A 144,179-nucleotide genomic window follows, 5' to 3' on the forward strand; every position below is an offset into this window, starting at 1 on the left:
GAGGTTTTTTTTTTTCTATGATTTTGTTGAATATAGCTTCCAGGCCTTTGAGCTGGAATTCTCCTTTTTCTATCCCTATTATTTTTAGGTTTGATCTTTTCATGGTGTTCCAGATTTCCTGGAAGCTTTGTGTTAAGAATTTGTTAGATTTAACATTCTCTTTGAACAATGAACCTATTTTCTCCATCATATTTTCAAAGCCGGAGATTCTTTCTTCCATTTCTTGCATTCTGTTGGTTATTCTTGCTTCTTTAGTTCTGTTGTAATAAGAGCAGTGGGGCTGCTAGTTTATGCCCGAAATAACAACACACAAAGTGTATTCATTTAAACACTGCTTGGCCCATTTCTATCTAGCCTCTTCTAGGCTAATTCTCGCACCTGGACTAGCCCATTTCTAATAATGTGTAGCACTGCTAGGTGCGCTTCCCGGGAAGATTCTAGCCTACGTCCATCCTGGGTCAGCCTTCATCGCGTGTGCCTCAGAGAGCAGAGCTATCCCGGGAGAGGGGAGCATGGCGTCTCTGAGCTCACTTCCTCTTCCTCCCAGCATTCTGTTCTGTTTACTCCTCCCACCTATGTTTTAACCTATCAGGGCCAAGCTGTTTCTTTATTGCTTAACCAATAAAATCAACAGATTGATATATGACACTCCCACATCATAGTCCTGTTTATTTACCCAGATTTTCCATTTCTAGAATCCCCTTGGTGTTTTCTTTATTGCCTCTATTTCAATTTCCAAGTCTTGAACTGATTCCTTCACCTGTTTGATTGCTTTTTCTTGGCTTTCCTTATGGGATTTATTGACTTCTTCCAATTTTTTGTTTGTCTTTTCCTTGATTTCTTTAAGGGGATTTATCATTTCCTTTTTAAGGGTCTCTGTCATCTTTATAAAGCTATTTTAAGGTCAATTTTTTCCTGCTTCACCTGTGTTGGAATGTTCAAGTCTTGCTGTTGTACAACCACTAGGTACTGGTGGTGCCACATTGCTCTTTATGTACTGAATGTATTCTTCCACTGCCATCTATCCATCTCTTTTCTAATTGGTACAAGCAGTGGTTGTGTCTCCAGGGGCTGCTGATCTTGAGCAGGATGTTTGACCATGAAGAAGGCGATGGATTCACTGGGTTTGGGTGGCAGAGTGGGTCTTACAGGTTACAGTGTCCAGTGATTGGGGGTGGTAATAGAGCATCCTGTCAGCAGGACTCTTACCTGCTAGTTGGCTACTGGGGATGAGATGGGAGGGCGAAGGGCAGGGAATGTGCCCTGGTGCTTAGGACCTAGGGATTAGGGTAGTTTAGCTGGGAGACCTGTCACTCACTTCTTCTTCCAATTGGTGCAGGCAGTGCTTCTGTTTCTAGGGACTGTGATCTTGAGCTGGATGTTTGGCCAGAAGGGTGATAGGCTCAGTGGGTTTGGGGGGTAGTGGGTCTTGTAGGTTCTCAGTGAACTTTCATTGTGAATTCATTTGTTAATAATGTATGGATGAGGGTCTTACCTTTGAATGACATTTCTAGAAGGTAGCAGAGCTAACTAGACAATAGCTTTACTGACTCCACTGTAGCTCAATATGACAGTTTTAATAATTATCAAAAGTTATTCCAATTATCTTTAAAAGTTTTTTTTTCATAAATATGCCAGCAGTGGTAACTCAAAGCTTTGATAGATTGCTAGGAGGTCAGCAGCATAGTGAATTCTCAGAATATGTCAGGTCATGGTCTCACTTCACAGCAGAGAAAAAGTTTTTAAAATAACAAGCGAATAGTGGAAACTATTGACTGGGATGCAGAAAGCAGCACTCTACCATAAAAAATTGTCCTCATACACTAGAGTTAAGAGTTGGGAGGCAAGAAGTTTATAAGAAATGTGATAATTCAGGGGCCTCCAAGGATCTCTCCAAATTTCAATATTTCTGTGGAATAATGCTTTTTTACACTGTAAAGATTTGTCATTTGTATTGGTTTAGTAAAACACTGATTGGCCAGTTGCCAGGTAGGAAGTGTATGTGGGGCGACCAGACTAGAATTCTGGGAAGAGGAAAGGCTCAGTCTGCAGTTGCCACTCAGTTGCAGAGGAAGCAAGATGAAAACGCTGCACTGAAAAAAGGTACCAAGTCATATGGTTAAACATAGAAAAACATTATGTGTTAATTTAAGTTGTAAGAGCTAGCTGATAATAAGCCTAAGCTAAGAGGCCGAACAGTTTATAATTAATATAAGCCTCTGTGTGTTTCTTTGGGACTGAAATGCTTCAGGACTAGGAGGGACAGAAACTTCCATATACCTAACACTACATTAACCAAAGAACTATAATCTAATGGTTTAGTAAGTTGGTTGTACGGCAGATGCATACAAACTGAACTCAACCATTGAGACTACAAATATTTAGCCTTCTTGTCATCAGTTCTCTCATAGACATTTCCTTCTTTGTCTTTTTTCTCTTTCTTCCTTTATGTTTGTGTCCAAATGTATATTTGTGTACCACATATATGTCCAGTATCATAAAAGTCAAAAAAAAAAGGTGTGAGATCACCTAGAACTGAAGTTAAGGACACTTGTGCACCACCACGTGGGGCTAGAAATTGAACCCCAGTTCTTCCAAGAGTAGAAAAAATTCAGAACTGCTGAGCTATCTCTCCAGCCCCCATCTTTTTTTAGCACTCTTCCATCACATAAAAGTCAAGCAGTTCATCCATTTGGGTTGTTTGTTGCATAAATCCTCTGTCCTAACAGTCAAAAGCAAATTAACTTTAGTATTGAGCAGAGTTTGGCTGCACGTGTTTGTAGGTTCATGAAATTCGGAGTCAGACAAATCAGTACTGCCGAGTTGCAGAGTAATCTGCAATATAGAGAATTCTCATCAAATATAAATAAACATATGTTGTGTGGAACATGGGGTCATCTCCTAGGATTCTAGCTATAAGGATCATAAAGCTGGAGAATCATAAATTCAATGCCAGCCCTTATTTATTTATTTATTTATTTTGAGACAGGTTTTCTCTGTACAGCTTCACTATCTGACCAGGGCCTTAATTTAACATGTAAGTAAGAGAATTTGGACATTAGCTTATTGATAGATACTAATCTAATATGTGAGGAGCTGTCTTCAAACCCAAGTACCACAAAAACGAGGAAAGAGAGATCTCACTTAGGTGGTTTAGAGAAGAAAAGACTTGTATAGCTATTTATTCCTACAAGTATTCCTGGAAATCATGACAAAAGTACAGCTTTTCAAATGTTCCCGATAAAAATCAATTTGAGTGCTCTCAACATGGCTGCTGCTGTCTGCCCTGGACCGTTTCTAGCCATTTGTTGCTAACAAGAAACCTGTGATTTTTCAGCAGGAAAGCTCAGGTGACACCGCGATTAAGCTCTAGTTCTGAAGTTTCAAGTTTCGTACTGTTTCCTGCATCGCCCTTAGTCTGCAGTATTAAGTCCCAGAGAAAAGGACAGACAACCGGGGATTATTAAACTGTAGAATCAAAGCTCTAATGTTGTTTGAACTAAACGAAGTGTTGCCATGTGTAAACTGACAAGGTCCTTTTAGTCTTTTACGCCTCCCCAGGTGCCGTCAATTACAGAAAGCTCTGTGTATAGAATGGCATGAAAGAGCCTGTAAGTTTTATAAGGAATGTATTCCGTCGTAACTTCCATTACAGCACCAGGGCGACAGTCCTTGCCTTTACCTAGACCAGTCTGTGATCACGGTTATTCCCCAACCCTGACAGGAACTTACCTTCCATTTCCTTACAGTATTCCTGCCTGCTCTCATCTAGACCCATACACGCTTGTTTCCTGGTTTCTCAGCTTAGGAACAAATGCAAACGGCTACTGAAAATCATCATTGGCAACCCAATACTTTTAAGGGCTAACCTGAAAACCAAAGTTAGCTGAGGGTACATGACAAACTACACCTTCCTGAAGACCTTCTGTTTAACCTAAGGGGATGTTTTATTATTAAAACCCACTATCAAAGCCCTGAGAGAAAACATTTTTTTCCAATAATGTATTTATTTATTTTTATTTTATGTGCATTGGTGTCTTGCCTTCATGTACATCTGTAAGAGGACATTGGGTCCCCTGAAAGTGGAGTTACAGATAGTTGTGTCTTCATGTGGGTGCTTGGAACTGAACCCAGGTCCCCTGGAAGAGCAGCCAGTGCTCTTAACTGCTGAGCCATCTCTCCAGCCCGAGAAAGTATTTTCTAAATGACAATAATTTGACAATTATCTTCAACAATTTCAATGAGTTATACTTTATTTTTCTAGAAGCTGTTTCAATATAAGTTTCTTGGTAAATGTTAAGTATATGACACTATTAAAAATTTGTTTTTATTAAAGTTGTTAGAAAGAATCCAAAGAAATTTATATTCCAGATTTCTAGTTTCTAACATAAAATTTCAAATTTCAGTATCTATTATTTTGTATATTATAAATATATTAGATTAGGACTATTCCCCAAAGCCAGGCATGGTGGCACACATCTCTAATTCTAGCACTTGGAAGGCAGAGGCAGGAAGATCTCTGTGAGTTTTACACAGAGTTCCAGTTCTACAGTGAGTCCCAGGACACCCTGTCAGAAAGAGAGAGAGAGAGAGAGAGAGAGAGAGAGAGAGAGAGAGAGAGAGAGAAATTAGGGTTGAGTTTTATGAGTATTACTAAAAAGGGAGAGTCGCGTGGCAGACACTAGGTGGCACTGTGAGCCCATGCTGGTGCTCTATTGGGGTGTACCAGCATTTACAAAACTTGCAATTAAAAGAAATAAGGTCAACAGGATTTATTCTAGAAATTCTCTTGAAATGTTACTAAATTCAAGGTTATAGGCTTCTATATGCTAACATAATATTACAGTTTTTAAGTGTAAACCCCAAATACTAAAGTGCTAAACACTGCTTCAAGTTACTTCTATTTATAACAAATGAATATTTCACTCAACAGTAAAGTCAAATTGTGTAATATAATGAGATGACTAACATAAAATATAAAATCGAAGGATATCTTTCCAGGATTTTGACTATCATCCAGAATTAGTATCACATTTTTATCTACAAAGTTAGAAGGACATTTACATAGTAACTTTCTAAGAGATTTTAATATTCTTTCAGTTTAACTTTAAGGCTTTTTCTGCCCTTAAAAGCTGATAACTTTTCATTTTAGAAGTGAAAATCTCCTTCACCGAGTATCACATGGATGGCCTCCCTCTATGTCTGTGCTGATGGTGTTAGGCACTCTGCACATTTCCCATAGAACACACTAAAGAACCATGCTTTCAGTATGGCAGTGTTAATAAAGAAGACACAGCTGCACTTGTTTCGTTCTCAGTGAACATTTTAACTTTGCATTAAAATTTATTCACCTGCACAGACTGCAAGACTGTACATATGAGAGCCTGCCTCCTGGGGACAATATACAAGTCCTAGGTGCAACGCCTTCAGTAGGATGTAGACAATGGTCCTCCAGCCCTTACTTCTAAAAATATGTTACTTAGCACACAGCCAGTAAATATCAACACAAAAATACAGAGCTTGATGTAACGACTTCACTCTGTAACAGCAATATTCAGGAACAGAAAGTTACCAAGAAAATTGAAAGAGAAAATCATTACAATTACAGCTTAAAATATTAAAAGTATTTATTTAGGAAAGAAAAAACCTCAACTATCAAATAGAGTTCAAAGTCTTTACAAAATATTACAATATATTAAAATTATAAAAGGGATTCTTAAATATACCATCTATAAGTAGCCAAAGTCCTAGAGATGTTCATGCAAAAAACTCTATAGTTAGCGACTTGAGCATTTCAGTAGCTCTGCAGTCTCTTCAAACCTGAAATAGAACAAATGATGTATCAGCTAAGTGCACAACTCATAATGTAATAGGCTTGAAGCTGTTAGACATATGCTTCTGAGCCTAAGATAAACCTGACTGTTTTCCTTATTTTAGGCAGAGTTAATATTAATACATAGAAATAGAACAAACATAAATCAGCCAATTCTTGCAGCATAAATTATTTTAGAATTTTCCAAATGTCAAAGAGTTTTGTGGTTTTTTAAGGTAGTAGGGTATAAAACATTTTGACACCATTTCATCATTTATTTCCTTTAAACCACTCTTTGCTAAAATTAGATATAATATTATTTCTCCCCAGTAAAAGCATCATCGTGGTACTCCATCAATAGCTCACTGGAAACACAACGTAATTTTGAAGCCTATCATAATATTAAAAATGTCTCCCAACTATCATAATGTTTTGGTCAATCAATTTCCAGAAGTAGAGAAATCTGAATTAATGATCAACCAAAGCATCTCTGCCCTTTGTAACCCATGATAAATTCTGTGAATTGTGTTTTACACCACTTACTGGAAACCAAAGCAGTGACTCATATCACACACACCCAACTGGAAGTAGATTTACTATCCACTGGAGTCTTAAAGGAAATTCCACACTGACTCAGCCTCACGGGTCTAAAACACATGCGTACACCCGCATACCACACTCCAGTACAGTTCCCTACAGAGAAATGGTTTCTGTTGCCCCTTTCTGTTACTTACATTTTTTTCATTCTTTCCATTTTCTGGATTGTTGTTTCCTTTAATTTAAAAAGCAACAAATTTAGGCAATTTCTCAAAGTAAACAATCCTCAAAGATGGACCATGAATAAATGAAACACACTCTGAGACACCGCATAAGAAGACTCGTCAACACAAAGAACCCCTGAGAGGAAACTTAGAATTTTAGCATTTTTCTAGCCAACAGCACATACTACACAGCATTTACTAAAAATGATGCTTTCTGCTTCTCTACCTTAGAAATCATCTAAGCAGCTGACAGCTTCTCTTACCTCCGAAAAATCTTTCAGTCCACAACAATGAATAGTGGAGCCCCTGGACGTTGATTCTGCTGACACTGTGCTATAGCCAGATGAGCGGTACGTACTGGCTGGTGCCCCCATACTGTACTGTTTATCTGTGAAGAAAGTACATTTGATAGATATCTTTCCACTACACAATATAATCAAATATTTGAAATTTTATTTACAGATAAATTACTTAAAATGGTTATTGGTATAGTTAAAAATGAGTTAATACTTTGTATACATGTGGAGATAGATGCTAAAAATTCTCTAATAATTTCAAAGCACACTTTTGTGTACTACTCTGTGGTGCACGCTTGAAATCACATGTACTTGGGAAACTGAGAAGAACCATGAGTTCAAGGATGACCTAGGTATTATAGTGAAACCCGTCTCAAACGAATCTCTGGCTTCCATGCAAACACACATGAACACACACACACACACACACACACACACACACACGAATGCTAAATATGCCAAAGGCCCATAAAACTACTCTTCAGAAAATATTTGCAAGTCATCAGTACTAATACAATTTATGAACTCACCAAAGGGCACATTATCCAAGCCACTAACAGAGTCAGAGTCTTCACTTGCTGCATTAAGCTCTACGCATTCATTCTGGAACGTACAGGTAAATATTTAGAATAAAATGAAAGGTGATTCAATTTATGCTACTTAACATAAAATATAAGCAAAGCACAGGGAATGTTTAGTTTTAATAAATTTATTTACCAATAATAAGTAATTATTTGTCTGCATAAAAAAACAAAAAACAACCACTTAAGTGTAGAAGCAGAGAGTAACCTTGAATCTATAACTCCAGTCTCTAAAAATAAGACAACTAGAAACCAAAACCCTAAGAAATAAGACATATTTATCATACTTCATAAGGCAACGGTAAATGTGGTGTTCTGAATAAGAATGGTCCTATAGACTCATGTGTTTAAATGTTTAGTCACCTGGCGGAGGGGCAGTACTATTCGAGAATGATCAGGAGGTATGGCCCTGTTGAAGCAGGTGTGGCCATGTTGGAAGAAGCACATCAATAGGAGGGCTTTGGGCTTTCAAGTGGCCATGTGATGCTCAGTTTCTCTTTTTCTCCACGTCTCTAAGCCTGTGGATCAGGATGTAGCTCTCAGCTACTGCTTCAGTGCCTGTCATGCCCACTGCCATGATGCTGATAACAGACTAAGTCTCTGAAACTGTGAGCCAGCCGCTAAATGCTTTCCTTCATAAGAGCTGCTTTGGTAACGGTGTCTCTTCACAGCAACAGAATAGTAACTAAGACAGTAAATTTAGTAACTGTTTCTATGAATTCACCTTATGATTGAAGTTAATGTGTAAAGAAAGTTTCAGTTTTAAGTCTTCTACAACTTTTCCTGTAAACTGAAGAAGCTTTGTCCTACTAAAATACACAAAATAATTTTAAGTTTTTCAAAAAATTCTTACCTCACTCTAACTATTCCAAGCACTATTAATCAGAAAAGCTCAACTTACAGGTCTCATAAATTATCTTATTTGATAGAAAAAAATAGCTGCAGGAAGTATAAGAAAACTTGTTAAACTTACGTAGACTTTATTCTAACCAAACATTTTCTATTTCCTACGGAGCCTCATGTGTAGTGGTTTCCAAAAGAATACAGATGTCACTAAGATGCGCGCTTCACTGTACTCGAGGAAAGCTTTACATATTTACTACCTTCTTAGACAGCAGCAGCTCTGTCTCAAGCAGAGTGACTCGGCTCAGGAGGTTATTCCAGGCCTTCTCATCGACCATCACTTTCCCTTTTGTTGTGGCTTCCAAACACTCAAGCCTTTTCTCTACCCAGGTCAGGCTCTTAAGCTTCTCTTGGCATTCAGCAAGTGCGATCTGAAGTGCAATAATCTCAGGATTATCACATACGTCCTGAAATGACAACATGATTCCAGATGATCTGAAGTCACATTCCTTTGAAAAGGATCAATGTCCTTCCACTTCCTTTGTTTTCACAGCTAAGGAAGGAACACAGTATGGAACTAGAAGCTCCCCCTGTAGAGAGCAGGGGGCCTTAACAGCCCTCCAGGCAGACAGCAGTGGACCTTACTAGAAGGCTGTCAGATGTGGCTTTGACGACTTCATTTTCACAGCCTCTACCTGTGAATTAACCTGTCTGATGCTCTTAGACAAGGAGTACAATTCAACTATCATTTGCTAGTTTCTTTAGACAATCTAAGAGGAAATAAGTGACAATATACAGATTACCTAGAGCGCCAGATAGTAAAAAGTAGGCCCTAAATAAAATTTCATAAATCCAACTGTAATCCAAAGTGTATAGAAATGACAATATATGAGCATTTTAGCAGAAACAGTAGAGATTATATACATAATGGTATTTGTGTCAGCAAGGAGTACTAGAAATGATAGGACAGCAAGGAGTCAGGTAGGATAGCGCACATCTATAAGCTCCACACAAAAGGCTAGGCAGGAGTTTAACACAAATCTGAAGCCACTTTGGACTACACTTTGGCCAAGGCTACACAGTGAGACCACGGCCCTTGGAGAAAATACAGCAAAGACTCACCAAAGAGAAAACAGGAATAAAAGGCCAAGCTTTTTTCTATTTGCCAATAGAGGAAACAAGTGGTAGAAAACTGCACTGTGCAAAGCGGCACAAGTCTCTGGCTGGAGAGTAATTTCCCTGGGCATACCATCTCTTACCTCTGTTTGCTGTACTTCAAACTCAGGGAAACCTCCAATCAGATCTAACAACTGGAATTCACTGAATCACATTTAGTAAGATTGACTGGCTCTTAAGTTATAACGCAGATGTCATCATTTAAGAGTTATATTAAATTATAACTTTTAAATATTCCAACTTTCAAACACTGAAATAATCAGATACTGAAGAAATCTGTCAAAGAGGTCCTCGGCCCTTACTTTCAGCTCAGTCTTGACGTCAGAGGCCTGCTCGTCAGCAATCACAACATTGGAGACCTGCTCCTCAGCAATCATGATGTCAGAGGTCTGCTCTGAATCTTCACAGCCTTCACTCACTTCTGCCGAACATCCTGTCCCTTCGGACTTGTCAGCGCTGTCTTCAGTGTACAGGTGACGGATGACCACAGCTTTTTTCTGCATAGAGACGAGCATGGAAGAACTAGTTTAATTGTGAAACTGCACAACTACTTTATGTATATTCAGAGTAATTCTCTAGACTATAACTGTTTAAAACACTTAAATTACCACATACAATGTATCACAGCATGTTAATATTTATATATTTTAATGCATTGGTGAAATTGTAATTCACCTTTTAAAAAGCATTTTTATGTCTTAGGTTAAACACTAAAATATACTTTAAACATATCTAGGTTTTTTCAATATGCTGGAGAAAGTGGTTATAGAAAAGATGAAAGAGAATTAGTAAAGATTTGATTAATTGTTGAAATAGGATGCTCTGTGCTTTTGTAAATGTTTGAAGTGTTACATGATAGAAAGTTAAAAACAAACAAATGAAGACAAAAATATATTAGGTGTGGTAGCACACAACCATAATCCCAGCACTCAGTAAGCCCATGCAGAATTATAAGGTCCAGGCTAGCCTAAGCTATACAGTGAGATTCTGTCAATGAATAAACAAATAAACAAAAGTTGTGACATAATTTATAGGTTAAATAATCAAAAAATCAACAACTATATATATTATAAATATTACTATAAATATCACTATAAATATTATAGTGAAGACACACTATAATATTTTCTATTGAAAGAATCACAATATATATTTTACCTTCAGCTAAAAGTTCAAAATTTGAAAAGGAAGAAGTACTAACAAGGACCTCACATTAACTCTTTACCCACTCTTTATGCCTATGCACTGTCCGTGCAGACACTGAAAACCCCTATCATGTGATAAAGAAATCATAAAATGCATCGATAGGACATGAGGCATCAGGAAGAAGATAATTAGCTTCAGCACTGACTCACTTTCTGTTGATAAAGAAATATATTTATAAATTCTATCAGTCTTGTAGCAGTTATTCAAGCTCTTGGAATTAAGGCTCTGCTAGTCATGTATTTTGGATTAGGGAATAAATAATTCTATGTATTTTAATTTATCTAGAAATATTTAACATCTTTATCTAATTGCATGCTGGTTATTTGTCTGTATTCTGTCCTCTCACCCAGAAGTAAAATAGCTGGAAACACATTTATTATGCAAATGGCATTTTAGCTTTGAGTTCCCTTAGATATGGAAAAATGCTATCTCTACACGTATTAGATTCATTTAGCCACAGATGCTCAAAGCAGACAAAGGCCGAGACAATCTATACCTAGTAATAGAGAATACCCAAAAGCAGTTATTAGATAATCTATATTCTAGGTTATTAATGCATCTAAGTGGATCATTATGATCACTCTGGTTACTAAGGGGTTGTTAGGATGATCAGGTTTGTAATTAAGAGCATATTCTCAAGGGCTGCAAAGATGCTCAGGTTAAGAACACTTATGACAGAGGCTTCATTTCCAGCACCCACTTGGAGCCTCACAACCACCCATGACTCCTGTTCCAAGGGATATGACACCCTCTTCTGTTCCCTTCTGGTATACATACATATAAGATTAAAAGAAACACACACACACACACACACACACACACACACACACACATACATTTTAAAAGAGTAGATGTCAACACCTCTGTAATATAACCTTACTAAATTTATCTAGGAAATTAAAATGATTGAAAATTAGAAAAATAAAGTACAATTGATTTTTCAATTTTATACTCTTCTGCTGAGACTATTTGAGGGGAGGGTAGGTACGGGAAGGGCAGTGGGGGTGGATATGACCAAAGTACCTATATAAAGAAATGAAACAAACTAATAAAGACTAATAAAAATGCCTTGCATACTGTGGTATCTGACCACAATGTGTCACCAAATGCCAGTCAGAGAAGAATCTTTACTGCATTCAGATATGCTCCATTCTTTCTATTTTCACACCTTCCCTGAAGTCATGAACCTGCCAGTGATGTCAACACCAACAGCCTCTACAGTGGGGTTCTCACTGCTCAAACAAGGTTCTGGCTTTTCAGAGACGTTCTTCTTTTTTTGGCATGATGGATTCTAAAAAAGGAAAAGAATTAGACAAAATAATATATCTTATAGAAAAGTATGATGTACATTTAAATTCCGTTATTTCAGTACTTATTTTTGATAACAGCAAATAGTGAAAGTAATCAAACATGCTTTTGCTTATTTGTTTATTGTAAGTTTAAGTGAGACTGGTATGGTGGTGCTCTAATCCCATATTTAGAAGTGGGAGGAAGAGGACTGAGGCCAGCTTTAGTTACATTGAAAGTTCAAGGCCAGCCCGGACTACGCAGTTAAAAACAAACAAGAAAATAAAACAAGCAAAAACTTTTAGAAGTGACAAAATACATTATATTTGAACTGTTAACTTAGATCCAGGTCACACATATGTAAGAAATGTGGCTGGTATCAGAGACACGATGACCTTTGAGAGGGTTATGCCCCATATGTGGACAATGCAGCAACTATGGCATCGGATAGATGGGCTGTGTGGACCAATGGGATTTAGAATTAACTAGGCGCTCCTGGCCTTATCCAGGTACAGACTGTAGGACATCTGGGTATTGCAGTGGCCTATATTCTGTAGGAAGCTAACTATGAAATAATGTACGTCCTGTAGAGGAATCCTGAGACCTAAAAGTCTGGAGGGAGGATTCCTCAGCATCTCTGTGTTTTAACACTCTCATTCCTTCAAATTCCATCTTGGTTCTCAACAACCCATGTTTGGTCCAAACTAACCCTAGTTCCTAGAAACGTCCCTGAAATTCCTAGGAAATTCCACAATTATGCATATAGCATTAACAGAAGAATTCCCTTCCATTCATAAAACGCTGATGCCTAAGCATCTGGGATATTCACTTACCCTCTTAGCTGCCATTCCCATCCCAGAAGAAAGGCACTATTGCTTTCGCTTTGACAGTAACTCTGTTACAATGCTTACATCTCTTCTATGTCTGTCTTTGAATTCTTTCTCTAATCATTAAAGTCTAATGAGAAAAAGAACTTCTGGGTCCAGCAAGTCAAGTGACAATTGCATTTTTAAATAATTTGCTATTTATTCAAACATTTGGGTATTTAGCATAAGTCTCTACTGAAATCTATTCATTAAATCACCTTGTCAGAGCCAATCAATTCCTTGTGCTTTTTCATCACACAATTCAACACATCACAGACAATTTGGATTTTCCACTCAGCAAATCCAGACTGTATAAACTGCTTTTTTGTCAAAATTGGCTTATAATCAAATTGATCACGAAGAAGCTGTGAAGAAATAAAGGTAATATTTAGTTCAAAATTATATAGCCACTTGGTCAGAAGGTAATAGCTACACACATACACACAAATCACAGTACTTGACCAAACTGAACGGTAAACATTAAGGTTCTTAAAAATCAAAACTAACTGACATCAAAGTTAGTCTCCATCTAGGTATGCAGATGCTACTGCAGATATGAGACCTGGGTTCAGGTCTCAAGGAACAAACTACAGAAGGTTCAGTTTGTGTCTCACAAGTGCAGAAGCCTGTGGACTATAAGTTCTCTCTCTTGCTTCCTCCAGGACACAAAGTTTTACTAAAATTTCATAAAAGGCAGGCAAATTATAGCCAGTGACAAACATTTACCAGTTGCCATAATTAAGAGTAAACAGACAAAGCAAACATGAATTACAACTTAATTTCGATACAGATCCTATTTTTTTATTAAATTTTTTCATTCATTTTACATCCAGACCAGTTTCCCCTCCCTTCTCTCCTCCCAACTTCCCCCTCTCCTTTGCCCTTCCCCCATCCACTCCTCTGTTTCTGTTCAGGAAGGGGCTGGCCTCCCACAGAAGTCAACAAAGTATGGCATATCAAGTTGAGGCAGGAGCAAGCTACTTCCCCTGCATCAAAGTTGGGCTAGGCAATCCAGCATGGGGAATAGGTTCCCAAAAGCCAGCTCAAGCTCCAGAGACATGTCCTGATCCCACTGCTAGGAGCCCCACAAACCAAGCTACTGTCAAACACATGCAGAGGGCCTAGGTCAGTCTCATGCAGGCTCCCTAGCTGTTGGTCCAAAGTCTGTGAGCTCCCATGAGCTCAGGTCAGCTACAGAGACCACATTTTAATGAGATAAACACCTATGAAAATACTGTCAAATAAACATACATGTGATACATAACAACACATGATAGTGGCCCTAGATTATGATAAAGCTGACTTTTTTCCTATTGCCTAGTATTTTAACTAAATTTCTTACATGTTTAGACACATAGATATTTATATTGCACTATAATTCACACTATATACAGAACAGGGACATGTTACAAGCTGTAGCTCTGGAGCAATAGGCTATGTGTACAGACTACAGTTAGGTCTGTACAAGCACACTATGATGCTTGTCCAATGGCAAAATTGCCTATCAGTTTCTCAGAATGTATAACATTGTTAAGGAAATACACAACTGTGTTTCGGTAATTATTACTAAAGTATTAATTTTAAAAATCATTCAATAGTTTCTCAAGTAATTATTATTTTGTGAACTCAAAATACCTTATAAACGGTGTCTGTGAAGCGCACGTCATTCTTTGCTATGAGCTCTATATTGGATTCCATGAGAAGCTCTGCTACATAAGGGGAGTACGAGGTAAGAGAATAGCTGATGATGGGCAAGGATGCTGCGGTGTCCCCTCTCATCAAACTGCCAGGGCAAAGGGAAAAGACTCAGTAAGCACAGTTCCAAAAGCTAGCTGATTAAGGAAAATTAGCAACATTGTCAGGAAGTTAGTTATTATTACAGGCACAATAATGACGTAATTTCTGACTTTCTAGATTCTATACCCTACTCTAAACCACTGACTATGAAACAGTACTGTTCATTTTCATGTGCTCAAAACCTCACTACAGCTGTACAGTCTATCTCCTACAGTTTTTATTGGGTTTCTAAAGTTTATTCTTACTTGATATATCTTATTTCTCCTAGTAATACTACCCTAGCGCTCTCAAAAATATTTTAAGGTTTTGTAACATTTGTTACGTTAACCCATTTGTTCCTAAACAAACCTGCATAGGTTAATCATATGAACTCTAAGTTACAAATGAGGAACACCCTGGAAAGAGTGAATGCTATGATTAGACATTCCCCTTCTGCTTGCATGAGAACTGCACCTTCTTGGCTTGTGCTCATGTCTAGGAGGGCATTCTACACTTTGCCCATCTTTATTTATTGTAACTCATTAGGTAAATGCCGATTTTCATGAAGCCATCGTCTGTCTGATCCATACTGATCTCTCAATACCTGCTGCCTCGTACTTTCGACTTCTAATTGTCTAGCCATCTACTGGTGCAAAATGTCTTACTGATTGCTGCACAAAACAGCAAATGAATTATTTTTTCAATTAGCCAGTACTACTGGTTAACTAAAATTATAGTGTTCTTACATATAAACAGCATATTTTCCACAGAAATCTCCACGCCAAAATTTTAAAAAGATTCTTTTATGATGTGTATGTGTGCCACATATGTGCACATGCCCAGAGCACAGGCAGATGTAGGGCACCTGATATAGGTGCTGAGCACTCTAACTGTATGTACAGCAGTCTAGATATTCTCTCCATAGAATTTTAAACTCAATGGGATATAATGGATTTTATTATATAGTCTTCCATTCCTCATTCCACAGAATTGTATTCATTTCAATATAGCCAATAAGATCACAGATGTTACCATTTCTTGCAAATTTATTTCTTTGTGCATTCACTGTACAGAAGATAGATTTCATACATTTACACCATGTGTGCTCTTAGGATGGAAAATTCTAAGTGGCGAGATTTCCTATGGCAGCCCTCATTCTTTAAAATTTGGCTGGAAGATGGTTCAGTAGTTAAGAGCACCTGCAGCTCCACCCGAGAAACTGTTTAATTCATCAGCACATACCCCTCGGTACAGCTATGGAGCACAAAGGACATTTTGAAGGCGTTGGATCTCTAGTTTCAATGTGAGTCCTGAGAATGCAAGTCAGGGTCATCAGGCCTGGCAGTCAGGTCCTTTACCAACTTGTTAGCCCTTTATTTTCACCTAAGACCCCTCCCCCATCAAGTCACACACTATCTCAAACTTTCAGCAAAATGAGAAAAGCACAAATAAGTTTCAAATACCAAATGTACTATAGCTTACCCAACATAATCCACTTCATTAGGGTAATTTAGCAAACGAAGTACTTGTTCTAGCTTCCGCAAGCTTCTTTTTAAGTCACCTGTTGCCATTATTGAATATTAGATTCAGCTCCAACTCCTAAAAAATCTTGTAACTTTTCATCTAAAAATAAAATCATGAGTACAGTTAAGCGTGTGCTTTGGGAAGCTGCTCTGCTTTACTCTGTGTGCGCCTCTTCCAGGCCCCATACATCTACACCACACTACTTTACTTCTTATAACAGCGCTTTGGTAGCAGGTGAAGTGCTTACTGCATGGTACTGACTCTAAACCCTAAATATAAACTTAGCATGAACCACTCCCTTTAATTTTTCCTCACAAAAATAAGTTTGCTTTATATTTATATTCATTCAATGTATTTTATCTAGCACTCTCCCAAATATTTTACCTTGATGATAATGGACTACAAGAGTTACCTCTGTGCTGTGACCAAACACCTAACAGAAGGATGATACCCAGTGGAAAAGTGGCCCCTTGCTTCAGTGTTTGAGAGGATATAGACCCTTATAGCATGGAAACCATGGTGACACACAGCTCCAAGGTGGCAGGAGTGTGTGGTGGCTGCTAGCTCACATTACAGCAGTCCAGAGGACAGGACAGCACAGAGGTGGGATCAGGCTATCGTCTCAAAGCATCTTCACTCCCCAGGCCATTTCCTCTAGCTAGGTTCTACCTATCAAAAATTCCACAACCTGCCAATTAGCACCCCAAGCTGGAGACCAAGAGATCAACCACAAGAGTCTATGGAAGACACTTTTCATCCAAACCATAGCTGGTACCATCTGCAAAAATATACCAAGCTGAAATATTATCCATCACTGGTTATCTTGAATGTTTATAAAAAGCTACATAAAGAATAAGAAATGAAGACAAACAGCACAGACTTAGTTATTATCCCCATGGTTTGGATTTCATGTAGTTGCCAATCAGATGCTTGTGTTCAAAAACAAAACAAACTCATAGTTCACCAACATCTTGCTCAAGAAAGTTATAAAAGTACCTAGAGAAACAAATTCTCTGAGAATGAAACTCCTTTAAAAAAAATCACTGACATTAAAAACAAAAAAGAACAAGTCAAGAATTAGATAAAATATACTTTATGTGATTTTTCCCAGTCTACATTTCAGCAACCAACATAAAAATGGTCCTTTCAGATACCTCTTCTGAGGTAAACAAACCTGGCAATTTGCAAAATTCTAAGCCTGGGCCACCACCCATTTCCACAGTCATTTCCCTAGATATGGGCACCCTATTCTCTCTCTGCAGGAATACCATTCCCATTTCCAGTCTGCTCCTTATACACATGGTGTAGAATAAGCTGCTGAATATACTTTTAAGAACTCTTGCATTGGCATTTTGGTCGCCATTTTTGAAACATTAAATTACACTGATCAAAGATTAACATATTTACTTCCAATATCCAGGAGGGCAACTATATGTTTTTTGGGAACTTGGGGGTGGAGTGGGATGGGGGTAAGGGGAAATGGGGAGAAAAAAGTGAGAAGGGGAGGATGGGGAAAGCTTGGGGAAATGGATGGTTGGGATAAAGGAAGGGTGGATATGGGAGCAGGGAAGTACATATCTTAATTAAGGGAGCCATTTTAGGGTTGGCAAGAGACTTGACTCTAGAGGGGTTCCCAGGTGTCCACGGAGATGTCCCCAGCTAGTTCCTTGGGCAGCAGAGGAGAGGGAAGCTGAAATGGCCCTATCCTATAGCCATACTGATGAATGAATATCTTGCATATCACCATAGAACCTTTGGCCGGTGATGGATGGAGATAGGGACAGAGACCCACATTGGAGCACCGGACTGAGCTCCCAAGGTCCAAATGAAGAGCAGAAGAAGGGAGAACATGAGCAAAGAAGTCAGGACAGCGAGGGGTGCACACACCCACTGAGACAGTGGGGCTGATCTATTGGGAGCTCACCAAGGCCAGCTGGACTGGGACTGAAAAAGCATGGGATAAAACCGGACTCTCTGAACATGATGGACAATGAGGGCTGATGAGAAGCCAAGGCCAATGGCACTGGGTTTTGATCCTCCTGTATGTACTGGCTTTGTGGGAGCCTAGCCTGTTTGGATGCTCACCTTCCTAGACCTGGATGGAGCGGGGAGGACCTTGACTTCCCACAGGGCTGAGAACCCTGACTGCTCTTAGGACTGGAGAGGGAGGGGAGAGGAGTGGGGAGAAAGGGAGGAAAATGGGAGGCAGGGAGGAGGCAGAAATTTTTAATAAAAAAAAATATTAACATATTTAGACAATGAAGAGTTTAGGGAGAAAAAAAAGGAAGCGATCCTAAAATCAAATTATACAAAATATTGATTAATACTGTAAGCCTTATTTCACAACTTTGCAGATGCCAGGGCTAGACAGACATATGGAAATAGTTAGACAGACTTCCCATACCGGCCTTTATTGTCTAGAAAAGGTGAAGTGGGAACTGCTCTTGCTGTAACTAAAAACCTCCTTGCTCATGGGATTTAAGATTGCAAGTCTTAAGACCCATCTGACTTAACACAATTCTTTCCTTTCAATCCTATCCCATCTTCCCAGGACATGTGATTTTATCGAATACTCTGTGGTATCTTTTCTTTTTCTCATATTCTAGAACATATTTATCTTTATAATATTTCTACCTCTGATAATGGAATTTCTGACAATAAAGTATGTCCCGGGAACACATCCTCTTCATTACCAGCAGAATAAATATTTGAAGAAGAGTAAGATTCAAGTACAGCTTGGATCTGTAGGTGAAAGGAAAAGATGAGATGACAAGAAAGGAAAACACAAAAGACATTAAAGGAAGATCATAGAAAAAATGCTCGCAAGAAAGATTTCCTAATTTTTTTAATTGGTAAACACTAAAATCAAGATTATTAATTGAACCCAATCAAGTACTGTTACATACTTTACACTTGATCTTAGTCAAACGGCCAGAAAGTGATCTTCAACATATTTCTGAGATAAAAAACTTATTACTTAAAAATAAAACTGATTTTCATTTTCACTTTATATGACCTATCACAAGACATTAAATAAAGAAAATATACAGATTCAATCATTAAGGTCTCAATAGTCTACAGAGTTTTGGGAAGAATTAGGAACAAATTAAATCTGCCGACTGAATTTCTGGAAAAGGTTGTGAGAATAGCACAACTTGAATTGGTGGGGAAAGGGAATTAAACCCAGGGCCTTGGCATATCACTCAATGGCTCTACTATTGAGCTAGATCCCCAATCCAGCTGTCTTAAGATTTTTTTCATTATAACTCCACCTCAATCTCACAGTTGTTACAGGTCTTTACATACATAAGGTGTCACTGAACTCAAAAATCATTTTCTGCAGGGTGAAGTAACTAGACTTTAATAATTGCAATGGATAGCTATGATTTTGAGTTCCAGCTCAAATGTCTAAAAACCATATTTTTAGATAGAGGAATACAGATCTGTAGCAATTAAATTTACAAAATCACTCCGTACTCTAGATACTAAGAAAATGCTGTTGCAAGAGAAAAGTTTTGATGAGGGATTTAAAAAAGGAATTTGCTGGGCTAAATGTAAGCAACGGCTCAGTGGCATCACTGTGTTTACATAGAAAACTGATTAAAAAAAATGCTTGCAAGTAATTCTGTAAAATAATCTGATGCAGCTCTAAGTCTAGAACAAATAAATAAGTTAAAATTAGTTTTCTTTCTATAGAGAGAAAAACCTGTAGTCTTCAAAGTAGATAGAGAATTCTTTAAAAGCACCATGAAAACCTGAAGGACCGACTCCTCCAGCCAGTCTAGACGTATCCTTGACTGAAAAGACCCAAGAGATATCAGCGTCCATTTAACCTCGCAGAATTAAGTCAGTCACACATCAATTCTAAGAGGTGGATTGCGAGTCTTCCTACTTAGCTGTCTTCCAAAGCATCTACCAGTCGGGTACATAAGCAAGTCCCATCGAGGGTTCCCCTCCTGCCCTTAGGTGTGAAAGGATGAACAGCAGACCTGATCATTCGCCTACAACTCCGGATCCTCGGTGCGCACAGCATTCAGGAGACCCTGTCCACGGAGTACAGCCCGTCCGCAGGCAGCCGCCAGGCAAAGGGCAGGGTTCCCAAGGCGATCGGACCAAGAAGGGAGCACAAGTAACTCGAGAAAGTGGCGAGAACCAGGCGTCCAGCCCCGGAGCCCTAGCGCCCGCGCCCCGGGGCTCCTCTCGCGCCGACCGTTTGTATTCGGAACCGTGGGTTCCAGCGCGCCGCGAAAAGCGGCTAAACGTTCCGAGCCACGGGCTGCCCCACACTCTGTGATTTCTCGGTGCAGATTCCATACTCCGTTTGCGCGTCTTCCTCGGAAAGTTTGAAGCTCAAGATAATATTATCAATTATATGCCTTATAGTAAGTGTCACGTTTCAAATTAGTACAATTTTTATGACTATAGTCGTTCAGAATAAGAAGCGAGAAATAAAGACGTTCTGGAGAATCTGCAACTGCGAAAGTGCCACCTTTATTCTTTAAGGCGCCCTCCGCGACGTCACTTCCGGCAACAATAGGAAACGTCAAAAACTTGCCCTGTCCGCCCCTCCGGCTCCTGCAGGCGGAGGTGCTGCGAGTTTCCAGGAGGCTGGGGCTGTTTCTGGTGCTCCCGCAGCAGTCGTGTTCCCCAGCGTGAACACGTGCGGTCTGCACAGGCCTCTCCATGGCTTGGGCATCGGTTCCCGGCTGAGCCATTTTCTTTTCGGCTGACAGCTCCCGCCCAGAGGCTGAGTCGTCGCGGCGGCGGTGAAGATCGCAGGTCGCTCAGGTACTCGCGTCGACCCCGATACTTCCGAGGCCTCTTCCACCTGTACGCTTTCACTTTTCCAGCTCGGGAATCAAGACGGCGGGTGCTCGCCACTTGGCAGCACCGGCCCAGTAAGCTGTCGTTTAGGACCAATGACACGGTACGACATTCTGAGTGACAGCGGCGGTGGCTTATGAAAACGGTGTCTCACTGTCGAGAGGCACCTTCTCTTTCAAGGCCATTGGTACAGAGGTCGACTTGGGACTTGCCCGCAGCGACTTGGTGTTGGTCGTCTTCAAAGAAAGATGACGAATGGGGAAGGTTACTTTTTTAAGGTGTATGTGTTGCTTTTATGGTGATGATTGTGTTTGTTATTAAGTGCTCAGGCGCTCTGATTTTTTTTATGACACCCCATTAATACGGGTCCAAATATATACAGTTTAGGATCACTGCTGATTGCTAGTTGCTACAGATGTCAGTTTGACTATAAAATTCGTTAAATTCTTGTCTTTTGTTTTTCTGTGACTAGACTACACTTCCCAATATGGTATATACTTAATACATATTTCTCGTCAGACAAAAATCATATCAATTTGCAATTCCTGTTTTGATATATTTTAAGTTTTCGTTCTGTATTTACTAATTAATAATTGTGGCTACTTGGTTCACAAGCCATACGTTTATTTTTAAGGACCTCCCCCCCAGTGGTCTCTTCAAAGCATTACCTGTATTATTGAAATTGAAGATTTGCAACCGCCTACTAAGCCCTCTACCCTTTCGTTTAATGTCTGAACTTTGGTACTTACACTCCTAAGGGAGAAACTTCCTATTACCTTTGTGGAAGTGGTTTACAGAATGGAGTGTCAGAATGAAGAATAAATAAATTGATTGTATTCAGGTTAATTTAGAAACGTCAATCTTGATGAAGTTTGTCTAAATGGACACTTATCTGAGTTACTTCATTATTTATGCCCTGCTGGTTAACAGTTATCCCTAAACTTAATACAGTTTACAACAGGAAACATGAATTATCCTGGTTTCTTTGAGTCAAGAAATAGGGCAACAATCAACAGGGTATTTCAGGTTGTTTCTTGAGATATCAGTTAAGCTGTAGTTGGGAATTGTGATATTATTGAAAAGCTCCACTGAGATGGAGTAAGGGTCTGTTTCCAAGGACATGCTTGTGGTTTCTGGTTGGCCGAGATTCTTTGCCATTCGAGTTTCTTCATTACCTTACAGAATGGTAGTTGTTTTCCCCTACTCCAGGCAATCCAGGAAAGAGGATCCAAACTGAAGGAAAATACCTGTATTTTATAATCTAACCTTAGAGGTGATACCCTATCATTGCTGCTGTGCTGTATTTGCTAGGAGTCTTAAATCCAACTCACATTAGAAAGGGAAAGTATAACACAGTCCTCAAAGCTCAGGAGGCATGATCTCTGGAAGGCATTTTGGAGGCACCTGGCATAGCTACTGTGGCTGATAACGTATAACAGTTAAAGTAGTTAATAAGTAAGGATAATTGAGGCAAAATATGTCCAATAGAATTTGAGTCTGACGAGGGGGAGAAACAGCCTGATTTTGAAGTAATATGTACTAGTATCAGCCCTTTCTGAAAATAGTTTTAAATCTATTTTATATTAATTATACGAAAGAATATAATTTATCATTTAATCACCTGAAAAATAGAGTGTCTGAAAGGAATGTTTGGTTTTTAGGATCTACATATCACAACTGGAGATTGTGTATTTCTTACCTGTTGCCGTTTTATGTAGCTGAAATTTGGTCAAAATGAATGTATCAAAGATAGCTTTTTGAAAAGGAAAACAAGTAAAGAAAGGCTAGGTAGGAATGGATATAGATAAAATGCAGGTCAGTGGCAAATTTGTGCTAAACCCATGTGATTAAATAGGGTGGGAGAGGTGTGTTTTTGAAACATACTTTGAGTTTTTTAAAAAAGCATTAAATGGCATTTGTGAGTGGTAGCGGTAGCAGAATAAGCTATACCCCATGTTGCTACTTGTATCCCAAGGGGTGCTTTGTAGAAACCTCTCCTCAAGTGAAGCCAAAATACTTTTAACTATACTGAAAAAAAAACTCAAACAACTACACCATAAAACCACCTCAGGATGAGACCTATGAAGCAATGTTAATTAAGAAAAATTTTAGTGTAAATTTAGTAGTAGCATTGAAAGAGGGAGAGGGACTTAAGAAAAAGAGGGTACACACTCAAATGTGGTCTTGGACTTTTGAAGATAGAGTTGTATTCAAGTGTCTTAACAATAGCAATACATAAAATTTTGATTGCCTTTAAAGTTATATTATTTCGGGTTTTACAAAAGTAAATAAGACTGATTTAGGTCTACTTAGTTTTATCTAGGTACCATTCCTTTAGTACATAAGATTCGTTGGTTTCTGATGTTATTTTGTAGGTTTGAGTGTGATCAGATAAAGATACAGGCATTAAAAAACAGTCAAAGTAATCCGTGGGTCACAAGAAAGTCAGAACATGTTTTGATTGTACACGTGATTCCTAATCCTGTCAGATTCTTTGGTTCTTAGCAGTACAGATTGGCAGCTCTCTTCCTTTCTTAATTGTTCTGCATTATCTGGCAGCACCTCCTGTCTATCCACTTCACTGCACTTCATATGTGCAGCTTTTACCATAAACCATAAAAGCTTATTGGGAGCCAAAGGTTCTGGCTTCAGTGTTTGTTATGGCACTGTTTGGGCTAAGACCCAATATAAAATTGCCTGTGCTTCTTCCCAGATTTGAAACATTCTACAAATCCTTATTTATTTGTAAACTATTATCCAAATTCATAGACATAAAATAAATATATGCAGTTTAAGTTTGGGCAAAAATTTATGAAGCTTAATTCTAGAATTAACCATTTACATATTCTTCAAGAATAAAGTGCATAGGATTGTTTAAACTTTAAATAAAGGAACCAGATTTAACAAATAAACCAAACTTAGCCTTTATCTGCCCATACTCCTTAGCTTTTTATAGATGTGATGGTGGTAGAGAAATGAGGTGGGAAGCATGGATGCTAAATATACCCCACCATCTCCACTAACTTTATGTTGTTCATTTTTAGGTATTTTTCCTTTGTTTTTATGCAATCGTGAAATTGTTTTTCTTGTTCTCAGTTTCAGTAAAACAATGTACACCAAATAAAATGCATCATATTATCCACTTTAAAAACATACAGACCGATGGAAGTAAGTATATTCATGGTGGCATGTGACCACTTCCACTATCTCCATAGTTCCTTGCGTTTCATAAAACTAAAAGTCTGTGCTACCAACCATCTGATCCCTGTGACTTTCCCCATGTCCTAGTAATCCCATTCTATATCTATGATTTTGGCTACTCTAAGTATTTCATGTAAGCACTGTCATGTAGATTGTTTGTATATAGTATTGAGATCTTAGCAATATTAAGTTTTTAAATTCATGAGCATGAATGTATTTCTATTTATTTACCTTTAAATTCTATTAACAACATTTCTACCTTTCATTGTAGAAGTCTGGTTAAATTAATTCCTAAATATTGTGTTCTTGTTATTCTTGTAAGTGAAATTGTTTTCTTAATTTCTTTTTCAGATTGTTCACTAGGATATAGAAATACAATTCATTTTTTCTGTTGACCTAGCATCCTGCCTCTTTGTTGAATTAATTTGTTAATTCTAAGGGTTTTGTTTTGTTTTTGACACAAAAACTCAGCTCTCACTTCAAAGAGATTAAAAGATAGTTTATTCTGGAGCCAGACATGACTCCAGTCTGAGAACATGGTTTCAGGTTATCCCAAATACCATGTTCCAGCATGTATCGGTTTTGTGACATTTTTATAGCTACAGAACAAAAGAAAGTCTAGATCAAGGCACTATTCAAAAGCAGGGTAAAAAATGAGGAAGGTTATAATACATCAAGGAAATCTCTGCCACAGGTTTCAGACTTTGTCTGACGCATGCTTAGCTTTTCAGTTGGTGAAAGCTGCTGCTCTGTTAAGTTAATGCATCCCAAAAGGTTTCATGTGACAGTCACAAGGACATTAGGTCAGACTCAAGTGGGCAATGGATGGCAATTAGGGGGTTAAAAGTAGTCTAAGATAATTTGATTCTAGATCTGCTACATTCCAACTCTCCATAATCACAAAATTCCAATCAATCAGTATTATAAAAAAGAATTCTTGACATGGTGTGGCTTCCTTTGTGAGTTTTAGCTTATAGTTTTACTTTTGGTTTTGTAGAATGCTTAGCATTTTCTGCATGTAAGGTCATATCTGCAAACAGATAATTTTACTTTGGTTTCCTACTTAAATGTCTTATATTTCTTTACTAATTGCAGGAATCCTTGGAAGCAAAAAAAAAAATGTATGCCTGAAAGAGATTTGGGGTATCAAACTCAGAACCCTTCTTTTACACATGAGGAAACTGAGACTTTAAAATTGAAGAGCCCAGTTCTCACAGCTTGCTAAGGAAGGTGCTGAGCTCAAACCAGCTTCCTTCTGACTCCTCCCTAGTTTGGCTGCTCTCAGTCCTTGGCTTTATACTTGTGCACTGAGGAGGCAGACTGGAATGTGCCATCGTGGGTGCTGGTGCAGTCCTGATGCTAAATAGTGATTCTTTAAAAGGAGAACCAATTTAGTTAAAATTGGTATCTGTGAACAATATGATAGATTAATTATATTTACAAGTTAAAACATAACAGCATGTTTAGATTAAAGCAAACTGAAGAAATTAAATAAGCCTGAACTTCTCAGATTGTGGTTATGTTTGCATAGCATGTCTTCATTTTCTTACATTTGTTTAAATGTTCTTTGCTAGCACTTATAGGAAGAAATTAAAGAGGTGGGGGTGGGGCGAACCTTAGAAAACAAGGCAATATTGTAAATCTTTTTGAATTAAAACAACCCACAAATGGTCTGCCTTTTAGAAAGGAAAACCGCTCTTGCAGGGCCAGATCTCTACATTTAATGAGTGGGGCTTTTATGTGTTTAATGTGCCTTGTGACCTCTTAGTGCTTAGTTGTTTGCCTTTTCTCTTTAGAAAGCCCACCTTGCAGACTTACCTTCTTTCATTTCTCTGGAGCCGTGGACTCGAAATTTTAGGAGTGTGATTGGTTATCAGGTGTTTTTAAATTTTTTTCACCAGTCTATTCTAAACAACTTTGGTGGTCTGTTCTTCTGGATGTCCAGACATAAATTATAGCCTGCCAATCTGATTGTGAATGCCTTGCAGAAAGAATTTTCTCACAGACTCACCCACATTGTTATGCCATTAATATCACTGCGTGCCACCTGAAGATTTTAAAACCTAAATAACCAAGCATTAAGTTGTTACAGTCTGTTGGAGAAAAGCATTTTTTAAGATATGTGGATTTCTTTTCTTTAAAATTTAATCAAATTTATATTTTAGACATAACTGTCTGAAATATGTTAGCACTTTATCTGAGATAGGATGTTTATTTACTAATTTCATTTCCACTATCTAGATTTAAAAAATAGTGGAAAAAAGCTAGCATCTTACAGTGAGTATTTAAATAAAACTGTTCATGTTTTGTCAGTCATCACTAAGATATGACTTAAAATAGATCAGAAAGAACTTTATGGAATTGAATTAACTGTAGGAAAATAAATAATTAAAATGTGACTTTGAGAGACTCTTCTATTCCTATTGCCATTGTGTAGATACTAACTGAAAGATGAACCATTCTTCATTACTGGGTATGCTGGTTAGTTTTTATGTCAGCTGGACGTAAGCTAGAACCATCTGAAAGGAGATGGTTTTTCTTTTCAACAAAGAAAATCTCACCACAAAATCCAGCTGTGAGGCATTTTCTTAATTAGTGATCAATGAGGGAGGGCCCAGTCCACTGTGGATGGAGGTGTCACTGAGCTGATGGTCCTAGGTTCTAGGAGAAAGTAGGATGAGCAAACCATGATAAGCAAGCCTATAAGCAACTCCCCTCCATGGCTTCTGCATCAATTCCTGCCTCCAGCTTCTTGCCCTGTATGAGTTCCTGTCCTGACTTCCTTCAATGCTGGACAGGGATGCGGAGGTAAAAGCCAAATAAACCTTTTCTTTTTTATTTATTTATTTATTTATTTATTTATTTATTTATTTATTTAAGATTTCTGTCTCTTCCCCACCACCGCCTCCCATTTCCCTCCCCCTCCACCAATCAAGTCCCCCTCCCTCGTCAGCCCAAAGAGCAAACAGGGTTCCCTGCCCTGTGGGAAGTCCAAGGACCACCCACCTCCATCCAGGTCTAGTAAGGTGAGCATCCAAACTGCCTAGGCTCCCACAAAGCCAGTACGTGCAGTAGGATCAAAAACACATTGCCATTGTTCTTGAGTTCTCAGTAGTCCTCATTGTCCGCTATGTTCAGCGAGTCCGGTTTTATTCCAGGCTTTTTCAGACCCAGGCCAGCTGGCCTTGCTGGTAGGAATGCAAACTTGCGCAACCACTTTGGAAAGCAGTGTGGCGGTTTCTCAGGAAATTCTGGATCAACCTACCCCTGGACCCAGCAATACCACCACTCTTGGGAATATACCCAAGAGAGGCCCTATCATACAACAAAAGTATATGCTCAACTATGTTCATAGCAGCATTGTTTGTAATAGCCAGAACCTGGAAACAACCTAGATGCCCTTCAATGGAAGAATGGATGAAGAAAGTATGGAATATATACATATTAGAGTACTACTCAACAGTAGAAAACAAATAAACCTTTTCATTCCTAAGCTGCTTTTGGTCATGGTGTTTCATCAAATCAGTAGTAACGTAAGGGTTTCTGCCATAGCAGTGTGCCACCTGAATGCTGAGCTCAGTGAAATTGTGTAAAAGCATTAGTGCAATCGCCTTTTCTTAGGAATTTTGTTGGTTTGGTTTGGGTTGGGTTTTTTCCAAGACAGGGTTTCTCTGTGTAGCCCTGGCTGTCCTGAAACTCACTATGTAGACTAGACTAGCCTCAAACTCAGAGATCTGCCTGCCTCTGCCTCTCAAGTCCTGAGATTAAAGTCTTGCGCGACCACCACCCAATTTATATAGGAATGTTTAGATTAAACTTGTTCATTCTTCAAAAGAAACCTGACACTAGAGGGATTCCCAGGAACCTGCAAGAATGACCCCAGCTAAGACCCTAAGCAATACAGGAGAGGGTACCCTAACTGGCCTTGCTCTATAGTCAGATTGGTGAATATCTTACATGTTACCATAGAACTTTCATTCAACAGCTGACGGAAACAGAGGCAGAGATCTGCAGCAGAGCACTGAGCTGAGCTCCCAAAGTCCAGTTAAAGAGTGGGAGGAGTGAGAATATGGGCAAAGAGGTCAAGACGATGGTGGGGACACCCATTTAAACAGCTTACCTGAGCTAATGGGAACTCACCAACTCCATCCGGACTGGGAAGGAACAAGCATAACACCAAACTAGACCCTCTGGATGTGGGTGACAGTTGTATGGCTGGGGCAGACTGAGGGGTCACTGACAGTGGCACTGGGATTTATGTCTACTGCATGTACTGGCTTTTTGGGATCCTATTCTCTTTGAATGTATACCTTGCTCAGCCTAGATGTAGTAGGGAGGGCCACTGGCAGTGGCACCAGGATTTATTTTTACTGCATGTACTGACTTTTTGGGAACCTATTCTCTTTGGCGGGATACCTTGCTCAGTCTAGATATAGTAGGGAGGGCCTTGGACCTTCCCCAAAGCAATGTGCCTTACCCTCTCTGAGGAGTGGATGGGGGGGGTGTAGGGAGGAAAGGTGGAGGGGATGGGGTGGGAACTGGGATTGGTATGTAAAATGAAAAAATATAGTTTGTTTTCTTTTTTTATAAAAGAAACAAAAAAGAGAAAGAAATAATGTGAGACTGGTTGAGGAGAAAGTTGGGGAGGATATGAGAGGATATGGAGGGAGGGGAAAATATTATCAAAATGTGCCCTATGAAAAAATGAATAGAAAAAAGATAATGTAATTCACATTAACAATAAAAGATATTTCTGTATGAATTGTCTTGGCTTATATCATGGCAGATTTTTAGTTTCTCCCACACTGTGACATGGAGGCTTAAAAGACAGCAGACTATGAAATAATTAGAGCTATAAACTTCTTCACAGGACTAGTGCCAAAAACACTTTGTTTATTTCTCTGAAGCAGGCATTATATACTTCACAGTTTCCAGTTTCAACACAATAAAACCCAAGACTTTAGTACTTAATGTCTAGATTTTTTTAATTGGGTTTTCTATTAAATATTTGGTTTTGTGCAATTAAACTGTTCTAATATTTATCTTACTATTTTAGCAGAAACAAGTATATATAAAAATTAGGTGACTTAAATTAAATTTATTCTGGTTTTGAGAAAGTATTGAGTAAAACCATTTCCACATGTATAAGAACTATTTGAAACAGTCCTGGTCATATTAGTTATGTACAGCAATACCAATTTCACTATTTTGCCTTTTAAATGTCCATTGTCTTTTTGCTTTATTTTTTTCCTACTGTTGATTGAATGTTCTTCTTACTTAATATCCAAATTGTCCAAAGTTTGTTCAAGAGTAATGACACATCGTCAAGTTAATTCCAAGCTTCCCTTTTCAAGGTATCATAATTGCTTTTGTTTTAATTTGCCTTTAGCTAACTCAGTCTGTGTTTAAGAAATGTTGCCTTAAGAATTCTTGATAGGCCAAGCATGTTAGCACATGCCTCCTGCACTCAGCAGGCAGAGGCAGATGAATCTCTGGGTTCCAGGCCAATCTGATCTGTCTGTTGAATTCTAGCACAGCCAGAGCTACACAGAGAGACCAAATCTCAATAACAAAACAATATTTATTTCAAGATTTTAAGGAAATATCAAATGGCCTGGAAATGTGAAATCTAAGAGAAAGGTGAACCTTTTTCACTAACTCCATATTCCAGAAATGCTCTAGGCGGCTCCCAGAACATGCAACATGTGGAGGAGAAATGTCTGTTAAAATCAGAGTTGTAATTGTTAACTTTGGGCTGGGGACTTGCTCAGTTATACAAGCATGAAGTTGAGTTTGGATCCTTAGCAGTCATGAGCAAAGCCTGGGTGGGGGCTAATTCCTGAAGCTCATTGACCAATCAGTATTGCCCCAAGCCCATGAGCTTCTGTTTCTGTATTAATAACCAAAGATGGAAAGCAGTGGAGGGCTTCAGGCCTCCCTGTGCACATGCACACATACTGTAAAACCAAACACACAAATACACCTAGAAAATGCTAGCTTTGCTGAAGAGTCACTGATTAAATTTCTTTAGACTGTGTGTATGTGTTTAGTAGTACTTTAATGACTGACCATTAGATTGTTGAGGAAATAAAATGTTGACTTAAGATGTATGGACCCCAATATGACTGATGGTCTTTACTTTAGGGTGTGTTTTTTGTAACCATTTATTCATAAAAGGACATAATTTTTAATTCTGTGTATGTGCTGTATGTCTGTATGTCTGTTTTGTGGATGTGTGTTCAGGCACTCACAGGTCAGAATATTCGATCTCACCAATCTGGAGTTACAGGCATGTGTGGGCTGCCCAGAGTGGCTGCTGACTTAACTCAGGTCCTTTGCAAGACCAGTATGTGCTCTTAACTGCTGAATTATTCTCCAGATCCAAAAGAAGAATCTTTTTTATCCTTATTGTGGAAGTAAAGAAGCAGTTTTTGTTTTCATTTCATATCTTCCCCTGAGCTGTTCCCTTCTTTTTCCTGTGGTTTTCAAGTCCTCCACCTTTTGTGACATCTTTAGGACATCTAAGTTTCTGATTCCCTCTCTGCAATATTCAAAACTACTCTTCTTCCATTATCAATAATTCTTTACATTTTTTCATACATCTATCCAATGTTTTTTGTCATAGCCACCCACCATGACTTCCCTTCAGCTCCCTGTAGTTTTTGTCACACCCATACACACAACGTCATGTTCTCCTTAATATTAAAAAAGGGACGAAAAACCCTCTTGAATCTAGTTAGTCCTGCCCATATGCACATGAGTGTGGGGCCACCCTCTGGGGCTTGAGCCACCTACTAGTGGCCATGTCTCCAAAGGAGTGTGACTCTTTCTCTATTGTAATTTTTTTTACTTTGTGTTGTTTATATATGTGTGCATTTGTATGAGTATGTCAGTATGCATGTGGGTGTACCTTTGTCACTACACATATCTGAAGTCTGTAGTGATAGGAGTGGTGGGCTGCGGCCCAGCTCCTAGCTAGCTTTACCTGAAATAATTACATGGAAACTGTATTCTTTTAAACCCTGCCTGGCCCGTTATCTCTAGCCTCTTACTGGCTAACTCTCACATCTTGATTAACCCATTTCTAATAATCTGTGTAGCACCACAAGGTGGTGGTTTACCGGGAAAGATCTGCATTCATCTCGGAGAAGAGAGCTATGCGTCTGACCAACTATGCTCTCTTTCTCCTAGCATTCTGTTCTGTCTACTCCACCTATCTAGATCCTGCTTTATCAAAAAGCCAAGACTGTTTCTTTATTAACCAGTGAGAGTAACACATAGACAGATGACCCTCCTCCATCAGAAGATGAGAGGACAATTTATGAGAGTCGTTTCTCTTCTACTCTGTGGGTCCTGGGGACCCAGCATGGGTCGTTAGTCTTTACAGCAAATGCCTTTGCTGGCTAAGCCATTTCATGTGCTATTTATTTTTAAATGGAGCTTTAGCTAATTAAGCTTATGAATTATAAGTAAATAGTTTTCAAAAGTTTTTTTTTGTTTTCAAATCCATCTTAAATCTTGTTTCTATTAATGTCAGCTGAGCTACTCTGCTATAACAGCATTGAAATTTAGAAACAAAATTGAAATGTAAGAAATATTAATAAACAAATCAAAATAAAAAAATCTTATGATTAAATTAGTAAAAACAGCTATTGTTCAGTCCCTGTAACATGTTCCCAGTGACTGTTCAGGGTAACTTAGCATCCATGAAGGTAAGACTTCAGAATTTACTGTCCACTATGACATACGTGCATGTGTTTCAAATTGAGTATGAATTATTTTGCTCTTAAAACAAAAGTGTATACAATATCTTTGAGACACACATACCATTACTTGATAGTGTAAGGAGTAAGTAAGTACTTGATAGGTCAGGGGTTTGTTTGCATAATTTAGGAAAACAAATTCTTTCATCATGTTCATTTACTCATTTGGTCATTGCAGAAACTTAACCTTCCATTTTTCCACAGGAAGATGGTTCTGTCTTCACTATTCCAGTGTTTATAACAACTTTATAGAAATCACTACCATGCATAATGAGAGTAACTTGTATTTACATGTAAATTAGTATGCTCTTACAAGAATATTTTAAAGATAGAATTGTCTATTTTACTTAGTAAAGATAAATAACCAACACTAACTTCATCACAAAAATTAATATTTATAGCAAAATTCATTTTTACAAATATAAAAAATGTGGTTTTTTTTTTTTTTTTTTTTTTTTTTTTTTTTTTTGCTTTTTCGAGACAGGGTTTCTCTGTGGTTTTGGAGCCTGTCCTGGAACTAGCTCTTGTAGACCAGGCTGGTCTCGAACTCACAGAGATCCGCCTGCCTCTGCCTCCCAAGTGCTGGGATTAAAGATGTGCACCACCACCGCCCGGCAAAAAATGTGTTTTTCAATTAGAATTTTTGACATATTAGGTGATCTCAGTGTTCATCTGAATTGTTTTGACCAAGTAACTGTCACAAGTGACAATAGTTTTATATCTGTTTTAGCATTGTGTTTTAGTGCTTAAATTATTTATGCTTAGTAATATTTCATTGTATGAATGTGCCATTGTGTATGCACTCCCTGCTAAAGTATATTTTTTTTAATTTGGGCAATTATGAATAAAACTGTTACAGACGTTCATGAACAGGGTTTTTGTTTGGACAGATGCTTCTAACCTATGTAAGTAAATAACAAGAAATATGAGTCTTGATTATAGATGCAAAGTTTTTTAATTTTGCAAAAAACTATTGAACTATCTTCCAAGTGTGCCCACTTTCTCATTTCCTAACAAGCGTTAGTGCCTATGAAGGAAAATGTGGTGCTCATGCTGGGCAGAGACTGGACTAGGCAGTTGTAAATGGGTACTGGAATCCACATTCAGGGCCTGTGCAAGAGCTGTCAATGAGTGCTCTTAGCAGCTGAACGAATGCCTCTCTCTCTCTCTCTCTCTCTTTCTCACACACACACATCCTTCTTATTTTAATTGTTTGCATAGGAATGTGCTATACAATTTCCCCACTCCCTTTCCACCCTCTTCCCTCCCCTTCCACCCCCCCTCCTACTCAAGCTCTCCATTTACTCAGGAGATCTTGTCTTTTTTCCCCTTCCTAGGCAGATTCATGTATATCTCTATTAAGGTTGTCTTTGTTACCTTGGTTCTCTGGGGTTGTGGCCTGTAGCCTGATTGTTCTTTGCTTTATGTCTATCATCTACTAATAAGTGAATACATATTATATTTGTCTTTCTGGATCTGGGTTACCTCACTCAGGATGGTTTTTTTCTAGTTCCATCCATTGCCTTCAAATTTCAAGATGTCACTGGGTTTTTTTTTCTGCTGAGTAATACTCCATTGTGTAAATGTACCACATTTTCCGTATGCATTCTTCAGTTGAGGGGCATCTGCGTTGTTTTCAGGTTCTGGCTATTATGAATAATGCTGATATGAACATAGGGGAGCAAATGCCCTTGTGATGTGAATGTGCATCCTTTGGGTATATGCCTAAGAGTGATATTTCTGGGTCTTAAGGTAGATTGATCCTAACTTTCTGAGAAACCGCCATACTGATTGCACTCCCACCAGGAATGGAGTAGTGTTCCCCCTGATCCACATCCTCTTCAGTATAAGCTGTCATCAGAGTTTTTATCTTGGCCATTCTCACAAGTGTAAGATAGAATCTCAGAGTTGTTTTGATTTGCATTTCCCTAATGGCTAAGGATATTGAGCATCTCCTTAAGTATCTTTCAGCCATTTGATATTCCTCTGTTGAGAGTTCTCTGTTTAGATCTGTACCCCATTTTTTATTGGATTATTTGGTCTTTTGATGTCTAGTTTCTTTAGTTCTTTGTATAACTTAGAGATCAGTCCTCTGTCAGATGTGGGGTTGGTGAAGATCTATTCCTATTCTGTAGGCTGCCATTGTGTCTTGTTGACCATGTCCTTTGCTTTGCAGAAGCTTCTCAGTTTCAGGAGGTCCTATTTATTTATTGTTGCTCTCAGTGTCTGTGCTACTGGGGTTATATTTAGGAAGTGGTCTCCTGTGCCCATGCATTTAAGGCTACTTCCCACGTTCTCTTCCATGAGATTCAGTGTGGTTAGTTTTATTTTGAGGTCTTTGATTCATCTAGATTTGAGTTTTGTGCATGGGGATAGCTAAGGATCTATTTGCATTTTCAACATATTGACATCCAGTTATTCCAGCACCATTTGTTAAAGATGCTTTTTTTTTTTTTTTTTTTTTTACTTTATAGTTGTAGCTGCTTTGTCAATAATCAGGTGTTCATAGGTGTGTGAGTATTCGATTCCTTTGGTCCACCTCTCTGTTTTTGTGCCAATACCAAGCTGCTTTTATTATGTTACTATAGCTCTATAGTAGAGTTTGAAGTCAAAGATGGTGATGCCTCTGAAAGTTCCTTTATTGTACAGCATTGTTTTGACTATCCTGAGTTTTTTGTTTTTCCATATGAAGTTGAGATTGTGGTTTGTCTTAATATTTTGATTTTGTGTGTTTTAGTGTTTCTTTGAATGTATGTGCATGCACTCTATGTGTAGTGCCTGCAGAAACTAGAAGAGGGTGTTGGAGAACCCCTGAGACTGGAGTAACAGATTATTATGAACTCACTTGTGGCTGTTGGGTATTGAACTTCAGTCCTCTAGGAGAACATTCAGTGCTATTAACCACTGAGTCATCTCTTCAGTCCCATGAATTTAATTTTTAAAATTTGAGGCTAGCTAAACTGATAAATGTTAGGAATACTTCTTACCAACAAGCGTCTCCATTGGAAAAATAATCCCAATCCAATCAGCCCAAATCAGACAAATTAAAAGATATCTAGGTTTCATTGGATGTCTGTGCTTTCAGGTGGCCTTGGGAAAAACGAAGTGTGTGTGGGGGGGAACAACAAGCCTACATGACCATCATGGAGGAAGAGGGAAGACCATGTATTTATTTTCTGGGGGGGGCAGTCTAAATAGCCTGTGGGAGTGGTTTTGACCCTCCCTGGGGAGGTGGAGTTTGGACTGAGGCAACTCTCAGGAGAGGGGGCTTCCAAAGATGGATGCCAGGGGCTAGGATGAGGCCTCCAACTTAATAATATTATTTAGTTTTGTGTTTTAGGACAGGAAAGGTTTATTCTTTATGTACAAAAACAAAATTTCCCACATTTGAAAATCATTAGTATATTCCTTCTCTTTGTGACCATCACACACACACACAAACACAAAAAGGTGGAACGTATATGTATATGTGTGTGTGTGTATATATATATATAATATATATATATATATTATATGCATATGTATGCACCCTTTATAGGTGGACTCCCAAAGACAGGTAAGGGATAAGAATTAAACTCGCCCTGAACCATTTTTTTCTATTTTGATCCATAAGCAACCTCATATAGTAGCTTTCTCCCAATAATAGCCAAATACTTAGTAAATATTCATGTGACTTCTTTTAAGTAAGAAAATAATACTCTCAGTATTCTTGAAATTCTTCTGGAAACTGAAGTTATTTCTAGGACGTTTCCATTTTGCTAACTAGTAGTTTGTTTTGTGTGTCTAATGGGTTGTTTTGTATTTTTGTGTTCATCTAAGGTTCAGATCATACCATGAAAGTTATTTTACTGACTTATGTGAAAATCTGTATTTTTTTCTACAATTTTTGAATGAGTAATGAGACAAGATTTTTTTTTTTTTTTTGAGAAGGGATTCGTGAAAGTAATTATTTGTATTCAGTGCTCTTTCTGGTTTAGTTTTTCATAGTAAGCTTATTTGCTCAGGAAAAAACTGCTTGTTTTGAAGGCAGCGTCAAATAATTTTAAGCCTGTCATTTTCTAAATACCTGTGTCTGGTGAGTCCAGGTGACATGGTGGGGGAGACTGGAACACACCTTACACCTTTTCCCAGGTGCCTTGGACAAATCCACAGGGCTGTTTGGAGAAGAACTGAAAGTTATTCTAAATTACAACTTCATTTGTAGGCACCAGTGAAACCAAGTAGTTGGTTATTGCTGAGAAATTTATCCCTGAGTTCTAGGTGTCTAATTTATAAGGTTTGGAATTAGTCTTCAGGGCCTATGTTACAGTTTATTACAGTCTCCAGCCTAAGTGTAGACTGGCAGGAATTAAATGGAAAGCCTGCATCACAGCTGGTGTGCATCTGGGAGTCTGGTTAAAAGGGACTAGCTTAGCTGAGCCTGAGTTGTGATAAAAAGCAGTGTCTGGAGGCCGTTTAACTGAAGCCCTGTGCTCTGCTCAGAGCTGGCTTTAATGCTGGCCCACAAGTTCACATAAATATCATTTTAAGTGTCTTCAGGACATCAGCAACTTAACTCCTACCACATGAAGAAATGATTATGTCACCTGTGGATCTTAAAAATCTTTAGCAAGCAAGCTGAAAGAGGCAATGAGCAGACCAGGTAGTTAAACTTCTCTCCCAAATGCTTCACCCCAACACCCCAACTCTTTTTTATAATACCCTACAGATTTCACGGGGCTTTAGTGAGAAATTATAATTCTGGTAAACAAGTGTCCTGTCAGATTTGATGGTTTAACTTTTCATGTCACCCTCATTACCTTCTGCCCTTCTCTCAGGCTTGCAGATGGGTCAAGGACTCTGGAGAGTGGCCAGAAACCAGCATCTCCAACAGGAAGCCTACAGTGAGCCAGGCTACCTCAGCAGAGAGCAGAGCAGGAGAGGGACTTCAAGCAACATTTCTCAGTCCAGCCAACGGAAACAAGCCCAAGGAGGCATCGATATATATCATCTTCTGAAAGCAAAAAAGTCCAAAGAGCAGGAAGGGTTCATTAACCTGGAAATGCTGCCACCTGAGCTAAGCTTCACCATCTTGTCCTATTTAAATGCAACTGACCTCTGCTTAGCCTCATGTGTTTGGCGAGACCTTGCTAATGATGAACTTCTCTGGCAAGGGTAAGTTCAACCCACGAGCATTTAAGTCGGATCCCTGTCTTGTTTAATGTTCTTTACTTAGCATGTGTTGTGAAATAATTTCATTTAATATGAGCTTATTTATTTTACTAAATCCTAGAACAATTATCTTCTTAGTTATCTTCTCAGTGAGTATTGATATCGCCAGAAAGACAGTAGAGAAGACAATGGGACGATGAGTGCACAGAGAGAAGGAAGGAAGTTACATCAAAACATGTCTGTTTAGTACACAGCAGCCATTTGAGAACCCACCCATGCTGCATAAGAAGTTATAATTCAACGTGTATAGTCTTTATACCTTGGTACAGTTTGTATTTCCCAGAGGAGTACCATTTGAAGAACAGGCATACTTAAACATCAGTCAAAAACAGTGTTTTCCTTAATTTCAAAGTGAGCCGGTGCGTTTTCGTGTTTCTGTTTAACAGCATTTGCTGTCATCAACATTTAAATTGTGACAACTTCACCTATATTTTTTTCTAAAACTCATTTTTATCACTGAGGCAGGTAAACATTAGAAACCATGACAGACAGTTGGTTACGTGGACATTTTAGTAGCTGTTGCACACAAGCTTTTGTAGAATGGAATCTATATTTTTTTCAAAAGATGTCATTTGTTCCTAAATAGCTTCCCACTCAATGAAAGCTCATTGCAACGTGGTTTCTTCTTTTAAGTCCTGAAAATGCTATCAATCAGGAGAGTCACTGGATTTCAGATGTCCTAGTACTCTATCAATGCTATCAATCAGAAGAGTCACTGGATTTCAGATGTCCTAGTACTTTTCCCAGAGTTTAAGACTCATCGTTTAAAGTAGCTTTCATAATGATTAAGAACTTATCAATAATGATAGCATACCTAGATTGGAAAGTTAATTGACAGACTTGATAAATTAATTGAAATTGCCAGATCCCAGGGGAGGAATATTTCTAGGAGCAGCATTTCTGACGTAAGCTTCCTAAGGTCTCAGAATTGTAGTATAAAAGTATTTTAAAATACATAAAATAACTTGTTTTAACATTTGCTGTGTTGTCATACTGAGTTAGCACAAATTTGTGTAGTGTTATTTAAAATAAGTGAGTCTTTAATGCTTTGATCATTATAAAAGGGGATTAGAATAATACTTTAAAACTGGCTTATTCTTTGTCATCCTTTTTTTACCTACATCTTAGCATTTTCCACAAACTTAACTTGCGAGCTTTTATTTTAAATTTGTTTTACTTTATTGTTTGTTTTGTCTGTAGCCCAAACTGGCCGCAACTCCTCATGCCTTGGCCTCTCATTGCTAGGATTATAGGTGTGCACTGCCACACCCAACTGAGTCTCTATTTGTGCATAAAAGGATATTCAATTCTAAACTTAGTGGAATCAGTTCTGAATTTCTTTGTAATCAGGGTTGTAAAGACATTTAAAATATAATCAGATATAGTTTCAGTATTTTCTTTGTCCTGATAGTGATATACTTAGTCCCCTGATGTATTTCCAGGACTCTGAGGCATTACACTAAATGCTTTAGCTTTCAGATACTAACTAGTGCCTCTTTATAGATTGGAAAGCACAGTTCTAATCTAGAAAAAATGGAGCATTATGAAGTACAGTTCTTATTCAACGTTGAATAGAAATTTTAACAGCTGTTGTCTTCATGGTAGTGAAGAATCATGGATCTGAAACAGTATCTTAAGCGTGGTCATCATCACAGTACTTGATGTGCACAGTTGTAGAATTATTCTTTGCTAATTTGTTAATATATGCTTTTTTGAAAAAGCAAGTGAATTCTCCTTGTCCAACATTAGTAATACATCACAGTTGGCGTGGATTATTTAATAGATTCTGACTAACTTCTTAGCATTGTGAGCTTTGAATAAGACTAAATGTTGCCACATGCATGTTAGCTGGATTTCTTTTGGGAATTTTCTTGTTTCTGTTTCTTGTATTGTGTAGTAACTACTACAGAATATTTGTTTACACTATGTGAAGACGTATCTCTGCCCAAGACACCTTCTGATTGGTTTACTAAAGAGATGAATGGCCAATAGCTAGGCAGGAAAGAATAGATGGGATTTCCAGGGAGAGAGAGGAACTCTGGGAAGAAGAGAGGCCGAAAGATGCCACCAAGATGTGGAACAAGTCAGATGTACAGAATGGGAGAGAGAGACTCTGGGCAGTGGTGGCACACACCTTTAATCCCAGCACCTGGGAGGCAGAAGCAGGTGGATTTCTGTGAGTTCGAGACCAGTCTGGTCTACAAGAACTAGTTCCAGGACAGGCCCCAAAGCAACAGAGAAATCCTGTCTTGAAAAACAAAACAAAAAGGGTGGGAGGAAGGTAAAAGCTACAAGGCAGAACGTAGATTAATAAAAGCATGTTAATTTGAATTATAAAAGCTAGTTGGGAACAAGTCTAAACTAAAGGCCAAGCTTTCACAATTAATAATAAGTTTTGGTCTCATTATTTGTGGGCTGGCAGTCTCACAAAGGAAATTTTGACTACAACCAATGTCAGAGAATTGTTGATAGGATTGAGCAAGCCAATACAACTAAAACTCTGAAAATAGTGACTATCATTTCAGTAATCTCTAAGTGATTGTCGTTTATCACTGATTATTTTTAATTGCTTGTGTTTAACTTCAGATAGTATTCATGAATATGATTAATCATTGTAACTGAAATTCTTAGAAGCAACCGAAATTGCTAATTGTATGGCACTTGTAATATTCTAGTAAAGCAAAAGTAAAAAATGTAAAATAAAAGTTTATAATCACATATTTACTGCTCTTAATGCAGTGGGACCTGGGAGAAAGGACCCTAAAATGAGGCGGACTAAACTCTCCTGTATAGCCAACTTTATTCAGAGCATCAGACAGCTTGCACTCTGAGGATTAAGAAGAATCCCATGAGTAAGGTATTCAGTCACAAGGACAGGCCTTATGTGGCAAAATATGGTTTCCATGGAGGCATATAACAAACAGCAATAGCCACTTGTAATGGATATCTGAAGTAAACTCTCTCCTATCCATTACCCCTGGGAGGAATATGAGAGCACATTTGAAGAACAAGTCCATGTTTTTGAAGAAATTGAGGTCACAAGACTTGTTTTCTTGGAGTTTTTTCATGAGCATTGAGAATTCTCTTTGCATGACTCCATTCTTAGATGGTGTTCTGACAGCTGCAGAGTCTAATTCGGTGTCATCTAATTTTAGAATTTATCATGTGAATGTGTTTATCTTAGGAAATGTTATAACTTTGGTTTTATTTTCTATTTTTTAGGTTGTGTAAATCCACTTGGGGTCACTGTTCTATATACAATAAGAGCCCACCTTTAGGATTCTCTTTTAGGAAATTGTATCTGCAGCTGGATGAAGGGAGCCTCACCTTCAATGCCAACCCAGAGGAGGTAAGGAGAGAACAGGATTGTTTGCTTCAGGCTGACTTTTCTGATTTTGCTGCAATCTTCTAATATTATACTTGCAGGTGAAATTAAAAGTAATTGAACATGCCTTTCCAATCTCTGAAAAACCAAGTATTCTTACTGTTATATGTCATAATGCATTTTATTTGCCTTCCCTGATCATATTCTAATCTTTCCACCTGCTTACATTGTATAACAACATCTTGAGGTGTATACAGTACTCTACCGGTCTGAGGTACATATTACCAGGAAGTACAAAACATTGTTAATGAGAACATACATGTAATATGTTCACCAAATTATATCTGCACCATTATCTTTCCATCTATTCTAGTTAGTAGTAATGTACTTTATTAAAGATAATCACAGAAAATATTATTCTAGTGTACTGTATCAAGATGTTGAATATTGATGACTTTAGCTGGCAAGATGGCTCAGCAGGTAAAGGAGCTTGCCATGCAAGTCTGGCGGCTTGAGTTCAATCCCTAAAACTCTTACAAAGGTAAAGGGAGAAAACAGACTCCATAGTTGCCTTCTAACTTACATACTTGTATCACGGAACCAGCACATACACATGTACAAACATAATAATTTTTTTAATTAGAAAGCATTATTTCACTTTATCTAGAACCTCCTTTTGATTCTGTTTCAAAATGATGTTTACTTCTTTCATAATATATAACAATGAAAATGTGAAAAGAAAAATTTCCCACACCTTTTCCTATTCTTATTTTAATGTATTTTTAAAAATTAAAAGTTTCAGAAATGCTTACACATCTATTGGACTCATGCCTCCAAATAGAAATGAAATGACCTTGGAAGTTACTGCTTCTGGGTGCATTGTTTTCTATGGGAACATTAACCAGAACTATCTTAGTTTAATAGTTATTTTAAGATGATTTCACTTGTTATAAAGTTACTAAAAGTCGTTTAAGTTGGGGGCTAGAGATATGGCTCAACAGTTAAGAAAAACACTTTGACTGCTCTTTCAGAGGTCCTGAGTTCAAGTCCCAGGAGCCACTTGGTGGCTTACAACCATCTATAATGGAATCTGATGTCCTTTTCTTCTATGTGGGCATACATGCTAGTATAGCACCAATATACATAAAATGCATAAATAAATACATTTTTAATCAGGGAGGAAAAGAATTGTAAGTCATACATCCAAGTAGTTTTTAAAATTATCTCAATTTTGTTGTAACTAGGAAAATAATTTTGCCAGTTTTTAATTTTAAGCTTAAATTTAAGTATTACCTTTATAACTATAAATGAAATAACCCAGTGACAGAATATTTTAAATAAATTGATTTTCACTTACTATTTATAGTTTCTTTGTTAAATTTTTCTTGTACACTTATAAAACTGAATGTCATTGTTAAACATACACTTAATCATTTAGTCTTATTCTTACAAGTATAGCAAATTATATGCTGTAATATTGACAATCAGATGTCTGTTGTCTTTTTTCTTATCAATGTTTTAAGGAAGTAGGTAAAATTCTAATGTTTGTTTTTCTTGTTACTGTTGTTGTTTGGCTTTTTGAGACGGTGTTTTTTTTTTTTATTACCCAGGCCTGTCTTGAATTTACTATGTTACTCAGACTGGCCTTGAACTTCTGATCCTCCTGGTTCAGCTTCTTGAATGCTGGGACCTTAAACAGTGTGCTACCATGCCCCAAAACTCATGATATTCTTAATTAAAATGGAATAATTTATTAAAAGCTAGCCTTCAAACTATATATTTAAAGCCATTATAATGTAAAAAGCCACTTATAAACGCTAATAAACAATAAGAAATTATCACAAATTAGAGTTTATCACTTATCCCTTTATTATAATTTCCCAGTCTCTTTTGCTACAGAGTATAATTTCTTTTCATAACATCTTCTGTGTAAACAGATAGCAATATGAGCATGTCACCCTTCAGGTCTTGTTCTGTGGCAAACGTGTGTTGTACAGTGATCTCACTATAGTTACTCAGAGACTGGAGTAGCTTCAGAGCCTTTGTGTTTTAATTGTAATTAGGCTGTTACTGGTTGCTGATTAAACAGCACATATGGTGAGCTTTCTGATGTTTTGCTTTGATCTGCTTGGCAATTGCGTGGTGATTGCCAGAGAAGACTGAGGACAGCTAGGGTAGATAGTGTTTTGCTCCAGAATGTGTGAGAATCAGGAGAGACAGCTTTTGTAAGCCCCCATCTTATTATACTCAGTTTATGAAGTCTCACTGGCTTCTGTCATAAATTATACTAATGTTGAATCAAATTATCATCTTTAATCATATGACTTGCAAATGATCCATTGTAAGTAAAGTATAACTCAGAAAGTGCCAAGTAGTGCAGTCAGAGAGAGAGATGTCATTGCTGGTACTGACCATGGTAAGTCACACATCAGGAAATGGGCTTGATAGTTTTAAGTGTCTAAATTGGGAAAAGTTAGACACAAAAATATGTTTCTATGTTTGCAACTGTGTGCATTATACCATAGAGTTCTCGTTAATAACTTTAAGAGTGTTTTGAAGGAAGTAAGAAAAAAGGTAGTATTCAAGTCCTTTTTTAATGTGGTGTTGATTTGAATTTTTTAAGTATTTGATCAAAATAAGATTTTTAGATTGTCAGTTTGCTTTTCCATCCTACCTTCCATTGTTATTGAGAGTTGGCTGTATTTCTTTTTTTTTTACTCATGGGCCTGGTTTAGAATACCATAGAGTGTTCTTGAATCATTTAATTCATTATTCTGAAAGGTCTGTATAGTGCTGCCAAACAGCACAGAGCTGAGCCACTCCAGATGTCTGTGGCTCCAGACTCTGAGTCTCTGATTGCGTGAATATCAGTAATACTTTAGTAGGTATTACTATAGGAAAATAAAATTCTGTCTTTACCAGAATACACTTATAGGACAAATAGGCCACTCCCCAAAAGGCATTTAAATACTGAAAATCATTTAATGTCTTCAGAAAAATGGGGGAAAACCTTTTAATGACTATATTCTAATTTTCATTATAAATTTGTTTGTTTTTTACAAAGTAAAGCCTGTATAATCAAAGTCACATAAAAGAAAGTTATCAGGAAGATATTCTCATGTAGAACTTGGCAATATGAGTGAAATTAGCCAGGTCGTGGGGTGGTTCTTACACAGATGTTTGAATGCTAGAGTCAAAGTACTTTTTGGAGATTTATTTTTCCCCCACTCACTGGAGCACTGTCATCAGACATATTTTTCTGGGTTCATCTAAGTGAACGATAAATTATTGTTGATGATATGTTCAAATATAAATGGTGTTTATCATAGCTGCTTGAGATAAGGTGCATATAATTGTTGACTATTATAAAAAAAAGTGTACTTTTCCATGATTTCTAGTTTTGTACTTAAGATCGTTCATAGCAAACATCATTAAAATATAAATATAAGAATACTTACAGCCACAGGGAACAAGATTCTCCAAAGGACACCGTTCATGTCATGGATATGGGTAACCAAACTCCATAGCAACTGCTGGCAGTGGCTCATGGGGTGGGGGAGAACATCTGCACACTTTTGGTACGATGATCTAGCACGCTGTTGTTATCTGCATGCCCCTGTGATCTCAGCTGTATGTAGTGTCTTGATCTTGTGCATGAGCTTGTGGACTTTGTGGTGGTGACCACATTCTAGTAGAGGAATGTGCTGAGTACTCTGTGTACATGAAGTTGTACTTCCTGCATGTACCAGCTCGCTGTGTCAATTCTGCCCTTCTAGGAGTGTTGTGATGAAGTAGTTCTAGCTACTATCCAGTATTTCTTGGGATCCTTCATGTTTTAGATTATTTTCTGGACATAGTTATCATTAAATTTAGAGTCTGAATACAGGTAGTATACATAGTAAATATAGACTTGTTTTTAATCTCTGTATGCTTTAAATAGTCTAACATCATCTAGTCAGATTTTTGAGAGTATGCTTCAGATATATAAACATATTTCTTTTATATTTATACAGAAATGCAAAATTACATACACTTTAATGCATTTTACTAAAATGGATCTTGAATAAAACCTATTTTAAAAATATTTTGTTTGACATACTTTAAATGGAAATGAACACATATATATATGTATACTTTATTGTTAAAACTACATATTCTTTTTGCTGTTGAATCAGGAAATGTTTAAGTTCTACCATTAAAGGAAAATTTTTAAGAGCGAGCTCACTTAATGTTAGAGATTTGACTGAGCTTTTTATTTATAGTATAAAAATGGTTATTATCCACTTCATAGCATAGGAATGGTGGTGAAAATAACTTAAACCTTCACTCCTAAGGATAGATAACCCCAGTAAGTTTCATCAGGACGTACAGAACATTCCTAATTACATAGTAAGGGAAGTGTTCTCAAGTCAAGTAAATTTGAATAGGATAGATTTCTGGTTAGTTAGCTTATTTACGATATAGCATTGTGAAGTATGATGAATATTCAACAGGTAAACATGGTGTGTAGCATCATCCAACTTTATTTGATACAGTAGTACTTGGTTTTCTTAAATGTTCCAAGGACCACACTTAGATACACATTTATAAATCTAAGAATGGTTGAGATGCCATCCTATTCATTTACAGTTATCTAATGTGACCTCTCTGATAAAACTCGGTTGAGTTATAATTACTAGTTTTAAATTTTAAGCTGTAACCTCTATAATGGACTCTATATACCTGTAATTATTTGTTTTCTTTTCCATTGTCTAATAGTACTTTCTACTTAAAAAAACAGCAGTTTTGTGATTTCGTGACAAACCGAGGTAATTTTCATGTTTTGGTTCTTATCTAATTAGTTAAGGAAAGTGTTACTTTAGAAAATAATCCTCTGAAGTAATATTCAGTATTGCTATAGATTGATGCAAATTTCCCTGTAAGTAATTTGATACTAATCAACTATTTGTAATTATGTCTTCAACGTCTTATTCTATGTATGGCTGTATAAAGTCTAAGTATCTCCTCTATTTCCAGTGAAGATTTACAGGTCATATATCTCGGGGGACCAGCAGCTCAGGGCTTTAGGGAAATCCATGGAGTCAGCACTAAGACCTTTTATCTGAGGGGGTGAAGGAAAAGACACACACACACTCTTAATGGTTTCCTTCTGATTTTTTTCTTTATTCTTTATTTCTTTATTCCTCACTCCCATTCACCCTGTGCCAGATACCAGAGGCAGTGTCAGTGGCAAACATGTGGAGGAATAGCAGAAGCAAAGAGACTCAGGGATCTGGAGTTTCGGGGACTTACCTACCCGTGCAGAAAATAGTCTCAGTAATAACTCTATGTTGTAGATAGTTGAAATAAAGAAGAAAGACGTAGATACCTTGAACGATCTTTTACAGCTAGAGATAAAGAAACTTGAGTTTCTTATTTTTAATTACATTTTTTATTTACTTTACATACCAGCCACAGTTTCTCCACCTATTTCTCTTCCTGTTCCCTTGCCCTACCTCCTGTCTAGTCTATTCCCACCATCTGTTCCTCCTCTGTCCAGAAAGGGGCAGGCCTCCCATTGGCGGCAACAAGCACTTCACGGTCATGTGTTGAGACCAAGCTCCTCCCCCTGCATCAAGGCCATTCTTAACTAGGTTATAAACTGAAGTTTATCTTGGAATGATTGAGTTGTTGCTGCCTGGCAGTGTGCTTCTCAGGAAGTGCCTCATTTTATGAATTGCTACCTTCAGTGTGTATCCAATAGAATGCTCTGACTTCAAGGGACAGAGAACCTAAACTGACAGTGGCTTAAATTGTATACTTTATTTCCTTTAAGGCATCTTGAGGGTGATGTCTCATAATGATTTAAAAATAGATTATTCTCTCATATTCTCTCATACATCCCAATCATAGTGTCCCTTCTGTCTGCTCCTCTGTCTCCTTCCCATTTTTTCTCTCCCCACTCCCCAGATCCATTCCTCCTCTGTTTCCTGTTCAGAAAAGACACCACCAAGAAATGAAAGCCAAACAGGAAAAAAAACAAGATACAACAAGACAAGACAAAAGCCCTCATATCAAGGCTGGACAAGGCTACCCAATAGGAGGAAAAGAGTCTCAAGAGCAGACAAAAGACTCAGAGACACTCACTTCCATTGTTAGGAGTCCTACAAAGCTAACAGCGCTAATGTATACATAGAGGACCTTGTGCAGACGCTTGCAGGCCCTGTGCTTGTCCCTTCAGTCTCTGTGAGGCCATATGAGATTTGCTTCGTTGATTCAGTGGGCCACGTTCTCCTGATGCCCTCTATCCCTTCTGACTCTTACAATCTTTTCTCCTCTTCTTCTTCCAGCTTCCCCAAGCTCTGAGGTTAGGGACCCAGTCGGGACCTTCAATTTAGACTCTCCCTCTGCATAATGTCTGGCTATGGATCTTTGTACCTGCTTCCATCTGCTTCTGGAAGAAGCCTCTCTGGTGACAACTGAACAAGACTGCAGTCTATAAATTAGCAGAGTATCATTAAGAATCATGTCATTGGTTTCTTTTCTTTTTTTCTTTTTAGACCAGCCATGTTTGTTCTCCCATAGGTCTCTGGATTTTCCAATCTTCAGTTCCTGGTCATCCAGGCAGTATAGAGCATGTGTCTCAAGTTGAACCAAACATTGACTGGCCACTTCCACAAGTTCTGTGCCACCATTGCCCCAGCACATTTTTCAAGACTTGTCACGTTGTAACCCACTAACAGATTAAAATTCTTAACTTCCCCCAGGAAAAGCTAGATGAGCTGTGTTTGGGTATGGGATTACTCTAATTGTCAAATAACTCCTTTTACTCCAGTTAAATTCTCACAAGCAAATATGAAGATAAATCAATTACCTTGATAATTAACAGTGTTTTAAAATAACTTACATTCAGGATTACCTATTAAACTCCTATATGTTTGGGTAGTAATGAAGATAACAATACATAAGGACTCTTTGAACTATCAACAATAGGAAACTTTATTGCAATCACATGAAGGGATACATTTGATTTAAAAAGTTATTAGCCTTAGAGTTGGTACATCAGACTCATTTCTTTCTTGCCAATATTCTCTTCTCAGTGTATTGCTAAGAGTCCTCACAACTGGAAGATGGCTGGAGGTGGTTTTGTTGTTACATGTGCATGCATATCAGAATCAGCAAGTGCATTTGTTAGAGCTGCATCACATGGATGCCAAGAAATCCAAGGAAGATACAATCAGTGTGGTCATCGTAGGAAAATCGATTTTCATCTCTAAAGGCCATGACTGTAACCTGTCATTTATGTGGTCTCTCTAGTGAGGAGTTAAAGCCAAAATATTATAACACTAAAATATTAATATATATATATATATATATATATATATATATATATATAGTGATTAACTTTTTTTTATTGTCATGTTAGAAGCTCAGTTCTACATCTACCTCCTTTGTCTTTACTGTGCAGTAATAGCCCTCTGTTCACTCAGTGGTAGGAGGATTTAAAATGGCAAAACAGTTCTTCAGTTTTGTTTCTGATGCTAATATTCTTCCTTTGGGTATTAGGCATCTGGCCCAGCAGACACCAGAACTGTAATTCTTGCAAGGACCCACAAAAGACATGAGTCATTCCTGAGGAGATAATACCAAATGCCCTGTCTTCAAGTTTCAGAAATCCCTTATATACCTAGCTGCTGCACAATAGAATTTCGCCCAGCAGGTGGGAAATTACCGAGGCCAAGGTGGAGTAAACAATGTTCCTATAGCTAACCACCAGGGGGGCAGAGGGAGCAAAGAACAAACAGGTTGTTCAGCTGAAAAATGCAGCAAGATGTCTGGCCAGAAAATGTCCTCAAGATGAACCCTGGGAGGAGAGGTAGACCCATGAGCCCTACAAGAACTAGAGGAGAGAGAATCAAACCTTTGCAATGGTTGCTCATTAAAAAGGTGTTAGGGGTGCTTAATGAAAGTCTGATTTCCTGCTTTGCATCCTAGCAGAGTCTCTGAATTACAGGCCTAAACCAACCATTCAGTTTTCCTGTTTCTCTCCGTTGACCCAGAAGTGTTTGTGTAGTTTAGTCCTGTTAGCTACAGCAGGAGCAGAAGTATAGTGAAGGATTTGTAATGCTAAGGGAAATTAGTAGACAGTGTTGGTGGACAATATATATGAACAAGACATTTTCTTCATTTGAATTGTTTTGTTATCAATTTAGATAAATATACTTACAAATCTTATATTAAATATTTTAATACATTTCAAAGAAAAATATCTTTTCCATAATTTCTTTTAGCATACTTTCTCTGACTGGGTTTTTTCACTTGTTATAACCATAGTTTCAGATACTTGATTTCACTTTCCAGATTTAATAAGATTTTAGCAATTGATGCTTAGCAACATGGCTGCTGTATCAAAAATATAAATGACATTTTTCCTTCAGCTTTTGGATGTCTTGACTGGAAGCTTCCAGGAGCTCAGTCATGGCTTTCAAAGTATGGGACTAGCATAAGTATAACATTAACTTTATTTTAACAAATGGACGATGGTGTGCATTACCCATTAGATTATTTCATGTTTTCTTCTTTATCATTAAGCTTTTAGGGGTACCTTCTTTAGATTCAGGGTCCTAATACTGAAGTGTCTAGGCCACGGTCAGTCGTGTGCAGTGATCTGCTTTGGCAGCTGCTGATTGGAGCAGTGCTCTAACCTTCAGGAAGTAAATTTGAGGCACTTCCATGTATCCTTGGAGAGGGTCTTACTAAGCATCTTTACTTTATTTGAGTAATGTCACTTTGATTTGAAGCAAATAACCTCTGTGTTGTTTTCTGCTCCATAGACTAGGGAGTTAAAATACTAGTGACATTGTAGTGATTAAAATAAAATAAAATAAAAGAAGTTCAATGGTTAGTGTTTCCAACTCCTCACCAGCTATGTCTAGATACGTATTCCCCAGGCACAGCTTCAGTAACTTATAATTTGAAGAAGTGCATGCTGCTCTAGGCCTTGAAGCTCCTCTCGAACCTTTAGATGCTAGTAAATACCTCTTTGCAGCCTGGGAAGTGGTACTTCATAAAGTGTGCATCATTCAGGTCAAGATCTTCAAACTCTGGTGAGATTTTTTGCCTTTAATAGTGTGTTGCCTGATATGTATACACAGTAACATGTTGTTTTGATAAATATGTTTCTCTACTTCTGTATTCTTAAGGCTTTTAAAAAACATTAATTATTTCAAAAAATGCTTCAGACATAGTTCAAATGTCCATATGTCTAAGAGTATTCAAATGTAGGAATCATGATAAAACTATAATTTTATTTTCAGGGTTAGATGTATGTATACATTGCAAATGAAATATTTATATATTTATATATGATTTTTATAAAGCAAGAACTCTAAATCAGCTCATAGTGCGAAATATCACTGTCTCCTCAGTTTGGATCACTGCCAATCACACCTTAGCTAATCAAACTTCCTCTCCATGCTTCCCTTCCTAGCCCAAAGTTGGCTGAAGAGAAAGCGGGCTCTTCTTAGAGTTGTACCTCAGATAAGAACAGCTGTTTCAGAAACAATCACAATGATGACTGTATGTTTAATCATTGCTAGTAATTTGTGGTTTGAGAAAAGCCATCGTATCAGTCAGTGATTGTAATGATGCCCATTAGTCACAGGTGTGGCTCTTTTAGAGGCTTTTAGTAACTCACAGATGTGGCTCATTTTCTGTTTCATTCTATTTAAATTAATTAATATGGCTTTTAGTACTTAAAACTTAAATAGCAAGGTTTATGTTATTTTTCTAATGTCATTGCTTTATCTCTTTTGAAAAACAGGCAGAAAAATCTGTCCTGGATCTACCCTCCATTTCCCCATATTTCTGTTTTAATTTTCATTTACCTATCTATCTTTTATATTGAGAGTTCCTATTGACCCATTCTAGGCACAAGGCATTTCAGACTCATGTGGTCAAAACTCAACCATTTCTCAGCACCTACATTTTTATATACCACAAAGTCCTTGAAAGCCAAGATTCTGCCAGTTTAAGCAGTATGCTTAAATAATGTGGTTTCTTCCTGAATCCCATACACAAGCCAGAATATGATTTCTCCCACCTTCTGGATGAGATGTGGTGCTCAGGTATGACATTAGAGGGAATTAGTCATGGCACATTGCCACTGTCCACACTGTCACTTCTCCACAGTGTGGACAGTATGTGGCCACTGTTCTTAGGAAGAAGAGATGACAGCTACAGGTGGGATACCCTTTCTTAGTTCTATGCAGTATAGAACCTTCCAGTAAATAACTTCAGTGTGGGTATATCTTATAGGAAATAGGAAAGCTTATGTTAAAGGAAAAAGTCTTTCTTCAAAGGGTTTTCCCTAATCACTCTTTGCTATGAAAAGATTTTTGGTAACAGAGACAGGTGTAAGTTTGTTTGTACGAAAGTCCAACTTTTCAGAATCATTCCCTGTATCTGTAACACCTCTGAAAAGGCATTGGGAAATATGCTAAATAAGTACATTTTGAGATGACTCATTTTGGTTACTCTTAAAAACATAATACTTTTGAATTATTAAGGTCTCTAAGCAGCATGTGAGAGGGCTGTACACACTTACAGAGGAGAGAAAATATTGCAAAACTTAGTGTATATGGCAAGATGAATTAACAAGATAAAAACAGTCTAAATTTCTCATTAATACATCTTAAGCATTTGTTTCACTGCAAGTAAAAAAGGGTGACTTTTATTCACAAACAAAAACCCTCAGATAAATCATTCTTAATTATCTAAGCTTTGTTTTTTATTTTAATTTATTTTAAGACTATCTGTTCTCATTTACATGCCAAAATCCAGTTCTCACTTCCTCCCTTCTCTGCTCCCTCTCTCTCCCCCTCCACTCCTCCCACCCCTCCATCCACTCATCAGAGAGGGTAAGGCTTCCCATGGGGAGTCAACAAGGTCTAACATATTGCTTTGAGGCAGGACCAAGGCCCTCCCCACTATATCTAGGCTGAGCAAGGTATCCCTCCAGAGACAATGGTCTTTTCCTGCTCTCCTCACCTGCTTTGCTCTGGTCTCCTTTCTATCGACTTTCTTTCTTCTCCTGATGTGTATAACTCAAAATTATCTTTAAAGATACTCTTTTTTTCTTTCTCTCAATAATTAAGTTTTCCATCTTCTCCACTGTGTAATGACATTTTCAGGTAAGTGTGCCATGCACAGTCACGCTACATGAGCTCACTCCTTATGTAGTAGTTTTGAACTTAGTCTATGGAGAGACTTCTTTAAGGTCATTGCTTTCTTATTTCCCAGTCACTGATTATAGTGTCCTTTTTTCCCATTAATCTCCTGGATCTGTCTAGAAAGAAACTTACTGTGCTTTTGTCAGTCACTGTCGTATTGCCATAAAAAACTCTCTCAAGACTTATTGTTTAGTGAACAGGCTCATGTTTTGTAGGCTCGCAGGCCAGAAGAGGGCACCAGATCTCATTACAGTTGGTTGTGAGCCACCATGTGGTTGTGGGAGTTGAATTCAGGACCTCTGGAAGAGCAACCAGTGCTCTTAATACAGCTGAGTCATCTCTCCAGCTCCCCACCCCCAGGCTCAGGAAGTTTAAGTCATTATTTCCACATCATTGGATGGCAAAGTTGTGGTCAGAGCTGAGATTTAATGCCACGTCTGAAAACTATGCTCCTGTAACTCCACTGAGTAATTGCTTCTTTTGTCATTCAGGAATTTGTTTTGATTTTTCATTTGTTTTTGTTTTGTCTTGTATTTTTGATTGATGTTTTGTGTATCAATGTGTGTGTGAGGTTTTTAACTTTTTAAAACTGGGTCTTAGCCAGCCTAGACTTCACTGCATAACCTAGGTTAGTGTTGACTCTCCTGCCTCAGCATTCTTGCTACAGGGATTATAGTATTGACTACCACACCAGCCTAGCACTGGTCTTTATGGATCCTTTTTTTAAAAAAAAAAAAAATCTCAGTCTCTGGGCTTGAGAGATGGCTCAGGCTAAGAGCACTGGCTGCTCTTCTAGAGGTTCTGAGTTCAGTTCCCAGTGACCACATGGTGGCTCACAACTGTCTGTAATGAGATCTGGCACCCTCTTCTGGCCTGCAGGCATACATGCAGACATGTATATATACATAATAAATATGTATACTCTGTAAATATAATAAATAAACCTTTGAAAATAATCTCAGTCTCTTAGATTCTGAGATATTCTTCTGTTATCTTCCTTTCCTCTCATATTTCTTGTTCTAGTTCTTTAATCTTTATCCACTCATTTTGTTTTTAACTCCTACTGGGGGCAACCATGCATATATAGGTCTTATTTTTAATGTAATGTTTTTTTTGTGATCCTTGTCTACCCTCTTTCTCTCCCAATTTTCCTCTCTCATCTTGGAATCAAGCCCAGGGTCCTGCATACAGTGAACTTCAATGAACAAGTACTATAGCACTGAGTTCTCCCCAGGCCTTAAGATCCTTATTTGTTTCTTTTGAGGCAGGGTCTCACATACCCCATATTGGCCTTTGAGCTCCTTATCCTCCGGTCTCCCCTTCCTGAATTCCAGAATTGCAAACATGCACTGCCATTCCTAATTTTGCTTGTTTGTTTGTTTTTATGTCTTGATGGGGATAAAGCCTTGTGTGTAGCCAACCACTCTTGAGACCAGCGGAGCCACATCTCAGCTTATCTCTTGTTTTGCTGGGTTTTTTTTATAGTCATTTCTCTCTTTATCAGGCCAGAAACATTGGTTATCTTTCACTTTTCATTACCTTGTGGACTGATGTCCAACATATTTATCAAGTAAGCTCCTCTCTTAACTTCATTCCTGTAACATATAGAGTTTTAAAATATGGTTTTAGAATCTACTACTTCCTACATGCTCAAACTTGGATATCTGTGATAGCCAACTACTGCATACTATTGGAATTTATATTGCATTAATTGTTTTTATGTTATAGTCATCTCCACAGGGTACACATTTCAAGATTCCCTGAAACTTCCTGTGTGTACAGTCGTGAAGCTATCTACGTATACCTTGTTTTTCTATGTATATGTAACTATTATAACCATAACTCATCAATGAGGAATAGATACAACATTAATAGAAAACTCACAAAATATATTGTTATAAAAAGCATGTGACTGTGTTCTCTAATATGACTTATGGTACTTGCATGTTTTCTTTAAAAGCAATACCCTTCTGGGTTCCCTTTGCTAGCATTGCTAACATTGTGTGGTTTTATGCTTTGGGGGCACTTTTAAGTAAAACACAGATCAGTTAAACACAAGTACAGTAGTAACACAAGGACAATTGATCTCATAGCCAGCATGGAACTTGTATCAGATACAAGAGGGATGCATATCAGATGATGTTGGACTGAGAAGCTTAAGTATGTTGATTAATTTAAAACTTAAGAAGTTCTAGGAAATATTTCTGGAATTCCACATTTTGTATTTTTTTTTTATCAAGGTTGACTAAATAACAGGCCAGAAAGCCAAACCATAGTAAGAAAGGATTGTTACATTGCCAAATTCACATTGTAGACTATTGCTCCTCTTTGTTATATAACCTTCAGAGGTATTCACTTATATGTGGATAGAATATACAAATCTTACCATAAAATTAAATAATGTTATAAATCCAGTTTGAAACTTGCTCTCAAATATCTAATACTTCCCTCTTTCCTAAAAACAGCCTAACTTGGTATATTGTGTTTCTTTGGCTCTCTTGATACAATATAAACTAAGATGGCCTTCTTCAGTGTTTCTCCCCATCAGAGCTATTGAGACCTTTCCACTCCTTCAAGTCTTATCCAAGTGTCCTAGCTCCTAGTAATTATTTCTGGCATTGAACTGTTAAAATGCTTATTTTACATGTTCATTTAAGCTTTATTCAACCATCTTGTATCACTAATTTGTCTTGTGGGTGTATTGTTATTTACCTATGTGTCTCTTCTCTGGGTAAAACCTGCTACTGAATACCATACCTATGTAAACTTTTAAGATTGATGTATATAGAAAAATATGTAAATATGCACATGGATCTGTTTTATAAACTAGTCTCTGGGTATTCATTATATTCAACTACGAAGTTTAAGTAGCTATTTCCTTAAATGTCCCTAATTCTTTTGGGCTGATTATATAGCTCAGTTAGTGAGTCAAGGTGCCTGTGCCCATTAATGGCCTTCTAGAGCCTCTGGTAGGGGTAAATTCTTGTGAGAACTTTTTTATGAACCAAATATTAATAGGTTTTTCAGCCAGGCAGTGGTGGTGTGCACCTTTAATCTCAGCACCTAGGAGGCAGAGGCAGGTAGATCTCTGGAATCAAGGCCAGCCTCGTCTACAAAGGGGGAGTTGCAGGAAAGAAATAGGTTTTTAGTATAAACATTATGAGTTTATTATTTTCTGAAGAAATATTAGGCATGATGTCTGTTTTTCTATACAGATTTATTTACCCCCATGGTAACTTTTCTTCAGAAATACTTTTAGGGAACATCTGCTTTGGCTACTATTTCTGAGTTTATCTTTATGCCTTGGGGCAGCTCACTACAAGATTGAACACCATGTGGTCAATTGCATTCACCTAACAAATACATTTTAGATTTCTCCACAAGTGACAACTAGCAACTGCACTCTGATCACAACAACTTAAATAATCCTAAAACTGGAACAGAATAGAGTATATTAGGAATTAAAATTTTAATAAGCAATGGGATTAAATAAATAAATGTGAAGTTAAAGTAGTAAATTTGAAACCTAAGTCTGTTTTGGAAAAGCAAAAAGGAAGAAGAATCAAGCAGATGACAGACTGACTGAGCAGCTGAGCTATAGTTGCAAACCTGTTTCTTACATGCTTCTAATGTGAACTGATCCCCGTGCTTGCTGCCTATACCTCCTGTGCTTACCTAGACTGACCTGCCTGCTCCAGGGAAAGCTCAACCTCAAAACTGGCACCTGCTTCCTTTTCTCTTCAAAACAATAAAGTTGGCTTATTTCAGATCGTTTTTCCAGGTTTCAGGATTGTCTTTAAAGCTACTATCTATACTTACTTTTTCAATTTAATTATTTTAGAGAACTTAAGTTAGATTAGAATGTAAGTTTTCAAAACACATTCCATGAAAAAGAAATGACCAACAGTGCATTGTTATTATTAAATATATTTTATGATACTTAATGAGCCAAATATCAAGTATAACTAAATAGTATTAAATGATGTTGAAATGTCACCACACTCTATCTAGAAAAAGAATAAATTTATTTTTGGGTAATTTTAACAGGGAGACTAGAATTAATTTTTTATCTTTTAAATGGTAATTTTGATATGAATAAAGTATTATAATGTATAATAAACATTCTTTTTTCTTTAAATCACTTCAGTTAAAATAAAACACTGCAATAATTCTAACGTAGTTTTATCAGTTTTACATAGAGCCATTTGGCAAACAAACATGACTCCCTTTGTCTAGTTAGATCAAGTAAACATACAGTCAACTCTCAATCATTCAGACTAATGGAGGAAAGGATGGAACAAGCATTAAAATTTGTCTAGTCCCCGCCCCTCAAACACTGCCAAGAAAGCCTGCCTCTGAAAAAAGGCTTTCTATCTTGATCACAGTACATCATGTAGCCTTTGTTTCCAAGGAGCCAGTGGAATACAGCCGAAACTGACAGGAAAGCCTCATGCTATCACTGTCTGCTCTTTTTTGTGCGCATTTTCGAGTCGCTGCCTTAGCATTGCTTTATAGGACTACATTTCACATGAAAAGTTGATAGTGTTGCTGTTAAGATTCTGTTGGCTCATAAAATCAGCTTTATATAAAAACCCTTATCTTCAAATTGCAATTTGTAGATAATTATAACATTTCAAAAGCATTACCTCATGGTACCAAATTGCTTTTTAAAAATTTTAATGCAAAATTTTAATGAGAACATTTTATCTTTGAGAGTCTTTCATAAAAATTCTTCCAACTCTTAAAATTCTAATATGTGCAATATTTCTAACTGAAGAAATGCTGAAGGAATTTATGTGTGAAAACAGTATGTTGCATGTACATTATATGTCATTTTCTCTGCCAATTAGCTGCACACATTGTACTAGTATCCAGACACATGGATTCATGGGAATGCATGTATCTGGAGAACTACAAGTTGAAATAAACACACCTGCCTTTTATTTCAATAACTGCACATTCAAATGAATCTGGCATTTATTTGAATGTGACTTTTTTATATGTGCGAGAACATTGCTTTCAGCGTTTAGTTTTTTGCTGTTGATGTTTCTGTTGTTGATTTTTAAGTGAAAAGTAGATACAAATGTGAGGGTAGTGCTTCTTTGGACAACTCTGCATGCAGAGAAAAGGAAATTCAAAGAGAAACATATCAAGTACAACTGAAAGCTTTCTCTTACATGCTTTCTCTCAGTGGTACTTTAACTAGATGCTTATAAAATGTAGTAGTACTCAAAGCCAAAGTAGTAAAACCCATGAGTTGACCTGGAGTTTGGCCTTTTTCCCTGTAACTTACATAATGTAATTACCTTTATTTCCAGAAAGAAGTTGTTAGTGTTCCTTCCATTTGGAGAATCTAATTGTTTTTTCTCCAAAAGCTATTTTCTTAAAATGTATACCACAGTACATACCTGAGCTTTTAAAAATTATGCTTTCTATTAGGAAAGGGAAGTATCTGTTGCAAAGCTCATTTTATAGTCTATATCATGGCGTGTCCACATCCCTCCTAAATTAGTCCATATTTCTATATACTTACTACCTGTCATGAGCCAGAAAATAGGATCTCTTCATGAATCTCAACTTTGAATTTCCTACTTTTCATTGCATGTAAATTATCAACTCTACATACTAGTTGTAGCTCAGGCTCCAGTTTGTGTTTTGCATGTTAAAGCTATCAACGTTATAGTAATGCTGGAAAGAACCCGTAGCTATGGTGCTGCAATTGCCTAATTACTAAAATTTATAAACCAAGGCTGACTTTGCTTATGTAGACTTGTCTTTCTGCCTTAGGGAGTGAGCTACTTTATGTCCAAGGGTATCCTAGATGATTCGCCAAAGGAAATAGCAAAATTTATCTTCTGTACAAGAACACTAAATTGGAAAAAACTGAGAATCTACCTTGATGAAAGGTAAAGCAAAAATTAAATTTTTATCAGAAATGAGTTAAGTAATGTTTTAACTTTTACTTTAAATGCTATAGTACATAGAACAATCTAGTTGTAAAACTGAGTAAAAGCATAAAAAAGTTTATTATGTCTTACAATTGATTAGACTTTTTGTTTCGAATGCTAATGAAACCTTGTCATTATGAAAGTAACAGATGCCACGTGTGGTCTGACATAAGCTTATAAACATCTGTAATAACAGCATCAGAAGCTGAGGCAGAGGATCTCAGAGCTGCGGCCAGCCACAGCCATAGAGTGAGACACTGTCTCAGAAACATAAATAGATACAAAATGATAGCCCAGCATCCCTGGGACGCAATCTAAGATCAAGTATCATCTTTGTGGAAGTTGCAGCCCTAACTTAATAGTTAGCCATGAACTAAGTATTTAGGTGACCAGAAGTTCTAAATCCTGAAACTGTTCATTTAAAAATCTATTGTAAAGACAGACTGTAAACTGCAGAACCTAGGGACTCTAAGGGTTGTGGGGAGTTGCATAATATTGCATAGACATTATGCACATGTCTACAAAGTCTGAAAAGGTGAAGCTGGAGAGATGCCTCACAGTTAAGAGCACTTGATGCTCCTGCAGAGGATCCAGGTATGGTTCCCAGCATGCTCATGGTGACTCACAACCGTCTATAACTCCAGTTCCAGATCATTCATTCTCTTCTGACCTCAGTGATGCACAGACAAGCATGCAGATGAAACATCCATGTATATATAAAAAAAAGTCTAAAAAGGTGACATTAAGTATGTCAATCACACAGGTAGAGATAATGGATCATACTGCATTCTCATCTGGTAATTATTCACTTGTACCCTTATATTTTAGCTAATTGGAGACATGAAAATATTAAGAGAGCATCTACATCAGCTTTCTTGTCATTGAATGAAGTCTCCTATGAAAGGTGTTGTCCTTGCTACTGTGTCGTTAAGTGCTAGAGACCTAGAGATTGGCTTTTTCTGTAGATCTTGCTGTACATATTTAGCTTTGCTGACCTTGTGCTCTCTTGTTGCATTTGCTTTAACTCTGCCATTTGTATTGAGTAAGTAGACACAGGCCAACTATAAACAAAGCAGTATGACCCTATTCCATTAACTCTATTTACAAATATAAGCAGTGGGCCAGAGTTTGCCTACTTGCTGTATTTGCCTAGTCTTGTCATAATCAATTGGTCAAAATGAAGGCTATGGTCATATAATCAAGTTTGAGTTCAGCAACAATTAGAGAATGTTGTCACAAAGAGTATTTAATTCTATAGGTTAAAATATATAACACATACATATATTTATAAATGATACAATAATTACATAATTATAAACACTTAAATATATGTCATAGAATTATTATAACCATATGTTGGGATGGTGAGCAGCCACTGAAAAGAATGAAGCGAATCTATTTGTAAAGACAAAACCTTGTACAATGAACACTATGAGGAAGGAGGAGCAGATTGTAAAACAGTGTGTATATACTCTATGTGGGTGTTTTTGGAAGTCTACATAAATCGCTCTTACCTCTGAAAATGTGTCTTGGTTCAGTACAGGAAGATTCCTTCTAATTTAAAGGGCATGAATTCTACTTCTGGTTGGCTTAGATCAGAAGGTACTGACTGGTAAAGAAGCAGTGTTTCTTTGTTTCTCTGCGGGAAGGGTGTTTGTCTCTGTGTAGCCCAGACTGGCCTTGAACTCATGATCCTCCTGCCTCAGCTTCATGAGTGCCACTATACCAACTCAGTAGCACTTTCTATACTTCAAATTTTTGATAAGTAGAATTATTTTATAAGTGTATTTTTTTAAGTAAAATTCCATATTTCACTTTATCTTGTTTTAGGCTATTTGTGCAGGGGTTCAAAGTATCTTAACTTTGTAAATGATTATATTTAATGTTTTAAAGGGTACAGATATTATATACTTTATAGGACTAACTGATACAGTAATCAATGATGATTTATATTTTATACAAACATGACAAATTATAATTTTTCATTTTTTTCGAAATATTAACTACAGCTGCACCTTTTTTCTCCTTCTTTAGGAGAGATGTCTTGGATGACCTTGTAACCTTGCATAATTTTAGGAATCAATTCTTGCCAAATGCATTGAGAGAATTTTTTCGTCATATTCATGCTCCTGAGGAACGTGGGGAGTACCTTGAAACTCTTATAACAAAGTTCTCACATAGGTTCTGTGCTTGTAATCCTGACCTAATGCGAGAACTTGGCCTTAGTCCTGGTAAGGATAACTCTGTGTGTGTGAATGTGTATGCGTGTGCGTGCACGCATGCACAAGTTTTGCATTATTTTTCCAATCCCTACCATCTGTGGAAAAAATAATCATAATATGAGGCATTTTTTCCACTGTGGGGAAAATACTTCCACAAACTGTAAATGTTTAAGTGTTGCCACAGTGATGACATGGGAGCAGACTCAGAAGGACATGCACTAACCCTTGCACAGGGATGGCATGGGAGCAGACTCAGAAGGACATGCACTAACCCTTGCACAGGGATGGCATGGGAGCAGACTCAGAAGGACATGCACTAACCCTTGCACAGGGATGGCATGGGAGCAGACTCAGAAGGACATGCACTAACCCTTGCACAGGGATGGCATGGGAGCAGACTCAGAAGGACATGCACTAACCCTTGCACAGGGATGGCATGGGAGCACACTCAGAAGGACATGCACTAACCCTTGCACAGGGATGGCATGGGAGCAGACTCAGAAGGACATGCACTAACCCTTGCACAGGGATGGCATGGGTGCACACTCAGAAGGACATGCACTAACCCTTGCACAGGGATGGCATGGGAGCAGACTCAGAAGGACATGCACTAACCCTTGCACAGGGATGGCATGGGAGCAGACTCAGAAGGACATGCACTAACCCTTGCACAGGGATGGCATGGGAGCAGACTCAGAAGGATATGCACTAACCCTTTGCACATAACAGATGCACAGCATTAGGAAGAAGTTAGACTAACTATGTCAATTTTTTAAAGTTATTTGTTATTTTTTTACCAGCTGATGTAAAGTTTTTTGAAGCTTTTAATAAGCTGTACATAAATAACAATATTTTCCACTAAAATTTGTTTTAACACAATTAATTTTCACTGTGTGTACGTATATACACATGCTAGCTCTCAAGTCTCGTATGTGTACTTTCATTTTATAGACTTACTTGTATTTTTTTTTAAGATTTGGCTTATTAAGCAATGATTGCAGAACAAAACATACCTGTCATATGAAATTTGCTGAGTATGTTTTATGAGATATAACATTTATAACATATAACATAAGATTTCAGGATTCTAAAATAGTATAATACTATAAATATCGTAAGTGTTGCTACTGTTGTGATCTTAAGCACCCTGTGATTATATGAAAAAAGAAAATTCCTTTGTTGCATGTGCTCAAGCAGGGCAATGTTTTCCCTAAAGATTTATTTTTGAAGGTCATATACAGATTTCACCCACGTTCAGAGTACACCTCTCAAATGTGAATAGTAATTTAACAACCTTAAAAATGTTTTGCAATCTCTTTTTAGTGCCAAGGTAATACATATCATGTCATTAAAAATACTCTCAAATTAAATTAGGTTTTGTAAACAGCATTCTTTGTAAATAAATATCTTGATTTTTTTTAAATCAAGATGATAAGCTGGTGGTAGAATTTCTTTTAATTATAGTTGGATGTAAATATCGCATTTGAAAATGAAAGTAGAGCAAATTCTGAAATGTTACGTCTGGAATGTATTTTCACAACAAACTCCTAAAAATCTTGAAGTTCCTTTGAACTGGAGAGACTGCTGGTTTCCTTGGTAATCAGACTGGCTGAGTTTACCTCGGTTTGCCTGGTCATAGGCAGTTTCCCAGAGCTTTGAAGACTAACCTGGAAGAAAAGCCTGACTCATTTTGTGATAGGAACTTTTGTCTCCTTAGCACCAGTGATATTTTGAGCAAACCAATAACCGGTGTGTTTCCTTTTCCTTCAGATGCTGTCTACGTACTGTGCTACTCTTTGATTCTGCTGTCCATTGACCTCACTAGTCCCCATGTGAAGAATAAAATGTCAAAAAGAGAATTTATTCGAAATACCCGCCGTGCTGCTCAGAACATTAGTGAAGATTTTGTAGGACACCTTTATGACAACATCTACCTTATTGGCCATGTGGCTGCATAAAAGCACAATTGTTGGTACTTCAACTTTTTACTCCAGACTAAGTCTATCCAGGAAAGGACTTAGCAGCAATGGGGGCTGCATCAATTCTGGTCTCTCAGCCTCTGTATGCGGTCAACCTGGAGTGCACAGCCTCTTTTTGTTTCACTGTTTTCTAGTTTAGAAATTTCAAAACTAACTAATATTGGTGAATATTTCTCAATTTTGCTCATCATGTTTGCACAAAACAGCCATTGTATAACACAGCTGTAGAGAATGTTAAACTGACATATGCTCTCTAAGGTGGAGTGTTTGTGCATTAGATTTCTCTGAAAAAGATCCATTTCCATCCTTTAAAATACCATGTAATGTATGCATATTTAACTAAAGAGATTTATAATCGTAATTATTTTATTGTAAAGATTTTAACTAAAACTTTTCCTTTTCTCTTGAACTGAGTTCGGAAATTTTTTTGTCAAAGTCAAATCTGACCTGGAAACCAATACCAGCTTCCCATTTCTTGGAACTTTGAAAAGAGTGTTGATTTGTTACTCTATTAATATACTATGCAAAACTGGCCTTATTTGTATGCCATTTATCATTTGGTTCATTTTTAAAACTTAGTTAATAAAGTTTCAGTACATCCTTTAAATATTTAGAATATAAAAAAGTCAGAATTTAAAAGTCACACTTCCCTAGAACTTGGGGAAGTCTTTACTTCCTTGTTTCTGAAGTACTTGGTCTTAACTATTTTCCTAATCTCAATCTATCTTCAGAGTTAATTAATAAAAGGATATTACGCCGTGAATCACACTATATACTCGTTACTCTTCAGGCGTGTGTCAAGGGCTCCCATGTGATGTGTTCTGTGCTAGGTTATAGTAGTGATGCTTAGACTGAGTTCATGCTGGTGGAATAAGAGGGAAGCTGTGGGGTTTTTTTTTCCTCAAGTTAGTTGTTATTTTTTGGTGAATGATGCATTGACCTCTCCCTCTGTCTACCTCCTCCACTTTTAGATGTCTCTCATACCTGCTGATATCTCCCTCCCTCTCTACCTACCCCTTTTCTCAATTTGACTGTCTTTTTTTAAGCCTTCATTTCCCTGTTGTTTTCTTTTTGATTTTCATACTCTGCCTTCTTTTTTTCAATATAGTTTTATTATGGACATAGTCAAACAGAAAGTCGAAACATTTTTCAGAGGAAGCCTGCACACTTCCCCCATTGTAATTCTGCAATTACAGTTTCACTATTTGCCTCATCATGTATTCATCCATCCCTCCATCTGCCAACTTACCTTAATATCTTAAACATACCAAGATTAGCTTCAAAAATATATGTTCTTTGTTGCTAAATTTCTACATTATTGACTAGAGGTCTACATTTTTAGCCATTTTTCATTTTGAGGTAAAATTTACATCCAAGGAAATGTAAAAGTATTATGTGACTCTTTCCAAATGCTGATCCTCTGCAAATTAAATTATGTCAGTTATATGAAGTTACTGTAATTAACTATAATTAATATTATACCACTTTGTGTGGCATATTCTCTACCCACAATCTTCGAGTTGTTATATAAAATTCAAAGTCTTATTTTTTAACAAGCATCTTTACTTTAAATGAGGAAAAAATAATCTTTTGTATTTACTAATAATATAATTTTAAATACTCTTTGTGTGTGAAGATTCAAACCCTTTTTACAGTATTTTTCTTCTCAAAATGAGAACATCTATTGTAATTGTGGTCATCTAGTTATCATAGTTTCATTTGATTTGTTGTTGTTTTATTTTATTGAACATAGATTCTTCTCTTATACAATACATCCTAATCACTGTTTCCCCTCCCTCCATTCCTCTCAGCTTTTCCCCTCCTTCCCTCTCCCCTAAACCCACTCCTGACTCTGTTTCCTCTTCAGAAAAGATCAGGCCTCCAAAAGACAATGGCCGAATAGGACAAAACAAGATGTAGTAAGTCAAGACAAAAGCTCTTGTATTGGGGCTGAGAAAGGTAACCCAAGAGAAGGAAGAGTCTCAAGAGCAGGCAAAATAATCAGAGAGGGAACCCATGTTCTACACTACCTGGTTGTCTAGGAACTGGAAACTGGATAGCCCAGAGGCATAGGGTAGACCCAAACACAACTGGTTTTAAAAAATCAATGAAATGATCCTAATGTTATTCTGCTATACTCCTAGATCAGTGCCTTGTCCAGTCATCATCAGAGAGGCTTCCTCTGGCAGCAGATGGAAGCAGGTACAGAAACCCACAGCCAGGCATTATGCAGAGAGAGTCTAAAATTGGAGGTTTCTATTAGATTCCTCTCTTGGGAGCTAAAGGGGTTGAGGATACCAGGACACCATGATCCACCAACTCAACTAAGCAGGCCTTACCTCACATGGGCTCACAGACACTAAAGTGACAATCGTGGGGCCTGCATATGTCTGCACCAAGTTCTCTGCATATATATTATTGCTGTTAGCTTGGTGTTTTTGTGGAACTCATACTTTTTGTAAAGACTGTTTGTTTGTTTGTTTACTATGTATATATGCCTGCATGTCTGAATAAGACACTAGATCTCATTATAGATGGTTGTGAGCAACTATGTTGTTGCTGGGAATTGAACTCAGGACCTCTGGAAGAGCAGCCAGTGCTCTTAACCTCTAAGCTATCTATCTCTCTAGCCCAGAACTCATAATTATATTTGAAAATACCATTCTTTTTGAAGAAATTTGCGCTGAATATGCAATTCTAGTTTGATATCCTTTTCTTTTATACCCCTCCTTAGGAAATGATTTATTTTTGGCCTATGAGTTAGGGATGATAGTTCAGCATTGCAAGGAAGGTATGGCAATTGGTACCAGCTTGGTACAAGGCGGTGAAAGCTTTCAGAAAAGGTGGGAGCATCCAGCACACCCCCTTTACATCTCTGCAGATCAGAAAGGAAATCTTCACAGAGCAAAGTCAGACGATAATGTAAAATCTAAGGATTCATTTCTGTCAGCCAACCTTATTCCTTAAAGGTCCCACAGCCTTTGGAAACAGCACCATTATCTGGGGGACCAAGTGTTCCAGAACATGAGTCAGTTGGGGACATTCCACATTTAAACGATAATATCCCTTTTGACCCCATGGCCGTCTCAATGCAAAAATACTTCAGAAATCCAAACATGTCTCTTCTAGACTTAAAGCAACCTATTTAGTGATGAGCTTCTGTAAAATCGATTCTAAACCACAAAGTGTTATATGTTTCAAATATGCAGTGCCATACAGAATCCCATTGCAAAAGAGACGAGTGTGGACAGAGCAAAGAAGAATCAGAAGAAAGCGAGATCAAAACCCAGCAGGAAAAATAACAAACTCTGCACACCTGACCTGGATCTGGAGCTCATTGATGACATCAGTTAGGCTCCAACAGACGTATATAATCTTATTAGCCCAGCTCTGCCACCTGAAGTACACATGACCTCCTTAGATGCTACACTCAGTCCCTTCAGCTGACCCTGGAAGACATTCATTTTTCTGACATTTCCAGTTTCCTGAGATTGCTATTGTGACTTACAGATTTCAATTTCAGTTTCATGCTTCATTCAGACTGTCCAGGGAAACTCCCTGCTACACCTTGCCTGGCCACAACAACTTTCTAGTACCTTGATGTTCCCAAAACTCCTGCCAACATTCATGTCAGTAATGACCCCAAATTCAACTGCCAGCTCAAGATATACCATGGACCACTGGACTGCTGGACCACAGGTGATGTCGTTTCTGTGTGCCATTCTGCCTGAACCTGGGAAGTCCCTTCTCCAGCCAGTCCAGCTTTAGCGTGTACCCTGGAGGTTCTTACCTACCTAGGCACTCTCCTGGGTTTCTGTTTTCACACCCTTGGGGTTTGACAGGTGATGTGCACAGTCCTCCTCTTGATTGTCGCAGTGCGGTATAAGTGCATTCTAGACCACCAATCACTGTGAGTTTCCAAAGCTACTCTTCTATGACCCTACTTTCTTTAGCCATTACTGCCACCTTTTCCTCAGCTACTTTGTCCTCAAGTTGAAATTCATTCATTCTTTTTTTCTTGCCCAAATGTACATTTCCCACATTTTCTGCTCTCTTTCACTGTAAATCTATTGAGAGCAGAGAACTATAACCTTACTGCAATCTAAATGCGCTACCATCAATTTTCTGCTGCCTAAAAACATTAGTCCGTTATTTTAAAATTCATTCTCACTTAAAGACAGACAGAATGTGCCAGTTGATTTTTCAGATCGCTATCTTCCCCGAAATTTTCTGTTCCTATCTCTATTCCCCTCTGACATTCCCCTCACCCAGTGTTTGCCATGTGTACTTTTTTTTTTTTTTTTTTAATTTTCGAGACACGGTTTCTCCGTAGCTTTTTTGGTTCCTGTCCTGGAACTAGCTCTTGTAAACCAGGCTGGCCTCGAACTCCCAGAGATCCGCCTGCCTCTGCCTCCCGAGTGCTGGGATTAAAGGCGTGCGCCACCACCGCCCGGCCATGTGTACTTTTTTTATCCTTCTGATCTGTCTCACTTCCTGTAGAGTGACTGGAACGCTCCGACTACAGCCTGTCGAGGCTTCTCTAGTCTGTAGTTCCTAACCTTCCCACAATCCTCCCACCGCCAGTTCCAGGCTGATGATCCCTGGGGTAGCATTTGCATAGCAGCAGCTGCAGTGCCTGTCATCTATAAATGTTTGTGACTTTTCTCGTTGCTGAACAAAATAGCTGTGTATGTGTGCTTGTGTGCGTGCCTGGTCATGGTGTAGAGATCAGAGGTCCTGTGACCTCCCTACACACAAAATATCTAGTAAAAGTAATGCTGGGGGTCTAGAGAGATGGCTCAGCAGTGAAGAGTGCTGGCTTCTCTTCTGAAGGACCCAGGTTCGATTCCCAGTACTTACCTGACAGTTCACAACAGTCTGTAACCAAGTTCTAGGGGATCCAACATCCTCTTCTTGTCTTTCCAGACAGCACTCAAGTGGTACATGGGCATACATGCGTGTAAACACCCAAATACATAAAATAAAAATTAAAATTGATAAATATAATTTTAAATTTTGGTAGAAAAGGGAGGTATGAAAAGAAAACCAAAACTTTAGAAGACTAAAGGAAATTGGTACTGCAGGGGCTAGGGAAGAAGACTGTTCAGAAGGGTACTGAGGGCTAGGGGTATAGCTCACTAGAGAAGGACTTGCTTAGCATGTGAGGTCATGGGTTTCACTTCTCCAAAGGGATGCTGAGTTTGACCCTTACTGTATAGTATACACTGAAGTTATTCCATTTCTTTTCAGGCTTCTTGAATCTCTTTCCACCTGGGGCTAAATTTGATGAGGCTAGAAAGTCACACTACTGCTAATGGCTTTTATATTGTCACTAAACAATTATTCCCTCACCCAATATGTAATCTGACCTCTGCTGAAACCCCCAAGAGTGCTACTTAGCCTGTCTACAATTTCCTCCCCCAATAAGGGCTGGATTGTCTCAAGTCTACATTGTACCATTGTACCAAGTGGGCAAATTCTTATATACAGTCACCAATCATGTTTTCTGAGAGAAGTCCTCTTTAGAAAGAAAAGGCAAAGAAAGGAGAGAAGGTGGAAAGCAGGGAGATGAAGAAAAATGACAGAGAAGGAAAACATGAGAAACAGAGAATGAGGCAAAGGAAAACAAAAGGAAGGAGTGAGAAAGAGTAAGAAGAAAGTGCTTAAGAATATTTTTAGTCTCCTCCAAATTTGTCACCAAAAGCTCTTTCCCAAGGACACTCTATCAATTAACACTGATAGTTGTTCTTGTTAGCTACCAAATAATGAGTTTATTTGTGACATTTTCATACATATCTATCTGTATACTTGTTTATTTGCCCTATACTGACCTCACAAATTCCCTCATACTGACCCCCTTTGTCCTCTCAAATCATTTAAAGTGTCTGCTTTCACATCACAGTATTCCATTTCTTTCCCTTTTCCCATTTCCTTTATATCTCTCCTTCCCCTCTCATAAATCTCTTTTCTACCTTTGTATCACACACACACAATAGACACACACAATACATACACACCACTCACCATACACCACATACCATATCCCATACACCACATACCACACAATACAAAGATACACACCATACACCAGAGAGAGAGAGAGAGAGAGAGAGAGAGAGAGAGAGAGAGATTGAGAGGAGAGACCGCACATGCACACATTACTTCTTGTTGCTGTAATAAAAATACTCTGAAAAAGCAACTCAAGAAAGAACGGGTCTATTTGGCTCACAGTTCAAGGGTACAGAGCACCACAGTAGAGATCTTGTCAGCAGGAGCTTGAAGCAAATTACAGTGTGTCCACAGCCAGGAAGAAGAAAGTGATGGATGCTCGCATATGGCTTACTTTCTCCTTTTTGTGCATCCTAGGGTCCCACCCATGGAATGGAGCCTCCTAATGTTGGGTCTTCCCACCCCAGTTATCCCAACCCAGTGGCCAGTATCCCTGGTGATTAAAGACTATGTGGAGTGGACAATAGAGACTAAGTATCACAAGGTTCAACCTCCCACTCTCCTAAGTTGAGGAGACTGGACGAATCACTGCTGCTTTAGTTCTTAAAGTAAAAACATTTTCTGCTTTTAGTTATTTTTATTTTTTATATGTGTTTTGATTGTGTACATGTCTGTGTACCATGAGCTTTCAGTGTCATAGAGCAGAAGAGGGTGACAAATCTGTGAGCCATCATGTCGGGGCTAGGAATTGCACCCACGTCCTCTGTTAGAGCAGTCAGTACTCTTAATGGGTGAGTCATCTCCCCCCTCTTTTAACTTTAGAAATTGAAGCCTTTGCTCTTCCTATTCTACTTCTCTTAATTGTTCTTTGAAGTGTGTGGTAATGTTATGATTACCACCGAGGATGATGTTCACAAGAACAAAGCTTATTCACAAGCCTCAATATTTAAAATAGCAGTCTACTTCCCATAGCCAAGAGGACAACTTTATGTTTTTCCTTTGGTTCACCTTCTTACTTTGCTTCTTTGGGATCACCAATTGTAGACTCTGTGACCCTTGTTTATGGCTAGAAACCAATTATGAGTGAGTACATCCCATATTCATCTTTTTGGGTCTGGATTACCTCACTCAGGATAGTGTTTTCTATTTCCATCCATTTGCATGCAAAATTTGAGAAGTCATTGTTTTTTACCGCAGCGTAGTACTCTAATGTGTATATATTCCACACTTTCTTCATCCATTCTTCTATTGAAGGGCATCTAGGTTGTTTCCAGTTTCTGGCTATTACAAATAATACTGCTATGAACATAGTTGAACAAATGCTCTTGTCATATGATCGGGCATCTCTTGGGTATATTCCCAAGAGTGGTATTGCTGGGTCCATGGGTAGGTTGATCCCGAATTTCCTGAGAAACCGAAACACCGATTTCCAAAGTGGTTGCACAAGATTGCATTCCCACCAGCAATGGATGAGGGTACCCCTTCGGAGAAAATTGAGATCTTGGGGGTGGGGTGGGATGGGGGTAAGGGGAGATGGGGAGAGAAAAGGGAGAAGGGGAGAATGGGGGAAACTTGGGGAAAAAGGAGGATTGGGATAAAGGAAGGTTGGATAGGGGAGCACGGAAGCACAATTCTTAGTTAAGGGAGCCACCTTAGAGTTGGCAAGAGACTTGAACCTAGAGTGGCTCCCAGATACCCAAGCCGAGGTCCCCAGTTAGTTCCTTGGGCAGCTGAGGATAGGGAACCTGAAATGACCCTATCCTATAGCAATACTGACGAATATCTTGCATATCATCATAGAACCTTCATCTGGTGATGGATGGAGATAGAGACAGAGACCCACACTGGAGCACTGGACTGAGCTCCCAAGGTCCCAATGAGGAGCAGAAGGAGGGAGAACATGAGCAAAGAAGTCGGGACCACGAGGGGTGCACCCACCCACTGAGACAGTGGAGCTGATCTATTGGGAGCTCACCAAGGCCAGCTGGACTGTGACTGAAAAAGCAGGGGATAAAACTGGACTCTCTGAACATGGCGAACAATGAGGGCTGATGAGAAGCCAAGGACAATGGCACGGGGTTTTGAACCTACGCAATGTGCTGGCTTTGTGAGAGCTTAGCCAGTTTGGATGTTCACCTTCCTAGGAATGGACGGAGCAGAGAGGACCTAGGATTTACCACAGGGCAGGGAACCCTGACTGCTCTTTGGACTGGAGAGGGAGGGGGAGAGGACTGGGGGAAGGGGGTGAAGGGTGGGAGGAGGGGGAGAAGTGTGGGAGGAGGGGGAGAAGGGTGGGAGGAGGGGGAGGGAAATGGGAGGCTGGGAGGAGGTTGAAACTTGTTTTTTTTTTCTCCTTTTCTCAATTAAAAAAAATGGAAAAAAAAATAAAATAGCTGTCTATCCTAATTGAAATCTGCTTGCCAACTTCTGAATATCACCATATTCCACAGCAGAGTTCATGTCAAAAATCCACCCAAGAATCTTTTTTCTTCCTGGAAGCCATCCTCAGGAAATCTTCTCAAACACAAAAGAGTAAGCACACACTTAACTATTTTGTTGTTTTTAAAGAAAAGCAGAAAAACTGGAAGCATCTGGAATGCGCTTATCTTTAGTCAGTCCTAAGAGATATTTACCTAGGCATAGGATACTCTGCAAGGTATCTGTGTGGACCCAAATACATTCTAATGAAAGTTCACCAATATGTATATAAATATATGCACACATTACAACTACCATTTGAAACAAAACAGAAGTTATGAAGGGAAAAAAAGATGGGAAAAGAACATACCAACATACATTATAAAGATTTTTTTCTTATCTTCTTTTAAAAAATGCTTAAGAAAAACATATTTTAGGTAAAACAAAATGAATTCACTGGACTATTAAGAAAATAAAAATTAAACACTGTTTCTAAGTTACTGGAAGAGTTTACCCTCAGAATGATTTCAAGTTTTTTTATCGAAAGTTCCTGATATTTTTTAGGCAGTGGGCTAGTCTACTAAATTGGGTTTCAGAAAAATGTTTTGTTTTCAAGTGTAGAAAAGTAGATTCTTTTATTTTATCTATGTCTAATTGAATTAGAAACCAACGAGAGAGGTATACCAAACCTATACTGGGAAAAAGTTCTCATTTGTTAAAGTTGGGGGAGGGTCTTTCTTCTTGGTGGGGCAGGACAGGATGGTTGGCTTTAATTTAAAATGATGAATGGGATTTTGTCAGGCTCCTTGAATTTCGCTCCACTGCAGTTTGTCAGGCCGCAAACCTGGGAAACTGGGACGCCGCTCTGTCGCCCACAGCCACTCTCCAGGAACGAAATTAACTGGAGGGACTAGTGCCAGGTACAAGTCAATGGCCCTGTCTCTTTTGTGTTGACACTTTAAAGGTCTACATCAGAAATTATATGTTTGGGGACACAAACCTAAGATATTGTTTCCAGTCTTTTCTCAAACAGTCAATCACTTGTTAGAATGTTAAGGTTTTTGACAACCTCCAGAGGAAAATATTTAAAGACAAAAATCCTTGCTAATATCCTCCCTCCCCTCCAATGCATCTCAAAAATTAAAATAAACAAAGAATTTAGGATCTCAGGTTACCTTCTGTTTCCTCTTTTTTTTTTTGAGTCAAAGCACTTGAACATAAAAATTGTTTTATACTTTTTAAAACACAGTTTTACAGAGAAGCATGACCTGCTATCTCGTGGAGATTTTGAGTTAATCTGTGTGATTAAAAGTTGACTTAATATATCATTTTATTCATGAATTTACATCCAAAATGAATTGCACGATCAGCTAACACTGAAGGATGGAATATGACTATCTGTTTAGTAAAAACAAAAAAGCTTTTCTTTGTATTGATATTATAAACATATTTTTATAAAATTACTGTATTATACATAACTTAAACATATGTACCATTATCAAGTATAAAAATACCAGTTATCAATATCAATACTAAATTGCAATAACACCATACAAATTGTTACTTGCATCAATTATCAACAGCAATTAAGTATCAATGTTTGTGAGTTTGTTTTTAAATCTGTTCAAAAGGTTTCACTCAAAAGAAATTTCTTACAACAAAGGCATCATTCAAAAGATCTGGAGGATGTAATAAACACCTATGGGTTATTTCTACAGAAATCTAATATGATGTTTATTCACCGAACAGAATGAATTAGTACCTTGATGCTGAATCATTTTTGGCTATCTGGTCACTGCATGGAGAAGGCTTCTGCCACAGCCAGGTTTGCAGTGACTATTCACTGGTGTGTCACTTGCCAAGGCTGCCTGTTCTACTCAGATAACAAAGAAGTAAAATGACATATTTGTATGTGTATTAACAGTACATCAGTCACCCATCACATCGCCCTGTGGTGAGTTTCTTCCAAAGCCTCATAAGGCTCTCAAAGAGTTGATTGTATCTCAAAGATACTCATAAACTCATACACACAGTTTAGTTTATAGAATTCAGAACTATCAGAAAATAAACCACAAAATCCAATTGTGTTTACAAAAGACATCACAATTACTCATTTTACTTCCCTTTGGAAATTTTTCTTCTGTACCAAAAAAATCAGAACCCTTTTTCATTTAATTATGTTAGAACAAAGCCAATGTGCGCAGTTTTCTAGGATGTCCATCAACAGAGTATTGAGTAACAAGCGATAGGCATTTCTAGAATTTTGAGTGGAACCAAACTTTCCCAGATTAGGTACAACCCAATGCCTTGCCACTGCCGTCCCAGGGGAGAATTTATTACCATGACGGATCTGTGCTGACTCTGGGTCTGGTTCTCCACCTCAGAAATCTGGTTTTGTCAACACATCTGAAGCAAATGTATTTTTCATGACATTGACTCTAAACCCAGGAAAAAAAAGAAAATATTTCAGTGCTCACCTCCTGCCAGCAAAGTCTGTCACTTTGCCAGTTGACATATAAAGTAGATTGGTGTTCATAGAATCATCGCAAGGGGCCCTACCCCAATGGAATGCTTTCTATCTCATGTCAGGCACAATAGCCAAATGCATTTTTAAATAGAGATCATTTTGCACATATAAAACCTGATAGCTAAAATCACTTTCTTCTGGGTATTACCAGCCTTCTTATGGCTTCTGTGCCTTCACCATACAATGAACCCTGGTTTCACAGTAAGTAAAAACTTTAACATGAAAACATTTAGCTGTAGATTTCCTGAAAGTGGCAGGTTAAAGAGAAGAAATTTGTATTGCTGCTGTATAAAATGTTCACGGACAAGGAAGAGCGATGAGATGAAGAAATAAATAAAGGAAACAGCTGAAATCTGAGTGAAGACAGTGGTTATGGAGTTGGCGACTAAGAAAAGAATTAAAGCGAGTAAGTTAAAATTTTGTCAGATTTTGTGTTTCCATCCTCATTGCTATCACTTTTATATTCCCTATTTTAAGTGTCTTGCCCTTTCCTCACTCATTTTACTGTACTGTGGCTCAGACTATGTCGAGTACTTTCGCTAATGGCCTCAATGAACTTCAGCGTTTATCTAGCCAGCCATATTCTATATAAGGCTTAAGTCTTTCTGATGCGTTCTATGGCTTTCTCTCTTTGTAAAGCAAAGTCTCAGTCCGCACATATTCATACTCTGCTCCGTATAGCCAAGGTTAACATAGCTCCTAGTACCTAACGGGGCAAGACACTTAGGATATGATTGTACATTAAAATTATTCAAATTCTCAAGCAGATTAAGATAGCCTGTGCAGCTGGCGAGACAACTCAAAGGTTAAGAGTACAGCACTCTGGCAGAGGACCTGGGTGTGGTTCCCGGTCCCCACGTCTCGTGACGAACTCCCGTTCCTGGGGGATCCTATGCCTCGTGCCTCGGCTGGCAGCTGGCCTTTTATGCACCTAACCCTCCCGAACTCAGGCATATACAAAATTGAAAATTGTTCATATAAAACAAATATATTTTTTTTTTTTTGCCAGGAAGGACTCTATGGGGTTCACAGAAAACATAGAAGAAGAAAACGATGCCTTTTTCGTCAAAGGTTCTGATGTTGGTGGAGGAAGGCAGGCGCGGCCAGGCTCAGTTCTGTCATAGATCACACAGGCACACGTGATGTCACAGAAGATGAGGTAGTGTGGCTTTCGGAGGATCACAAGACCATTACAGGGCCCACAAGCTACACTCTACCTTGTGGTATTTGTCATAGTTAGGGTTTCTATTTCTGTGAAGAGGCACCATGACCAGGGCAACTCTTCCAAAGGAAAATATTTAATAGGGTTGGCTCACTTACAGTTTCAGAGGTCCAGTGCTTAATCATCACGGTGGGGAGCAGGGCGGTGTGCAGGTAGACATGGTGCTGGAGAAATAGCCGAGAGTCCTATATCTTCAGAAAACAGAAAGTTGATTGAGACACTGGGTGATATCCTGAGCATAGGAAACCTCGAAACCTGCCCCCAGAGTGACACTCTTTCTCTAACAAGGCCATACCCACTCCAGCAAAGCCATACCTCCTAATAATGCCGCTAATACCATAATAATAATAATTAGCTTATGGGAACCAGTTCCGTTCAAACTCCCACCGTTCTTTAAAGGCACTCAAGTGCTTTGTGTATATTAGGAACCATAAGCATAATGAGAGCAAGTGTGTTATTTGAATAATTCCTTACTGGCGGAAACGTGACTTTGACAAGTGTTCTCCAGCCGAAGCACAGACACAAAAGTGTATTGGATTCTTGACTTACCCTTTGTAGTGGGAGAGTAAAGTATAAACACAGTTTAGTTAGGAAATGACTAAACAATATGGGGGCAGCACTGAAAAAGAGATTCAGCATTTTATGTTTGGGATTTTGAAAAACAAAATATGTCACTCCTGATCTGTTTTCATCCTTCCTAATGACAATACAAAGCACAGAGCAGAACTTCAAAGAACTCTGTGATAAGGAAATCAGTGCAGATTCATAATTATGTGCTTATAGTTATGCAAGTGAAATGCAATTGAAATATGAACGTTAGCAGTGTCAGTGGAGAAGAATAGCCAGCAAAGGATTCGAGAGGCACTTTTAGAGTAAACCATCTTAGGGTATTACCGACCGTTGGATACAAAGATAAGAGTGAAAACGCTTACTCCATGTGGGCTGAAAGTGTTGCCACCAGAAGGTGAGCAGGGAATAAAAGCCGAGTTTCCCTGGGTTGGGAAGAAGATAAGAATAAGCTGGGAGGGCCTTAGCACAAGAGAGAACACATTCTCTTTCAATTGGTTAAAGGACAGAAGCAACAGTTCTGTAAAGGCGATCCTAGACAGCTGTGGTGTTAGCTACTTCTTGGTCATTGTGACAAAACCCCATGACAACTTACAGAAGGCAGGGTATTTGGCTTCTGGTTCCAGAGGCCTACGCTTGCTTCCACAGTATCATAGAGGCATCGCAGCAAGCATCAAGTATGGCAGCCGGAGCAGCAAGCTGGGAGCTCACGTACTGAACCACAAGCAGGAAGGAGAGCGAGTGGTGGAGACTTCTAGACCGGTAAGCTTTCCTCGAGTGATGGAATTTCTCCAGAAAGTCTAGACCACCCAAACCCCCAACAATTGTGCCACTAACTGGGAACCAGGTGTTTAAATGACCAAGTCTACGGGAGACATTTCTCATTCATATTTCCTCAGTAATCTAGTATTCATTTGGGAAATAAAGGTAAAGACAGAACCTTGAAGGAATATAGGCCAGTAAGAGAAACCATTGAAGCATAGACCCGTGTCATCGTACATTTAGAACCGTACACGGCACTTATTCAGATCTAAACAAGGACTCACTGAATGGTCAAAACTGATTTTCACAAGTGTTCTCAACCCAACGTCCTGAAATATCAAAGAACTTAATTTACATGTCTTGGCCATCCTTTATTAATTTGAAGTATTGGAGGTGGGCAGCTGGCTCAGGTAAAGAGCTAGCTGCTTAAACCTAATGACTTGTTTTCAGCCACCACAACCCGCATGGAAAGAAAGACCTCGCCTCAATGAGGCGGAAGGCAAGAAAGATTCCTGACGTTTGCCCTCCGGTTTCCACGAGAGCGTGGTAGCTCATCACTGCCTACATGTGTGCATACATCCGCATCCACATTTGTAACTAAATTCTCAAATAAGTGAATTTAAAAAAAATCTTTTACATATGTATTTAACACTCAGTTCCAAGTGACTGCATTCGGGAATGTTTTCTTTGGCCAACCTATGTCCTCACCAGGACGTGAGGAGTTCCATTACCAGATATTTTTCTTATCAGTTCACAGTACAAGTACTGCTAATGTAGCACATATTTCTGAAAGCTAGAAGAAAATATTTTGAATGTTTTTTTCCTGGAAAAAAAATCGAATGAATAATTGAGGCAATTGATATGCATAGAAACCCCATGTGTGACTATTTTATTATGTACAGTTTCAATGACCGCACCTAACTATCTGGAAGGAAGATTGGGAACAACAGAAATTCAAGGCTAACTTCAACTACGCAATGAGTTCTAGTCCAGGCTGGACTACATGAAGCTTTCTCTTCAGCAAACAAACAAAAATACCAAACAACCACCTTAGAAAACAAGATAGGATAGAGTTCAGTGAAATATCATCAAAGATTACGTGCTTACTGCGAGCAAGTCTACATACCTAACCCAAAATACAGGTCATCAGCAACTATATGTTGTGCTCACGGCCAGCCTGGGGCTATGTGGGATCCTGTCTCAAAAATCAGGTAAGAATATTTACTTTTACTTAATACACTGTAACCAATTTTAGACTCAAAATACTAGAGATAACTAGTTATTTCTATTATATTATTCTGTTATTTCTATTATTACTTTTTATTTCATGGCATTGGTACCTTCTAACCCAAATTAAATCTAACCCTGATGACTGTGACATGCGCAACCACAATTTCATTCCAAGTTCAACCTCGGACTTGAACATGTCAGAGGCCGTGGGAATGCTTCCGAGTTGCATGTCACCTCCTAGTGTTTTTTGTCTCTACCTTCTTCACCAAGGGGTTGTCACCTAACACAGTCACAAACATAAAGAAACTGCACTGGTGTACCAGCACACTGGAGACTCAGGCAAGTGAGACAGGGAGTTTGGGGCTAGCCTGGGCTACAGAGACCAAAATTTAAAATAACAGGTACTGGGGCTAGAGAGGCGGCTCATCTGTTCAGAGTATTGGCTGTTCTTCCAGAGGACCCGGGTTCAATTCCCAGCACCCACATTGCGGCTCATAAATGACTGTAACTCCAGTTCCAGAGGATCCGATACCTTCGCACAGACATTCATGCAGGGAAGGTACCAGTGCCATGAAATAAAAAGTAATAATAGAAATAACAGAATAATATAATAGAAATAACTAGTTATCTCTTGTACTTACAATCTTGAGTATGTTCTGTTCTTAGAAACCTTTAGACATACCTCCACTGACTCTTTCTGCCTCTCTGACCCTTCGCCTGCATTTCTCCTGAGTCTCTCTGCAGACAAAGCAGCCAGACATCACTTTAGTCACGGAGATTCCCTATCAGCCTCGGGCCACTACAGTGAGTCTTAGCCTCTCGGCCAGGCACCTGCCTTGTAATGGAAGAACTTTGGGGTTTATTGTCTAAACCAGGACATGCTTGAGAGTGTTAAAATGCTAAACCATACGGCACTTCAGCACAAGACACATAAACTAAGGAGGTATGGTCGTGATCCTCTTGACTGGAATACAATGTGATAAAGGCAATAATAAAAGTTTAAACACTTCGAGGTGGAGTTGTTGTATGCACACGGGGCTCAAAATTTGGTTTTAATAAAACACACCCTTAAATTGTTTTTCAGTTGGAATCCATGATAAAAAGAAAAGGCAAAGCCATTTTGTGAGGCCGGGACCGTTTGTATCATGCCTCATAACTCAGCACTGGCTTGAGACAGAAACTCGTGCTTGAGAAATGCATTTCGCCAGTAGCTTCCTGTAGGGAAAAAAAAATGCCATTACTATCTGGATTGCAGAAATCATATACTTAATTTACAATGATATTGAAATGAGAGTTGCAGATAACATGCAGCTTAGTCTTTCACTGAACTGATTTTGCTAATGGTCTCCATTTCACAACCCGTTAGCATTTACGAGATATTCTGAAGAGAGATGTGTGGGGGTTTTTTTTGTTGTTGTTGTTGTTGTTGTTTTTTGTTTTTTGTTTTTTTTTTGCAAACTGTGATTTGCTGTAATGTCAGTTACAGTGGCAATCTTAATGAAAGAGAGTTTGTGTCTAAAATGACATGTGGTACGATATCAATATTCTTTGTTCAGAAATCTATTTATTTGAATTGTAGTTCAGTGATTACCGCATTTCATAAGATGATTGCATGGAAAGAGATTCTGCAAAAAAGATAAGTCAAGGGCTGGAGAGATGGCTCAGAGGTTAAGAGCACTGGCTGCTCTTCCAGAGATTCTGAGTTCAGTTCCCAGTAACCACATGGTGACTCACAACCATCTGTAATGAGATCTGGTGCCCTCTCTGGCATGCAGGCAGACATGGAGGCAGATAGATAAACAAACAAACAAACAAATAAATAAATAGATATTTTTAAAAAGATAAGTCAGATAATTAAGAAGATAACTATGGCTGGGCTATACAGTGTTGCTAGGATCACAGAGGAAGGGTACCTGTAATTCTACCACTAAAAAAGGTGAGTTGAGGCAGGGGAACAGCAAGTTTGAAGCTGACTTTACTTACATAGCAAGATTCTAGAGAGGAAGGAAAATGGGGGTGGGGGAAGAAGGGGAGGAGGAGAGGGAGAGGAAACGCAGTCTAATAACAGAGTGCTTGCCTAGCATGCATGAGATGTGTGAGCCCCTGAATTCGGTCTCCAACACCAAAGTCAAAAAATAAAATCAATGTATGTCCTTAGAAAAGGACCATAATTACCTGGATATAATGTCTTCAGACAGTGGTATTACTCATCTCTCTTTTAGAATCAAAGAGCACTTATCTGAAAACGAGAATATGGACCTCACAGGCCAATGCTGAGGGAACCTCAGAGTCTGTATTTAAATGATTGCACATATTTCTGCATCTTGTACAAACTATTCATCAAAGAAGACAATGTGGTTTTCTCGCTTTCCTTTTTTAACCTCTATGACCGATGTAAGAATAAATAAAAGTCCAGTTTCATTTGGAAAAAAATATAACAGTTCTGTTCCATAGAAGGAGTCTGAATAAATGAAGCAATTTAATTCTGCAGTGTAGGGGTGTGAGTTCTAGCTGAGAAGTGGGGGTAGGGTTGGGGAAGGGGATAGGGGGAGAGAGAAGGGAGAAAGGAAAGACTGGAGAGAGCTTGGGGGGTGGGAGGGTGGAGATGGAGGAAGAGTGGATATAGGAACAGGGAAGAAGATATCTACATTAAGGAAGCCATTTTAGGGTTGGCTAGAGACTTGGCTCTAGAGGGGAATACCAGGTGTCCATGGGGATGTCCCCAGATAGGTCCTTGGGCAGTAGAGCAGAGGGTGCCCGAACTGGTCTTGCCCCACTATCACACTGATGATTATCTCGAATATCACCATAGAATCTTCTTCCAGCGACAGATGGAGATAGAGACAGAGACCCTTATCAGAGCAGTGGACTGAGCTACCAAGGTACAGTTGAAGAACAGAAGGAGGGAGAAGATGAGCAAGGAAGTCTGGACCACGAGAGGATGGTCCACCCACTGAGACAGTGTGCCTGATCTAATGGGAGCTCAACAACTCCAGCTGGACTGGGACTGAATGAGCATGTGATCAAACCGGACTCTCTGATTGTGGCTGACAAGGGGGGCTGACTGAGAAGCCATTGATAAAGGCACTGGGTCTTGTTTCTACTGCACTTACTGACTTTTTAGGACCCTAGTCTATTTGGATGCAAAGCTTCTTAGGCCTGGATGTAGGGGGGAGGGGGGCTTGGACTTCCCACAGGGCAGGATTCCCTGCCCTCTCTTAGGGAGGGAGGGGGAGGGAGGAGGGTGAGTGGGGGAGAGGGAGGGGAATGGGAGGAGGGGAGGAAGTGTAAATTTTCGAGTGGAAAAAAATTTAAAAAAAAGAAGAGATCTGGTTGAATATGTGCATGATGATGTGTATTTCTATTGGGGCTTGTGTTTAGCTCTTGTCCCCATGAATATTATTCCAATATGTTAGTTTGGATCCTAACTTCCCAGATTAACAGACAAAAGTGTGATAGTTAAATGTATTTATGTAGATTTAAATAAAATCGAGCCAAGGCTTAGTTGACTCTGAATTCAGATGTTCAGACTCTTGTTATAATCTGTACATCTAGAGTACAAACACATGTGAGGAAGAAAAGAAATGAAAATTACTTAACATAAATTTAGGGAGCTGGAAGGCAGGCTTTTGAATGGACCCAGCAGGCTCTCTTCCCTCTGAACAGACCAGTGCCTCGCAGGGGATGGACACTTTGTAAAATTGAGAACTTGATGTGCTGTGGTAGTTAGCTATTAGCTGTATTGCTAAAGAAGAAACACTTGCAACGAACTATGTTAGACAGTTTTACAGAAAGCGACTCTTTGCAACAAATTTTCCTCTGCAGAATGCTATCTGTATCGCGCACTCTGCCACCTAGTGGCTACATCAAGAATTACAGATTTTCTCCCAAGGATTCATTTTCTTGATGTTGAAAAGGTTGCCCTATTTCTACCTGCAGCAGGCCTTTTGTTTGTTTTGTTTACTGTTGCTCCCAGAATAGTGCCAAACTTCTGGCAGTCAGCATGGCAACTAGAGGTATACTTCACTTAAAAGTTGTTCTGATGATCCGGGTGTTGGCGGCGTATGCCTTTAATCCCAGCATTCAGGGAGGCGGAGTTCGAGGACAACCTGGTCTACAGAGTGAGTTCTAGGACAGCCATTACTACATTGAGAAACATTGTCTCAAAAACAAACAAACAAACAAAAAAGATTATTTTGATGGGCAGTGTTACTGAAATTACAATCTCAAAATTATGTTGATAGAAATATGCTTCATAAAACTGAGGGAGTATTTCTGAATTGTTCCCAAAGTAAACGGTGAAGTCTAGAGTGGCATGGTAGTGATTATGTGATATACCTTATTAGGCATAGGAAGTGTCCTTATGGCTCCATATGAAAAGATGATATAGGCAAACGTAAGCTTCTACTCCCAGGGTAATTACAGGCATAAACCCCATGCTGTCTTTAACCCTCTCTTTAAAAAAGAACATATAGGCATACAAAATAACATGTTTCTATTCTCTCTCATCTTTTTGAAAGGAACAGTTTGTGCTTAGTTAATAAGTCGAAATAGTGAATGACATAGAAAATAATGGCATATGCATATAATCCTAGGATTCAGGAAATTGGTACTGAGGCAGGAGGTTCACACATTAGAGGCCAGTCTGAGCTACATAGTGAGTTCCAGAAAAAGCTTGGCTACACAGAGAAACTCTTTCTCAAAGCAAAGAGCCAAACAAGCTAAATTATCATTGTACTTTTAGAGTTAGTCTTATATATTTTGTGAGAGTTTGTTTTGAATATGATCTTTTACAAAGAAAGCATATGATTACATCTTAAATCTAATACATTTACACTGAAAAACTACTGAATAATCTATCTCAAAGTTCTGTTAAGGAACAATTTCTATTCTGGAGTCAGCAACACATACATACACGTGGTTTATGGCAGCAGGCTGTCAATCACACCCTGGAAGATCTTACTTGTCTTGTTTTCAAGTGAATTTACAGTTGGAGTGATGATGACATATCATGTTAATATGTTGTTAAGAAAATCTCATTTTCTTTTGCTGAAAAATGTATGTGCTCTTTTTTATTTTTTTTTAAATTATGTTTGCATGGGTGCAATACCTGTGGCGGCCAGAAGAGGGCTGCATTAGATTCCCTTGGAGCTGGAGACACAGGCCCTTAGCAACTCTGAAGAGGTTGCTGAAGACTGAACTGGAAGGGATCCTCTGTAAACCCAGAAGCCCTCTTAGCACTGCACCGTCTCTCTAGCGTTTATACTCTTTATAAAAAACTCATTTGTGCTTCATATAATTAATACCCTTTGGACAAATTTAAATACAATTTCAAAAAATATGTAAATCCTCAGTGAGGGGCAAACTTGATTTTCGTGAAATCAACAGAAGATATAACAATGCTTGCAGAGCCAAACTGTAAAGCCCAGAGGTGCCAGCAATGAAGAACTCAAGAAAGTTTAAACTTGGAAGAAAAAAAAATAAAAGATTATGTTGAAGGTGGGGAGCGGAAGGCGGTTGCTGCCTTCTGAAAGTATACTAGGCTCTGTTTGAGAGATGGAGGGAGTAGAAAGAGAGAGGGCAAGGGAGGGAGCTGGAGGGAGGGTGTGGGAAGAGGGAGAGTAAGGGAGGGAACAGGAGGGAGGGAGCATGCGAGAACATGCAAGTTTCTGGTGTGAATCTAAAGCTGATCTTAAGTTCTCAATTCTCCTGCCTCAGCCTTCCAGGAGTTAGGATTACAAGCACTCCCCAAAACTCTGGGTCTAAAATGTATCCTTAAGAAAAAAATCTGCAATATTGGAAGATATTTGAAGATGGAAGCAACAGGCGATTGCAGTCAATGTCTGGTGTTCCAAAAGGAAAGATCACATAACATTTTCATGCATACTGTGATTTTATGCACATAGCTTTGTGACTGAATATAGAATTAATATGCACGTACAAAATACTATACACACAAAAACAAGTTTACAATACCATTTTAATTAAAATAGTCAGTAAGAAAGCAATGTTTGAGTCTCCTACCTGAAAGGGTCACTGTGAGAGGGATTGGCACTGTCACTCCTCTGTGCTGTCTGTTACAGTCCTGGCTTCTGTACTGTATTGTGTTTGTGAATCCTAATATAACCACGGATGACTATAGCCTCCAGGGGTATACAAAATACTATACACACAGAAACCAGTTTACAATACCATTTTAATTATGTTTTAGCATGTGAGAAGCAACTTGCTTTCTCAACTGGATTCCCAGGTCAAGGTCATGAGTGTTTATTTGCACCAACTACACATCTCATTTTCCTAAGGACCCCTGGAGGCTATAGTCATCCGTGGTTATATCAGGATTCACAAACACAATACAGTACAGAAGCCAGGACTGTCACAGACAGCACAGAGGAGTGACAGTGCCAATCCCTCTCACAGTGACCCTTTCAGGTAGGAGACTCAAACATTGCTTTCTTACTGACTATTTTAATGAGAGGAAGTGTTCCTGGTGCATCAGGGGTGGGAAGTGTGTGTGGGAGATGTCTTCACTCTCCACTGTCATTCAAAAGATCTCGTGGATAGGAACAACTCTAATTCTATGGTCCCGCCATTAATATTTACTATGAAGGAGCATGCATTATATGGGTAGTCTGGTCCAAACTTTCTGTGAACATCTTTCAAAACCTCATAGTCCAGAGGTCTTGCCATCCTACCTCCCCAGCATATTAGTGTGTATATTTGCTTCATCACAGGGAGTAAATACTGCATCACTCACTCAGGTCGCAGTGGCCATGGATGTCAAGTTAAAACTAGGTAAGAATGAAACAAATGAATTTCTCTTGCTTAATATGCATGACTGATGTGGGAAAACGTTAGGCATCATCCAAATATTCACACATGAAAATTTATAAAAACAAATGATAACCCAACAAATACAATCTCGAAAGCTGGAAGAAGATCTTCAAACAGCTAATCCCTTTAGATTGTAAATTTAAATATTTGCCTTTTAAGAAGGCAAAAAAAGTCTCTCTCTCATTGGTGACTTTTACAAGAAAAATAAATAAATCAAGACCAGTAATATTTCTTGTTCTCATTTTGCTATGAAATTGGATCTTTTGTAAATGAGTTATGTTACATAAGATGCAAAAATGTATTTATAATTTACCAAGAAGATTATGGTCACTTTTTTCTTGCAATGTTTAATAATTTCTGAAAATGTGATTGTTTTAAACTAATCCACCCATGCTGAGAATGTCAAAGAAAAACTTGTTTAACACAGAGTTGCCCATTCCTTCCTGGTTAGACTGGAGTGAGTCTTTGTATTAGGAAATGAAGTCTGTTAATTTCTGAAGTATAATTTTATTTGTACTGTGTTGTGTATACATCAGGTGGGTCAAAGCATTTTGTATCAAAATTAGAGCATGTTTAAAAGTCAGATACTCTTTGTTATCACTTGAAATCATTTTTTTCAGATTAAATCTGGCTTTATTAATTGGGTTTGATTGGTTTGTTACATCTGCGGTGATGGATTCCCATTAACCAGGGATTCAAAAATTATCAAGGTTATCTGTCTCATTGCCTTAACCTGGCCAAGTAGACAGGCATCATTTTTAATAAAGAAAAACTTATAGCAAAGTAAAATAAAAGCCAAGTGTCCTTGGTATAGAAAAAAATGCAAAGTGACTAAGAGAACTAATTATTATATGCAATTTCTTAGTTGTAACCGACATACTAAACTTAAGCCCTTGGATATGGTTACTTAAAGAGGCATGCCTGTGTACTTTCCTTATTTCCCCTCATAAATCAACATTCTGAACAATAAGAATTACTCAGGCACATTCGGATTACTCCTTTTGAATCAGGAAAGTGTCTCTCCAACTCTCCTTGCTCTGCTTTTGATGTATTTTCTCTCTAGCATCTCTGCTGCTAAGCCTGGGGGTGGGGGTGTGAAGGTCTTCTCCACCTCCCTCTTGGGACCACTCCATCTTCCAGGTGAGGCCTGAGGTGAAATTAAAACAAGTCTGCCTGCTGAAGCACGGAAACCAGGCTAAATTCCTCCAAGATTCCAGGCCTTACCTCTGCTCTAAAGGCCCCCACCGTTCGTCTTTATCTCAGATTTCCACAGGACCTTGGTTCTCAGTGTCTCTTGACTTTCCCCTGCATTTCCAGACCTGTACGTCTGCAGGAGGTATCAAGACCTGTAGTTCAGGTCAGCAATTCGGACTCGGGAAGGAATATTAATAACACGAAGGAAGTTATGTGACTTGTAATAAAGGCGGGCATCCAGCTCTGACTTCCAAGTGAAACCTTTCCCAAATACTGACGGCGGGGTGCTTTAAATGTTTGCAATACATCTCAGCTTGTTTAAAAGCAGTTTTTTTTTTTAAGTTAAGTTTTTAAAATGATGCTTTGAGAAACAGACCTGAAAGCATCCAATTAGTTTCCACCCACCCTACAAGAGACTGGGTGGCTGATATCTACAGAATTGGAGAGGTGCCTGGGAGTCTTTGAGAAAGGTGACTGGGAGTAGGAGGAATGCGCTTCGGGACCTGACTGCTTTAAAAAACAAAACCTTTTGCTGATGATCAGAATTAGTTTTGTTCCTTCATTGAGGGCGCGGTTTAGCTTCTTGCATTTTACAGGTACTGTGGATGGCTGCAGCCACTGTCTGGATTCTACAGGAGATTGCATCTTAAAACAAATGATTAGGAAAAATTCTTCCCCAAGGTAAAGGATCCTTTCCTCTCCCTTTGCCGAGGCTATTCCTGTTCAGCACCAGGCGCGCCATTCCTACTGTAAGCGGCTGTGATTTTGCCTCGTCTGCACTGAAGCTCTGAGCCCCCTGCAACGCCGTGTATTGCACTAGACTCTTGCAAATTCCCCCCAGGAGCCTGCAGGTCTGATGGCAGTGGGCATGGTCACAGTGAACTTGGTGGGTTGGGGTGTTCAAAGTGGTTCCAACAGAGCAGAAAGACCTGAGGTCCCAAGGACTGGAGCTACAGAGCGCAGGACTGGGGTAGACCGGTCCTTTGATCTGAGAGTTGCAGCCGTCGCTGTTCCCAACAGTCTGACAAACCTGGTGTGCAACCCACTTGGGTCACACAGGCTAGAGTCACCGGCGCTGGTACTGGATTCAGCAAGTTCGGCTCAGCAGAGCCGCCTCACCCTAAGCCGGTTCACTGCGGGGGGGTCTGGGCGGCTCGAAACTTCCCAAGCCCGAATCTTTGCTACGAAAATTCCCCGCAGACAGATCTACACACACACACACACACACACACACACACACACACACACACTTAACAGACAAGTAAAGGGCGGGGCTCACATTACCTGCTATGTCTGCCATCGATGACTTAATCATTGTCCCACAATCAAAGAATGCAGGATCTTATTAGACAGTTAGGTGTCTTGGGAAAGTTGAGCCCCTTCGGGTTAAAATGACACGCTCAAGGTTACACAAAGTTCTGTCTAATCCCAAATATCTTTTAGCCATCGTTCACTCCCTGGTCCCTTCCACCATTCTGCCTCGGAAATGCATTATGTTTTGGAGACCTGAACAGGCCACGAAGGATTCACTATTTACTGTCAGTGCCATTTTCCAATACAGATTTCAATAAGATGATTTTTAGTGTTCCAGGGATGTCTGCCTTCCGATAAGAGAGATCTAAGAGGCAAAAAGATACTTCGCGCAAGAGGCGGGAAGAGGGGGTGTTTCTTGCACTCAATTGAGTCTACAGGACCCTGCATTTAGCGCATTCACTGGAGTGAGAGGGATCCTGGTGCTCTGAGATAATCATCAGACCACTGATTTTTACCTTTCCTGAAGATACTGGCAAAGGAACCCTCCTTTGTCCAACAATATTTCCTTTGAGAAAGCCAGGGTTTGATATTACTGTGATTATTTTCTAGATGTTTCATGATGACAAACAAAAGCCCACTCCTCTTCATATTTTGAGTCAATGCAAATTCCCGTCATTTCATATTATTTTAGTGCCTGCACTTGTGTGTGTTTGTGTGTGCTTACGTCTCTGTATGTGTGTATATATGTGTTTGAATCTAGATAGAAAGTTGGTAGCCTTCAAATAATTTATTTTTACAAGGCTGTACCTCATAAGTTCTCTTCCCGCCCGCTCCCTTATTCCATTCTAACCTTCTTTTCCTCTCCCCCCACTCCCTTCTTTCCCCTCCCCTCCTCTTCCCCCTCCCTTCTTCCCTTCCTCCCTTCTGAGTTGAAGAGAGAGAAACCTCAACCTTCAACTGTCAACTATTTTCCAAACACCAGCTAATGTTCCCCAGGACTGGCAGCAACATGACCTTTCTGTTTTCAGATGTGTTTTTCAACATGTAATGGTTTGTTTGTTATGTCTCTCAATGTGGAACAAGGAGAGGTGGGGGCTGGGCTCCGAATGTGGAGGCCCTTTTTTGTTCCCTCTTTGGAGTACCCAAAAGGAGTTTTGTTTTTATTTTCAAAAAGATTGTGGGTACCAACACTGGTACCCCGAAGGAATTCCTGAACTGGAACGATTATTTCAATAGCAACATCTCCCCAAGTATGCTTATTTTTAATAGATTAAAACATATTTTTTTAAAAAAAAAACTGTTGTAGGAGGAGAACTTTCCTGAGATGCTGGTAACCCCTTTATCCTGATTTCTGAGTCGTTCTGTGTGGATTATTATGTTTTATAATATATCATCTTTTCACCTATGAGGCATGCCCTTTATGGCATGTTCTGTTTACTAAGTTTTGAAAATGGGAGAACTAAGAACCCTCTCTATTCTATAGCACTATTCTATCAAACTGCCATTCCTAAACATCTAAAAAACAATGTATTGCATAAACTGCACCAAGATAGTTACCAATAATTTCTAGGTTCTGGATTCGATTGAAAATGAACTCAATAAGCTGCTTAGGAATCAATAGAAATAAAGCCTTCCCTGCTTCTGATATAGTCAGTAAAATGTTAGATATGAAAGGAGAGTTCAAAACTTGTTCCAAGAAATAACTACTAAACAGAAAAGCTATTTGTTAATATACGTATATATTTTATATATGTACATATATACTAAATTTATACTTTAAAAAGTATTTAATTGTTTGAGATTAACTCCTCTTAAAAACTTTCTATTCTGAACGAAAACTTTAAAAACCCACCCTCAGCAGTGGGTCTGCCTTCAGAAAGATGTGGGTTTTAAACTTCTTTTCCTCCATAAAATCTTATTGGGCTGCTTTCATGGTTTCGAAGGATTTCGCCAAGAAACTGAAGACTAAATTGCTCTCCTCATTTAATCCACAGCTTTTATTGCCTGAGCCTTGCTAATGGCCCCACCGCGGCCTTTCAATCTTTGTGCATTCTATCATCATCTCCTACCAACTCACCCCAACATCGTGTCTACCCCCATGCAGCTTCGAGAAATCGTGACTCCCAGCCTTGGAAATCATTTCCCCCTTCTCTGCCTCTCCCTCTCTGATGGACACTTTATCACATGGGAACAATCGCTAAGTCCGTGAGGCCCACATGGAGGCTTCCTCGCTCCTTCCCTTTACAGGCCCTTCCGCGGTTTTATGATCCGTTGCTGTGGTTGGAATGTTTATAGATAATAAACAACTAATCCATTTCTTGCCTAATGAATTGCCCCACCCGCGTGTCCGTTTAACGCCCTAACTAGCTCCAGGATCAAGCTGAGCCATAGGCAGGGGGTGGAGTGTCAAACTAACCCAGGTTGACTGCCGCTTAAAAATCAAAGCCTGGAGCCCTAAATCAGCAGACTCCTCTTTTCGCCTTTCCAGGTGCTTCTCCCCTGACTGCCCTTCCCCCATCTTCATTGGTTTGGCCTCACCCTCTCTACCCGCCACTGGCACTCGCGATTAATTCTCAAAACGTTGCTGGCGGAGGCAAAGTGAAGGGGCGGTAGCAAGATGCTGACGCTCCTTCCAGCCCCAGCACTCTCCAGGTGACCTGCGGAAGCTAGCCAATGCAGCGGTTCCTAGTTTGGTCCAACCACCTTCCACAGAACACTTGCCTGGTCCCTTCTTCTTGGGGCCAGTTTTGTAGTGCCTCTAAGGCTGCAAAGAGTGGGCAATTGGCCCAGGAAGTACGGTAGGTCAGTGGTGGGAATTGCACCATCTAGTTCACACTTAGAGTCCTGTCTGAAATAAAGAGGAAAACGTATTTCGAATTCCGATGACAACAGGAAAACGAGGAGGAGCTGCCAGAAAGCATTCAAAGAACAGACGAAACCAAGGCCTTGGAGAGATGCTTTTATATACATTTACAGCGGTTGCATATGGCCTCTGTCAGTAACCAAGCCAGGGAGTGTGATGACAGTGACTGGGACCCCACAGAGGGCTTTGGGAATCCAACACCAAAGTCTCCCACTGTACTGTGCCCTGCCAAGTCCACTGTCAAGTCTGTGGGCCTTCGGGACCCTGGGGCTTCCAATTTCCTCAGCTTCCAGGGTGCAGAGGGGAACCGAGTGGAAGCTTCAAGATCTAAGAGGATCAATGCGGCCACTGCAGCCACTCCCGAGCCCTCCTAACAGTCGGGTTTTAAGTCTCAGGACAGACTTAGACTGCAGTTTGAAAGTTCCGCAGATTTTCCTTTAATACCGGGAAGTAATGTTTGTTCCACCTCTCAACTGAACCCTGCATCTCGGGATCCCTTTTCTCCAGAACCTACAAAAGATGTCCTACAAGCACTCTGTAATCTTGAACCTCCTTCCACGTAGGACTCTGCTTCTCTTTAGTATGAGGAGTACTTAAAAAGTGTTGGGACACTATCTGGTGGACATTTTCCTCCAAAACTGTGGGTAAAGAGCATTTTGGATTTGTTCCTTTCTCTCTTTCGCTAGTAAGCGCATTTATTCCATTGTGTAGTTAGATTCTGATATCCCATCATTCCCTTTGCTAATCCTTATTTAGTGCTTCCTGTTTGAGGCACTGGGGAGAGGATTGCTGAAACACACACACACACACACACACACACACACACACACACACGCGCGCGCGCGCGCGCGCGCGCGCGCGCATGCTCACGCACAGCACACACAAATCTCCTACGAATGCTTGTTTAGGTGAGTGGATCAGGTTTATATCAGGACTCATTTGGGACTGACACGGAGACGCTGAGATTTTTAGGCTAAGTCTTTCTTTAGACACAACTCTGGGCACCTCACTGGAGCTTTCCCTCCTTGCCTAAGAACTTCATAGGTGCATTTTAGATTACTCCAACCCGCCCCCCCCCAACACACAAACACACGAGCTTTTCCATAAGGCCACTATAGTGTTTAGTAACAGACGACAACAATGCCCCTCACTCCTTTTCCGTCCCAGAGCCAATTTTATCTGCAGGATCTGGAGGTCCAAAGGAGGGTGCTGTCTCTTTCAAAGGGTGCTGCTCATTAATCCGGGACTCCCCTACTCAAGGTTTCTAATGTCAGTGTCTTCTGAGCAGTTTATATTCTTCTGAGTCTTCCCTGTTACCAAGCAAACCTCAAGACAAAAAAAAAAAAAAAAGCACATTATGTCCTTCCCCAAGGGAGCAGAATTTCTAGCAGCCTTGAATTGGGATTTTTCCTGCCTGGGATCCTTCCTACCACCCTGATCTAGGGATGCTGGAAAAGCCTGGGCAAGAATCAGAATGTACCGAATGAATGGTGGCCAGGGCTGTCTGGGGTTCTGCAGGACGCGGCTGATTTTTTTTTTTTTTTTTTTTTTTTTTGCTGAAAGGGTTCTTGCTCTCTCAACTGGAGTTCTCTTTAGAGAGGAGGTTGTCGCTTGAGCCCCAGGGTGAGCAAGCCTGCAGAGTGTGGGAGTTTTGCTGTGGTTTCTTCCAGCTTCCTTTCCCTGCTGAGTACAAAGATCCGGACTTACCATCTATCCCTTGATAAAAAAGAGAATTAAAAATGATCCCCCAAAGGGATAATCACATCAAGGTAAAAAATAACCCACCATTAGCTGCTTGATTATTTTTTTCTGACTTTGCTGTTTGTTTTGAACCTGCCTCATCAGAAATAAAAGTAAATAAGAACACAAAAGTTGATCGGTTCTTCATATGAATGTGTTCCTGATTGATACAGGGAGAAAAGAAAAGAAAGGAAGAAGAAGGTAATTTGTACAAATGGAGCTTTAGAAAATGGATCACAGAAGACACCCACAGGCTGCCTGGACCTTCCCTCCCTGTGGACCAGGAGGAACTGGTAGCTCAGAGTGAGTAAGTCTTCAGCACCTTTGCTGCTCTGGCCTCCCACTGCAGAGACTAGAGAGAGCGGAGCTTCAAGCAGCAGGCAGCTGGGCTCATTTTATTTGATCATCAAAGGAAGTGAGAATTCAGGAGACGTCAGCCCTTGCTAGCCTCCCTGAAGTGCTGAGTACTGTGAAAGGTATTTGCACTTCAGACCAGTCTCCCCCTACCCCATACCTCCCAGTGTGATGGACAAATAAGAGGTCTCTTATTTGCAGAAGGTGCAGGGTGTTCCTGGTCTTGACCTTGCCTCCTGTAGTAAAACTGTACTGATGCAGGGACAGGCAGATCTGTGGCTGCACCCTAGTCACCTTCCACAGAGTTGGTACTTACTGAAAAAAAAGAAAGGAGCAGGAGCTGTGCTCTCAGCCACAGCGGCATCTTGGATATCACTCACCCTGGTCTGATGGTAGGCAGAAATCATAGACTGCAGAGAGCGGAAATTGCACATCAAAGCGCTTTGCCCAATGTAAAGGATTCGACGGCAATATTATTTACCATTGGAAATTTCACATACAAGTGCAAGAACAGTTGCTAAGAAAATGCCAGGCAGAGTTCTAATTTATCTCCATTTTAGTTCCTGTTCTTATCTCAAGCTAACGTTTGCTGAAGCTGTAGTTAAACAGTCTTGCTGCTTTCTTTTTCCTGTGTGTAAATTAAGTTGCCAGCAAATTGTCTTTTAGAATTAACTCTTAATTCAGAAACCCCAAATCACTGCGTGAGAACAGAGGCATACTTAAAGATCATTCCTTCGAGGACAGGCTCAAGACTAAAACAACTCAAACATCAGGAGTCACTAATAACTCAGTCTTGATTCTCACTTTAATATAATACAAAAGGTAATACCATAGACTTTGTCATCGTCTAAACGACATTGAGCCTATAATTCGTGATCCTAGAGAAGCTAAATAAGAAGGTGAACTTAAAGAAAATAATATAGGCATCCTCCTGAATATTAACCTTCATCAGGTGATGAAAGGAGACAGAGGCAGAGACCCACATTGGAGCACCAGACTGAAATCTCAAGGTCCAAATCAGGAGCAGAAGGAGAGAGAGCACAATCAAGGAACTCAGGACTGCGAGGGGTACACGCACACACTGAGACAATGGGGATGTTCTATTGGGAACTCACCAAGGCCAGCTGGCCTGAGTTTGAAAAAGCATGGGATAAAACCAGACTCGCTGAACATAGAGGACAATGAGGACTACTGAGAACTCAAGAACAATGGCAATGGGTTTTTGATCCTACTGCACGTACTGGCTTCGTGGGAGCCTAGGCAGTTTGGATGCTCACCTTACTAGACCTGGATGGAGATGGGTGGTCCTTGGACTTCCCACAGGGCAGGGAACCCTGATTGCTCTTTGGGCTGACAAGGGAGGGGGACTTGATTGGGGGAGGGGAAGGGAAATGGGAGGCTGTGGCGGGGAGGAGGCAGAAATCTTTAATAAATAAATAAATAAATAAATAAATAATTTTTTTAAGTTAAATAAATACTCAGATCATTTCTTTCTCTGAGGGAGAATATATTTATAGAGTTATAATGTTATATTTTGAGCACCCTCCAGTAAAATTCCATGAAAAATAGAGACAATGAATGTCAAGATGTATGACATATTTCATGAATATTTGAAGTTTCCTGGCCAAACCTAGAGATTAATGAAAGTGTCTAATGAAAGAAATAACTCCAGATAAATAACATTTTATCATTATTATGGGTAAGGGTGATAATATAGAACTGAAAATATATCCTTATTGTTGTTATGATCAGAAGAATAGAGGATTCATATAGAAAAAGAAAGACTTGTGTTGCTTTAGAAGTAGGAACACTGTTGACTAACAGTCGGGATAAAGGAGGAGAGCGCCTCCTAGCATCTCCCAGGCAGGCCCCTCCCCTTGCTGAGTATCTTTCCCTTCAGGTCCAAGAGCCTGATCTTCCTATCACTGCCTTCTCTGTCTCCTCTTTCAACTCCCCTCCATACCTAACTCGGTGGCCCCCAGGACACATTACGGTTTCCTGAACTGATAACCTAGGAAACATGTTTCTTCTCTATTACTGTCATCCCCTGTCAGATCTTCCCAGGCTTTCTCGAGACCCTACTAAAACCCAAGAGCAAGCAGATGCATGTATTTCCACAGAGGGACTCCTAGGTGATTTAACATACTCCCTGGTTCAACAGCTGCCCGAAAATGGATTCTTTGTGTGTTTTTTAAATAGAGGACTAGAGGCTGAAATTTTAGGAAGTTTTGTTACAAAGAGATCCATTTGGAGGGGGAAATAAGCAACTAGCTTGTCTACCTATGAGCTTGACTGGATTCTATCTTCTACACCAATTATCCTCTAAAACAGTACTGAAATGCTCCCATCCTCCCATGTCATAATATGGTCAGTCTTGTTGCATAATTCACACTGGCCTCACACTCAAGGCCCCTGTATCTCAGTCCTTGAAACTGAGACCAGCAGCTAGCTTTCCATTGCCCCCATCACCTTTCTTCTGGGCTCCTAGGCACACAGCTTAAAAATAATTATATATTATGAAATCATTATGCCAAAAATTAACCTTACTGGAGACACAAGAAACAGCTCATTGGAAATATAAAGAAATTAGTTGCAAGCATCTTTAAGGACCATGCATGAGAACAATGATATATGTAAGATGCAGAGACTTAATACGTCTCACCCGTAATTCGTAAGTCTAGTTATAAACAACGATTCCCGAGAAAAGCTCACTTTTATGTGCTCCTTACACTCAGGTCTAGCGGTGTCACCATCTGCATTGAGTAAAATACACTAGGAAAATCACAATGAGCGGTCTGGGAAGAGAGCCACAGGAATGGAATGCTGTGCGGGTTGTGGGGCTATTTCCCCCCTGTTCTCCCCATTTGGAGCAGGTCAGGCTGCACTGATAACAGCTGCAGAAACAATTGGAGACCCTATTCATAAAATCAAAGGCCATGTGCCAGATGGCCACCAACCAAAGGAACCGAGGCTGCAGAGGATTAGCAAAAGCTGGTGCAATGGGGAGCAAACCCCCTGAGAATAAACATCTTTGTACTTCTGCTAAATTGTAAAAATCAGAATGAAAACAATAAGGGTTTGTTAAGAGAGGAAGTTTATCAGCAGAGCAGAATAATTCTCATCTTTGTTTCTCGCAGACGGAAACACCTGAGGAACAGTTTTCTTAGCTGAAAATTTGATCTATTCAAGTTGCGCTGTTGCTTTTCTGGTCTCTCTTTATGATCCCCATGTAATCCAGAAATAGTAGGAGATAGAGAATCTCTGCTGCTTTGGCTACTTCCTGTGCATCTCGCAACTACTATCTCAGTCTCAGTGACTGATAAACTTTGACAGAAGCTGCTCTTACAAACATACATACTGCCAACCTACATTACCAAAGTCTGGGCCTGTTACTGGAGAATGTGTTTACCTGCTGGATGATAGTTCCTGTTTCGTTGGTAAATATTCTCACCATTATGACATATATACTTAACCTATCAAAATGAAAATTCTGTTCATCAAACTAAAGTTATTATTTCATATGTTGTTCACTCACACATAAATATTTTGGCTGAACAAGTATTTATTTGTTTTATATGCATGAATGTTGTGCCTGCATGTGTGTATGCATGTGTACTCCATGGGGGCTTACTGTGTCCATGGAGGCCAGAAGAGGGCATTAGCTGCCCTGGAACTGGTGTTACAGATGATCTCGAGCTACCATGTGGCTGGTGAGAACCGAACCTTGGCCCCTTCAAGACCACTGAGTGCTCTCAACTGCGGAGCTAACTCTCCTATTTCACATGAGGGTATTTTATAATGCTGAATTTCATATTTATGAGACTCTCTGAGTGAAAGATCCACAGAATCAAAAGTAAACTTTTAAGAATGTTTTTTTGTGCATGTTTATTTGGAAGAAAATGATTATCAAGAAAAACAACATAAACTGGAACTTCATCATGAACTGAAATTCTGGTGGTTCAATGAGCTACTAAAACTCTAAATTTAAACTACCAGTATTTTCCAGAATTTTGAGAAAAAAATATTTTCAAGTTTTTAAAAGGTATCTAAAGCAATGTTTTTAAAGTAGTTTTCTTCAGGTGTGTTTACATTTCAAGAAAAAAATGTGCCTTTGTAATTGCTATTTGAATCTTGGGCATTAATTTAGACACAAATTAACATGGGACTTATATGCAGGATGCATTCTGGTTCTTGTTTGCACAGTGTGAAGAGAAAGGAAAACCTGGTACCTTTCAGGTTAGTTTGGAGAATTCAAAGCAGTCGGTGTAATAGTCAAAGTTTCTTTAATAGATTCTGAGTGACTTTGACTTACCTAGTTGGACTCTCCATTAACCAAATAAACAACTTGACACAGAACATTGACAATACTATGTACTATATAATATTTTAAAGTAGAATCACTAAGTGCTTTGTTCAATCATGAATGAAACATATTTTCTCAAGGGTTAACTGTTAAGTATAATTTTTATATGAAAAAATTACCTTGGGGTCTTATCATTTCAGAATGTAATACACACGTTTAAAATGGTCATAGGTCTGTAAGAATTTAGCAAGCAGTGACGAGGTGGGTGGGCTGTCGTGTCATTTCTGATATGTGTAACGTGAAATGGAGATGGACGCAATTATGAGAAAAATTTCAATGCAAACATACTTTCGGTGAACTTGGAATGCTTCAGGAGTGGGTGATTTCTAAAATGAAACAGAATCATCCATTACAAATCAGTGAGTTTGTTAATCTTTGTATCAGCATCTGTGTCAGAACCAAAGGAAGCAGTAATGTGCTCTTGGATCTGGAAGATATTAAAGTATCACAAAAGGACAATGCACATCTGCATATGTGGTTTGTCATGCCTTAATTCCCCTTTAATGGTTCCACGGAGGTAGTGTTTGGAAAACCTGCTGTTTATTCTTTTTATCCTTCTCACTTGAGAACGAAGGTAGCGGAGAGTCTATCTCAGCACTGCACAGTTTATTCCAGACTTGAAAGAATTGGACATTCCATCAACAAATGTTTGTGTGACAAGGATATTGTATCCTTTGTGTGGAAAGGATACAAGCCATATGGCCTCTGTAAAGGAGAAATTGTAAGTAAATAAAATATTAAATAGCTATAGAGGAGGGAAATGTTTGATACAAATTACTGAGCAAACTAGAAAGCACTAGCTGTTGCTCACTTCTAATGGAATGTTTCCACGAAGATACATAAAAAAGTTATGACACTGGGTTGTTTCTGGGAGCCACCTGATTGGCTGACAGGATTGGGAAAGAGATCAGTGTTTTACATATACTTTTCAGTTCTTGGGTTTTAATGTGAGAATATCTTATAAGACTATATAAAACTAATAAAATGGAATAATTAAGTACATGGTCATATTTCAAAACAATGATGCAACAGATGCCATTAAATCCTGTAATTCTTTGTGGATCTTAATGAATAAGTAAAGAAGTGAAATTCTAGATTAACTATTAAATTATGGGTACTACTCAGACAGACTAAATTAGGTAGCATTCTAGGCAGGAAAACTGACATTAAAGCTAATGTCTGAGGGAGGAAAACATAAGATGCTTGTGGTATTAATAAGGAAAAAGCCTGGCTCCAGGTAATTTAGAAGAGATGCCTAGAGACACCAGGATGCAGTTTATGGCATGCCTTGAATGCCAAGGTCCAGGACCTTAGACTTTAGACAAGACAAACAAGTACCTTGCTCAAGATTTTTGGATGACTGAGACTGGTCTAAGCTTTTGGTTAGATTTGGGATCCTAGGATTTAAGAGTCTGATACAATATTCTGGGCAAAAAATGCTGTAGCAAAGGTGGTTAGATGGTTTGTAAACGTTGCAGGAGTGAGACTCTGGCAAAGAGATTAAAAGGTGAGAATGTGCATGTGCTGGAGGGTCCCCAGAGAGCAGCTGCCCTGGGTTCTTCAGTTAGTTCTAACACCATAACCCACCTATCTATTACAATTAGATAATCCAGTGTGGTCCATCATGTTTGCGTGCCCAACATATGTTAGAATGTGTATTGGGCACTGATATACAGCCTGGATGGAATAAGCCGGACTTCCTTTCTCCCTTTTATTTAATTGATCTCATATAGAGATAGAAAAAATGAGATAGTTGATAATGAGTGGATTATGTGCATTGAAGGAGAAGTGTGGGTCCTCAGGAAATGTATAGAAATGAGTGGAAGACATATTCACCTTCAACTGGGGAAAAACGATGACACATGACTTTTTCCCAAACTATATTGTACATCCTCTCAGGTATTTTAGAAAGAGCCCATTGCAAGGACAAGAGCTGGTAAGTGACGATGCAAGCTGCCTCAGGAAGCAAGAAAAGATGGAACTAATTACAGGTATGAAGACTTACTTGTGAAGAAAGAGACACCAAAATTTCGAGGCAAGCTGGGGGAAACCAAACTACAGTGTGAGGTAGCAGTTTTGACAGGATGGGAGAAGAGAACAGAATGCTTGAATCTAGATCCTCTGCCTTCAGAGTGATGTGGAGGTTTGGGGCGGGGGGGGGGGGCGTTGAGTCTGACTTCTTTCTGTTTCAAGGTCACAGACTGCTTTATAAGCACTCACGCTCTAAGGCTGTGGTGTGGCAAGCACAATGTTGACGTGACAGCACCTAACAGAGTGAGGGAAATTTGCAGAATGCCAAGAAAAGCCATCACTACCAGCTTGAAAATGATCACGAAACACGACCAGAACAGAAAGCTTCCAAATCATCCGAGTTTTAGAAAGGGTGTTCTATTTCTCTTTTATGTCATAAGAAAATAGGACACATTATTTGCTAATGTATGTTACCTTCCCTCTAACAACTTACCTTTCTGTGCCGAAAATACCTGTAACCTCAAAAGGGATCATCAATTAAAACTAAAGAGAGATTTTTCACCTGGTTTGGGAATTTCTTTAAAGTCATGTGAAATAGGCATCAAATTTCAGTGGTCCCAGACTTTGTGAGAAAAGGCCATGGTTAGGAAAAAGACACCTACTAGAAAGAATTCTTCCTGTGGCTTCTGCCCGACAAGTTTAGAAGGGTAGGAACTCAAGATGGAGTAACCTGGGAACTGAGGGAAGGATCAAATCACAGGGGTATATTTCCAACTCCATTTTCAAGTTAAAAGCAGAGAGAATGGGAAAATGGCTCGGTGGATGCATCTGTGCCTCAGTGCTCATGTCTGCTCTGGGGAAGGCATAAAAAGAAAGTCAGGTGGGTGGGCAGGGCTACCTGAATTTCTGATGCCTCTAGTCCAGTCACACAGCTACACTCTCCTGAGCAGAGAGAGCCAAAGGAGAAAGTTCGTCTTTCAACAGGCTTGGGGGTTGAAAGGCACAAATCCTAAATTGCTCAGATTATCAAGATTTATATTAGCGCCTTTAACACATAAGTAGCTTTTGAAAGCGCAATTCAGACTCCAGGGTTCAGAAAAGTGACAACTTTTTCTGAGAGACTTCACTGTGTAAATCAAACTACTCGCTGGAGACCTGGTGCTGATGGTGTTGGTCTGTTATAATTCGTGATGGGTGGCTTAACCTGAAAGGCTAGAAATTACACTGTTGCATGCCCAGCAGAAACATCTCTTTATCAGTTAGTTGTGAATACATCTCCATTTTATTGAATACTATTGTCTATCATTTTATATCATATGATAAATTGCAGTTAAGTACACACAGTGATTGCAATTTAAAAATCTACCTAATTCTGTTATTGCTACATTTTACGCAGCGCCAGAAGTCAGTCTGTCTTCATTATTTTTATTTTTTAATTAAATTGACCTATTAGATAACCTAAGCCTTCAAAGCTATATATCCTATTTTAATTAAAAAGAATTCTGGTTGTGATCACTGAATAGAATTAAACTCCCATGTAAAATATGGGAAGAAAGAAGGTAAGACAAGGTCATATAGTGTTACCTGATAAAAGGAGACAGTAATATTTAAAATGAGGTAAGTGTTGCACCGATTTATGATGTATTTTATCTGCAGGAGAAACCATAGTTTATCGTACTGTCGTTCAGCTCGAATCATCAGCTGTATATCTTTGACTTTTGAATGTAACTGTTGAAAGGAGAAGGTTTTGAGAGATGTGAGCTAGGGGACAGATCAAAAGCTTAAAGTAATTTTGCTTTGCTAGTTCAAATATATTTTTATTGAAACATATTTTGTTGTCATGCATGCGTAAATACTATGCAGTCTCAGTCAAGAGGGAGTGAGGGTCCCAGATTAGTTGGGTATTGTTAACAGAAAGGAAAGAATTCAAATTTTTCTTGCAAATTCCCTAATCTTAAGGTTTGCTTTGCAATTTTGTTTTAAACATCTAATTTTGCTGTAACAGTTCTTTGCTATCGGTCGTGTTCACTGCAGACAATTTTAAACTAAGCAATAAAATTAAGGACCATAAATTTTATAATGGGAAGAAATAATTAGTCTTAGGAAGCTAATGATAGTTTCAACATCCTATATAAACTGATATACTCAGTCTCTACTATGAATTTTTGTTTTTAAATTTATTTTTTTCTGCCTTTAGATTTACATTTTTGGTGCATTCAGTTGAGTGCCCTGCAAATAGCTATGAAACAGGGTCTTGAGCACTCAGCAACATCTCTCAGGGTTCTTCGGTTAAAGCTTCTAATCTTATGACAATGATTTGTTAATTTGTGTTAGAATAATTTTCTCCAGCTTCATATTTTATCACCGTGTTAGTATCTTTTTTTCAAATAGCTTTAGAATATTGGAACAGATTAAAATGAGAGATTCTGAGTCATTGAGCAGGGTTTATAATTTCTAGTGTTTCCTTTTACAAAAGCTGATTTTTGAATAAAGTTGAAAAATAAAGCAACAGACTGTTACAGCAAAGAAAGTTGCTAGGGAGGAGGGTAAGAACTAGCTGTACTTCCTTCCCAAGACAGGCAGAAAATTGAATTCTAAAGATTTAAACCATTTAATCATGAAGATTGGTGAGATATAAAAGAGATAGTCTACATTTTGTGTTTCCTTTATTACAGTTTTAAGAGCTATAGGTAGCCAGGTAATCAGAGGTCATTGGATTTTCTGTGTCTGTCATAATACTTGGTATCCCAAGTAAGGAGAATGAGTTGAAGTTTTAGGAGCAAAAAGAATCAGGGCTCATGAATTATGTACCCAGATCCTTCTCTTCAAAGAGCATGGTGATCCCATAAAATACAGATACTTCATTGCTAGTTTCCACCATTCTATGAAGAGGAAGGACACTGATAATTCAAAGAATTCCCAGACTCAATAAAGCAGCCTAGGGGTTTGAGTTGGTGTAGCAATTTATACAAGGAACTTCAAACCTCGTACAGTCTCACTATTACTTACAGAACAACAGCTTGAAGGAGTCCGGTCCCTTGTACGTCTTATCCAGCTTTATTAGAATGATTACAGAAAGACTCAGTTCATAACTCACATCCTTTCGTAAAACAGCAACTGTAACCTAGCAAACATATCACAGATGTGTGTCTGCGTGTCTCTCTGCCTTGTTGAAGCCTTAGATAAACTTTTAAAGGTTTGTTTAAGAAAATCATTAGTTAAGGGCCAATTCACATTAACATACATTCTTTCTTTTGTGTTTCCTTTTCAAGCTTGCTTAAATACTGTATTTTCATTAGGTCCATCAGAAAAAAATATTATGTCCCTTTCTGCATTTAATTTAGCCAATCTCCACTAAAGTCACATTTACTGCAGCCTATGGTAATAAAATGACTCCAACCCTTTTTTACCATATTTTATACTTTGATATTTCAAAAACTTTACTCCAAAAAAAAAAAAAAATCTCTTCCCTTCAGTATGGTGAATGTCTTACAAATACTAAAGGAAATTTTTTACTAAGGAATCAAGTCTTGGTATTTCTTAAATCTAAGCAGAGAATTCTTATTATTTACAAAAGTAACCAATATGTATATTTATTATTAATATATTATTTTATTATATATGTGTATATATAATAGGAGCAAAGACAAAGACAGTGTAGGTGGAAAAACAAATACCAATACTAAGCTTTGTAAATAAAAGCCCGTTTATTAAGAGATAATTTACTTATTCATAATATTCTTAATGTATCTCTTAGGCAACAGACAGAGCATCAAGTACCTCGTATTTTAAGCCTAAACGGTGTTAGCTTTTATTTCCTGTTTTTTTAAGAAACTGAACATGTCACATGTGTTCACCGTGCTGCAACTCAGCTTCTATCCATTGTTGCCATGCTGAGTTCAAATGTGAATGGTTTCCGCTGATGAGCACTGTTTGTGGAATCAGTAACAATTTAGAACAAAATGAATTTGTTAGAATAGTCCAATTATGTCTAAGAAAAACCATTTCGTGAATGGTTAAGTCACTACTACAAAGAAAGAATATAGAAATGAAAAAACGAGAGACGGCTACATTGTGTTTTCAGCATTGTGAAACAGAAACATGTTTCCGTGTAAATGCTTTTCCGTTAGTTATCGTGGTTATGTGTTAATTTCTGTCATAAACTATAGCATAGTATAAACAATAATGGCTTTCTATTTTATTAGGGTGTGTCAATATTTTAATCTAATTAGATGACATACTCCTAGCATGGTAATATTTTATATATCCCGTATTTCGGACTCATAATTAATCATTTCCTAAAACATAATACAGTTCCAGCTTGAGACCATTCAACTTTACTGTGCTTCCTGCGCTTTTCCTTTGGATCTCATTTCTCTCTATTTTCTTGAAAAATAATCTTCTTGTGTTTCTTGTCACTCTGTTTACGGGCTTTTGGTGTTTATATCCTTTAAAAAAATGTTCTCAGTGCTTCTTTTGTAGAGCTCACGCTGTAAGGGTGACGAAGGACACATTCAAAGTTGTCCCTGGTCAGGTCATTTAGTACCTTTGGGTTACACTCTCCAGACTTTTTATAAGTCAACTCAAGGAGATAATATTTCCTTTTAAATCGTAAATTGTAAACGAGGGTGGAGATGTAATGACTTTAGTCAGCATATTTATGTTTCAGGAAGAGTTCATAATCTTTTGGAGCATTTTTGAAGTTATTCAAAAGACATACAACCAAACTATATCCAGCAATAGATTTATTGCTAAAGATTAATTAAAAACTTAAAATTACATTAACCAAACTGGTCTCATAGGTTAGGCTATTGGATACCCTGTGGGGCAACCGAAACTTAACAAGCATGTAGCAATGTTATGAAATTGAACCAAAATGATAAACCTTCAAACGCTCTTAAAAGTCTTGCCTGTATTGAAGTAACCAAGGGAAATATATTATGTTACTACCCATATTACAGCAAAATATCTTCCAAATATTTCTTGTAATTGATTAACCTTATTTGTAGAATCAGTAATAATTTAGAACAAAATGTGTTTGCTAGAAAGACTCAAATAGCTCTTTAAAAAAGTACTTTGTGAAGAGTTTTGAGTCTTGACCACAAAGAAACAACACAGAAATAAATATTTCAGCTGTCATATTTTTAAAAAATCATCAGCAAAATACTTCCACATTTGTCTATGTATCTCCATATAGCCATTCATCCACCTTACCTACTATTGATCAAAGTTCTATTACTTCATGATTTGTAACCATCCTGTGGAACTGATACTATTATTTGCATTTTGTAATAGTACAAATACTAAAAGAAAATTATGATTTTTAACTTTTCAATAATACTATAAAATACTTATAATAAATAAATGTGGTTCCAATCAGCTTATTAAGTTACTAATTTGTCCATGCTGTTATAATTAAACCTCTAGTTTAATTGCCACAAAAAAACATTACCTGAAGTTATCCAGTTGATTCCCTATTGCAGGACTTATTTTCTTTTCCTAGATGCCAAAAAGCATCCTATTTATTGTGCTGTTTTATTTTCATGTGTATGTTCCTAACCACAAGACATAGTTATTTTACAAAGGGGAGGATTTTATGCACTGGAATAAATCAGGACTAAAACGCACTGTCAACTTTCAGTCCTGCTCCATGGGGTGGAAGCTGCAAAATTGCATTATCATCTGTATTCTGATCCACGCTCCTTCCCATCGCTGAACACTAAGCCGCTGTGCTTGTTACACTGCTACAGCTCCGTCAGAAGATAACACTGTGAAAAATCTGCACTAGCTTTCATTGTGACTTGATGAATAGCAAGAGAGCTTAGTGGAAATGCTCAACTCCTTCGTGATTAAAAAGCAAACCTTTAATGTAGTTTTTGTTTACTGTGTCATAAGTGCAGTGTTGGAAGTTACTGCCAAGGAGTCATTGGAACAGGCATCAGTTCGACAATGTCAGCCCGCCAATGCTTTGAAAAGTATTCAGTTCCTCTAGTCTTATGACTAAAATAATATCCAGTGGCTCCAGCCCCGAGTCTGGCTAATGCATCTGTCCAGAACACATAATTACTCGGTCATAACATTCCCCCGGCCACCAGCCAACAAACCAATCAGCATTTCTTTCTAACTCACCAGAATTTTTGCTGTGTCAAACTGTTTGATCTCTAGGTAGTAAAATGCAAAAAAAATAAAATAAAAATGGAAGGACACTGCCCTGGAAGGTTTTAATTTAGAAGAGTTTCTCATGGAAATTAAATTTGAAGAGAAACATGTTTTTGTTGTCATGACAGAAGTTGAAATTTTAATTTGGTATCCCTAGCATATTGTTTAGTTAGTTTGGTTTAACGCCGCAAGCGCACATGCAAGTCGTTTTAGTGAGGAAATATTCTAAGGACAAAATAATGGTAATGTATAGTTATGATTTGTTTGTAAAATATTAACAAATATAGAAACAGAAACTTTATCCTCTCTGTTAGCACAAATATGCGTGCATGCATGCATTAATGTGCATGTGTGTATATGATATTGCTTCTATCAATGTCTGAGGCTAATTAGGAGAATCTATACATATGCATGAGTGTATATACAGTTGGCTTTTACACAAGTTTATTACATTTGAATAACTGGTAGTTGGGTATTTGAAAGTATTCTAGATTAAATTACCTAATTTTGTCTTTCATCTACAGACTCCTCTGAAATATTTTTAAGTGGATTTTTGAATCATTTTTTGCGAGGTGAATTTTCACTGAATACGTGAAGTTTGAGATCGTTGTAAAGAACAAATCACATCAGCAGAGGAAATGCAGAAGATCACGTCAGACAGAAGAGAAACCAGGGAAGAAATATCAGGAGAGGTAACATAGCATACCAGGGAAAGCTGCTCCTTGCAGATTGTAAAGGGCTCTAGGAGAACAATGTGAAAGGAGTTGACCCCAGAGTAAGTTTCTAGAAATGGTATGCAAAATAGAAACGTGGATTTCAGACCTGAATATGTGAGAATGTGTGTTGTTAATTCATTACCTCTTGGAAACGATTTTTGCTTATGTATATTTTCTTAACTTTATTTTGTCATCTGTGAGGTTTAGACTAAAACTGGATCATTTATCTGATAAAAACCAAAAAAAAATGTACAGAATTAATATGTTCCCATAAACAGTTGTCAAAGTTCAGATAGTATCAGTTACTTATCTCAGGTGTACACAGACCTGCAAACAAATGGGGCCTGGAATGGAGATCAAAAAATGATGTAACAGAACCAATTTTATCTAGTGAGGAGAGGCATAATCTATATCCTTTGGAGATCTCGGGGAGAATTATGCCATATGGCTTGGATCTGAAGTGTTCCATGTACTCAGTCCCCAAATGATGGAATTGTTCAGAAGAATCTTTGTGGTAGGAAGTATGGCTTGCAGAGGTAGGTGACTGGGCGTGGGCCTTTAAGGGGTATAGGCAAGCCTTGCTTCCTTTCTAAGTTCTGCTTTTTTCTTGGCACTATGGTGTGACTACTTACTGCCTTAGGCTTCCACCCCATCCTCCATGTCTTTGCCATGGTATACTAAACTCAAACTCTGATTTAGAATGAGTCCTTTCCCTTAAGTTGCTTTTTAGTGATGCTTGGCCACAACAATAAAAGAAATAAACAGTACATGTGTATTAATATACCTACATATTTTTGACTATTTTCTGTATTCAATGTATTATGCATATATTTTCTATTGGTAGTCACACATGGACTGGTGTTCACGTCCTGCTTCATTCTGTGAAGAAAGTGGATAACACTTTTTTAATAGACTTTTTTCCTTCCTTCCTTCCTTCCTTCCTTCCTTCCTTCCTCCCTTCGTTCATTCTTTCCTTCCTTCCTTTCTTTATGAGATAAAATGCCATGTAGTCCCAGATGACCTCAAGCTTGCTGTGCTGTCAATATGGCTCTTGAACTCTTGATCCTATTGCCTCTACTCTTACACACTGAGAAGCAGGTAGGCATCACCACACCCATTAGAATTTCTTAAATTATTACTAAGATACTGGATAAAAATAACACATACAGATTACCTCCGAGGCATAATTACCTTCACTTTTTAGAGACTGGGCTTTTAAAAATATTTATTTATTTTATGTGTATGAGTATTTACCTGCATGTACACATAAGGCACCACATGTATGCTTGGTACCTGAGATGCTCAGAAAGTGGAATTACAGAAGAGGATTACAAGTAACCACATGGTGTTGGGAACAGAACCTGGGTCCTCTGCAAAGTTAAGACGGTTGAGAGGTCTTAACTACTGAGCTCTTTTTCAAGCCCTTGATTCTTGGATGTTTTTAGTATCAAAGGCAACTTGAACTTCCTCTAGTGCAGCACAGTTTGAAAGAGTGATGTTTGTCGAGAGAATACAGAGTACTGAAGCCAGATGTACAGTGTTTATCTATGTCTTTATGTCTAAGTGTGTGAAAAGTGGATCCAGTTTAGAAAGAAAATGCTTTGAAGATGGATGTAACACAATGATAAACATATTTAAGGAATCATATACAGCTGGGCACGGTGGCACATGCCTTTAATCCCAGGGTTTTGCAGGCAGAAGCAGGTGAATCTCTGAAGTCAGCCTGTTCTAGAGTTAGTTCCAAGACAGTCTGCGCTTCATGCATAAACTCTGTCACAAAAAAAAAAAATGAAGAAGAAGAAGAAGAAGAAGAAGAGGAGGAGGAGGAGGAGGAGAAGGAGGAGGAGGAGGAGAAGTAAGGGAAAGAAGGGGCAGAAGGGGAAGAAGAGGAAGAAGGGGAAGAAGAAGACGGGGAAGAGGAAGGGGAAGAAGGGGAAGGGGAAGGAAGGGAAGGGGAAGAAGGGGAAAGGGAAGGAGAAGGAGGGGAAGGAAAAGGAGAAGGAGGAGAAGGGAAAGGAGAAGGACGAGAAGGGGAAGGAGGGGAAGGGGAGGAAGAGAAAGGGGAAGGGAAAGGAGGGGAAGGAGAAGGAGGGGAAGGGGAGGAAGGGAAGGAGAGGGAAAGGGGAAGAAAGGGAAGGGGAAGGAGAGGAAGGGGAGGAAGGGGAAGGGGAGGAAAATCATAATCAAGAGAAGGCATAGTACTAATGAATTAGTTTTACCTCTGTTATTAATGCATTCACTACAGTAATATCTGGAAATTCACACCAAATACAGAAAATTTCCTTGGTGATAAGGAATCCATCTTTCAAGGAAGTCTCATAATTATATAGTGAAAAGGCATCTATATAGATTTGAGGCTTGTAGAGACTTAATAGCTTCCTTCAATTATGTAAAAGTATCAGATGAAATTAAAAATTAATTTTATTTAATCTTAAATATTAAGATTATTTCAATAGTCAATGAAAGTTTTAACTTTATATTCATTTAAAACTTAATGTTCCTAAACTCGGTATGCATTTGATATTTTTAGCAAAGGCCCACAAGTCATGTTGGCAAGTAACCACCACATTGGACAAGACTCTAAAGTGAGAACAGCTGAACTCATAATTTTATGGTATTCTGGGAAACTGGTATAGACCTGTGTTTTAACTCTTGAATAATAATCCTTATTAAATATTTACTTCATCTAGAACATTTAAATTGGGGGTCTCACAATGTTGCTCAGGCAAGCTATGAACTTGCAATCTTATAGCTTCTCTCTCTGAAGCTTCTGGGATTTCTGGTGTGCACCATCATTCTGGGATTATTTAGAATTTAAATAAAATTTCTACTCTTTTATTTCATTGAATCTTTGCTCTTTCCTCAGGGATACATTTTTTTTATCAGTTTAAATAATTAAATATTTAAAAATTAAATATTTAAAACATATATTCAAAGTCTTTTACTTGTTGATTCTTAACTTCTAAAATAGTGCTCAGGAGATAGTGACTATGAGATAAATACTTGTTATATGGAATGAATTAATTATGGAAATACCAAGCTTGTCATAGTTCTTCAGAAAATTGCACATTTAAAATCTATTTTCAGACCAAATGGATTTCAAGAATATTTCCTAACCTGTTATTTAAGTACAATTAATTTCTGATTTGGGGGCATTTGTTCAATATTATAGTCTTTGACTTTTTTCTTTTTAAAAATTGTTTTTTATTATTTTATGGATAGGTATTTTCCCTGCATGTATGTCTGTGCACCTCATATGTTCAGTGTTTGTGGAGGCCAGAAGAGGGCTTTGGATTCGCTTGAACTGGACTTACAGATGGCTGTGAGCTGCTATGTAGGTGTTGAGAATAGCACCTGTGCCCTCTGGAAGAGCAGCCAGAGCTCTTAAGCACTGAGCAGTTTCTCCTGTCTTTACATAATATCCTTTTAAACTGTGCTTGGAAATGAAGCAAAGAATAAAGCAAAGTTAATTTGACTCCACTATTGAGGCAACTTAATTAAAAAACTATGTGTATATGTTTGTGTATGTGTGTGGGTTTCTGGTGCCTGCTAAGACCAAAAGAGAGTTTCAGGGCCATTGGAACCGGAGTCACAGGAAGTTGTGAGATACTCAATATAGGTGCTAGGAACAGACCCACATTCTCTGCAAGACGAGGATGAACTCTCAACTGCCAAGCCACGTCTGTAGTGCTCAAATTATTTATTTAATTTGGCAATATTTTAAAAGATTTATTTTTGTGAATTAATAGGATAGAAAATCAGGGTAGATATCCTAGATAAAATAATGAACTATATTATTTGAGTTGGAATTAAAAAGATATTTGAACAAGAAATTGCCTTTATTCATTTATTGGTTTTCACCCTTTAGGAAAACATCAGTTCATTGATTTTTGACATATAACCAGAATTAACCAAAATTTTTTTATTCAGTTCTGGCAACAGTATGTATCATTTCTTTATATTTTCTTTCCTGTTTTTTTTCAATAGACTTTTAAAAACTTCAAAACAAATCACAGGCAGGATATAGATACATACATATATATATACATATATATAAGTATATATATATATAAAATCTTGCACATTTACAACTCAAATTTCAGTGCTGCACAGTTGTTTTAAAGGTTCTGCTGCTTATTCCTTTTGTTTCTGTGTGGACCTTGCTACTATAGACTCTTCTTCCTTTGGTGCTATGAATGAGAAGGTGTTCACACCAAGCATTCACACCATAAAAAAGGCGATGCTAAGTAAGGACATAATCTCTGAGATGGTTTGAAGATGGAATCCCCCATAGGCCCAAGTGTTTGAACACCTTTCTCCAGTTGGTGGCGCTGTTTGAGAAGGTTATGGAACCTTTCTGTGGTGGAACCTCTCTGGAGGAGCTATGTCACCTGGAGAGGGTGTTGAGGGTATATAGATTGGAATTACTCTCTCTTCTACCTGCACAAAAATGAAATATAATCACTCTACTTTGTTAGTACAGTCTCTTCCCAACTATGATGGAATCTTCCACCCAACTGTGCAAGTCAACTTAACCTCTTTCTTCCAGAATTGATTTTTGTCAGGGTGCTTTTCATAGAAACAGATAAGTAACTATTACAGACACAATGAGGTGTCCTAAAAAAATCTTTGCTACAGAGCAGGTATTGGAAATTATGTTCCTATGATCTTGTTATAGTTGGAGTAAACAATGTATCAAGACTGACATTGAGTACCACAGAAGTGGAGGGGGTGGGCAGAAGGGATGGGACACGGTGCTAAAAACACAGTCTGGGCTAGGGACGTAGCCCAGTTGGTAGAGTGTTTGCGCCCCCCCCCCCCCCAAAAGTCCTGGGTTTAATCCACAGCATGTATAAACTAGGTGTGATGGTGTATACATGGAATGTCAGCACTCAGGAGGTGGAGAAAAGGGGGTCAAACATTCATGGGGCATTACATGGGAGCTCGAAGCCAACCTGAACTAGAGACTTGAAGCAGACAGTTGGAGGAGGTAGATGTCATTTTTAGAACTGGTTCCTGATCTACTACTTCTGACGCCGATTTACCTATGATCATTTGTGAACTTCACTGATTAGCAGTTTCAGTCCATCTTTATGTAAAAACTGGATTGATAAAAGTACCAACCGACTGAACTCCTGCGAAAAATATAAGAGATAAATCTTGCAAGAATTTACCACAACATCTGGCAGACAGTAAATTCTCACCAAACCATTGCTATTGCTTTCATCTTGAACTTCAATGACATAATTATCTTTATCAAAGTATCTTTTGTTAAACACAAGTCTTTCATAACTATTTCAGATGTGTTGACCAGAGCCCACAAAGTTAGCACTATCCAGCCATAGATACTCATTAATATTGCTGATATTAGTCCATCTTTGCCAATTCCCTAGAAACAGAGTTACAGGCGCAAGCGCATTTGCTAGCAACTTATTTTAAGGGGTGCAGCCCAGAAATGCAGTCACAAGAAGAAAGGCAAGGGTAGAGAAAAGACAGGCAGGGAGGGTTGTCTCTTACTGGGCAGCCAGCTTCATGATGACTCATTGTCACACAATAGCTCCAGTACTCATTTATAAAACTATTGAGTTTCTGATCTAGTGTTTTCAGGGTTAGAAGAAGAAAGCAGAACGTATCAGCAGACAATTGTTCAAAGTACCTTAAGGCCTCAGGAGTGCACACATGCAGGGGCAGCCATTGGGTGCCTTAGAATCTTGCTTCCCAGTGACAAGGAAGGCACAGAGCAAGAGATGCTCATTGAGGAGGCTGAGCTGATGCCCTGGGACCACATTCCTGAACAACATTTGGAAAACAGAGCAACCACCCTAGAAGCCTCCATGCATGAGAGAGAAGGAACATTTCCTGCAGAACATTTCCATGCCAGAGAGAGGCATGGACCTGGGGAGGTGGGCAAGTTACACACACACACAACACACACACACACACACACACACACAGAGAGAGAGAGAGAGAGAGAGAGAGAGAGAGAGAGAGAGAGAGAGTCAGAGGCACACATGCCTACTTGTGAGCTACAAGGGAGCTAAGAGTTCCGGGAGAGAGGATTCCTAGATTAACCAAACCACATCTAATTTCCTTGTACATTAAATGGACATCGTGGGTGCTCTGAGTGGATTTTTTTTTTTTGTGGGCATCTCCATTATTTTTTAAGAACTATGCTGCTCAAACTGATCTTCGGGGTTGAAACCTCAGTTTATCATCTGACAAGTGAATGAGCAAAACGAAAGATAATTAAACAAACAAAAACATCCGGCTCAATCACACTACCACAGCTCAGTAACAAAGCATATAACCTATGGCAAAAGAACCTCATCAATTATTGCTTTCCAACGCTCTGCTAAAACATCACTCATGGTGAATAATATTTAGACAGAGGGATCCGTGGCTTCTGTGCAAGTTAGTCTTTGACGTCTATTTTATCAAGGTGCCATGGTCTCTAGACACAAAGCAGAGCTACTTTTGAGTGTATCGTGTTACTGAGAAATAACTGTTTCTTTATCTCAAAGAAAGTGTAAAATAATTTTAAAAAGACTTCAGATGTATTTTAATTAAGATGGATTGGAAGAGAGGTGGAGAGGATGAAAGCAGGACTGCCTTTAATAGATAATTCCTTCAGAATTCTGCCTTTGCCTATTACACAAGCTGAAATCAAAGTGTATAAATGGATACTGCAATGAAGTAAATTGGATCATGAAATGGACAAATGAAATATAAATTTTAAGAATTAGATAACTGAAGGGAATTTGGGAGAGCAAATATTTTGGAACGATTGTCTGTACTAAAAAAAATCTAGAGAAAAGCTGAAAGATATCCACTTTAAGGCATAGAGGAGCTAAAACAGTAGCAAGAAGAGACTGGTTCTAGAGATTCTTGGAAGAGCTGCTAAAGCGTCCCCAGCTCTGTGACTACTCTTTCCCACTTTCTAAGTGTGGGTGCCTAGGGAGTGAGGCGGTCCTTGATTCTGGACAAGGGCAAGAGAAAGTAGCACTTCTGGTTGAGAGCAGGAGCCTGCCAGAGGAATTCCTCGTTGAGGCCCCCCTCTAGGGTGACACATTAAAGGATTAGACAAACTTTCAGACAGTAAGAGCAAAGAGTGAACCAAACATGTAACAGAGGACAGCACTCTCAGGGACTACATCTCAGCATCTTACAGTGGATTCAGTCATTCCCCACCTTGCTAACAATCCTAGGGAAAGTATGCATGCCAACTGGAGCATCATCTAGACTTTGTTAGAATCTAGGTCCTCAAGCATGCAGGACAAAGAACTTTTGTAGTAGTAAGAGGAGCGGGGCTGCGTCCCTGGCACCCCAGCCACCTGGCTAGCTTATGCCCCGAAATAACAACACACAAACTGTATTCATTTAAACACTGCTTGGCCCTTTAGCTCTAGCCCTTACTGGCTAATTCTGATATCCCGATCAACCCATCTCTAATAATCTGTGAGAACCGGTCTTACCGGGAAGACTCTAGCCTAGTCCATCCTGGGTCGGAGTTTCATGGCGTGTGTCTGCCCGGGAGTGGGGCATGGCGTCTCTCTTGGGCATCTGCTCCCGAGAGGAGAGCTGTGGAGTCTGAGCTCACTTCCTCTTCCTCCCAGCGTTCTGTTCTGTTTACTCCTCCCACCTATCTTCTAACCAATGAGGGCCAAGCAGTTTCTTTTTATTTAACCAATGACCTTCCTCCATCAAACTTTATTAGAGATCTGGATTCCTCTGTGTGTGTGTGTGTGTGTGTGTGTGTGTGTGTGTGTGTGTGTGTGCATGTACGCACGCATGCACACCATGGGACACTTGTGGAGATCAGAGGACAACTTGCGGAAGATCGTTCTCTCCTTACACCATGTGGGTCCCAAGTATTAATCTTAGGTCACCAGTCTTGTCGATAAGGATCTTTTGGTGGGACAACTAGACAGGCTTGCAGTCTAAACAAAACAAACAGTAACAACACAAAGGCATGCTCACGGGAAAGGGAGTTGTAAGAAGGAGGTGGGTGTAACAGGGGTCGGTGCAAGATTAGAGAGGGTAGAGAGAGTGATACAGCAACCAGAATTTATTTGTATGTGTAAATAAGAATTTAGGTTCCCTGAGCTTAAAGTTCATAGCGTGCAAATCTCACCACGTGACCTTCTTATTAACCCGCAGCGGTGCACTTGGACATTTTTGATGCTTCTTGCTGAGTGTGAAGAAGTGTTTGTACAAATGAACATGTTGACATTCATTATTTTTAGAATTTGGTTTTTTAACTAGTTAATTTATTTTTTTTTAAAAAAACAATCGTTTCTCATTTCACATATCAATCCTAATTCCCACCCCCTCCCCCCTCCCACTCCCTCCACCTTCCCTCCATCCCCTTCTCAGAGAGGGTAAGGCTTCCCCTGGGGAGTCAACAAAGTCTAGCATATCACTTTGAGGCAGGACCAAGATCCTCCCCGCCATATCTAGGCTGAGCAAGGTATCCCTCCAAGGAGCATGGGCTCCAATAAAGCTGGCGTTCATTTTCGGCACCACACAAGTGAAAAGTAGTTAAATTAGTGCTTCTCAAACTTCCTAATGCTGCAACCCTTTACTACAGTTCTTCGTGTTGTGGTGACCCCCGCCCCCAACCACAAAATTATTTTCTTGGCTACTTTATACCTGTAATTTTGCTACTGTTATAAGTTATAATGTATATTTTTGGAGATAGACATTTGCCAAAGGGGTTGAAACCCACAGGTTGAGAACTGCTGAGCTAAATGGATTGGGATTCAGGCTCTGATAATATTACCACATGGACAGAGCAGAGTACATGGGCATGAGCAGCTGTAGCAACAGGAGTTGCCTTGTGTTTTTCTCTTCTAGAAAGCTCTTCTGTGTGGTGCTTGCCTTCTACTTCTTACTGCTTTAGAGACATGAACTTGAGGAGTAGTTGAAACTGTTAAGCTTAAATGTGCTGTTGTCATCAGACGTCCATGAGTAGGTTGCAGGGCAACCTTGAGTGTCAGTCTTGACCCTTCCCCCCTCTTTGAGACAGGGTCTCTTTGAGGTGGTAGCTGTGTATGATGGGCCAGCGGGTCCACAAACTGCCAGAGATTCTCTTGTCTCTGTCTCTGAGCTCACCATAGAAGGGCAGAGATCACAGCACACTACAGTACTGGCTCTAGGAGGGGCTGGAGATCTGACGTCAGGTCCTCATGTGGCAAGGCAGGCACTTGACCCCTTGAACCATTTCCCCAGCCCCATGTCTTCTTCAGCGTACTTTCCCCTGCATCCAAGCAAATGACCATTTCCCCTTCTTTTGAAACCAGCTATATTTTTTTTTCCTCCCCACTTCTGTCTAATGTCTCTTTTTCGGTCTGTGTTATTTTACTACTGAATTCCTCCGAGCGGAACCCTGTTCTGGATGCAGCCCTAGCTTAGTAGTGACTTCCCTTGGACCATTTGTAATCTCACTCATGGGCGTAGAAATCACACTGCAGTTATCCATGACCTTTATTATATCCAGAAGTTTCTTCTCAGGTTCCCCTCACCTCAAATTGTTTCTAATTCTGTTAACTTCTCCTTGAGGAAGAGACCTGGTCAGTCGTCCTCATCAACCTTTACCATAAAACCCAATATGGATAAGCTCAACAGAACCGCCATACACTGGCTGCCCATGCAAGCTTCAACATTACCAGGGCATAGATTTTAAAATTCAATTTCATGTTAATATCTATTTAACACTTGGTGAAGTTATTTTATTGACTTTGCTGGATGACTTTGGTTTTACTTTCTCATCTTGTGCCATTTAAAGTCTTTTTTTCTCTTATTAAGTACTTGAAATCTAGATAATTATTCAATAACTAAATAAATACTTATGTCTTGTTTCTTGTGTTCTGTGCTTGGGCTACATTTTCTAGTAGAATGTTCACAAGTCCTGATATACATTTATTTACATTCTAGCAAGGTGAACACATTAAAAGATTATACAATATATTAAAAGTTTATATAAAAGAAAAATTGACAGCATGAGGGGCATCCTGACTTGGAAGAGTAAGAAAAGAACAGCATCAACGCCAATGAGAGCAGACCTCTTGGGAGTACCCAGTGGGAAGGTCAACATGGGTCCCATCTATTTTCCTAACATTATATATTTTGAGGAAATAATGCACTTTAAACTATGCAGACAAATTTCCAAACACAGCCTGTCTTCTAGGGTAAAGTCCTGTTTGCATTTTAACACTATTCATTGATGAGTCTGGTTTTGAGCATCCATCTTGCAAATCCATGATTGCCAAGGGGATGCAAAAACAAACAATGGCCTAGAGCACAGTGGACTCACGTAGTAAGAGGTACTGTGATTTGGCACTGCCATTTGGAACCACCAGGAAGGGAATCTACTGATATGGGTGTGAACAAGAATGGATATAGGACCAAGACTACAGGGGGAGTCACAGAAAGCTTCCTGGAAAAGCGACCGTTTCATTCCAACTTACTAATCATAATGCAGGCAAAGCAGCTCTGCTCTGAAGCCTTAACTCAAACATCACCATTGTGTTTTTAAAAATATTTTTATTACACGTACTTATCTATTTATTTTGGGTGTATACACACAGGCTTGTGCATGCTGTACCACATGTGGAGGTCAGAGGACAACTTTCAGGAGCTTGCTCTTTCATTCCACTAAGTGGATCCTGGGGATTTAACTCATATTGTCAGGCTTGGCTGCAAGCATCTGTATCCCCTGAACCATCTCACTGGTGACAAGACGTCATGCTTTTAGTAAGCTACATCCCTGTTTGGTACTACCAATCTTTCCATTGGTTTACATTGTCGACCCGGTAGCATTGTTTATATTTCTTTCATCAAATATGACAACGCAATACAGCCAGTGTTCTTATCTCTCCAGCAGATTGTAAGCACAAGTCAGACTTACTCATATTGGAATTCACTGGGTACATGCTCAGACAGTGCTTAGAAATACACATGAAATTGTGTCATGAGGATGTAGGTTAGTGAACCAAATGTAGGCAAAGTGAAAAATTACCATGAATTTTTGGCTGGTTTGTGTGATTATCCAAACATGCAGGAAGAGCAGGAGATGTACTTAATATAAACAAAGAGATTAGCATAATATTATAAATTTTAAGTGATGGATTTGCAAGTTTTCTTCCACTTAGCACTGTCACCCCCGACAATCAGCTCACATGCAAAGAAAGAAATCACTCCTTCTGTCGATGTCTGAAGGGTGTCAGGGTTCTGTCTCTGTGTCAGATACACCTATGATTTCTTGGTTTGGTGTCTCTAGGCCATAGTCATGTCTAGGATAATTTACATATGAGTGACCATGCTCTGTTTCAACTGAGAAATTCGGAGTCATGAGGCAGTTGCCATTACTCATATAAGTTGAACATGAGAGTAATTGCATGCTGGCTTTATAAACAGTGTGGGGAGTAACTTACCCAAGAGAAAAATACTTATTCTGGAAGTTATATTTCATTTGGATATGGAATTTTTTGTTTGTTTGTTTTAGTCGAATGGAACGTATTACTTTATCACAAACAGATAAACGACCTACTAATTCTTCCTTTTTCATCTTTTATAGTTAATCATTTGGAACATGTGAAAAATAAAAAAAATCAGGTTATTTCTGAATTTCTGAGTCATACTAACAAATCCCCTGCAAAATTTTAATAAAAGATTAGCATTGCTGGGAGACTGTCTAAGCTGCTGTACATTGTTGCTTTTAATTCACCTTTTCTTTTTCACCAAGGCATATTCACACGTCTCTACCAAAGCTGGAGTCCAGTTCCCACTACAAACTCTTCATGGTTTCAGACCACCTTTGCCTCCCGCATTTGTGTGTTTAATTCCACACCAGGAGAATTAGCTGCTTAACAGCATTTTCCTGTCCCTGTTGGCTTTTCTGACATACACTAGACTTCTTATTCTCTAAGACAAAAATTGAACTGTAAAAGACATTTCCCCATAGAACCTCACAAATCTTTCTTTGGGGGAGATTTTCACTTTTTCATGCTGTCTGAAGAAAATCTCTAACATGCTGCATCTTCCAATGATCTAGCTCCTTCCAGTGACTTCTGGAAGCCATTATCTTTGTACTTCAGAGATGAAAGCTTAGTTAAATATGTGAGAGACCAAGCAGATGTGGCAGGACCCATTACGCTGCACATTGTCTCATGTCACAGCCTCACAGCTGATGAGCTTGTCTGGGATGGTGTCATTTAAAGAGGTTGGAAAACGGTTGTTTAGAGGAAGAGAATTAGCATCACTCTGATTACATGGCTCATCATGAAGTCTAAGATACATGGATCCAAATGTTAAAAACGTATTCTTAATGCATGTCGCTGAAATTAAAGTGAGAAGAGAAGTAAAGTAGAAACCAGACTGTTTAGAAAATCCCCACTATTGAAATCCTTAATCACTTAAAAGCATGTTAATTATTTTAACAAAGAATATTCTGTAATGATAACATGCACATTTGCCTCCTATCAAATTAGTTTTTTGTTTTTTGTTTTGTTTTGTTTTTTTTTGCTTATTTGTGACAGAGTCTCTCTCTGTCAGCCATACTGGCCTTGACTTTGAGATCCTATTGCTTCAGTCTCACAGAGCTGATTTAGTTTTCAACCACACTTGGCAGATGATACAATGCCACTTTTTCACTCTTTCAATAAAAACTTTAAAATTATTTGGAGAATATTGTAATTCAGAATAGCAATAGTTTTTTTGTTCAAATAATTTCTTGTTTAATATGTTACATGATGAGTGTATGATATTTTTGAAAATATTTACATAGCAGTAAAGAGAGTCAAATATATCTTTCCTAATCCATAGCACCCTGGTTCATAAATCACTAATCTATGGCTAAAACAAACCCCTTCTTTTCAAGACTTCAAAGAAGCAGAAAGCACACAAAGTTTTTTAGATTTTTGACATTTTTCTCCCTGAGACTGAGTCTCACTATGGTATCTAGTCTGGCCTTGAACTTATGATATACTCACCTTTAAATCCTGAGTAGCTGGAATTGCATATCTGTAATTCCATGTCTGACTTAAAAAGTTATTGACTTTACAATGAACTTGGTGGTAACTTTTTGAGGGAATAAGAACTGTTTAAAATGGTCAGTACAGAACCTTAGAAGATGTCCACATGGGGTGTTCAAAAATCTGATGAACGAATGACTAAGTTACATTTTGACATAAGATCAGTTGGAGGAGTCTCCTTGGGTCATCAGGAGGACTGGGCTTAGTTATTTTTCAGTTGCTCTGGGAAAACACATGACGAAAGTCAACTAAAGGAAGAGTTTGCTTTCGCTTCTGGTTCTGGAGGGCTAACCATCCATGATGGGAGGGTGGAGGCATAGCAGTAAATGGCAGGAGTGTTGGCAGGAACGGGAAGCTGGGAATTCACATCTTGAACCACATGCAATAAGCAAAGTAGAAGTTGAATGAGCCCTTAACCTCCTAAAGTCTGTCCTTAGAAAGACCACACCTCCTAAACCTCCCCTAACAGGACCAGCAACTGTGGACCAAATATTCAAATGTCAGAGACTATGGGGATATGTCTCAATCAAATTATCACTGTCTACCCTCCAACAAGGCCAGATACAAGATCTCTGTCTTCGAAAGACCAAGGAGAAAGTGGCAAGGAAGGGGAGATGTAGATGTGTGGAAGGTATGAGCATGAAGCAAAATAGGACTAGTTGAAGTGTTGTTTCCAAAGTTCATGTAATAATACATCCTCATATACATATATATATGTGTGTGTGTATATTGTTTTTAGGCAGTGCTTTTTTCTACTGATATTTCCTTTGTATTCTTTAATTGCTCTCAAACAACTTTAAAAAGTTGGAGTAAATACCATGATCTTTATTCATTTAATAAGACTTAGAGCCTGAAGAAAGTTTCCTGAATCAAATGAATGTCAGGATGGCTATTAGAATTGTGTCTATTGGCCATATTCTGATTGGTAGTACACATGTTAAAAACGTAGACATATTTCTCATGCTTAGTAGGTCAACAAGACATTTGGGAAAGTTTATGAGTTATTGGCCTTTTATTTGTAAGTGATTGATATTGTGTGTTTAGGTTTTTTGTCCTCACTTTATTATTATTATTTTGTTTACATTTGAAACAGACACTTCCTTGGTCAACAGTTCTGCAGGATTTGTGATCAACTGAGGGTTGTTTTTTTATGGCAATCTTTAATTTCTAGCTAAATAGCTTTTGCCATCATCCTTTTCAAAACCTGACTGGAAGTGTCCTGCTTTGCTCTACTTGGTTACACCCAGTTATTGTGGAGCCCCTCCCTCCACGAACTGGCACCTGTAATAAAAAATACTCACCTAGACAGTCTTCAGGAAAAGCAAACACCACATGTTCCTTTCCTGAGTTTATGTAAAACGTCTTTACATAAGAGAACTCTTCATTCTAGTTTTATCTTTTGATGCTCGCTCAGATTTTACTGATACTTAAGTATATGTCAATACATATTTATTTGCTGGCTGAAGTAGAGAGGTAATTGTCAGTACATCTCAAAGACCGCATACAAAACAACCCTGTCTGTGCAACTACTTTTGAGAGTTGTAAGGAAACGAACAGTCTCCACCAAGCCAATAGTTTAGGGTGTAAAAAAACAGTCTTGGAAGCATTGAATCATAGCATTAACTTTTATTTATTTTTTACAAGTTTTAAGAATAATTAAACAACCTTTTCCATGTTCACTTCTTCCTTAGAATAGCAAACTTTATGTATTCTGGACTCTTTCTCAGCTCTGAGGCATTTAATATATGTGATATGTAAACACTGCATTTTTGGCAAACCATTTTGCGTTTTTTTTTCTATGAAGTAGCCTGATATTGACTTGTTTGCTTGGCTTCTGGGTCATCAGTAGTTTATGCCTTTTTGGAATCTAGGAACTTCTCCCTCCCTCTCCCTTCAAAGTTCAGAATAAATTTAGGGGCTTATTGATCAAAATAAACTTTCTGAGGTGTTTCACTTTAGTGTGGGGTACAAAGGCCATTTCTGATCATAGAGGTAGAGAGGGTAGGCCTAGTTTTCCATGTTTGAATTACTTTCCACAGTGAACTGTGCAAAGTTTCCCATACAATAATGATGAGGCAGACTATTCCCACAAGGTGTATGAAAAGGATGTGTGCAAAATGTTTTGATATCAGGAACAAAAAGCTGAGATCCCATTACTCATATTTGCTTTTTTCCCACAAAGATACTTATTTCTGGGCTGGGTTGGAGCTCAGGAATATGGTGCTTGCCTAACATTCCCAAGGTCTTGTCTTCATTCCAGAGTATTTTGAAAATTACTAATAACTATAATTAATGTATAAATTACTATAGTTATCCTGCTTAATGGCTGGTCATGATACCATTAAGATATAACACTATGGGAATTTTAACATCTTAGTTGACATAACCAGGAACAAGCAAAGAGCTAAGAGATGAAGGTCTATTATAATGAAAATTTCCATAGCATTCAGCTAGGTACATTTTAGTAATGTTAAGAATGTCAAAGTTGGAAATTAAGAGTGGATCCACACTTGCCAGTCTTGCAGAAGACCTGAGTTTTCAGAACCCATGTTAAGCAGCTCACAAACACATGTAATTCTAGCTCCAGGATTCGTCTTCTGGCCTCCACAAACACTTGCATTCACATTCAACACACAGACACACACACACACACACACAGACACACACACACACACACACACACACACACACGAATGCATGCATGCATGCACACATGTGTGCATACGCAAATACATGTAAAATAAAGATAATAAATCTTTATAAAGGAATGTCAATACTACAAAACTTAATCACAACTGGAGTCGGCACAACACATGCAAATTTCATTGTGGCAACACGTTGTAATGATCAGAGAAGGAAACTCAATTTCAGTGGGACTATGCGGCCAACGTTACTTTAAAGTCATGGAGAATAATTATTCCCAAGAGCGATCCTTTCAAACTGAAACATTCAGTAGAGTGAGGCAATTGAAAACACTTAACGCTATTATAGTCTCAAAATGTATCTCAAGAGAAAGAAATGAGAATGCAATACTAAAATTCTGGGTTTGTTTCTTTTTTGCTTTCTTAGTTTAGTTTGTTTGTTCTGTTTTGCTGTTTCCTGACAGGGCCACCAGATCTCACTAAAGCTCCAGTTTTTAGACCTACTCCAAACTCATGTGCTCAATATTTCTAGAGATGTCATTTAAAATTTGCATGTATCTTTAAAGTCCCTTCTTCATTTTTGTTACTGTGCCAACTGACAATATTTCTAGCTGCATCTGGAAGATGTAAGAAACATTCGGCCATTTGATTTATGAATCCTACAAGTGGAGTGTCTAGGGAAGGGACTTTTAGTCCCCAATAAAGTCTTTGAATTCATAAACATCTTCCAAAATCGAATTCTCATACACACAAAATGTACTTAATCAACATTGGTTTGAAAGAATCACAGGATGGCCAAAGCAATTACTGAACAATTAGGGCATGGATACTCAGAATTGAAAAACAGTGTAGAGCTGTGGCTGACTGTTTTTTTTTTTCTTATCAGAACTCTGTTTTGTCTTTTGCTTAAATTTGACTTTTGTCCTTCTTTCTGCCCTCTATTCTAGTTAGGCAGACATGCCTGCATAAGGCTGGCAGCACATTGTATTAGTTAGCCATTATATTTCTTTGATTGATTTCTCTTTAAACTGAACCAGAAGGTAGAGTACCATGGTAACACACTTAGGATTTTGAAGAAAGCACAAATTGAAGCTGATATCACTACAGATTTGGGGGATTTTGCACAAGTTCCTCATCAGTATACTGCAGATAATACTCCTTCTCTAGGGTCATGAAGGGGATGGTGTCCCATAAACTGCACAGAGGATTCAACTTAGTAGAGTATCTGATGCAAGGGAAATGGTGAAGTAAGAGAACCTTCTCTTTACCTTCTCATTAACAAGCAGAGTCCCCTTTCATCTCCCAAGAACTATGTAGCCCATGATCCTTTCTGGCCCAGGGTGGATTTTTCAGGATGAATTATTTTTCTAACACTTGTTTCCTATTCTTGCCTCACCTTTTATCTCACACAAAAGCTGCATAGTCTTAGCTAACTTTCTGCCTTTATTTAGTAACCAGCCGTCATTCAAATATACGTGGAGTTTGAGGGCGTGCAGGTACAGCAAAACGCGGCTATCTTGGGCAACTGGGCAACTAAAGACATTAGATGTTAAAGGGATGGAATATCTTGCCAAGCACGCTATAGCAAATCATCTTGGACTGGGTGGCTCACCCAATGGAAAAGTATCTTTCTGTAGTTCTAGAAGCTGCATGTCCTAGTTTAAGATACCATTGGGTCCTCTCTTCTTGGCTTGTATGTGGCTGTCTTCTTTGGTGTCTTCACACAATCTTTTCTCCCTGTCTCAGTCCTTGAATTAGGGCTCACTTTATTTAATCTAATCGGCACCTTGAAGAACCTACCTCTAAACACAGTCACCTTCTGAGGTATCAGGTTATTTCAAGATATGAGTTTGAGAAAGACATAATTCGACTACTGAAGGAATGAATGAGAAAGGGCCCAGTCAAGAGCCTCAAGTTAAAGGCAGGTCAAACAAACAGTAGGAGGACAGTCTTAGAAGGCTGTACCATCAGAAGAGATAAAGTCTAGAAGGAAAAAAGTAAAATTTCTTGAGAAATTTCCAGGGCTCCGTGCTCGCAACATATTTTAAACCTCTTTTCCTCTGTATCTATCTGTTTGGAAAGTGGTTCTTCTTTGAACTTCCTCAAACCATGCTCCTATTATAAGTAATATTTAAAACAAACTTTGTATAGTCTATGCATGTACTATCCAAAGAAATACAGCTATAGTTGCTACTTTACATTATAAAAATTATTGTTTGCTGCTGATCCTGTGACTAATGGCCATGAGAAATTTATGGGTTTATCAGTATATCTTTAAGGTTGTGAAAGTTCTATGTTGTAGTGGGATTTATGATGCTGCTACTTAATTATTTATAATAATTTAAATATTTGTATTTAACTTAATCTTTGTTTTTTTGAGACCCTTGCGTATGAGTATTGTTTCCATCAATCCCACATCCTCTTCTGCTTTTTAAACTTCTCCTATGTCCCTCCAAAAGCATGGTCTTCTTTAATTATTGTAGTAATATGAGCGGCGGGGCTGCGTCCCCAGCACCCCGGCCACCTGCTAGTTTATGCCCCGAAATAACAACACACAAATTGTATTCTTTTAAATACTGCTTGGCCCATTAGCTCTAACCCTTACAGGCTAATTCTCATATCCAGATCAACCCATCTCTAATAATCTGTGTAGCATCAGTCTTACCGGGAAAGATTCTAGCCTATGTCCATCCTGGGTCTGAGCTTCATGTGTCTGCCTCAGAGAGCAGAGCTATGCGTCTGCCTGGGAGAGGGGAGCATGGCGTCTCTGAGCTCACTTCCTCTTCCTCCCAGCATTCTGTTCTGTTTACTCCTCCCACCTATGTTTTAACCTATCAGGGCCAAGCAGTTTCTTTATTGCTTAACTAATGAAATCAACAGATTGATATATGACACTCCCACATCAAATTATTGTTATATGTATATACGAACTGCGGAGGCCATTGAGTGTTGCTTGTAGGTATATGTCACTAATCACTCACAACAAGATCATTTGTGAGAGCATGTTTCTGGAGGAAAGCGATTCTCCCCCTCTCCGCAGCCACTGACCACTTGTAGCTCACTTATGGATGGGACAGTTAGCCAGAACTTACAGGATTGGTCTCTGTATATGGGAAGTGGAGTAGACTGTGGTGCATCTAATCCAACAATGACTGCCTACAAATGGAAAGTCTAAGAATCTAGCAGTCACTCAGGCCGCAAGGCTGGATGTTTCAGCTGGTCTTCAGTATACCCTGGAATCCTGAAAAAGTAGGCTCTAATGCCAGTGAAGGAATTGGCTTGCTAGTAACATTAAGGGAAGTAGGCAAAGAACAAAAGCTTACTTCTTCTATGTTCTTATAAGGGCTTCCAGCAGAAGGTGTGACCCAGATTATAGGGGAGTCTTCCCACCTCAAAAAAAAAATCACAAAGATGCAGATTAGAAGAACATCTTCTCATTTCAAACTAAGCGAAAATCCATTACAGGTGTGTCCCTCCATTTTTGGCTTTTAGTTAATTCCACCCATAGTCAAGTTGACAATAAAGAACAGTTTTCAGTATGACCGTATGGAATTCTCCCTGTCTATGTTGGCATGTCAGCTGGGTTTGTTGTTATGAAAGTCTTATTTAGGCAATAATATTGGTAAGATTTCTTGGGGGCATTTTCCCTGTCATGCCCAGGGTACACTGTCTAGCAACAGAAATCCTGGGCTTGTGGTTCTTACAATTTTTGGAATCCCTGCTTCGGCAACTCTCCCTGAGCCTTAGGCGTAGTGCTGTATTACAGGTGTGCCATTTGGGTGTTGAACACTCCACATTCCAGAATTCTCTATGTTTTATGAGTTGTGGATCTCATAATAGTTTCTGCCTGAAAAAAAAAGTCAGCATTTTTGCTACATTATGCTAATCACATATACTAATTACAGATTCTATAATCAATTCATATTACTGTAATATAATAACATGTATGTGGACATCAATGCTATTTCTATAAATCTACTTACTTCCTTTTCTGATGCTGGTGACTTGATTTCTTCCTTGCATTATCTTTTCCCACACCCTCAACGTAGTATCTCTTTGCCAATTCTCTCCTAATTAGCATAAGACATTGATTCAGGGGCTGGAGAGATGGTTCAGTGGTTAGGGACATAAACTGCTCTTTCAGAGTAAGATTTTGGTTCTCAATACTCATGTGGGGCAGCTCACAATGAATTTATACTCCAGCTCCAGGAGATTCGCCAAGACACCCTCTTTTTTCCTCTGTAACTACCTGCACACAGTTGTGTGTTCTCCACCACATACACACATAACTAAAAAAATAATAAACCATTAAGAGAGATTTATTTTAGAAGGCAAATAAGGAATGCATGTAAGAAAAGAAATGAGGTTTAAAATTATCCATCCTCTCTTTGCTTGCTCTAAAGGGCACAGCAGATGTCATTCTGTACTATTGATAACAACAAACTATTTTTGCAACTATTTGTGAATATTTGTACTTGACATTGACTTGGTTGATAAATCTTCCCTTGGGAGAGTCTGTCTCTGGACAGAATCAAACTTATAACTACTGTAAAAGCCATCTCCATGTTCAAAGAAAACACAGCTGCAATAGCTCCTCATTTGACTTCTTAAAAGAAGAAAATCTTAACATTAAGTGAAAGCAATTTAGGGGAGAAAAGAACGCTTTGAGTTCAAACGATAGCTTTCTTTATGATGTTTTTGTTAATGCACCAAACATTTTGCCATGAAATGTAAATTAAAGCATTACATATTACTTGTGTACTTCTCCGCTGGCCTCCTCCCCGACCAAAAAGAAGCTACTTAATTCCTAGATTTCCATCAGTATTAAAAGATTCCATTGGGTGTTTTTGATTAAATTACTATGTGACTGTAGAATTTTAGGTGGACATTTTTATAGTCACTGAGACTGTTTTCTGCTAAGCCGCGTGTCTAACACTTGTTTTGTATTTTACTTAATGATATAAAGTGAAATCTTCGAAAAAACAGAATTAAAAGATTGTCAAAACAATTATTGAGCAGTCAATGGATACTTACACTGAAAAAAATTTAATTTATTTCTCTCTTGGATACTTATACTGAAAAACATATATACACACACACAACACACATGGAGGTGTTGAAATTCTGAAGCTGGTGTTTTAGATGGTTGTACTCCATCAGATGTGGGTAATGGGAACTGAACTCAAGTCCTCGACAAGAGCAATAAAAGCCCCTAAACCCTAAGATGCTTCTCAAGGTTATACCTCTAAATAACCATGAGTCATTTTTTTTTTGTTTTAAATCAAGCACAATATTGTTGGTTGTCATGAATGGGAAAATTATGGGTTTCCTATTAAGGTAAAGATACGATTTATAGCCTTTTATGAATTTTTCTTCTTTAATTGATGTTAATATTCTTTATTTTGATTATATATAAATACATATAATTTTTTTGTTTACTTTTAAGTTTTCATTTATTCTTTGTGACTTTCTCATCAAGCATCTCGATCCTATTTGTCTCCCCATTCACTTAAATTCACCCTTTGCAAGCTCCTCCCAAAAAGTAAAATAAAATTTAAGAGAAAAGAATAAAAAAAAAAAAAGAAAACTCTCATGGAAGCTGTAGTGTGGCACAGTGAGTCCATATATGTTTACTTGCAAGTGTTTATTGCAAAGAGTCATCGGTCTGATTCAAGGTCTCAGGTTTCTGTTACACTACTGAAACAGGGCCTTCACTGGGATAACTCTTGGATAACCTATTGTTGCCTTACACTATGGAGATCTTGCAGCTTGGGTCTGCAGGACCGGCTCCAGCAGATCACAGCTGGGATGGATGTTGGGGTGGGCCAACCCACAGCCCTGGTTCTAGGCCTGGGTGGCTACAGGGTTCGTCAGCCTGCCCCCTCTCTCCCATCTCCTCACCACTGGTTAGTTCCCCCTGGGCAGCAAGGAGCAAGAGGCGGGCAGGTTCTTCTGCTCTCACACCTTGGGGGCCAGTTCACCCACACGTATACCACCAGGACTAGCTCTATTCTGTTGTCACTTTCCTGAGTGCTGCAGCTGGTAAGGGGCAGGGACCGCTCTCTCACTCTCATGGCCTCAGGGCCAGCTCTTGCACCTGCCACAGGCAGTGAGTACCATCTTTTGCTCACCTACACCACACTGTATGGCAGATGAAGGGGAAGGTCAGATCTCCCATGCTCACTTTCTTGGGTCTTGGTCACCCACATTCCCGTCAACAAGGTCAGCTTTACTGTGTTGCCCAGGTGAGGTGCAGGGTCTCTCTCCCAACTGCTGCACTCAAGTGAGGGGGTCCAGTGAGGGGCAGGGACAACTCTGCGCAGCCCTGTCCTCTCGACCCTTGTTGGTGATAGGAGCCATTGACATCAACATAGACCACGGTGGCAGGGGAGTCTCGGACCCAGACTTCTCCTTGCCAGCAGTCCAGGCAAGGACATCGCCATGGTCCAGGTGGCAAGCAGGCCACCCACCTCGGCCGGCTCCTCACCGCCTTCACCTCTGCTGATCTGCTTCTCCACAAGACAGGAACTGTCAGTCTCCCGTAGACTCCACTATATATTTATTTGCTCACCATAATGGAACCCATGTTTTCTCACTGCTGCACCGGACAGGCCACCTCGGCAGGTGTAGGGGTCCCCTTCTCCTCCACATACATATTTCTTTAGAAAGATTTATTTACATTTATGGTACAATGCACCGAAAGCTAATTTGCTTGACTATGGTGAGGAGACACCACATCAAATATTAACACTGCACTGAATTTCAAACGCTAGAATTTCTTAATGACATTAAGCTGATTATGTGAACAACTTGAATGGCTTGTTTTCATCATAAAATTGTGTATGAAAGTGTAACTATGAATTTACTCTTTAAAATTATGAGATAATTAAATTAAAAGTCTCAAGTGGTTGCCATAGCATTGATCTCTCAATCTTGTGCTGTTTTCTGTCCAAAGTGTAGCTTATTTTACTTAGATTATTATTTCCATAAAGGTGATAAAAATCAAGCTAATTTTTTAGGAAATGAAGGAAGTCCCATGCTTGGGTAAAAATACAAATAAGCTTGAAGATAAAAACCATTAGAAACGGTACCAGTTTTTTTCTGTATTATTTAGTTGTACTACAGTGTATAAAGAGGAAACGCCAGGAAATTGAGTGTGGTAGCATATGTCCTTAATTCCAGCACTTGAGAGACAAGGGCAGAAGGCCTCTCATAAACTCAAGGCCAGCCTGGTTTACATATGAAGTTTCAGGCTAGTCAGGGGTTCATAGTGTGACCCCATCTCATAAAATGGAATAAATCACAAATATCAGTTACTGAAAGCATTCATTGAAAAGGTTAAAATGTGGCCAGGTATGGCAGCACAGGGCTTTAATCTCAGCACTCAAGAGTCCAGCCTGGGCTACATAGTGAGTTCCAGCACAAACAGAGACACATAGGTAGAATTTGTTTCAAAAAATAAATAATAATATCTAATTAATTTAAAAAGTTTAGTTGGTGACATGTCTGTAATCCTAGCACGTGGAATGATGAGGCAAGAGAAGAAAAAGCTCAAGGCCAGCCTGGACTAGTTAAGAGAGACTGTTTAAAAAATTAAAAGGAAAGAACAAAAGAATAAATGTACAAACCAATCAGGTTAATTTGTAGCTTCTTTTTTGTTTATAAAATTCAGAAAGGAAAAATACCCAGAGAAGTCATATATTAATTGGTCAAAGCCTATGATGGAGCAGGTTATATCTGGTAATAAACGTGAATAGACATAAACACATACAATACATTGAAAAAAGAAGCCGTGAATTTGAAAAAGAGCAAGGAGGGCTATATGGGAGAGCTTGGAGTAAGTAAAGAGAAGGGGGAAGTGTAGTTATATACAAGAGTTTTTCAACAAACTCAGGTGGGGTCAGAGTTAAAAACAAGAAATGCTTTAATCTGCAAAGGTTAAAGATTCTTTTGATGTTTAGGGCTCTGCTCAGATGTTGAGTGTCCTAGTTTTGCTACTTGGTGTGGGAAGATACAACTTAATAGAGATGATGAAATAAACATGTCGTATAGATGTACCAGGTCGGCTGGAAGCCACTTTCTCAGATCTGTTCACCGAGCAGGTAACAGTAACTCAAACGCGTATAGCTTCTGCAGAACAACAAGCCCAAAGGTACAAACAAGCAAATAGAAAGAGGTTTGCTTCAAATGTGTGTGCTTGTGTATGTTGCCAGACTTGTCAGTCTCAAAGAGCAATATTTCATCCATGTGTTGGTCTTTTTATAAGATGTTAGGGAAAAAAAATTCAAAACCTTTTGAAGGGTAAAGTCTCTTTGTAACAGTACAGACAAAACCAGAGAAATTGTGGATTTCAGACCACAGGTTGACTGATTTTTTTTTAAAGTGGATAAAAGATTATTCATAAAAAGAAGTAAAAAGTGCCCTTACATTATAGAGGTCCCTTTAAGACCTCCCACACGGCTGCCCAGACTGAAAACTCTGACATCCCTTAATATTACCACAGCATTCCAGCTAATTACTTAGAGACAGATAAAGCCACCCAAGGCCAACCAGTAAGTAGGAACGTATGTGAAGAGTGATCTCATCCAGGATTCTCAAAGAGACAACACAGACATGGGGGTGAAGGAAGGAAAAAGACAGAGAACCAAAACCAGCATTGATGTTTTCTACCCCACCCATCTTCACTCTTCTCTCCATGCCCCCCTGTCTCCATCTTTGATGTTTTCTAGCAGACGCACTCCTGCAGAACCATTAGGGTCTGCCAACTGCAGGGGATGGGTCCTTGACAGCGTTGAAGATGCATCAGTTGGACTTCAATGGACACGATCTTGGGACGATACGATCCCTGTTCGGAATATCTTTGGAAAACTGTAAAAACTTCACTGTGGGAAGTTGGCTTGGGAAAGAATCTGTGAAGGAATTGTATTTCAATATCTTGAAAAGTGATTAATTAGAGTAAGTTTTAGTGTGGCAAAATTTTCATTGAAAAACTACTATCTTCAAGTATTTAACTCGATCAGCTTAGCCGTATGTTTATTTACATGTGCGTTCACAAGCAACCACTGTCACAGTCCAGATATGAAGGCCTCTACTCCCAATATTTACCTTATCCTGCTCCTTTAAACCACCCAGAAGTCATTAGTCAGGACCACGAGGGGTGCACCCACCCACGGAGACAGTGGGGCTGATCTATTGGGAGCTCACCAAGGCCAGCTGGACTGGGACTGAAAAAGCATGGGATAAAACCGGACTCTCTGAACATGGCGAACAATGAGGGCTGATGAGAAGCCAAGGACAATGGCACGGGGTTTTGACCCTACTTCATGTTCTGGCTTTGTGGGAGCCTAGCCAGTTTGGATGTTCACCTTCCTAGACATGGACGGAGCGGGGAGGATCTTGGACTTTCCACAGGGCAGAGAACCCTGACTACACTTCAGACTGGAGAGGGAGGAGGAGAGGAGTGGGGGGGGGAGAAGGTGGGAGGAGGGGGAGGGAAATGGGAGGCTGGGAGGAGGCAGAAATTTTTTTTTCTTTTTCTCAATAAAAAATTAAAAAAAAAAAAACACCCAGAAAGTCTGTTCTTTCTAATCCTGACAGCTACTGATTTTTGATACTTTTGTTTTTATTGTTTCAGATAAATACAAGCACTCACATAGGTTTTTTCTTTGATTAATGTTTTTGAAATTCATTCATATTGTATATATCAATTAGATGGTCCATTTTAAATCACTAAATATTATTCAATTCTAGCATGTATCATAGTTGATTATTCATTTAGGATTCAATATTTGGAATGTCATTATTTTACTTTTAAAGCCAAAATTATTTAACAATATATAAAAAGAGAAAAATAGTACATATTAGGTACTATGTAATGTATTGACACTTTACACATTGTACAATTGCATTGAACATACCTATCTCCTTTGTATTGTAAACCATGATGGTTTCTTAAGGGCATTTGCAGTGTCAAGTTCTTTGGACATACCAATGAAAGAAAAATATTAATCTTTATTTTGTGTATATCTTAAATTTTTCTCTATCTGGCTATGTCTTAGAAATATTTTCTTACAATGTCTTCCAAAATATTGATTTTCTTTCTCTCATCTAAGGGATAACAATAAAATAAAAAAGCATAAAATAAACAAAAATGAACAAGCGAGCAAAAATGCTTAAGAGCAGATCTAGATCGTTACTTTAGTGCGACTCCATTGAAGAAAATTAAATTTTCATCTGCAAGTGATTATTAATTGGAGATAGCATCTATGTTATGGATGGGGGCACACATTCACTTTCCTTTCAGCTCTAGGACCCCATCTGAGCAGACCTATGCAGGACCTGTGCACACTGCCTCAGCCTCTGTGAATTCATATGTGCATCAGCCCCGCTGTCTCTAGAAGGCCTTGTTTCCTTGGTGTCCTCCACTCCCTCTGGCCTTTAAATTCTTTTTGCTTCCTCTTTTACAGGGAGCCCTGACCACTGAGGGGAGAGATTTGATGGAGACATCTCTCATTTAAGATTCAGTGTTTCAGAGTTTCTCATTCTCTGTATATTGTCTGAGCTGGGGGTCTCTGAATTTGTTGCATCTGCTGCAGGAAGCTAATGTGATGCTGGCTGAGTAATATACTGATTTATTGAATATATTAGAATGTCCTTAGGAGCTGGTTTATTGCTATGTTCCTCTAGTAAAGGAGTAGTATTTTGTTTTTCCCTAGGTTCCTGGGCTGTCTAGTTTCAGGTTCTTACTCACTTGGGTTCTGTCTCATAAAATAGGCCTTAAGTCAAATCAGATACTGGTTGGCGGCTTCCCCAGCTTTGTGCCATTATTGCACTAGCATATCTTATAGGCAGGACAACCGTGTAGGGTCTGTAGCTGGGTTCGCGTTTATGTTTTCCTTTTGGTTTGCAGAGTACCTTGTTTCAAAGACTCTAGCATGGAGGGGTGAAGGCTCTAGGGAGGCACTTGCTCAACTTCTTTTTGTTCAATGACCTGTGTAGGCATTGTCTTCAGTAATGGGGCATTGTCATCAGTTTGTGAAGAACAATCTATATTCTTGGGAGAACCTGGATTGTTTGGGAGCTTCCATAGGCCCACTTTGGCTGACTACTCAATTAGGTGTAACCCATTTCTGGTACTGAAGGCCTCATTTGGTGACAAGAGATGTCCTGCTTGGGATCTTTCTCCACTGCCATTTGGTGATTTCACTTAGATTGCCTTTATGTATGTATGTGTTTTAGGAAGCTTCAAATGTGTTAGATTTCCAGACTGCACCTCAACTTTGTCTCTTAATTTTAGTTGTATTCTTGTTTACATCTTTGATTTTGCAAAGTGTTTAACTGCCATAGAATGCTCTTCTTTTATGTCAATATTAATTACTAAATTCTCAATTATCAACTTGGAGTTTAGACTGAAGAGTAAGTACATCTCTCATTTAAATATGGTGGTTTATAAATTGAAGAAAGTATGGATTTATATCACTAAAAACAAACTGATTAAAAGCAAAACCTCTATCCTAACTCATACCTGGCCCCAACAAAAACTCACACTAAATAACTACAATATTAAATCTTCCATGAAGGAAAATTCTTTTTTAAAGTAGGTGAGTATTCTAATACTTAAATATCTTGCTTATTTAAATTTCATTAACTTTATATTTATACATGGTCAAGTGAATGATTTCAAAGTTTAACAGTGCTTTTGTGTTCTATAGTGGGAAGGGGTTGAGTAGTTTATTTGCTGATTATAGTGGCCAATATTATAATATATATATATATATTCCATAATATATACAAAAATTCTGGGGAACATTAAATTATCTTATCATAACTTTTTCTACTTTTTGTCTATTTTTAAGAACTTAAGGTGATTATATTAATTTTTTAATTTTTTATTTTATAATTAATTATGATGATTATGTTTAATTCTTGTGTTGTTTGGAACATAGTTGTTTATCTGAATGTTATTTCAAGTAATAATCAGATTAGTGACTTTTTTAGAACAGGTAAGATAACTCAAAGATGGTTTTACTATTTAATGATTTGAAAGATTTCATACAGCTTCCTGTCGCAACCATTATTGGATAGCAGAAGCCATGGCCCTGTGCTACCCCATGGCCACGCCCTCAGCGTGGGCCATGCAATGACAAAAATGTCAGCAGGCCGAGGCATAGCTGCCGCAAGTGCCTCACCAAGCATGCTAATTATGTTCAGGACATGACCCTGGAGGTGCACCATGGAGTTGCTCAGGTGTCCAAGGAGAAATGCACACTCAAATTCATCAAAAGAGGATGGGCATGGACTTATGCTCCAAGAGGAAGTGGGAGGAGTTTAGCAGTCTGTTGGCAGCCTTGAGGAAGAAGGTAGCCAAGGACTGATGTCCCTAGCCCCAATAAATGCTGCTACTGCACACACAAAAAAAATTCACACAGTAGCTAAGAATAGAGTAAGTAGAAAAAATAGTGCTTGATTTGCTTTCTTCCCAGTGTGCTCATTTCATGAATAAAATAACGCCTCATAAAATGGCATTGATATATTGTCTGTTTGCAGTAAGAAATTATTGGGACATGCAGTTAAGAGGACAGATTCCCTATTAACCAATACTCATCTAGAACGCTTCACTCACGAAACAAAAATACCATGTTTGTTGATGGCGCCAGCATGAGTCTACTGGAGTAAGTTTAAGCCGCAGATATTTCCATCTTCCTGAAGAGCTTATAGATCAGTTTAAGATTTGAAGAAGTGGAAAAGAAAAAATAATCAAGGACATTTTCAAAAATTTGATACTGAGGATACATGTGAGATTATTTTGAATTTTAAATAAATGTGATTTATTTAGAGTATGGAAAGACATCTGAATTGTGGAATAATCCTAAATATTAGGACTTGTAGAAATAGCAATCCTAATTTAGCTTTCAGCAACATCTCTGGTGACATGATCATGTTATCTTCTTGCAGTCTACCATTCTTATTTTAGATAGGGCTGTAGCACTCTACATTCCCTCAGAATGACAGTCGCCTATGAGAAGAAATGGAGAGGAAAGAAAACAAAAAAATCTGTTGCAGTGACAGTGAGGTTAAAGCACTATCTTACACTGTATATCCCCACCATGAAAGAGCTAAAACTGAGAAGAAAATTTGGTAGGAATGAGCAAAGCAAACTATAGATTTATATGGGGAAAGATTCAAGTCCTCAGCAACACCAGAGCTTGCAGAGATTGAAGATAACTAGATCACCATGATACTGTGACAGTAGGTAGCAAAAGAAAAAGTGGGGAAGGGTGAAAGAATTACCCGATGTCTGATGGAAAGGAAGGGTGAAAGAATTACCTGCATGTCTGATGGAAAGGAAGGGTGAAAAAATTACCCAGATGTCTGATGGAAAGGAAGGGTGAAAGAATTACCTGCTTGTCTGATGGAAAGGAAGGGTGAAAGAATTACCTGCATGTCTGATGGAAAGGAAGGGTGAAAGAATTACCCGGATGTCTGATGGAAAGGAAGGGTGAAAGAATTACCCGGATGTCTGATGGAAAGGAAGGGTGAAAGAATTACCCGGATGTCTGATGGAAAGGAAGGGTGAAAGAATTACCCGGATGTCTGATGGAAAGGAAGGGTGAAAGAATTACCTGCATGTTTGATGGAAAGGAAGGGTGAAAGAATTACCTGCATGTCTGATGGAAAGGAAGGGTTGGATGCTGTAGAGTGGTGGTGTTGGGTTGGCTTGCTCTCCTAATTTGGAAGGTCTATCTTCTGAAGATTGCACAAAGGCAAGAGAATTTCTCTCCAGATGCTTTCAAAAGGAAGATAGTTTGGATCAGCCATTCCTTTGTCAGAGGAACAAACGCAACATCAGGAATAACACATTCTCTCTCTTCCTGCCTCTCTCTCTGTCCCTCCATCTCCCTTCAGCCCTTCTCCGTCTTCTTTCCTTGTCCCCTCTCTTGTTTGAATGCTATGTGTGTGGGCATGTGGGTATCAGTGCGTTTGTCAATGTCACAAGACATTGTGGGAGTTAGTTCTCCCCTTGAGATCAAGGTTGTCAGACTTTACAGGAAAGAACTTTATCCACTATGCCATATTGGTTGTCCATAAATGACATGTTTATATGTCTATTATTAAAATTATGGGGCTGTAATAAGATATTTAGATTTTCATGAGTTATCCAGAACTGTTCTACCATCACTCAGACACCATAGCTTACTATCAGTTTAACTTAAAACATATTCAGTAAGTCAGCTGCGTTCATGTGGGAAAAAAAAAGAAAGGAAATGAAATGGCTTTGGAGGTGGCAGCAGAATAAAGTTTCAATTAATTGTACCAGGTTAAATAGACCAAAGGAAGAGGTACTAGAGATAATAGGTAAACTCTGTTTGTTTTCTAGTATTTTCTCTGGCTTTCTGTCAGTGTCAACTAGAAAGAGCCACAGCTTGTTAGATGTCTAGTCTGTCTCATAAAAATACACATGCAAACTATACTTTTTTTCCCCCTTGGGGCAGGGAAGAGGTTAAAACAAAAGCGAGACCAAAATGTTCAAACAAGATTTTGATGCAGTTATCCTAAAATATAGGAAAGTTCAAAGTTAAAATTGACTCAAAATCAATTCCATATTTATGTTAAAAGGTGAAAGGTTAAAAATAGCTAGAATAGCTACCATAAATACGTGACTTGGCATGAAGCAAGAGACAGCACGTGGGGGTGGTAGAGGTGGGTAGAGCAATAACTGGGGGAAAGAAATGGCCAGGTGTCATTAATTTTAATAAATTTTTAGCATCCTCAGTGCATATCAAAATTACTTCTGTTAGTAGGAACCTAGAAAAGTAAGAAGAAATGAGGTGTTTCAATTTTGACACCTTCTACTACAGTTATAAGAATGCTAACCATTGCTTGTGTGTGTGTGTGTGTTTCTTAGTATCTTTTAAAGGCAAGTTTTCCATACTTATCTTTACACATGTGTGGTGTTCTCTAAATGAGGACAGTATTCTTGAGCATACACAAACCATTTTTCAATATCCTTTCACATTTAGGCATTAGCACTGCTTGACTCTGGACATAGAGTTCAGTAGGTGTCCCATTAACATTGTGTAGAAAAAGAGCCTCATTTTTTCTGTAACTACTGATCCCCTTGTTAGACATCCCTGGAGTGTGTACTGATAGAGGAACCACAAAACTCCTCATGGTAACTGCAGACCCGCACCAATTCCAGTACTCAATCACCCTGCTTCAGCTCACAGCAGACATTGTTTACACAACGGCAATCAACAGAGTAAATTTAGAATATCCTAGTATAAATTATGATAAATTCCCTGCTTCAGGACGATAACTTAATGGATCGGACTAAGACTATCTCTTAGAGGAATGAATTGATGAGCACTCTTTTTAGGGAGTAATTTTGGTGGAGCTTTGTGCAATGTTCAAAAGAGGAACATTTTAACCACTTTTTAAAAATTCTACATTTGTGCTTTTGGAGATAATAATAATAATATAGATAATAATAATAATAACAATAACAACAACAACAACAATATAATGGTCTTTTGTGGATTAAGGGATAAAGTGTTTGGAAGGAGAGAATGACAAGATCTTGCTGCAAAGATGATGCCTTCTCATGTTTTTCCTCCCGCTAGAGTGACCTCACGATCTACAGAATGAAACCTGCGGACGGTGCCAGGTACGCAATTCCTAAAATCTTTTTTGTCTCTAGTGAGGGTGACTGGCTAATATCTTTGCAAATCTATCAAAGCAATTCTTTTTGCATGCTCTTTCTTGGAATTTCACTTCCACATGTGAGACTGAGTCGTCTCTACGGAATCCGGGGCTCACCTTTGACTTCCAAATCTGTACCAGCAGCCTGCAGTGAAGAAAACAGGAGCCTCCACTAGTCCCAGTTCATCCCCACTTCCCTCTGCCTCTGACCCTTTTCAGTTTCCATCGCTTCAGTTTAATGATTTCCTTTTTCATTCTAATGCCTTGATCCATTTGATCAGGATTATGTTTCTCAAAGTGTCCGTGCTCCACAGATGGACATGTACACACACACACACACACACACACACACACACACACACACACACTCACAGCTTGAGGTCACAGAGCAAGACTTTTTTTAATTTTCAGTTCTTAGCACTCCAAACCCTGTTTGATGGAAGTCAATGTTGGTTAAGCATGCTGTGGAGGAAACGGGCAACATTCATGCAGTTTGAAAATGACTGCCCTTGAGGGGCTTGCTCAATGAGCAAGAAGCGTTTCTGTGACTGCCCAGCTGTTTCACACAGGGGGAAATGATTTGGTTCTGGGCTGAGGCAAAATTGGGTTTCCATTCCTTTTGTTATGTTCGTTGAGTGACTGGGTGAGTTGGGGTGAGCCCATTCTCGCCTTTGACTCATATCTGTAAAGTGGGATTAATAACAGTGACTTTTAGAAAATGCTTGAAGTGTGAATGCGAATAATAAGTCTAAAGAATTTGGTGGTTAGTGAACACTCAAAAATTATTAAACATAATGATGACTTCTCTGCTTTTAATCCATGATAACCACATCCTTCTGTTATGCGTGTCCTCTTGAGCTGTTTCTAATAATTGTTAGCTGGTTATAAGAAAAATCTGGTCTGTAGAGGGGAAAAGAACAATGTAGAGATTTCTCCTGTGAACGTGTTTTGCAAATTAGAAATCACAACGTAAATATTATAAAAATGAGAATAAGCTTTCATGTTTCCTGTTTATGGCAGTACCCCAAATGGACAAGTATATCATGAAATAAAGGACCAAATGTTAAGTGTTGGGATGGTAATGTCAGGATGGAAGTGGCAAAGAGATTAAGAAGGAAAGTGAGTCTGAGCTCATGCAATGGATGTGTTCTTTTGGTTGCAAGCAACAGCGGGTTTTGTAGCACTGTTTATTAAAATTGGCTCAAATTTACTCTTGAAATAGGCAGAAGAACGAGCTTTATCACGTCTAGTTAAAGAGCACAAAAACCATTCTTTCCTGAGGAAATCCAAGATGATCTTACTGTAAAAAAAGAGCAATGTCTATTTTTCTGAGAAGGCCTTCCATTCACACTGTGGATTCTCTGCATCCATAGTGTTGCCTGTAGCAGCAACAGTAATTACCATGTGTTTTAGACTTAATAGTCTCACTTACATTTTGAACATTTGCACAAGTCACGTATTAATCCTATTTTACAGATATGGTGAGACAGGTTAAGGAGCTCACTAAAGACCAGCAGATCACAGATCACAGTGATTCACCCAAGCTCAACAGGGGGGTGAAATTATGAAAAAGCCCAGCTTTGTCTGTGTCCAAAGCCTTATTCTGTAAACCAGTATGATCTTGTATTCAAGTATGATAAGTCTACTTGTAATGTCAATATTTCATTTTTATAAAAACTGGTTATCATGAAAAATTTATTGTGGGAAAAATCAGAAAATAATTAAAACAGGAAAATAGCATATTAAGTGTTCCAAATGAGGAGTGTATTTCATACCTACATGAAAACAAGGGGTTACAAATAGATGGGAAATTATCTTATTTACAAGATGGAAAGTTCTTTCCACAATATAATAAAGATCCTGATCTTTCAGCTGTTTTTATAGACAATTGATAGTTATGGATTGACATTGCAAATAAGAAATGGTCTCCACTGAAGAATACCATGGTGGTGACATTTTCTGAGAAAGTGCTCACCATGAAGCTTGGGCCAGGTTTGTGGTAGTAACTCTTAATACTTTGGGAGCCAAAAATCCTTTTCAGTACACAATGTGAACTAGGAATCAGTTTATCTTAGGGAGAGCTACATTCACACAATTTCTGTACAAATACTTTCTTAGACTAGGCCAAAATGTCCCATAGATTTATTTTTTTTATTTTTTAAAAAATATTTATTTATTTATTATGTATACAATAGTCTATCTGTATGTATGTCTGCAGGCCAAAAGAGGGCTCTAGACCTCATTACAGATGGTTGTGAGCCACCATGTGGTTGTTGGGAATTGAACTCAGAACCTTTGGAAGAGCAGGCAATGCTCTTAACCACTGAGCCATCTCTCCAGCCTCCCATAGATTTATTTTATCCAAGCCATAATTATATGTTTTTGAGAACACATTGGAGACTTCCAAAATCCCAAGAAATTTCTGTCTTAGTTACAAACTAGCCAAGTACTTGTTTCAATCATGCATTTATCTATTAACTTATTAATTTATTATGTAAGTTATATAAATAATACCACCATGAAAAGGAGCATACTGAACATGAAAAATCATCTCTTCAGAGAGAAGCACTTACTATCAGTCAGAATACGGGATGCTGCAGTTTTGAAGAACTAAATACTTATTCTTAGGAAATAACATGGAAATGAGGGAAGAAAACTCAGTGGACATATCTATTCAAGAAAGGCTACACCTGTTAATCCTTCTAATCTTATCAAAGAGTTCCACTCCAAGGTGATGAGACCCTCAAATATAGGTGCAGAAAAGAATCATTCTTGTTCAAGCCCCCACACTTATTCTTTCTCTTTTACTCCTTCAGCAAGTTTAGAAGAAATACTTTTACAATTTGTCAAGAAGTAAATTGAGCTTAATGGAGAGTAAGTTACTTGCTTATGATTTCATATGGCAAGGCCAGGATACAAATTCAATCATTAACTTTATTCAAGCAGCAGACCCAAGTCTATACAGAGTTTTATGTAATGAACTAATTTTCTATAAAAACGTTTACATTATTTTGAGTAAACGAGTGTTCTGCCTGCATGTATGGTTGCATACCATGTGTGTGCAGTGCCTGCAGAGGTCAGAAAAGGGTGTTTGAACCCTTAGCATTAGAGTTACCCATGATTGTAAACTACCATATGGATGCTGGGAATTAAGGCCAGGTCCTCTGGCAGAGCATCCAGTGATCTTAACCACTGGGTCATCTCTCTAGGCTCAGAGACACTTAAAAAAATTCTGCATGTATTTTGGAAATACAGTTTGATCAGACAGCTGAGCCAGCTTGTCCAGCAATGAAGGAACTTTCAGTTGAGTTCCATTTTGTTGCTATTTGTATTTACAAGACTGACACATAATTGAAGGTTTTGACTTCTGAGTTTATACACAAAATTAAATTAGATGCTCTTTCAGGTCTTTTGAGCTTTAGTCTTCTATGAGAGACTCATTCAGATTATCAAAATATTAATAAACTTGGCTGCTGGAGAGATGGCTCAGAGGTAAAGAACACTGGCTACTCTTCCAGAGGTCCTGAGTTCAATTTCCAGCAACCACAAGGTGGCTCACAACCATCTGTAATAAGATTTGGTGCCCTCTTCTGTACTGTAGGTAGGATACATGCAGGAAGAACCCTGTATACATAAAAATTAAAAAAAAGCTTTAAAAATATTAATAAAGTTAAATAATTCAAAGACTGATTAGTAGATTATATCTCACATACTATTTTAATCTATTGGAAAAGAGATCTGTTTATATTATTATATTTTAAGAAAACAAAAACCCAGAGGCAAACGATTACTCACCAGCAACAAATAGGTATTGGGAGTCTATTTAATAAAAATTTCATTTAAGGAGTGTTAGCATTGACTTAAACAAGTATTTGCTGGGCAGGAATATCAACAAGAATATAATATAGCTGTTTTGAAGGAAAATGCTCAGACAAAATAAGAATGATCAATTTTAAAAAGGATTTTGTTCAGTTTTATTCTTTAAAAAATGAAAACAATAAATGTCAGAGGCAAAACAGTCCCCATGTTTACTGTCCAGTCAGTGACTTTAGTGGAGCTCAGAGCAGAGCTCTGCTCTTCAGTGGCTCACATCAAGGCTCTTTCTGTAGACTGGGTTTTAGTCTTCCTCTTTTTCAGCTAGTCTCTTGCCCTGTTTAAATAAGGGCTCTCATACAGATTTATTCATCATCTCAGAAATAATTACCATGTGGGAAATGTGCCTTTCCCATCGCCTCTCCTCTGCACTTGTTCCCTGGTGTTACTAAAATTAATACAATTTCATTTATTATTTTGTATTTAATGCCCACTCCAACCCAAGGCCTGATTCTAGTTGCATTTTTCAGTTTTAGCTTCTGTTGATTGGTTTTTTTTTCAGTTCTAATTTCATAAGAACTTTAAACCTGACAGTCATGCCTTTTCAGCCAGAATTGACCCTAGCTTGAGCAGTATGCTTGGGATATTTCTTTTTTTTTTTTTAATAATTTTTTTTTATTAAGAAAAGAAGAAAAAAACATAAACAAAAAACAAGTTTCCACCTCCTCCCAGCCTCCCATTTCCCTCCCCCTCCTCCCACCCTTCTCCCCCTCCTCCCACCCTTCTACCCCTCCCCCCACTCCTCTCCCCCTCCCTCTCCAGTCCACAGAGCAGTCCAGGTTCCCTGCCCTGTGGTAAGTCCTAGGTCCTCCCCCCTCCGTCCATATCTAGGAAGGTGAACATCCAAACTGGCTAGGCTTCCACAAAACCAGCACATTAAGTAGGATCAAAACCCCGTGCCATTGTCCTTGGCGTCTCATCAGCCCTCATTGTTCGCCATGTTCAGAGAGTCCGGTTTTATCCCATGCTTTTTCGGTCACAGTCCAGCTGGCCTTGGTGAGCTCCCAGTAGATCAGCTCCACTGTCTCAGTGGGTGGGTGCACGCCTCGTGGTCCCGACTTCTTTGCTCATGTTCTCCCTCCTTCTGCTCCTCATTGGGACCTTGGGAGCTCAGTCCAGTGTTCCAGTGTGGGTCTCTGTCTCTGTCTCCATCCATCACCAGATGAAGGTTCTATGATGATATGCAAGATATTCGTCAGTATTGCTCTCGGATAGGGTCATTTCAGGTTCCCAATCCTCAGCTACCCAAGGAACTAACTGGGAACCTCATGTTGGGCACTTGGGAGCCCCTCTAGGGTCAAATCTCTTGCTCACCCTAAAGTGGTTCCCTTAACTAAGAATTGTGGTTCCGTGCTCCCCTATCCACCTTTCCTTTATCCCAATTCTCCTGATTCCCCAAGTCCCCCCTCCTTCCCTTCTACCTTTTCTCTCCCCATCTCCCCTTACCCCCATCCCACCCCACCCCCAAGATCCTAATTTTCTCCCCGGCAATTGGGTCTACTTCCCTTAGCCAAGAGGATAACTATATGTTTTTCCTTGGGTTCACCTTCTTACTTAGCTTCTTTAGGTCCAACTATTGTAGACTCCATGGCCCTAATTTATGGCTAGAAACCAATTATGAGCGAGTACATCCCATGTTCATCTTTTTGGGTCTGGGACGCCTCACTCAGGATAGTGTTTTCTATTTCCATCCATTTGCCTGCAAAATTCGAGAAGTCATTGTTTTTTACCGCAGCGTAGTACTCTAGCGTGTATATATTCCATACTTTCTTCATCCATTCTTCCATTGAAGGGCATCTAGGTTGTTTCCAGGTTCTGGCTATTACAAATAATACTGCTATGAACATAGTTGAACAAATGCTTTTGTCATATGATAGAGCCTCTCTTGGGTATATTCCCAGGAGTGGTATTGCTGGGTCCAGGGGTAAGTTGATCCCGAATTTCCTGAGAAACCGAAACACTGACTTCCACAGTGGTTGCACAAGATGGCATTCCCACCAGCAATGGATGAGGGTACCCGTTCCTCCACAGCCTCTCCAGCAAAGGTTATCCTTGGTGTTTTTGACTTTAGCCATTCTGACAGGTGTAAGATGATATCTCAAAGTTGTTTTGATTTGCATTTCCCTGATTGCTAAGGAAGTTGAGCACGACTTTAAGTGTCTTTTGGCCATTTGAACTTCCTCTGCTGAGAATTCTCTGTTCAGTTCAGTGCCCCATTTTTTAATTGGGTTAATTAGCATTTTAAAGTCTAGTTTCTTGAGTTCTTTATATATTTTGGAGATCAGACCTTTGTCTGTTGTGGGGTTGGTGAAGATCTTCTCCCAATCAGTAGGTTGCCTTTGTGTCTTATTGACTATGTCCTTTGCTTTACAGAAGCTTCTCAGTTTAAGTAGGTCCCATTTATTCAATGTTGCCCTTAATGTCTGTGCTTCTGGGGTTGTACATAGGAAGCGATCTCCTGTGCCCAGCTCCTGTAGGGTACTTCCCACTTTCTCTTCTATCAGGTTCAGTGTGTTCGGGCTGATATTGAGGTCTTTAATCCATTTGGACTTGAGTTTTGTGCACGGTGATAGATAAGGGTCTATTTTCATTCTTCTACAAGATGACATCCAGTTGTGCCAGCACCATTTGTTGAAGATGCTTTCTTTCTTCCATTTTATACTTTTAGCTCCTTTATCGAAAATGAGGTGTTCATAGGTTTGTGGGATAAAATCCGGGTCTTCTATACGATTCCATTGGTCAGCTTGGGATATTTCTAAAGCTAAAATTCTCACATGACAAGAATCATCTTTACCCTGTACAGTGGTTATGGATTCACTTAGGAGCCCTTTGCCTTTCTCTTGTTATTTTTACGACTTCTTGAGTATGAATTGTAGAGTGAAGTGATTATCACAAAGTGTGGTGCTTTGGAGAGAGGAAATAGGAACTTCCCCCTTTCAAACACCCTTTCCCTCTCCACTTCTTCCCCACAACCGTTCAGACAGAAGGAACTCAGTAGGCATTTTTGTTGGTTTAGAGTGGATGAATGTTGCCAGTCGATTTCTGGAACTGAGAATATTTCCAAATCCATCTTCAGTTCCAGCTGTTTGTCTGTCTCTTCTGACTTCTTCATCACACTGGTCCATGACCTAATACCTCTGCAAGGTCAGTTTCAACCCTGATTACATCTCGTTCACGTTTCTAGCCCCACACCACCTCCCCTTCCTCTGAACTCTGTCTGATTTTGGCATGCTAGCATCTAACCCTGTGTTTCTTTCTATTTTATGAAAGGTTCATTTGCACAAACCTTCCAACATGATAGTTTTACTAGGCAGTACTTAGTTTTCAATACATTTTCACATGGAGCATGAATCTTAGTTAACGCAAGCTATTTTAACAACATGTTTGCAATGTCTGACACATTTTTATTCTGAAATAATTTGTTTGGATTTTGGTCTCCTGAAATACTTATTAAAGTTCTGTTTTTTTTTAAATCTCATTCATCTACCTGGTTGGTATTTATTAAAGCTCTACAGGTATTACTTACAATGCAGGGCACTGGTATATGAGTCAATGACTGAGACCCAGGTACAAATTGCCATTGCTGGGGCATTATTCTTACTGGTTTCCCATGGTTATAGTCTATTGGGATTTCCTAGAAAAGTAGACAGGAGACAGACTAGTTTTGCTTATAAAAAACAGGGAAGATCATATGGCTACAATCACACACAGTTAGGCAACATAAAATTTGGAATAGATAGATGCCCCGTTTAGGGATGAGCAGTCTCAGGGAACACTTAAATAAAAGGGGGAGGAGAAATAATGCAAGAGCTGAGGTATGTGTATGATATGTTTCACTATATAATGAATGAAATGTTTAAGAATAAAGAAAAATAGGCACTGGAGAGATGACCCGAAGTCAGTTTTTTAGCACCCACCTGGGACAACTAATAACTGCTTGTTGACGCCAATGCTCTCTTCTGACATCTGTGAGCAACTTCATTCAAGTATACAAACACCTCCACCCATATACATGTATTTAAAAAGGATTCTTAAAATAATAATAAAAAATTAATATATAAAAATGAAACACACATTTCTATCTGGCTCCAAATATCCTTTATGGCTCTTTGGCTAGGTTAGGCAAAATTATAAAGAAGAATGCAGGCTTCTCTAGCCGCTTTCACCCCTACCTGTGATATTTTTTGGAGAGGCTTGTAGTGGACTGAATATTTTTTCCATCTCCAAATTCAAATTTGGAGACCCCAAGCCCCCATGTGATAGCATCAAGAGGGAAACATCTGGGAAACAATGAAATTGTGAAATGAGCTCTCTCATGGGTGGAATTGCTGCCTTACAAGAGAGATATCAACTCTTACTCTTTCCGGGATGTGAGGCCCTAGAAGATAGGCTTGGCCAGAGCTCAGCTATGCTGACATCCCAGTCTTAGCTTGCAGCATTCAAAATTGTAGGAAACTAGAATTCTATTATTTAAATATTTACTCTAGAATTTTTTTTTACAGTTTTTCAAAGTGACGATGACAAAATTTGTCCCCTTTATGTGATTTTGAGGTTAAAATTATGACTTTAAAAATGTATGAAATGAATATATGTTTTCTATTTGGTTTGGGATACTGGAAACTTCAAGGGACATTTTAAATTAGTTATTGTAGGAGACTGTGTATGTGGAGTAACGAGTAAACGATTAAGAAGCTTGGTTAATTACCAAAAGAAACTGAAAATCACAATTTTTAGGAATATATTTTGTTTAATTCTCACTAAATTATCTGTTCTGGCCGTATTTGCATGTCCATTAGGCTTGTCTCCCACATGCTGTGTAGCAAAGGATGGCTTTGAACTCTTGGTCCTCTTTCCTCTGCTTCAAGAGTGAGGGAATCACGGGCATGTGATGAAAGAGAAAAAAATTAATTATGTAATTCTTCCTACAAAAGAGGGAAAGAGAAACTACATGATTCACTTTTTTATCTTTCATCATTCAGTAACTATTTTATTTTCCTGCT

At 38.7% G+C, this 144,179-nt stretch overlaps 2 protein-coding genes across 10 annotated transcripts; one reads left to right on the plus strand and one right to left on the minus strand.

Moving 5' to 3' along the window:
- Positions 1-4,525: 4,525 nt before the first annotated feature.
- Cep44 (centrosomal protein 44) lies at positions 4,526-20,427 on the minus strand. Of its 5 annotated transcripts, none has more exons than XR_005976299.1 (12): positions 20,118-20,426; positions 16,087-16,227; positions 14,464-14,611; positions 13,047-13,193; positions 11,844-11,966; positions 9,772-9,966; positions 8,554-8,760; positions 7,400-7,472; positions 6,837-6,961; positions 6,547-6,584; positions 5,727-5,820; positions 4,526-4,568 (listed from the first exon to the last, which is right to left on the minus strand). XR_005976299.1 is itself a non-coding variant. In XM_041673844.1 (12 exons), the coding sequence occupies exons 3-12, from the start codon at positions 16,173-16,175 to the stop codon at positions 5,778-5,780; spliced, it is 1,188 nt and encodes a 395-aa protein (XP_041529778.1). In that variant the 5' UTR covers positions 16,176-16,227; positions 18,763-18,870; positions 20,118-20,426; the 3' UTR covers positions 5,610-5,777. The 5 variants fall into 5 exon arrangements, 3 of the variants coding, with proteins under 3 accessions (XP_041529778.1, XP_041529779.1, XP_041529776.1); XR_005976300.1 differs by lacking the exon at positions 4,526-4,568 and adding an exon at positions 5,158-5,539; XM_041673844.1 differs by lacking the exon at positions 4,526-4,568 and adding an exon at positions 18,763-18,870 and having other exon boundaries at positions 5,610-5,820.
- Positions 20,428-20,659: 232 nt separating this feature from the next.
- Positions 20,660-62,574, plus strand: Fbxo8 (F-box protein 8). 5 transcript variants are annotated; one of them, XM_041673687.1, is made up of 6 exons: positions 20,660-21,055; positions 36,734-37,070; positions 40,350-40,476; positions 57,450-57,568; positions 59,645-59,841; positions 61,603-62,574. In XM_041673687.1, the coding sequence occupies exons 2-6, from the start codon at positions 36,742-36,744 to the stop codon at positions 61,788-61,790; spliced, it is 960 nt and encodes a 319-aa protein (XP_041529621.1). In that variant the 5' UTR covers positions 20,660-21,055; positions 36,734-36,741; the 3' UTR covers positions 61,791-62,574. The 5 variants fall into 5 exon arrangements, with proteins under 5 accessions (XP_041529621.1, XP_041529622.1, XP_041529624.1 ...); XM_041673688.1 differs by having other exon boundaries at positions 20,660-20,916; XM_041673690.1 differs by lacking the exons at positions 20,660-21,055; positions 36,734-37,070 and adding an exon at positions 45,211-45,260 and having other exon boundaries at positions 40,421-40,476.
- Positions 62,575-144,179: the final 81,605 nt, after the last annotated feature.

The sequence above is a fragment of the Microtus oregoni genome, unplaced genomic scaffold, assembly GCF_018167655.1.
Source record: "Microtus oregoni isolate MIOR12 unplaced genomic scaffold, Mior012 000024F_ref0000369, whole genome shotgun sequence".
Lineage (NCBI taxonomy): Eukaryota > Metazoa > Chordata > Mammalia > Rodentia > Cricetidae > Microtus > Microtus oregoni.

Bases quoted from the DNA above. Each gene is read 5' to 3' on its own strand.
- Cep44 (XM_041673842.1), bottom strand. From the start codon at position 16,175: ATGGCAACAGGTGACTTAAAAAGAAGCTTGCGGAAGCTAGAACAAGTA. The intron at 8,761-9,771 runs GTAAGGGCCGAG...TTGTCATTTCAG, and splicing joins ACGTCAAGACTGAGCTGAAA to GACGTATGTGATAATCCTGA. The intron at 6,962-7,399 runs GTGAGTTCATAA...CTTTCTTCACAG, and splicing joins CTTGGATAATGTGCCCTTTG to ATAAACAGTACAGTATGGGG.
- Fbxo8 (XM_041673687.1), top strand. From the start codon at position 36,742: ATGGGTCAAGGACTCTGGAGAGTGGCCAGAAACCAGCATCTCCAACAG. The intron at 57,569-59,644 runs GTAAAGCAAAAA...CTCCTTCTTTAG, and splicing joins AGAATCTACCTTGATGAAAG to GAGAGATGTCTTGGATGACC. The intron at 59,842-61,602 runs GTAAGGATAACT...CTTTTCCTTCAG, and splicing joins AGAACTTGGCCTTAGTCCTG to ATGCTGTCTACGTACTGTGC.